General features: G+C 41.3%; 3 protein-coding genes and 1 long non-coding RNA gene across 8 annotated transcripts; all 4 read right to left on the bottom strand.

Moving 5' to 3' along the window:
• Positions 1 to 14,293: 14,293 nt before the first annotated feature.
• On the bottom strand, positions 14,294 to 58,529 carry tmtopsb (teleost multiple tissue opsin b). Its single transcript, XM_075453065.1, has 4 exons — positions 58,172 to 58,529; positions 46,712 to 47,040; positions 32,659 to 32,892; positions 14,294 to 15,617 (listed from the first exon to the last, which is right to left on the bottom strand). The coding sequence occupies exons 1-4, from the start codon at positions 58,527 to 58,529 to the stop codon at positions 15,321 to 15,323; spliced, it is 1,218 nt and encodes a 405-aa protein (XP_075309180.1). The 3' UTR covers positions 14,294 to 15,320.
• A 29,991-nt stretch (positions 58,530 to 88,520) lies between these two features.
• Positions 88,521 to 92,082, bottom strand: LOC142370031 (uncharacterized). Its single transcript, XR_012767774.1, has 3 exons — positions 91,990 to 92,082; positions 90,628 to 90,675; positions 88,521 to 88,824 (listed from the first exon to the last, which is right to left on the bottom strand). It is a non-coding gene; the product is annotated as an uncharacterized LOC142370031 (long non-coding RNA).
• Positions 92,083 to 92,110: 28 nt separating this feature from the next.
• Positions 92,111 to 123,089, bottom strand: tnk2a (tyrosine kinase, non-receptor, 2a). 5 transcript variants are annotated; one of them, XM_075452449.1, is made up of 22 exons: positions 119,986 to 120,063; positions 118,862 to 118,938; positions 114,384 to 114,902; positions 112,118 to 112,280; positions 111,913 to 111,983; positions 110,580 to 110,786; positions 110,353 to 110,502; positions 109,572 to 109,667; positions 109,229 to 109,410; positions 109,015 to 109,141; positions 108,788 to 108,934; positions 105,869 to 105,963; positions 105,357 to 105,551; positions 100,181 to 100,272; positions 100,039 to 100,110; positions 99,697 to 99,932; positions 97,368 to 97,571; positions 96,619 to 97,268; positions 95,703 to 95,841; positions 95,140 to 95,235; positions 92,769 to 92,896; positions 92,111 to 92,218 (listed from the first exon to the last, which is right to left on the bottom strand). In XM_075452449.1, exons 3-22 carry the CDS (start codon positions 114,480 to 114,482, stop codon positions 92,206 to 92,208), a joined length of 3,162 nt encoding a protein of 1,053 aa, XP_075308564.1. In that variant the 5' UTR covers positions 114,483 to 114,902; positions 118,862 to 118,938; positions 119,986 to 120,063; the 3' UTR covers positions 92,111 to 92,205. The 5 variants fall into 5 exon arrangements, with proteins under 5 accessions (XP_075308564.1, XP_075308565.1, XP_075308568.1 ...); XM_075452450.1 differs by lacking the exons at positions 114,384 to 114,902; positions 118,862 to 118,938 and adding an exon at positions 122,925 to 123,089 and having other exon boundaries at positions 119,986 to 120,081; XM_075452453.1 differs by lacking the exons at positions 114,384 to 114,902; positions 118,862 to 118,938; positions 119,986 to 120,063 and adding an exon at positions 118,494 to 118,562.
• Positions 123,090 to 124,365: 1,276 nt separating this feature from the next.
• tfr1b (transferrin receptor 1b) lies at positions 124,366 to 138,470 on the bottom strand. The gene is made up of 19 exons (XM_075452985.1): positions 138,386 to 138,470; positions 136,355 to 136,403; positions 135,916 to 136,123; positions 134,443 to 134,695; positions 133,183 to 133,320; positions 132,824 to 132,908; positions 131,277 to 131,399; positions 131,021 to 131,116; positions 130,800 to 130,939; positions 130,492 to 130,658; positions 130,286 to 130,405; positions 129,998 to 130,083; positions 129,841 to 129,904; positions 129,690 to 129,757; positions 129,539 to 129,606; positions 129,068 to 129,158; positions 128,506 to 128,733; positions 128,265 to 128,405; positions 124,366 to 127,040 (listed from the first exon to the last, which is right to left on the bottom strand). The coding sequence occupies exons 2-19, from the start codon at positions 136,385 to 136,387 to the stop codon at positions 126,828 to 126,830; spliced, it is 2,322 nt and encodes a 773-aa protein (XP_075309100.1). The 5' UTR covers positions 136,388 to 136,403; positions 138,386 to 138,470; the 3' UTR covers positions 124,366 to 126,827.
• Between the last annotated feature and the right edge of the window lie 5,709 nt (positions 138,471 to 144,179).

Raw genomic sequence — 144,179 nt, 5'->3', positions numbered from 1 at the left:
TTCTTTCCCCTCGCTTTGTCACCAGGTACAATACATACACACAAACGCTGGATCTATGCTAAAAATACAGGCTTTTTACGTCCCAGTTCAGAAGAAAAGCAGCAGGTTCTACAAGAGATTTCAATCCTTTTTTGCCTCAAAGCTATCTCCAGTGAGGAGAAACAATATCCATATTTACTCCTGTTTTGGCTCCTTTCTTCTCTTTCTCTTCTCCCTTGTATCTTTGCTGCTGAACGTGGTTTCTTTTTGGGAGGAGATGGTGGTTTAGTTAATGTTTAGTGTGTTTGCTTCCTGCTGCCACGGCTACTGCTTCCTATTTTTCTCTTTAGACCAGATTAAGCACCATAGAAACTCATGTCTCATCTAGTGGTACAGAGTGGTATTGCAGGAAAATACTGTTCACCTGTAAAGTTTTTTTTATATATATATGTATATATATGTATATATATATATATATATACATATATATATATATATATACATATATATATATATATATATATATATATATATATACATATATATATATATATATATATATATATATAAATATACAAATTCTGTCTTCCATAGAGGATTAACACACCCAATCAAATTAAAATTCCTTCTGAATTTATTGGATAGAAACATTCTTGTTCTTAGCATGTTTTTTTATTGAAAAAGATGCATCGATAGCAAATGTATCAGCTTGTTGGACTGATATGAAGTGGTTTAAAACAAAGGAATTAAATGGCCACTATGACAACTACTAAATCAAGTACACCATTGTGTATATTTACTGCATGATGATCACATTAAACTAATCAGAAGAAAGTGGTATCAAGTGAGAACTTTTCTTTGGTGTTCACATTGTAAAAACAGGTATGTCTTCTTCTTCTTCTTCTTTTCTCCCTTCATTCATACCCGGCCTGTATTGGTGGCTGACCTTTATTTGTTCACATCATATCCACCCCTGTATGCACAACTTTATAATCAAAACAAAGTTTATAGTTTATGTACTGTATGTAGAAATTAGGGCTGGGCGAGTTAACGCGTTATTATCGCGTTAACTCGCTAAATATTTAACACCAATAAATATTTGATCGCGCGTTAACGTAGGGTTTTTAAAAAAAAAATTTTTATTAATATTTTTTACATTTTTTTTGGGGGGCTTTTGTGCCTTTAATGGATAGGAAAGTTCAGAGAGACACGAAGCAGGGGGCAGAGAGAGGGGGAACGACATACAGCACAGGGCTGTCCGATGCGGGACTCAAACCGGGAACAGCTGTAGCAAGGACTGTAGCCTCTGTACATGGGGCGCCCACTACGCCAGGGACCACCACTGTTTTATTATTTATTTTATTATTGTAAAAGTCTGTTGCTCACAGGCTTTTATCTTGTAAAAGTCTGTTGCTATCTGCTGCGGAACTGGAAAAGAAAGTAATCGGCGGATCCACCAAACATGGAGAAGGGTACGGAACTTTTACTCGGCCATTTTCATTTTAAAGTTCTTCCAGACGGCGGAGTCGACAGAACCAAAGTCATCTGTAAACACTGCCAAGTTGAATTTTCTTCTCACCGTAGTAGTTCCAGTCTAAAATATCACTTAAAGGCAAAACACACAACTGATAGCAGCAAGTCATTCAAGGAAACAGACAGTGGAGCGAGGCTTCTACATAAAAACTACAGAAAGATGCTGATGTTAAAAGTGTGTTTGCACAACAAATGTTATGGCACTTTCATTCATATGGCAGCACATTTACAATAAAACTAAATGCTAAAGGCTATACACTACTTTTGGATTCATTTTTGGATTTTGCGTACAAATGCGATTAATCGCGATTAATCAGGGAAATCATAGGATTGATTAGATAAAAAATTTGAATCGTTGCCCGGCCCTAGTAGAAATACATCCGGTTTCATTTCTAAAGGACCACAAAGTCTACCAGGTGAAGCTAAAAAGACCAAAAACTCTTTCACTCACTTGAAACATTGTGGTTGCTCATTCTGAGCGTGAAACTCCATCTTCATTAAAACACTAATGAGGACACATGTGATGATTCTGCAGAGATAATCACTCAAATTTCCAAAATGACTCCCAGTTGCACTGATTTTTTTCACCCAGTTAGAGACAAACAGGAGTCGAAGGATGCATTCAGTTGCTGATAACCTGTTTTCTTATTGCTTCTCCTTTAAGTGATTCCTGGCTCCAAATGCGCCTGTTTGTTTGTGTGGACTGATGTGTATCTGCATTTGTTGCTGTCCCTGTGATGACATTAATAATTCAGAAAGCCCATGAAATTGGCCTTTCTTAGATTATGTTAAACAGTGCTGCTGACCAAACTACAATCAGTTTATCCACTTTTAAATGTTTAGATTTAGATAACATCAATGTGGAAAATCAAAAAGCCCCTTTGTTGTTCCCAGATCACCTGCTGAGTTTCTGGGAACAACAAAGCTGCAGATAGCAACCATCAGGCTCTGCAGCCCCTTCTGTCCCATCTGCTACACCCCAGAGGTTCAGTCATGATAGCCAGTCTTTCTTTGTGTTAGGTGACTTGACAAAGAAGAGATAATAGGTATTACAGCTTGGTTTTTCCTCATCTTCTGTGCGTTTTCAGATAAAAACAGGCGTTTTTTGCCGTGTTGGAGCTTCTTCCAAATGCACAGAGTGCCTGAAACTCAATTGAGTTGAACAGGCTTAAATATAAAAATCAATCCGGCAAAAAGCAACCGTGTTGCTGCAGTTAAGATCAGTGGACTGATTATTGTACAGACCAGTAGTTGTGTGGCTGGACATAAAGCTCTTGAGCTTTTATAAAGATAAAGAGTGAGTTTCCATCTCTGTTGAAACTGTTGCCAGTAATCTGCTCTCAGTGCACCTGTGTACATGACAAACTGAAGTGTAATAAGGACAGCTCAAGTGAAAGATTAACGAATGTATTAGGTGTACAGTGATGAAAGATTGGTGGCTAGACTCCAGCTCAGCATCAAAGCAGACATGATGTGAAATATAATAGGAAAGCCCGGAGTGTAGACGCTGGTGGTAGTCATCGGATGAGGCTCTGCCTTTGGGTGGAGGAGAGGGTGGAGTCAGGGAGGAGGTTGGATGCATCTAGGAGGGAAGTGACCGCGGAAGCGAGATTTTAAAAGGAAAGAAGGCCGACTGGCTGGAAGAGAAAGCAAGCAGGAAGACAACTGGACTAAAGTAGTTACTTGACAATTAATGTGGGAAGGTTTGACAGAGTTGGAAAAAGGGGTGTGGCAAGGCAGTCGAGGAAACCAAAGAGACGAGACAGAGTGAATGAAACGTTTCAGATCTTTAGCTAAAGCTTCATTTTTGGGCATCTTAATCTTGGCACAGCCACTCTTGCTGTGTGTACTGAGCATGCTTTATAAACCATAATTCCATGTCTGGCTAGCTCTGCTTAGCCTAACTATTTGTTTACATTTAGTCATGCTGTACCACCTTTCAAGGTTTTTGCCAAAGGTCAGTCAGCTAACTCGGTATGCTCAGAGTGTTTTGTTTCTTGTATTTTCAGGGTCATTAATATAGATGCCATTTCCACCTACTGGCATGAATATTTCAGAATTTGTGGGAATTCATATGTTCTTCTCTGGATGGAGACATTTTGTCTTGGAGGGAAAAATATATTCAGATGAGTGTGGAGGCCCAAGAGCAAACTGACCTTTGCCCTCTTGTCTATTCCAGCACACCTTCCTCTCGTTTCCAACATGTATTTGGATTATTAGATGTCTTCCAGTTTCTTGAAGATGTGATAACTAAAAACAACTGTTTGAGTTTGAGTGTCGCTGCATCTTATCTCTATGATCAAACCCGGTACTTAAACTCTGCCCAGGCACTGCCACCCTGTAGTGTTTACTTCAGCTGGTGCAGCTGCATTGAAGCGCCACTAATAGGTGTTTTGATTATTCTCTGTCCTTACTGGTATGGCTCCAGCCTCCGTCTAGTATTCCTTGTGGATCAGCCCCTCTCTGCTGCCAGCAATTCAGGCTTCACTCCGTGGCTCTCCACCTCAGCCAGCCTTGGTATCCTTCACATTGGCTTGGAGTCCCTGGCTCAGGCTCATCTCTGGCTCTGTTACCAAGCAAACCATCATTTTGAACATTTAACAGTAAACTAGTTTAGTTAATCTTGGCTCTGCTGGTCTGGCCCTTAAGTTGGGCAGAATTTACCCCCCATGGTTTTATCTGCCAACTTGTGAAGATGTGGCTAAATAAACTTAATTTAGAATGATAGACTATTGTTGTTACAGGGACCAGAGTTTCTCAAGACCAAGACTTTGAGGATTCATCCCTCCATCAGACCTGTTGCCACTGATTTTCAGCCCACTTCTTGTGTCCTTTGGCACAGCTCAGCCTTTTCTCCCTGTTTCCCTTCCTTAAGAACGGCTTCTTGACAGCCACCCTTCCATGGAGACCATTTCTGATGAGGCTTGGGCCAACAGCAGATGGATCAGCTGAAGGTCCAGATGCATCTCTCAGCTCCTGTGTCAGGTCTTTGCTGGATTCTTTCCTCTTTCTTAAGGCCATCACTTTCAGATCCTGTTCATCTGCTGTAGATAGTTTTTGAGGCCTGACACTTCTTCTTTTGTCCAGTTTCCTCAAACGTTGTAAAGAAAGGAGTTAGATGCCTTTGCAATGCTTGAATGATTCATAGCTCAGTGATAAGTGGCTTAAGAAACGCAAACACAGACCGAAAATGAGTGAGAAAGCAGCCAGTGACACCCTGGAATCCATGCTAATGTTTTCAGCTAATAACTCTTTGGTAATCTCCTTGTTTGTGACAAACTGTTATCTTTGCAATTTCTTATTAGATGCAGCTAAAGAAATTGGAACAAATTATGTGTCTCTGTGATGGGAAAATAAATGTACTTTGAGCTGAAACTGCTGCTTGGAGGAGTCTGTCTGACCTTGTGTTCATGTTGACATAATAAGCTGTACTGGTGATGTAAAATGTATCTGATTGGGAACAGTTTGCTATCATAATCAGGGACACTCTGGTGCTTTGTCCATTATACACACAATGCAACAAGCTGCTATTAACAAAGTGCCGAAAAATGCAATTTGAAATTTGTTCTTTGCCAAGTTATTTGTGACTTGTAGATGCTACAGTTTATGCTTTTTTCCCCCTTGAATGTTTAATAGGTTAGTGTTAAGTCAGCTCTGGGTCCTCAGTATGAAAAAGGATTTATAAAATTTTCAGAACAGACCTACTGGAGGGGTGCCAAGGAATGAAACCCACCCCAGTGCTCTATTTACACAGCACACTCACATCATTCATCATCAACACTGAAGAGCCAGCTCCTCAAAAGTGGCCTGTTAACTGAAGCCGCCCAAAAACAACAGAAGAATATCACAAACGGCTTGTGTGGTTGTGCCACAGGAGAAAAAGAGGGCAGCGGATACAACGGTTTTGTTAGCCCAAAGAAACGAAGGTTAACCTAAAGACAACAATAAAATGTTGACCCGTCAAATCAGATTAACTACGGTGGGATAAACGGTGAAAATGAAATGGTCCTTCCTCCACTTCTGACTGCACTGAAACCAGGAATTACCTTGTCATTGAAAACAATTATAAAAAAAAACAAGTCCATACACAATGCATCCAATTTTATTGTCCAACACAACACAGCAAAGACAAAGCAGAAGGTTTAAAACTGCAGTTTTCAAGTAATAAAACAATATCGACTCATTATTTTTATCTTACACAGGTGATGGATCTAACAACCAAAACTTTTTATTTTCATTTAAAGCACAAAGAAAGGTGAGCTGAGGTAAAACAAAGACAGAAGACATAACAACTCATCAATACTGATAATAATAAGCCGGCTGAGGGCATCCAGCTGTGAAATGCCTCCTCTGAATATAGAAAATGAAAGTTATCTTAGAAGCTGCTACTGAACATCGTCATTGCTGTGTTGATGATTATCTTGTTTTGAAGCCTTCACGTCATGTCTTACTTCATCAAATTGATCTCTCAAGCGAATCGGGGTCCGGGGATGAGTAACAAATCATTTTCAGTCAAAATTAAACTCGGCTGTGCTTCAAAAGCAAACAACAATCAAGTAAGGGCATGGTTGTGGAGAACTATTCTTCATTTGAGTGCTGTCTCCCGTGGTCTTTTACCTTACATCAGCGTCACATCATCAATGTTTGTGGAAATGGGCTCGTTTTTATCAGGCAGTCATCTTTACGCGGTTAATTGAACCTGCACCAAACAAAAGCTTCAGTATCATCTCTTTGTGCGATGTTGATAAATGATTCATCACAGAGTATCACTTTCATCCAATCATCCACAAACCAGTTGTTTTCTTCTTCTTATACACTCACACACACCCACATAGATAGATAGATAAACCAACAGACAGATAGATATATAGATAGATAGACTAACAGATAGATAGATAGATAGATAGATAGATAGATAGATAGATAGATAGATAGATAGATAGATAGATAGATAGATAGATCAATGACTAAACACAGAGTGTGGAAATGGGTAAAGTTTACACTGATTAGCTGAAGCCCCATCCTGACATCCACTCTTTTCCATGAATCTGTTAGATGCCAAATCCAAATCTAACCCAGAAACAGACACACAGTCAGTCCTGTTTTACGTCAGGTCGTCAGTTGCAAGTCGCTTTTGGATAAAAATCATCCTTTGAACGACTGCAGCTCTGAGGTCAGATTTGATCAGTGAACTGTTTTGGCTAACTGGAACAAGTAGAACAATAGTGTCTAATTAAAAGCACCAACTGGGTAAAAATGCTCGACCTGCAGAGAAAACACAAACGTTACATAACTAGCCGGAGCCGTGCAATGCTGTGCCTGTTATTTTTTCAATTTGTAACCCTCCTAATTTGATTTAAATGTGAGCATCGTGTCCTGACACTTCATCACAACAGAGAAACTATTTATTAACAGGTTGTTATAAAGGGCACCTCAGATGGTTGAGGACGTCTGGGACTGATAATCGGTTTGTATTTAATCTGTCTGATGTGTCACTGCATCGACAAGGCCACAGCTACAGTGTTTATATTTACATCCTGAACAGACAAACCCATGTGAAGACACATGCATACATGCACGAAGCAGCGCTGGTCTGCAGCATTGTATTCATGATGAAAAAGGTCAAACAGTTTGAGGGAAAAGGGTTGGTTCTTTTTAAACATTACAATACAGCTGGGCTATGTACGAACCAGCTTAGTTATTTCAGAAATGTAAATGCTGTCCTCAAAAGCACCCAAAGAGCATTTTCATACAGAGAAAAAAGCTTTAAAACACAAAAACAAATCCCCGGGCAATATGTAATTTTGAATAATTGAAATTGGTTTCTCTAGCCCAACAAAAAGGAAGCAACATTCACCTGTGCTTCTTTTCAGTGCTCATATGATCTGAATCAAACACCGCGTGAACATTTTATGAGAAAAACTTGAGTCGATTGAGTCGAGTTTTCTATTTTAACAGGAAAGACAGGATGTGATGGCAGGAAAAGTCCAAAAGTCAGCGTTTGTTCAGAAACTATTCAGAAAACGACTGAATGATATTTTTAGTTGATATGAGAAGGGAAAACAGCTGTTGCAGAGATACTTCACAGTGTTTCTGATATGTTTTATGGACAGAATAAGCTAAACCTTAGCATTTTAGCATAATTTTGTGTACAGGTGATGAAACGACTGACCCCACCCACAGCAAAGCACGGTGGAGGTTCTGTCATGCTGTGGGGCTGCCTCAGTATTCTGGAAGCATGATCAGAAGAAAAGGTTACTGGATATACTAAAAACGACAAAAACTACCACAAAATGTGCGAATACCTTTGTGGAAATATGCTCACTTGAGGATATTCATGATATTCATGATATTCATGATATAAAGGTTCTGATCAGAGCTTTATGTGTAAATAAACACACATTTAGAGTAAATCTATGGCTCACCACACAAACTGAAACACAAAATGATTACCGTGCAGAGCTTTTCTCATTCATAGGTGTTTATTTCAAACTTGATTTCTTGGTTTGCCATTTCATTGTATCATCCATGCCCGAGATGCCACTTTGTGAGCGTGGGAAATGCACGGAGCAGCGTGTGAAAACATCAGCATCCTGTAAACTGTGATCCAGGCGAAGGCAGCCACATGTTTAGCTGTACCTGGGGTTCACTGTCACTGATCTGACCAGTGCAGACCATTCGTATCACAAAAAAGGATCTCTCCTGACAGCAGAGTGACAAGAAGCAGAAGTTTTCTATCCCAGATACAGCTGACCATGCACCTACCTCCACCCAGAGGGTTTCACCTTCTGGATACTGACGTTTCACCCAGTGGAGCTTTTTTTTTCACTCCTCATTTCTTGTCATTTCCTCTCTGCCCTTTAAAAAAAAGGCCTGACATGAATCCCAAACAAGTGTTAGGCAGATGTTTTTTTTGTGCCACATCACTGCTGCTGTAATTAGTTTCCAACTTGTAGATAGTGCTCACATCGAGGAAAGCTCAGATACAGCTGATTGGTACCTGAAAACCAAGCAAACACAGGCGCCTCGCATCTACTCGAGGTAATAAATTTAAATTTCATGCATGTGATGTGAAGCTGTTTGTATCTTTAAACTTGAGGCAGCCTTGCATTTACATACTGATCTTTGGTTATCCAGCGACTCCTCATTTTCAAAGGTGATATCAAATGAGGTGCATGTTGTTGAGTTGTTGGTCTTAAACTCTCATTTCTTTACATTTTACCTCCAATTCAATTCATTTTCATTAATATAGCGCCAAATACAACAAGTGTCATCTCAAGGCACTTAAATAATAAAGTCCAATTCAAGCCAATTGGAATTCAGTTAATTGTAATCATAATTATTTATAAAATATCCAATTCATGCATATAGAGCCAATTCAATGATGACTAGACTTTTGTTGTAATCTTTTTCATGTGGTCATTGGGTAATATTTCCCAGGCTTTCAGAAGGTCTGACTATTTTCAGAGATATGTGTCTTTTTGGTTGCAAAGCCACTTCACACTGACCTACAGTTAAGTATAGAAAAGGCATGTAACTCACTGCAAATTTGAGGAGGCTGAACAAGTGGAGGACAAAAGAAGAAGGCCTCAAAAACTATCTACGGCAGATGAACAGTGTCTGAAGGTGATGTCCTTAAGAAAGAGGAAGAAATCCAGCAAAGACCTGACACAGGAGCTGAGAGATGCATCTGGACCTTCAGCTGATCCATCTGCTGTTGGCCCAAGCCTCATCAGAAATGGGCTCCATGGAAGGGTGGCTGTCAAGAAGCCGTTCTTAAAGGTGGGGTAGGGGATCTTTTTCTGGAACATTTTTTTACATATTGCTTGAAATACTCTTCACACCCCCATTGCAACCAATTAATTAAAAGTTTTGACACAAATATGAAAAGTTTTAGTGGCCTCTAGAACGTACAATCTAGGAAAAACAGTATCCAATCATACTGAACGGACCGTTCACAATGATTGGATACTGATGCCGTCTATCAAACTGCAATCTGCTCCTCCCTCCCCCTCCTTCTCCCTGTGCGCGTACCCTGCTCCGTGAACGAAGCTTGGCAGGAAGCTAAACTAGAGCCAGCTTGGCTAGCACCTAGCATTATTAAACGTATAGTTAGCATAAACTAAATACGGCAACGATCGATGCTTGCTGTCAGAACAGCGCTCGTGCACCTTCGTGCTCGTGCGCGTTCATGTACTCTAGAGGCGTGCCTTCGGGGGAAAAGTGAAGAAAAGGGTTGGGACTTTTTACCTGTGTATTTTTAAAATGCAGCTTCGCTGGACTCAAAATCCAGGATCTCCTACCCTACCTTTAAGGAAGGGAAACAGGGAGAAAAGGCTGAGCTGTGCCAAATGACACAGGTGAGGCTTCTCTGCTCAACAGAAGTGAGTGTTTGTCAATCAAAACTTCACTGTGCAGGAACTGGTTCTTCCAGGAAAAGAAGACTATAATGAAGGAGAAGCTTGTTCTATGAAAATCTTTATAAAGACTAAAGTTGTATTTTTTCAATGGTGGTTAAGGCAGAATAGTTGTTCTGTGACAACAGGGACCGAGCCGGTTAGTATCTCAATAAGCTCACTGTAGATGCAGCAGTGTCTCTGTCTTTGTGTTCACAAATACAGCCAAGTTCCAAATAAAGCTGCTCTCATTCACACCTGGCAAAAGACTCTAAAACTGAGAAAGAATAAGACTGTTTGACTGCAGTCCCTTTGAATGCATTGCATGGCTTCTGCTCTGCTCTGCTCTAAAGTACAGTGTGATCAGACATCATCACCATTCTCCTCAAGTTAAAAACAATGTCTGTGCGCTGATTTAAGCTAAATTCACATGTATGATGAGCCCACAGAGAGAAAGGGAGAAGTGGCAGAAAGTCTCCACTTTCTGCTCCACTTCTCTGTTGTCGGTGTGCTGCAGCTGAGAGCAGCAGCTTGTCTGCTCACTTAACCGCACTGTGCACGCACACAGCAGACGGTCTGATCCTCTGAAACATCGGCAACTCTCTTCCCTATGAAGTGAAGTTAGTTAAAAAAGTCACTAAAACACAATCACTGAGGGATCTCAGCAACTAACAACAATCCCGTTACAGCAAGTGGAATTGGGATGTCCGTCAAGAAGCCTGGATAACTATTCCTGAAGACTCCTTAAAGAAAGGACAGAAAGCTCGTCTGAGAGGAGTCAGGCTGTGCTGGAGAATAAAGGCGCTCAGACCAAATATTGACTTTCGAGCTTGTTATAATTGTACAAACTGAGCGATGTGTTTGCTCAGAGGACAGTTTGTTTGTACAGTTTTAGCGTCACATCCCACGACTGCAGAGGAGGAAAACATTGTCAAAGTCTCCAGAGATGCTTTGAGATGATTTTAGACCGTGTTTTTGCTTGTGAAGACTTATGGAAGACTCCATCGTGGACTTTTAGCTTTACTTTGTCTGTGTCGGCAGCTCATTATGCATTCATGGCTGTTAGTTGTAATATTCCATTCGAACTCTCCAAATGCTGTTTGTTTTCTCACCGAGACGAAAGCTGTAATATGGAGCATTAATCTGCTTTCCTCCCTGTAATAATGCCTGTGTTAATAATTAATGGATTAATCAGCATGTGTTGATATGAGGGAGAGAGAAAGTAACACTAAACCCCAGTTTCTCGAGGATGACACACATACCCACACTATTTGGGTGAAGTAAACAGAAACAGACAGCCATCCCAATCTGTTTGTGACATGATTTCATTTATGTTACGTAAGCAAAGGGAAATACAATAGGAGACGAGGCATAACCGCACTTACACCACACAAAGAGAAACAGCAGCATCAGGAATATCTACACAACTTCGATTAGTGAAATCTCTTCATGTGTCGCACATAACATGGTGAAATTTCCCTTTAATGGCTTTCATAACTATCCCAGCTCTGATGACACGGGGCCTATATGCAGCATGGTGTAAATAAAGGCATTAAAAACCCTTCTCTGTTCTAGATTACATGAAGTAGCTTAAATCTTTAATTCTCTGTATCAAACATTGAAATATCAGGCATGGAAATGGGGTCTCGGAGAAACGCTTACCCCTTCTTCAGCCAAATCACGACTGAGAAAGGTAATAATCCTGCCAAACGAGCTGAAAAAATGTGCCGCTGCCCTGTTTATAAACTAGGCTGTGCTTCTCCAAAATGTTCCTGAATCACAACAACAAAAATACATCAATACAAACAAATCTAATTAAACTGTTTGTGTGGATTTTTGATGATTATAATTGAATCACTGGGGCAGAGTGGAAGCAATTTCACATCATCCTCTCTGAGCTTCCTCTGAATCAGTAAAGTGCAGTCGTGCCTATTTCCATGTCCGTTGCTAACATGCTAATATTGGCCTAATAAACGTGCTAATTCTTGGCTTGTAGCTACCGCATTCCCAAATAAGAAGCTATGCACCGCACATTCATTGACAAATCCTCCAAAAATATACACATCTGAATTCACACAAGTAAAGACTTTAATTACAAAAACGCTTAATTTCCAAAAGCTACATCCAGTGCATCAGCAACACTTTAAAGGGTTAGCTTGACTTCTTTGAAGTGGGTTTTATGAGACACTGATGCGCAGTCAGTGCTCGTCCTACATTAGATGATGCTCAGCATGCTCCTGATTTGCAGAGGTAAACAGGAGCACTGACAGAGGAGCTCGGCCAGATATGTACACCTGTGCGAAAGCTTGGCAACAAAATGTAAAAAACGGGCCAGATTTAAAAACTACACGAATCCATCAATCTCATTTTAAATGTGTTACGTTTAGAGTGATTTCACAGCTTCAAATGACTCGCTAAGTGCTATTTGCAAAGCATTTCATCGGTTAATATATGGCTCTGAGCGCAGGGCGAGCAGTCGACTGTAGAATAAAGTAATGAAACTCTAAAACACCATAAAGAATACCTACAACAGCACTTTTTTGGCACTGGTGGAGCACACACTGGTGACATACAGAGCAAGATAAATTATATCAAAACCCTCCAAACAGTATAAAGTACACAGAGATAATTTTTTAGTGTGTTCACTGAATAGCTCCACTGTTTTTAGAAGATACAAAGAAATTTCAAATCTAATTCATCCAGCAACATATTCAAAAGTTGGAAAAGAAGCATTTTAATCATCGTGTTACATCATGCTTCCTTTTAACTAAACTGTTGAATTGTTTGTGGCCTAACTGGAATCTGTGGCCATTCTAGCTGAATACAAGATTTCAGCTGCTCAACAGGAGGACAGGTTGTTGCTGTCTGATTCGCCGTACATCTTCAATAGGAGACAGATGTGTCCAGCACACAGGTCTGACATTGTTGTGCTGAAATAACCACGGACCTCCCGGGAAAAGACATCACCTTAATGGTAGCATGTGTCTCCAAAATCCGTAACATCTTCCTGTGCATCAATCTCCTTCACACATATCATGTCATCCATGCCACGGACACTGATGCCTCCCATACCATCACAGACGCTGGCGTTTGCACTTTTCTCTGAGAAGAAACAGCCGGATGCTCTTTCTCACTTTTGCAGAAGCAGAGGTCAGTTTTTTCCTAATAGCAGCCGAAACGTGGACTCTTCTGACCACAGAACACGTGTCCACTGTCTTTCTGACCATCTGAGATGAACTGGGCCGAGTTTCTGCACAGAGTCATATATGGCTTCCTCCTTGAGTGATACAGCTTCAGGTTGCATTTCTGGATGCAGCCGTGGACCGTGTTGAGTGAAAATGGTTTTCCAAGGTACGTCTGAGTCCTTCCGGCTCAAAGATCATCCAACAGTGCTTTCTGTTTTGTACTTTATGCTCAAAGACTACAGTTCTTTGGAATTTTACATTAAGATATATATATATATATTCCTTTTGAACTGATTGATGCATCTTTTTTTTTTATCCGCCGCCACTGATTGATCTGCTAATTGGAGAATTTCTCAGAATGTTGTTGTACATTCTGTAATCTCTTCTGTCTTTCTTTGCTTCTCTTCCCACTTTTTTTTTAGGTTGTTGCTGGCAGGAAGCCTTAAATTGACAATAAAGCAAGTCGGTGAAGACACTGAAAATCATTTATTTGTATTAGTGTCTATTAAAGAAATCACAGATGTAAGGTTTTTTGTATTTTAGAAAACAACTTTTCCGTAAATAGAGTTGGTAGAATAGACATCTGGTCTCTAATGGGCATGTTTTAAGTGTCGTGAAAGCTCTGTGAACGCATAAAACTACATTTGGATGTGCCTTGAATGATTTTGTCAGTAAACGTGAGCAGGGTAATAAGTAAATATCACAGTTCACATGTACCTAGGTTTCATTTAGGCCATATATTTAGCTTTTACTTCTGTAGATCTCAAGATATCAATTTAACGTCAGGAGGTTTAATCATATTTGTGGCTTCAGTAAAATGGCTCCAGTGTATCCCATGGAGACTGAGGGTCAAATGAACTGATCAAAAATCCGTGTTCACATTCAATTCTCCTCACGTAATCGTACACTCAGGTGCTGCCGGCAGTGTCGCTGCTTGTCTGGGGAAACCACACAACTCAGACACAGGAAATTACTCTTCATTGGGGTCTGCTCCCAAATCCAAAGATTCACAAATCCACACCAACCTGCCAATGACAGCCTTTTTTTTTAGGTGGATGGACCGTGCTGTCGCCCACTCGGGTAACAGCAATACCTTTGACAATTCTCCTGTTTCACAACAGCTTCTGAAATAACAGTTATTGTGCAGTTCTCAATGAGGTGAAAAAGAACCAAAGGGTTACGGTAAAACACCCACAGAAATCTGTACAACATTTACTTTTACACAAAAATAAATCAACAATGAAAGAAGAAAAGTCATCAGTTGGAACGGTTACAGCAGAGGAAATGCTGCTTAGCTGAAACAGTTTGTGGGGAGGAATGGTCCAAGATTTCTCCTCATTGCTGTCCAGGTGCAATAGCAGTAATAAGAAACATTTAGAAGAGTCCCTTCAGGTCTTCCTGTCACAGTATATAAACATAAAATTCATGGTTTGTGACACAATTCAGCCTTAAGAGTTAAGTTGTAGTTGTTAAAAACATTTTTGTTTAAATAAATACTTAAAAATTACTTTTGGATGTCCACAACCACCTTATAGTGCTTTATAAATCATTTAGTGAACTGTGAGAAAGTGCTAATAGCCACTAAATAATAATGGGATTAAAATAAATCTTCTCTGAAACTAAGTTGGTGCGTCCAACATTTTAAAGACGGGTTAAAGACCACCGTACATGAGTCATCACTCTGTTATCACTCACTCCGTGTGGGCTGTAATCTGACCCCACAGCCCTGACCTTTGCCCAGAAACAAACTAAAATGAACTCCTCTGCTGTGTGGAACAAGTTGCTGCCCTGACAAACTAATACAAAGTTTGTTTTATGTAAATCTAGGATGAATCTCTCAGGGCCCTTTTTGCTAAACTTCAGGCAGAAATAAGTGAGCTTCAACGCAACGCTTGTGCTCTTGTGCATGACAGACGTGTTTATGGCAAGTACATCTCAATGACAAAAGTGTGTGATGTCAACATGGAGCACTTGGTAGCCCTAGTCTTCACATCTTCCCTCTGCTTTGTACAGAATCGCTGGTAAGCAGGATGAGCTATCTCGTGTCTTTTGTTTGCTGACCTCGCCTGTTCTGGGATTACAATGTCCCAGCAAGTATTTAAGATTCTGTCTGCTCACTTTGCATTAGCACTGTTTTTAAGAGGATTTGTCTTCACCGGAGACCTGCTCCCCTGTTCATTTGTTCCTGCTCTTATCTGTGAAAATCCAGCTCTCGTTGTTTCTCCCATTATTCCTTGAAGTGAGCCACCAGAATGAATTTAGGTTTGGAGCCGACAGCGGGAGGATCCTCAGAAGGGCCGCAGCCTTGATTCGTTGAAGACGGCACCGTGTGACTTGCCCCCTGTGAGGACCGGCGGATGGAGTTGGGCGTGGGCAGGACTGTGGATGGGGCTGCGGCGGACATGTGGAGGTCCCTCTCTTGGCGAGGTGTGCGGAACGTCTTAGTTGGCCGTGAAAATGTCTTTATAGTGGAACCATGCTCGGGGATGGAACAGCAGAAGAATGCCCGAAAACACCTGTAAAACTACACACACACAGGAGGGGATTAGATCACTGTTTGTCGTGTGGTGATAACAGCAGTGATTGTAAAGTAATAGAAATTTAGACTTTATTGTCATGTAGATACATGAAATTTGTCCTCCACTTTTAACCCATCCAGGTTGGCACCTGTTGAACACACACATGCACAGGGTCACACATTCATGGAGACGGATGCCATACACTGGAGCCTCACACAGCCATTCACAGCGCCCAGGGAGCATGTTCAGTTCACCAATCTTTGAGCAGTGAGAGTGGGAATTGAACCACCAACCTTCAGGTCATTGGACGACCCACTCTCACCACTGAGCCACGGCCCTAATAGTTGAATGATGGTTCTGATTAAGCGTATTGTTTTCTAAAGATTAATCATTTAAAAAAAAAGAGACTTAATGGATTTTAAGGGTTAAAGAGTACAACAGAAGTGTTTGACGTTGGTGGTAAAGTAGTTTGAATATATTTAATCTGAGGCTATGTTTAATCTGATTTAATCTGTATCGTGTGTTGGCAGGTTGGCAGGACACGGATGCGGACTCAGAGGTGTAAAAAGTAAAACTTGGTTTATTTAAAAACTTAAGACAAAACAAAAATCGCGGCTGAGCCGGATGACAAAAAACTTAACTGTGGGACAAAAAACAGTAACATGACTATGACTAAAGAAACAACAAAAGACTTGGCATGATATGAAAAACCACTTATCTTATCGTGGCTTGACGTGGCAAGGGAATCGTGAGATCGTGGAAAGAAATCACAAACTGAAAGGGGAGCCTGAAAACTAAATAGGGAACTGGGAGTGAATGGTGAGTGAGTGCAGCTGGGGACAATGACAAACAGGTGACGTGAGTGACAACTAATGAGCAAACAGAAACTGTGGGGAAGACAATGGCAAAACTAAATACAAGACCTGGACTAGAAAACTAGAACCAAACATGAGCCAGAAAACCAAGACATGAAACAAACCAAAACATGATAACACAAAACCAAGAACTCAAAACATCGGGAAAACCCCATGGACGTGACAATCCATGGGGGTGGGTTATGTTTAATCGGCTAAGTTTAATCGGTGTCTTCCACCGTCACCCTTCCCTCCTCCTCATGAGACTTTGTGATTTGTTTAGTGAAAGTGGAAGCGCTCGTATTAGTTATATTTTCTTTCTGCGCCATGTACAGGATGGCGTTAAGGCTCGCATTTAAGGGAATGAAGAAGAGACTTAATTCAGACCTTTTCAAATGGAAGATTTGTTGGGTAATATGAACGTAGCCTCAGACTTCTAAAAAATGGAAGATAAGAACTCTACAGCTATAGGAGCTATAGAGAAATAAGGCCATGAAGTTAAATTAAAATGCTGTGGTGTCATAGTGGGGCCTGTGTCACTGAAACTGTGTAAAATGTAAATAAAAACAGAATGTAATGATTTACAAATCACATAAACACTAAACTTACCTGAAAAAGTACAGACATGTCAGATTTTAGAACTGATTATCACTTATTTATTCCTTTTTTTAATGTGTATGCACTTTTAAATTAAAAAGGGAATGTTTGTCGCTGTGGTGCATCAGCTCCTCTTTTAAAAAGTAATTTTTTTTTCTTCTCTTGTTTGCGTCAGGATTTATTCTGCTCAACCTGTTCAACAGATGTTTTTTGCTGGGTGACTGATCTGGACCACAAGTAGCCAAGTTGCAACAGATGCGGAGCGTGGTGTGGCATTAACTAGCTGAAATAAGAGAGATCTTTATAATTTGGATCAATGTAGAGATCATCTGGATGGCAGCCTATTTTGCCACAAAACCTTTCCATGCCAGCAGTATTATTCGTAGTTCTTAGGGGCGTTAGCTCTTGCCTTATCTGGCAACCTTGAAAAGTTTTTCTGTGACAGAGGAGTGTCCTGTCTGTAACATAAGTGTTGCAAAGTGTTGATTTCAGTTGAAATCTTTCCTTAGAGACGACCCATAGTTATTTAATGGTTTTATATAGTTGTTTTGTAACAGGTCAGAGCTGCAGAGCTATGCTGTGGTAATACTTGCAGACTGCTTTTTGTGTTGGTAAAATAAGCAAGACCTTCCCTGAAAAATCTGTCATTTAGATGGCAGCATCAGTGTTGGGAGTAACAGCGTTTAAGTATAACGGCGTTAATAACCGTGTTATTTTTCCAGTAACGGAGTAATCTAATTAATTACTTTTTCCATCGTTACAACGCCGTTATCGTTACTGAGAATATAAAGTGGCGCGTTACTACAATTTGGTTGTAGGCTTTCGGCTACACGTCAGCTGCATGCTGCCTGGAGATAGCAGGGGTGGGGATGATGACACCGTTGCAAATGCGATGATGATTGGCTGGGTGGGCGGATGCCCTGCTCACGCCATCTCACTGCACGCGCTGACGACTACTACTAAACACACACGAGACAGCGACTATGGCGACGAGCCAGGGAAGTTCAAAGGTAGCGTTCTCTAACTGGAAGTACCGGCACTACTTCCAAAGGCAAGAATGTGTATGTAACATGCACGCTATGCCCAGGGAAAAAAACTTTATCCACGTCTGCCTCAAGTAACTCAAATGTAATGAAGCACCTCACATCAACCCATGCGAATATGAAGCACTTGTTGCTTCTGCAGCTGCTACCAACCCCAAGCCCAAAGGCTGCTAGCGTGAGCCCCAGCGAGGAGACGGAGCCACTCGAAAACAAATAACACTCGATTTTTCGGGTGAGAAACAGGTGACCACCATCACCTGTCAGGGAGGTGGTGTTGAGGGAGGACACGGATGCGGACTTCAAAGGAAAACTGGGTTTATTTCACAAAAACAAAGTAACGAACCAAAAGCGCGGCTTAGACGGATTCAAAAAACAGACTGAGCATGACATGGAATAAATACTTAACTTAACGAAGGGAACGTAGAACATGGATATCTACGGGAATCAGGTCAAGGCAGGTAACAGACACAATCCGACAAAAACGACAGGGGAGGCAGGAAACTAAATAGAGGGCTGGGAGTGATTGGGGAGTGAGTGCAGCTGAGGAAAAAACACAGGTGAAGTGAATGAACCTAAGGAACAGAGTGAAGGGAAACTAAGGCAAAACTAAACATGGACTGACAACAAAAGCATAACCTAAAACATGAAAACTAAAAAATGAGTCCATGGGCGTGACATCACCATTTTATATTCAATATTTGTTTTTATTTCTATGCATCATATGGCAGGCTGCAATCTATTGAGTTAAAATAAATACCGAATGTTCTAAATTACTGTATATAGTGTTTTTATTCTTCAATCAGTTAATATAAACATATTTGATGTTAAAGAATAGAACATAAAAAATAACGCCACAGTTACTTTGCTGAGTAACTAATTACTTTTACAATGGGGTAACTGAGTTACTAACTCAATTACTTTTTGGGAGCAGTAACTAGTAACAGTAAATAATTACTTTTTAAAAGTAATTTGACCAACACTGGGCAGCATATGTCTCTCCAAAGCATGTGGAAAGAACACAGCATGCATAACCAAGTGGCAGGAGAAGTGTGCAGGAACATCTGTACTTAGGGTGGGTTGGAAATCCAATCGTCACAGTGACCTTTGAAGTTGATGGAGAATGACAGAACTAAGACCATCTTGGACTTCCAGATCCAGACTAATAAACTCACCATGGCCAACCAAACAGACATTGTAGTGGTTGACAGAATACAGGAGAAATTAGTAGCGATAACAATTCTGCTTTCTTTGACAGCAACATAAAGAAGAAGGACCACAAGAAGGTTGTCCAACACCAAGGCCTAAGATGTGGGAAGTGAAGGCAACAGTGGTGCCAGAGGTAATCAGAGCACTTGCAGCTACGAGCCAAACTGGGAGAGTGACTCCAACAGATCCAACAACATCAAAGATCTCTGTCCAAGGACAATCTCAAGAGCTCAGTCCTATGACCCACGAAGATACTGTGCAGAACCCTCACGTTTCCAGGCCTCCGGTAGAGGACCTCATTTCAAAAGCATAAAACATCTTAGCACCAAGATGTTTTGATCTTTTTCCCTGTGTATGTGCATGTTTTTTGTTTAGTCATTAAAGCTGCTGTTTTGATAAGGGACTGCTCTGCAACAGAGGTCCAAATCACAATGCAGCTGCTGACCATAGCAAACATGCCACCGGGAAGTGGGGAGAGATGCGGATAAAAGTTTAAAAAAAAAAAAACACTGTGTGCACATACTCTGTGGTTCTGATTGTAGTACTTTTCATTTGTATGCCAGATTGTAAATTAACACACATTGTACTCTGCACATTTTATGCAAGTAGCTACTATATATATGATATGTGTAGCACATATATGGTCCGTGTAATTGGAGGGTAATTACATCGTGGCTGTTCTCCATGATACCTAATTTGTTGAGTTGACCTTCTAGTGCTCGCTGCATTTTAAGTTTTAAAGGGTTAGTTATGTGATTATTTAAAAAGGTGCTTATCCCGATGTGAACAGGAACCCTAAAAGTGTCTGAGGAGTTTCAGGGGATTTGCAGCAAATCAGTTTGTGTGCCACACTCACCCTGTTGTCCAGCCCCACAATCAAACTGAACTGCATTGGGAAGAAAAACTCTCGTGACGATGACAATACTTCTGTTTTTATTACGGCTTTTCTCAGAACAGACGTCTTGAAATCTTTCACTCTGCAGACGCCACCCAGACGTCCATGACACATACTAAAAGATGTGATCAGGACTGAGCAAAAATGCAATATGGCAGATGTTAGAAGTTCAAGAGGCTTTTTTTTGTAAAGCATTTTAAATTTCAAGTAAGTTTGACTAATGGCTGTACGAAAAATGCATTTTTAAACCTTAATTACAGCGCCACCATGTGGCCACATGTGCTCATGTTTCTTTAGACAATTTGCGCACTCTGCAGTCGTTTGGTCACGTTTCATGTTTCGGGCTCATTCCAGCTCAGGGTATTTGCAACGTGGCATAAGAAAATAAATAATATATACATAATAATAAATAATGCAGATACAAGTAACATTGTAGCGGTGGCAATAATCTCAATACTGTTGAGAACAGTTCAACTTGTTTTGGACCCATTTTTAAAGTAAAGACATTTTTTAACCGAGTTTAAAGTCTTTCTGTCTTCTTTCCTCTGTATTTGTAGCCAAGCAGGCAGCCCCTGGATAAACGTAGTGTACTTAGTATACTCTATAGTTCCAAATGTATACTTAAAGTCAACTACATTTCTCCAGGGTGCCACAGATGCAACAGGCATGAAACATGACACTCCATTGTGTCTTATTACATCATCCCAGTTCCCACTTCCTCCAGCATGTTCCCGTCCTTGGAAGAAACAAAAATTAGAACATTTTGAAGTGCTTTTTAAATGGGATACTAAGCAGTCGCCAGACACTGCATCATATATTAACCACTTTTTCTGTCACAGAAGAAATCATACAGCTTTCAGAATTAGCTCTACGTTCTTCTAGTTTCTCGAAGCCCTGTGTATTAATCTACTGGAGAGCTGTTTGTCGGGAAATGCAAAACCCTGGAGGAAACAAATAGGCTGGAAGTGCGAAGCGGGGGTGAAAAGTGTGAAGAAAATGGAGGGGAGTGGAGACACAGGAGGACCGGCTGACGTCAAGAGGGATTACAGGCACAGATTGGGATATTAAGACTATCGAGTGACCAAATCCTCACATGCAACTCCAAACCTGTCTCAGAGATTCACCAATGATACTGAACTCAGCACACTGCTGTGCAGGTTTGTACATTTGTGTGGTTTGTTTTAGGAATGTTTGGTGGGGGGGTTGAAGGAGGATTTTATTTTACTCTACAATGAAGCTGACAGTCTGTGTTCACCCTGAGGAGTGTCTGCAAGGAAGGCATATGCATGATAAGAGCGCCATGTGGCAGCAATGAATTTTATGGGTGATATCAAAATTCTAGTTGGCCTGCTTTATGGTCAAATTAAAAGCATTTAATACAGTACTAGCTTAACCTGAAAAAACAGTAAAATTAAGTCAATCAATGATGCCAAATCCCAATGTTTTATGTTTTAGATACCTAAAAGAAGCCTCGATGAGGTTGTCAACTGGAGTGGTTTTCACTTTGCATGTGAACCTTTATGATAACTGAATCATGACGTAAGAATATTAAAATGTGAAGCTGTAATCAAAGAATTTTGTAACTGTCGAGCCAGGTGTTTTGTAACATACAGACCTAACCCCAACAATTCATAGTTGACTCCACAGTAGAAAAGTAAGGGACACAAGAAGGAGATACAATTGTGCAGGACAGGTTTGAAACTAGCAATCTCCTGCATGCTAACAGGCTCTTATACATAATACTGATGCCAAAGAGGCAACAAATGATGACAGCAGCTATATCTCCTCCAGTTGGCAACGTTGGGGAAAAAATTTGCTCTTGAACAAGGCTAAGACAACTTCTAACTGTACATTGTATACAAGATGTTGTGGTGCATAATGGAGCAGGAGACACAAGCCCTGATGCTCAAGAACACCTGTTCTGTTCAATTTTACCGCAGACATTAACTCAGACGAGGGGCAGGAAGTTCTGTCTGCAGTACAGACAGTGTGCCTAACGTTGAAGAAGTATTTATCTGGAAACTGGACCATGAAGAGAAACATCTAAGTGGAAACCTTGCTGCTGAAGTAGAGGGATGTCAAGTGAGAAGGTGGTCCTTCAACATGCACATTTACACTCTCTGAATGTGGCCAAGTTGCATCCAAGACAAACGTGGTCTTATTCCGTTCTGATATGATAACCCAAGGATGTTTATACCAAGTGTAAAGAGGAGCACACCCCAAAGCCGGTTAGTTTCTCTGATGAATGACCAACCCTTCTTCTTATTCCCCAGTTTGTGTGCTCTCGATTTCTCAAAGTCCCTCCCACTTGTGATGCAAGTTAAAGACATAAGGAGTCATGAGAAAAAAGCAGCCATTGCAGCAGACATGCAACAACATAAACACAACCGCTTCAGAGCCATCATTTAAAACAGACCTCAGCTAAAGATCGACAGCTGCACCATCTGTGTGTCACATTAATATGTCACAGCCTCTTTAAACGTACCAGATGCTGAGGACTAAACTTGTGCATCTTCACTCAGAGGTCCTCTCTGCGGCAGGTGAACTATAAGAGGTGAGACATTGCTCAAGCTGCTTGGACGAATGCAGGACGGATGGAAGAGACAAGGAGGCAGGGAATTAAAAGACCCTCCAGACAATCATTAGTGTTAATTAATAGTACAGCTTAGAGCCCACTTCCCTGAGTTTGAGCTGCAGACACAGCTCAACATCGGCTGTTTGGAGGCCTTAAAGGATAAGACCGGTTTTTTGACATTGGGCCCTTGATTTCACATTATAACATGATGTTCTACTCACCCCTGCTTGTTGTTTGTCATTTGGAGCTGTTCCGAAGATATTCGCGAGGCATCTGGCTGCTCTCTTGAGATATTCGGCCATGAAACGGTTTCCTATGGGCAAGCTCATACAGGCACAAACTATGCTGTTTATAATTTATTAATTACTCTACACCAGCACTGATAACGTGGAGGTGCGTCGCTTACTTAAAAAAATCCGGGTTACTAATTTTGAATTTTAGCCGAATGAATAAATAGGCAGCAGGTCTGTGGGCTGCCTGTGGCAGTAGCACGACGATGACGTCAGTAACACCCACTTTACGACAAAAAAATCAAAATTACAATAACCCGGATTTTTTTAAGTAAGCGACGCACCTCCACGTTATCAGTTCTAGTGTAGAGTAATTAATAAATTATAAACAGCATAGTTTGTGCCTGTATGAGCTTGCCCATAGGAAACCGTTTCATGGCCGAATATCTCAAGAGAGCAGCCAGACGCCTCGCGAATATCTTCGGAACAGCTCCAAATGTTCAACAACAAGCAGGGGTGAGTAGAACATCATGCTATAATGTGAAATCAAGGGCCCAATGTCAAAAAACCGGTCTTATCCTTTAAGTGATTGAATGGCTGCAAAGAAATCCACTTCAGAGGGAGAAAACCAAGATGAAGATGAAGAGAGCCTGCTTGGACATGAGAGGATGAGCAGATGGCATCTACAGGTGTGGCTCCCATCATGAAGCTTAGAAGAGGAGCAGTGAGGGTGTGAGGAAGGCTCTGCTGGTGATACTGTGGAGTATTTAATTAGAAATCAAAGTAATGCTTCCAGTGACCAGCACGCCTTCCATCGTCACCGGGACAGTGAGATAAAACACACTTCTGGGCATTGCATCTTTGGACCTGGCCTTCTCAATCATAGTCCCACATCCAGCTGAGCAGGTGATGGAAAAACAGCCAAAAGGAGCTCAAAGTATGAGATAACACTGCTGGAAACACTGCAGGGCAGCAACTTGAGAGGAAAAGTCAATACAGAGAGGAATCTAAAACCTGAAACACAGGATTTCTTAGTTTTTGTCTTCATTATAAACCCCTTATCTCGCAAAGTTTATCCGAAATACATTTTTTTTATATATATATATTCACAAGTCATATAATATTGTGATAAAACTTACAACTTTACAGTATGTCTTTGGAAACTTTAACAGTCTGCTAACTTCAATCGTAAGATGCACTGAGAGCCTCAATAGGAAAAAAATTCAATTACTCTACATTCATATATTGTCTTAATTGAATATATTTGATTTAAAAAAATCTTCTAGTGTAGATAAAAAAACATAACCCTGGTGACTTTGCATAATACATCCTGCCAATTTGCAGTTAATTAGCAACCTCTAAATATAGGGGGAGCAACAGCATGATGGAGCAAAAAACCAGTTCAGAAAAAGCTAAAACTTCTGATCAAACAGAGAAACTATAGAAAGAGAAGGAGCAGAACTGTCAATGACAAAGATAGCATTTTCAGTTTCACCACAGCAGCTGATAAAAAGACCTCAGGGGACGTGATGGGGAAAAAAAATTGATTAATGGGAAAACACACATGACATTTACAGTGCCAAGAAGCATTGACATCCTGCAGTGTATCAGAGGTCACAGAGACAGTGTACGTCCCATAATATTAAGCCACACGTGGTGAGATTATGAAAAAGCTGAGGATGATATATTCTAAACTCTTAAGAAATGCTTTAAGATTCTGACCTTTTCAGACCACAAACCCTGGAGGTGTTAATGAATCTTCAAGTGGAGGTAATTTTCTCAGCACATTGTTATCCAGGTCAATTATACAAAATTCTTACGACTTCAAACCTTTAAAGATTAAATTAAAAACAAGATCAGTCACAGTTTTTGCACATGGAGACTTGGTTTCATTTTAACCCACTCAGACCTGATACAAGAGATGTGTTTTTACCTTTCAGGCCTCATTTTCAAGCCAACTAATGGGGGATCACGCTATTCAGCCTCCCTGGGGAAGTTAGCCAAAGGGTATCGGTTTGACTGAATTTAAGGGTGACCGATCCTGGATCTCGAGGCTTTGTCGTGGACAGGTGGGCGTCTGGTGAATCTCTGCTTTTTGTGGATGATGTGGATCTGTTGGCTTAGCGGTCGGGCTGAAAGTCAGCCCTTCAAAATCCGAGGCCGTGGTTCTGAACTGGAAAAGGGTGGAGCACTCGCTCCAGGTCAGGGATGAGTTTCTGCTTCAAGAGGAGGAGTTTCAGTATCTTGGGATCCGGCTCACGAGACAGATTGGGGGCTTTGTCAGCACAAATAAGGGTGTTGTTGTTGCGAGAAGGGATTTTAATTCCAACCCTCACCTATGGTCACACGTTTTGGTCGTGACTTGAAGCATGAGCTCCCAGATAAAAGCAGCTGAAATCAGTTTCCTTCAGTGGCTGGCTGGCCTCAGCCGTAGAGTAAAGCTGCTGCTCTCCTGCATTGAAAGGAGTCAGCTTCGGTCAGTGTTTCAGGCATCTGATTAGAATGCCTCCTCATTGACTCTCTTTGGAGGTTTTATTTTGGGCATATCCAACTGGGTGGAGGCCCTGGGTAAGACCCAGAACACACTGGAGGGATTAGGATCCTCACGAAGCAGCTTGACAGTGTCACTGGGAAGAGGGATGTTTGGGTTTCCCTCCTGGATCTGTTGCTTCCATGACCCGACCTCGGATAAGCACAAGGAAATGATGGATGGATGGTTTCTCTTCTCTAATGGTTTTTATGCCATGTTTCTAGTTTCCACAGAGGCTGAGGAAAGAAAAGGTTTCCTCAGGAACCCCCTCAGGTATTTGAAGATTTTTTTCAAATGAAGCCAAAGGTCTGAGTGGTTAAAAAAACAAGAGAAAGAGAAGATCCACCCGAGCGTGTTAAGAAAAATTTGAAAAAAAAGTTAGTTATTGAATACAGGAAAACCCTTCAAACTAATAGAAAATTCATTCTTATTGTAACCTTTGACCATATATATGTAATTTCATCATAAGCATTCACATTATTTACATTAGTAAAAGTAAACAAAAACTGGGATGAATGAGTTTGAACCAGAACATTATGCATGTACAGCCCTGGATTAGTGAGCTGCAACCCTCCTTTTGTTTCCAAAACAGATGAAAATGTAATATTCATGACTTTCAGCGCAATAACTGGTATCAACTTAAATCAAAAACATGTTTTCTTTTTAAAAAAACATCTTCAGTTTGGAGCCTAAACTCTACCTGTTTCCCGCTCTTTTTTCTACCTGTTTCCCGCTCTTTTTTCTACCCGTTTCCCGCTCTTTTTCCTGCTCGAACACCATATTGGCTTCTATTTTAGCTCACCTAACCACGACCTCACCGTCGACCCATTACTTTGTGCTTTGTTTAAGTTTTTAGAGGATTTAATTATCACCAAAATGAACACGTTTATTTTAGAAATGACACAGCTGCCGACAGTCAGCTTAATGACTAAATGAAAATCTTTAAAGACTTTAGAAACTGAGGAAAAAAGAAAAGAATAAAATGCTAAATAAAAGTCACATCTTCTTGTTGGGATATAAAGCATTATATAAAGAGGTGGAAGAGCTACTATCTTGTTTCTTTCCCAGAGTGAAGTTAGTTAGTTTCAGCTAATGTATCCATTGTGGCTGAAACATTAAATTACATGAAATAAATTGTTTTATAGTTTACATTTATAAAAGCTTATTATGTCTATGGTTTGTCATGGTATTGTACAATAAGAACGTTGACTCAGAAACACAGTGGACACAAAGTATTCACTGCAAAACAAAGCCTGTCTCTGAGTGGCTGAAAGCCATTTGTCCCCCACTTATTTATGAATCTGTTCGCACAGATTGTACAATAGATCTTTACCATTTTAGGCATTTCTCTGTGTTTTCCAGATGGTCAAACAGTTTGCGGCCATGGAGGCAGCTGTCTCTTTGCCACTCGGTGGCTAAAAGTTGGCATAACCAAATAGATTTACATGTCTGATGACTGAAGGTGCATTCCAGAATATGCCCCCTTTAAGTTAAATCTGTTAGATTTAGATCTGCAACAATACATCAGTGTTCAATTATTCAAATTTCATGCACAAAATGTGTGCGAGGCAACGCTTGCAGCCTGTTCCAATTTATTCACAGCTGACCAGCTTGACCAAAGCTTCCACTTCTGGAGGCCTGCGTTTAATTTAGAACCTTGTTTACAACCCAAAGCAACATTCTTTTCAAAATGTCCGTGCAAAATAGCCAACACGATGAAGTGGAAATCTGTAGAAATAGGCCGACGTCAGTGATGGCACCTCAAACGTGCCAAACCAGAAGGGTAAAGGTGTCAGTTCTTCGATGACAGCCGAGGTCCAGGGTGTGAATCTGCGCAGCGCTTGAAGTCTTCAACTCGCCTCAACACACTGCTGCTATAATTATGGGCTGGGAGGAACTGAAGACTGAAAGCGCCACACAGCGCAGCCTCCTGTGCGTTCATCTGCACGTCCAGTTAGCGGTTCAATCATCCCTTTTCCACTGTTGCAACAAGTCAGTCATCAAAGAGAGTTAAATGTCTCACAAGCTTGGAAGTGACAACCTGAAAATCTGAGTGACAGATGGAGGTGGAGGCAGATAACAAAAAAAAACAAAAACAAGGGCAGATTAAAGAGTGTGTGTGCGTGTGGGGGGAAATGTCATCATCACAGTGAGTCGCTCCCTGATTGTAACATCACATGCTAATCAAAATCAAAGCTACGTTACCTTTAGGAGATTAAAAGAAGTTTCATCCTTCACGTCTCCTGACGGTCACCTTTCGCTTCCCCACCTCTCTTTTATCTTAATGTCTTGCATTCATTTCCAATTTTTTTCTGCGGTTCTTTCACTCGTTCTTGACCTGCAGCCTCAGATTCCCATTTCCATCCTCTCTTTCCATCCTGATGCCTTTGCCTCCAGCATCTTTCATCTACTTTCATTCAAGCATCTCTCATCAGGCTCTCTTTCCTTTCGTCCACCATTATTTACCCCTTAAATTCTCTGTTTTTTTCTTCTTCTTCCACTGTGATGTCAGGAGTAAAGAGCTCCAGTCCTGTTTTGCTCCACAGTGTAAGTGCAGTGCTTCTGAGGAAACTCTTCCTCCCATCACAGAATAACGCAAACACTTGACAAAGCATCAGCAAAACATCAGGAACGCTCAATTTAATTTAGCTGAAAAAAGAAAGCAGATCATCGTCTGATGCTTTAGCAGTTCTTAAGGAAGCAAAGTCATAATTTTATATTATTGTTGTGTGAGACTGTTTCTAAAATTGATTTTCCCGCTTATTCCTTCAGCTATCTATCCTCAGCCCATTTATCTACATTTTATTAATTATCTACGTCATATTCATTACTCATATACGCATGTGTTTGACTAGTCAGTATAATCTAAATCAACACCAGTCATCACACACTACATCACTGATGGTCTCTTTAGTGCTGAAAAGAAAAGAAAGACAAAAATGAAACGCTGGTCCTGGAAAACTTCCATCTCGAAACTGATCGTTCAAAAATAATGTATTTCCACAGGTCTTCTGTTTTTGTGTGTTCAAGGCAACAATCAGTTGGAAATCCAGGAAAATAATATTTTGATATTATCTGTTTGTTTGAAAGCAGGTCATAAAGCTTTCCCAATCCTACCCCAAGTACTTCTTCATACCTTATATTGTAAAGTGTAAAACAGCAATGAAACAGCGAGTGGACACAAAAATGACATTTAAAAGTTCCTCAGCTTGATAGTCGTGTGTGTAGCTCCACCAACCAACTCCTATGACCTCCAAATGGGGAGTTTTTCACCGGCTAAATATGACGGAGCAGTTGTCTGATGACTATTTCACAAAATGACGTGACATTGATACTCTAGTAAATTAAGCAAAGTCGTTATATTGTAGACTTTATTGAAGAAAAATATATATATTTTTTGGTTTAGTTGAATCAATTATATCCACAGCAAAGAAAAAAAAACTCCTCCTTCATGATTTCTTTAATATGTGGAATTTCTCTTCCTTGGTTTTAAACAGTTGATCAAACTAAATTGTAAAAGGTGAAACAAATAGCTTCCTATTTATGCAGGAAAGCCCAAATAGTCTTCAAGCCTATGAATTTTAAACACGGCAAACCTAATCACCCTGTAAACCAGAACATTTTTAATAAAAGGGAGAGTTTTTAATGCCTAAACCTTAACGTGTGATTTAGGTTTCTACATCTAACCACAATGAAAAGAAAACAGCGACTAAAAATAAAACTGTTAAGTTCAAGCTAAAGTGCAGAAAGTGCTTGATCAGACACAGCCCCACGTAGACCTGCCACTTTTAATTCAATGTTTGCACGTGGGGGAAACCTCGGACATCAGTATCCTGCTCGAATTAAAAAAATAGGATTTACAGACAGATGTATTACACTTGTGACCCAGCAGAGGGCGCTTTAGAATCAACTTGACGTAAAGTGCCCTTATAATCTCTCAATGAAAGAAGCTAATGTTTGCTAAGCTGTTACAAAAACTGTGGAAACTAGCGAACCACCCGAAGAAAGCCGCTCTAAGAGAAAAATTCCAAAAACAAATAACCTGATTTTACACTGTAACAAACTAAACAAAGGCTTTTTGCTTACTTTGTACAAAGCAGCTGCAGACTCGCCTACTAGCAAACCCCCCACTTGAGTGAGGGAGGGAAGGACCCCCATACAAATGTGTTAAAATCGGGCACAGTCAGCCAAATTAGGTGCCTTATCAAAGATGTGTATATCATAGAATATTCTAATTCAACACGAACACATTCGAAGAATTGCGCAATCATTTTAAATTCGTCCAAACTTGATTTTTGGAAGGGTGACAGCCATAGTCCCGTGTGTAACTCCACCATCGAAGCCGTTCCACGATCTTTTGTTAACTTTTTCCCCTCTCGAAACTGGAAAACACTTCTTCCACAAACTGCCATGAACATTCACTCCTGTATGTAATCATGTCCACATTTACACAAAAACAAACTACTGTGAAAATGTGCTTAGATTTCCCTTCACAAGGTCATATTATCATCATTATTAAAGGTCCATTTGATGACGTCAACTAATTTACTGAGACAACACTTAAAAAAAAACAGGACTTAAATATTTTGCTTTCACGTTAACAGGGCCAAAAAAAGATCCTCGGTATCAAAACCTGCAACACAGTGTGAAACTGTGCTGCTCATACTTGTCTAGAGTCATTAAATTAATCTACTAATGACTTCTTTAATGATTTATTGATTGTGAAATGCTGCACAAAACACCTTGAAATTGGCTCTGCTGTCAATTAGGAGCAGTAGTGATGGAAACCAGATTACTTCCTCTAATCATTCTTTTTTTTTTGTTCTGTGCTGCGTCCTTGAATATCAGTGATATGTATGGCAGCCATGTGGGAGGGGGAGGGCGGTGTTATGCATGCTCTGTCTGAAGGTGTAAATAAAGGCAGACAGAAAGTGCAATCTGCTCGCTCCTCCAGTGGGTGTAAAGCACATAAAACTTTAATTACTGGCCTGGGTGTCTCATAATTCAACCCAATCTGCTGTTAGACACAAAACAGATGAGTGATATGCAACTTTTTTTAGTCATTTGTGCAGCATTTCTTTAACCTGTGCTCACCTATGAGTCTAAAGCAAACAAGTAAGTGGTATGAGGTGGTCTTCATTATCTGTTTTTACATTTTATAGATGTTCACAAGAGGAAAGCAGTAGTCGATAAATACATCAACATTTTATACATCTGCTACATTATCTGCTCTCAGCTACATTATAGTATGCTATAAGCATAAATCAAATGATCGTAAAAACTTCATAAGTGCTTCATTTTTGCTGAACCGTGATTGTTCAGATGATTTTTGGCTCAGTAGAAAGCCCAGCTCCCATTCAGCTTAATAACCCGACAACATGAAAGTTTAATTCTGGCTTCTGGACAAGTAATTTATGGAATCAAGGGTAATTAGCTGATCTATTCGGCTATTCGGTGGTGTTCATTTCAACACGCAGAGGCATTGAACAGTAAGCTTGGGTGTAAATCAGTAGTAGCTCTGTGATGTACTGTGCGCTTTGCTTAACAAACAGAGAACACAGATAAAAGTTTGATTCATAAGCCTTCAAGCATATTTTGATACTTTGCTCATTTCAACCTGCTACTGAGTCCCAAATGCTGCAGCGCCCACATCACAGTTCAAAGATGTGGTTGTCTGAATGCTTGTGGGAAGAATCAAAGGAGATCACTGAACAGCTGAGAAAATAAAAGGGGGTGATGCACTTGTCAACAGCGAGAGTCAAGCTGGTGTTCCGGGGAGCTGTAAAAAAAGAAACCATTTGTTTCGCTGATATACGCCGTAGCTTGTTTGCAAGGCCAAAGCCGGAAGCAATGGAAAGTTCTGGTATGGTGGTTGGAAAAAAAGGCGTACAGTGAAGTTATTTATATTCTAACACAGCCCAAACTTTAATAAGAATGATGGTTGCTACATCTAGTTCCAACAGCTCTCTTTGAAATTTCCAATGCTACCATCAGGGTTCATTTATAATTTAAGTGTTGGCAATTGCTGTTTCTTTATTCCCCTTAAAATATATCAATAAAAAAGATCAATGGAAACTGTAAAACTTTACAAAAAGAAAAATAAGTTTCTTAGCAAATTTAAGGTTGATTTTTCACAACTCCCCAGCTGCTTCTGGTTCGAGCTGAAAAAAAAAAACAATAACCTGACACGACTGATTGGCGTCTTCTCCCATGTGATATCATATCCCAGGTATTCCCAGAAATGAATGTCATTCCTGAAGAAAAGCTTTCACCATTTCACTTTTTCTTTTCCTCCTTGACATCTGTTTCCAGTTAGTACAACTACTTCCTTTACTGAATTACATCCACAAGCACGTAGTCTATAGCGCCACCCTCTGGTGACACTTCACAGCCTAGTTTACTCAATTCCAATGGAAACGTGTCTGCTTCACATTGATTATGTGCAACTTTTGAAAAGATCATCACTTTATATTTGCTTTGCTCGCGAATGGAAATCCGACTTGTGAGAATAACTAAATTGTATAACAATAAACTATAAGTAAATATCTCATCCTTTGCATGAAAAACAGCACCTAGTTTGAACTGGTGACGTTGACATTGAGAACTGAAAGCTCAACCAACTGAGGCCATGTGTTGAAAAAACAAGTGAAATGTCCTTAAAGTGTCGTAATATGATTTAAAAGTTGTGTTTCTTGTTGGAAAATGACACTGAAATTGGATTTGAAACTGCAGCAGCTGCTCTTTTCTCATGAGTAAGATCATGAAAACAGGGAAAGAACCAGGTTAAGTACTTAAAGAGAGCAGCTCTGGACCCTGGACACAACAGTTAGTTGTGTTAATGGAGCTTCTGTTCAATCATTCAGTCAGTCCTGCAGAGTCTGCTCATTTTCTTACGCAGCATCCAATAATTGTATCTGTTCTGTGCACCACATTGCTCCCTCATTCGTATGTTAAAGTCCTTAAATGATCCCCCTCACTCTCCCACCCTCTTATAGTTTATTCATAGGCAACAACTGACTTGGCTGAACTGAAAATAAGGCCTCTAACACAGAGAGGAAGACATACATGGAAAAGAAGCATTTACTTTGAAAGTTTGAATTTAGAGAGAAAACTCACCTGTTTGTTCATGAATATGTATATAAAAGGGTTGACAACCGTGGAGAATTTGGCCAGCAGAGATGGCGTGATGCTCGCCTCCGGGGTCAGCAGGTCACGGGGGCCAAAGGTGGCGAGCAGGGCTGCGACTCCATAGGGCAGCCAGCAGACCAGGTAGCACACCACCATGGTGACGACCATCACCAGCACCCGCTGCTCTCGCCGGCGGGTCAACACCGAACTCATTCTGCGGACCTGGGAGACAAAAAAAATGCTTTATGTCTGCTCTCTGACGACTGAAAACAAACCAATCATCCGATTTTTCGTGGCGAATGCAGATTTATTGTTGATGCAGAGTAAGACTGCTGCTTTGTGCAAAGAAACACACGGTGTTGTGGCCATTTATGTTTTTTTAAATCAGAGGTTCTATCTAGAAATTTAGTTTTCTTTGGGCAGTTAGAATATACCTTAGTGTGGAATCAAAATCTGTAATTCATTTTTATATTTGAAATTGTTTAGATTATTTTGGTAACTTTTAGACCCTCCCATTAATTAAAGAGATTAAGAACACAACGTGGGGGGGGGGGGGGGGGGGGGGGGGGGGGGGGCGTGTTGGAAGAGCTTTTTATTTGTCAAATGTCCGGTGTGAAGACGGGAGGTTTTGGTAAAATGATCTTTTTTGACCACTTTTTGAAATTGTAAAATCAGATTAAGTTACTTTTTGTTTTTCATCTAAGTTTGTTGTTTTGTTCATATTTTTTGTTGGAAATAAACTACATATATTTTTTAAACAATCAAGTCGGAAGTGCGTGCAAGAATCAAACCACCTGTTGCCACCCACAGCCTTTCTTAGAAAATGTAGTTTGGAAACTTAGAAGGCCGCGACACACTGTTTATATCACTCCGTGATTCGCACCCGCCGATAGCCGCGTGCTGTGTGCCGTCTGCACGGTCTACACAGCACGCAGTGATACGAAGGGAGAGAAAATAGCGCCAAGCGATTGTGATGTCTGACTTTTTCCTGGAGAACGATTTTGTGATGCAAATGTATTACTCTTTTGAACGCATATTGTTTTGAGAAGCAAAACGTTTTATTTTTGTGGCCCCAGCCAACTAGCCGGACTACCTTCATCAACGCCAAAACGAGGCTGGAACTCGGCTCACAGGACGCAGCAGGGGGTAAGAACATGTTCATAAATGATATTGCTCGTATGGGATGTCATACAGCTTCATGTCAAAAGAGCCGAACTATCCCTTTAACTTCAGTTTTCCTGCAGGAATGAAGAAACAACAAACGCAGATACTGTATGTCAAATAAGTTAAATAAATTAGTGTTGCGCAAATACAAACTATACTATAAAAACTCTAAGTTAGCAAAGGTACCAAATGCTAAGTGGTGGGTTTGTAAAGGGTCAGGAAAGTATAGATCACACATAGTCTTCATATTTCATGAAAGTGGCCTGTGAGCTGCACAACAAATAATGCTCTTGCCTCTGAGCATGAATTTGCCACCCAAGTCGATCCCCACTGCTTACCTTGTTTTTTGCTCCCTGCTCTGACTTACACCAGGATAATCCAACAGTCTGTGAAGTAAACCTCACTTACGGAAGTCAAGAAGAACCAAGCATCTGACAGCCAGAGAGACAACTGAATCTATGAAATTTTTCCTTGCCGAGAGCTGCAGTAGCTGAACTGGCATTTAAACCTGCACAATCAGACTCTTTTCTGCCAGCATGAATATTGCATTCAGATGCGTCTAAATATTCATAAACACTGTGATGTAATTTTAAAGTCGAGAGTAAACAGAGAGAGATGGAGAGACAGAGAGGGTCAGGCAGTGCGGATGCAGGTTTGATTAGGTTTAAAAGGACATATCCAGCACTAATGCTGCCAACTCTCCTCTGAGAGAATTAACTCCCGGCAGCTCACACTTAAAAAACATCAAGAGAAATTCTGTTACGCGTTCACGCACAATGACTTATTTTTCTTGCAAAGTGCAATAAAACCTTTCATGACTATATGCATTTCTTGTCAGATTCTCATGGATAAGAATGCAAATATCCACTTTAACTTAATATCAATCTTTGCCTAAAACCGTTGTTTCCTCTACGTTTTTTACAAAGAATTTGTGTGCTTCAAATCCAAACGCCTCAATTTGGTCAATTTACTGTCACATATCTTTTTGTTGTTTTGAAGAGGCACTTTTTTTAAACTTTTGTTCAAGATGAATTCAAGAAACGCCTCATATCAAACAACGTATCACACCAGTCGCGCAACTGAAGTTTATAATTTAGAAATAAACTCATTTTAAACCTAAACTAATGGATACAATCCCACCTCTTCACTCCAATACATCCAAAGGCTTCCGTTTGAGCTCTAAGTTTCTGCTTAAAATATCCCCTGATTCAATCTGAAACAACAGCTGTGAACTACATATGTTTTGGCTCAGTGGATAAAGGATGGGGCAACTTTGAAATACAAAGGTCATTTCCAGAGAATACTTTCAGCAGCACACTAAAAAAAGTTGGGGAAATGGGGAAATGAAGCAAACAAATAAGAGAAAAGTTGAATTAATATCACAGTAACAGTGCTCTGGAAGATTCTACAACCAGCAGATTGATTAGTGACGGGCGAGGGCGTCAGGATTGGGTATAAAAGGAGCATCCACCAAAGAATTAGTCAATCTAAGCAAGGATAGGTCATGGCTCACCAAGTTGTGCTCGACAGTGATCACAAATGACTGTCAGACAATCAAAAGCAAGCTCTAAGAACTTTGATATTTTCAACATTTAGGTATAATATGATGCAAAGATGGATATTATGGGAGTCTGGCGAAGTGCATGAAGGCCTAGGACAGAAACCACTGCTGGATGACCTTCGGGTGCTCAAGCAGCAGTTCATCAGAAACCTTTAAGACAGCGTAATCAATATAGCCACATGGGCTCAGTATTCATACTAAAAATAGTATGTAATTCCAGCTAACAGTGTAATTCCAGCTAACATTGGATAAGATATCAGTTATACCCTGGATAAGTTGCCTGTCCATTACCTTATTTTTCAAAACAGACCAGATTTGATATAATCGGACACAAATTTGCTCATAATACAGCCAAACTATGGCCTGCTATACTTGCCAAATCACACAGGACCATAAATGTCGTACTGTTAGGGTAATGTGCCAAGTTTTTAGGTGTGACCTCTTCAACAATGATTCTATGTTACTCGGAGAAACCCGCAGCCTTTCAATCTAGATGACAGCTGCTGAGTCAGCTGGATGTCGATGATGTTCTAAGAATATTTCAGGCTCACATGGAGCAGTTTTTAATGGCAGCGTATGCAGGAAAAACTATAATATGTTACAACATGTGACAGAGTCAGGTCAATAATGGCGCAGACAAGGTGACGTGATCAAGGACATGCTCCATCCTGTTAGTGAGCGGACAAACATCAGCGCCACTGCACGTCACCGTGCAAATGGAATGCTATAAGGAAAAGCAACGACCCATGATTTGACACACATCTAACAAGGAGTAATTCAATATATTTTAGATAACAGCGAGAGGACATGAATGAAAGCTAAAGATTGCACAAAGTCTGTGTTGCGAAGGTCACAGTCCACGCCTGAGGGAGGACCCAAATGCAGTCTTTACTCAAGAGATAAGAACATTTAAGGCACTGTGGAGGCTTCCTATCTAAGTGCACAGAACAGCCAAACCTGAAAGGAATAAACCAAACTCGAACTCAAACTAAACTAGATATGAATTAAAAAGATACTCACTGAGTGAAATAATTAACTTTAAAGGAGCAGGTACCCAGATTTTGTTGCCTTTAAACAGAACAGATCAGCTGTTTTCACCCCATCCTGTCTACTTGCTAAGCTAACTGGCTAACATACAAAAAAATGACAATGTTACTGATGTTTGCACCTAAAATTATCTAAAGCTATATATTTTTAAAAGTGAAAGCAAACAGGCTGTTCAAACCTTGAAAAGGGAAGCCTAAAAATGCTCAACTCTGAGTACACAAATAAGTTTTATATTCTGCAGAAGCATCCTGTGAAGTATCTACAGGAACTGGTCATACAGTTTGCCTTGTACTCATTTCTAATTATATGTAGGTTCCACTGGGCCAGGACTATTTGTGGTCAAGTCTTGCCCCATTAACTCATCAGGACAGCGACAGGCAGAAACACAACCTTCATGTTTTCAAGATGAGCATGCTGTAATATATGCGTATCTTTACACAAGGACATAATTAACCGAGGGACATCATGAATGTGTTATTTACTTCACTTGCATCAGTATAATATCACAGCTTTGCTTACTTTGAATATAAACACAATGGAACAACCTATGAGAAAACACACTCAATCCTGCATTCCATGCGTATTAACTGCTGCTTCAAGCACATAAACAGTACTGAAAGAGAATCAGTCATATCACATCTCCTCTAAATGATATCATATCTCCTTCTACCTTCATCCGTGAGATTTATCATTGGATAAACACACGCAGCAGTATATATTCTGTTTGTTTCACTTTGACAAGACTGGTTTCAGTCTGCTCTGTTCTGTTTCACACCAGTTTCACACAAACAGCCCACCTCAGTTTAGCCTCGTGCAATAACACCACATGACATGAAGTAATAACACGCCAAGTTTCATGTCATTACTATGCGTCTGTTCTCATTGTTGAGCATCAGCCGGCGGAGTCACGGAGTACTTAGCCAAACAGGCGTAAAAGGCAGGATGCTTTGTACTGGTTGGACTGATGTCGGTGGCTTTTTAACTCATCAGAGCTAACTCTTGGTCTCAAATGATTACGTTTGTAATGTCTTTTTATTGCGGCCTGTATGAATCAATTCAGTCACAAAACTAAAGAATTGCAAATATTAATGAACCACATCAATGTGTAACCATCTGCATAAAAAAAGGAGCACATCCACAAGCCAAGTAAATTCCAATTTTGCATTTAAGTAATACAAGAATAATTCATTATACCTTCCGTAATCAAAGGATTTAGTACAAAAGTATACTGAGACTTTCTTTCTACTTGTCATTATAAGCTAAGCCGATTTAAAAGGAAAGTTTGATTTTTTTTTTTTTTAAACCTGGACCTTGTTTCTGGCATAAAATACGTTAATCTACTCACCAATAACAGTTTGGTGAAAGTCGGCGTCCTTCGGAAGATATTTAGATCACTCGAGATCCACCTATATCAATTTAAACGGGAGAGACACAATACAGCCTCCAAATAAGGCATTATCTGTCTTTATTTCACCAATACTTTAAGACAATTTAATGAATAAATGAACACGTACTATTGCACTGTTAGCTCAGAGCTGCCGTGTTGTTGTTGTTATTGGGGGCTATCGGGGGCTTTCTACACAAGCGTCTAATGGATGATGTCATCTGCGCGTGCCGCTGCAGCACAGCTCATTCCCTCCGGTAAGGACGTCCATCGTACTCAAAGTCGTCGTCCACGTCGTCAAAATCTGATAAATATCCTGCCATGTTGCACAGAACCAGCAGCAGCAAACTCCGTGTGAAGTTACCGACTGTCACAGAGCACGGAGTGAATGAGCTGTGCTGCAGCGGCGCGCGTCAATGACGTCATCCCAAGTGACCCGGGTGTAGAAAGCCCCCGATAGCCCCCAATAAAAACAACACAGCAGCTCTGAGCTAACAGTGCAATAGTACGCGTTCATTAATTCATTCCTCTTGAAGTATTGGTGAAATAAAGACAGATAATGCCTTATGTTGAGGCTGTGTTGTCTCTGCCCCGTTCTTTCCCGTTATATGGATATAGGCGGATCTTGAGTGATCTAAATGGCATCCGAAGTAAGCCGACTTTGACTTTTGCCAAACTGTTATCGGTTCGATTCCCGGCTGGGGCCTTTCTGTGTGGAGTTTGCATGTTCTCCCCGTGTATACGTAGGTACTGTCTGGGTACTCCGGCTTCCTTCCACCCCCCAAAAACATACATGTTAGCTTAATTGGTGACTCTAAGTTGTCCCCTAGGTGTGAGAGTGAGCGCCCAGCCACGGGGGAGCACAAGCCAGTGGAGTTCTAGTGCTGGTCCCAAGCCCGGATAAATGGTGAGGGTTGCATCAGGCTTAAAACATGTGCCAAATCAATGATGCGAGATCGACTCACTGTGGTGAACCCTGACAAAGGGAGATGCCAAAAGAAGAAGAGGAAATAACATACTTCCTTTATTTTGACAAGGAATACACCAATCAGTGTGAGAGAGTGTGAGCTCCAGCTCCAAAAGCAGTTGGAATCATAGAAGAAAATCATGACCATGCTTTTAGAGTTTAAAAGCTCTGTGTGAGAGAAAAGAAGGTTTCATTTTCGGCTTTACTGGCAGAGGGATGCAGTAAGTGTTGGGTTGCCTCATTAAAATTTCAAAGACAACATCTCGTAACAACAAGGTCAAACTCCTGACATTGGGAACAACAATGCTACGGACAGTGAGCAAAAAACAGCTCTCCAACGCCCGGGACGACCGCCAACTCATCCATGTCACTCGCCAACCATAGCATGACACCAAGTGACCTGCAAAAAGAACAGTAAATAGTAGCTGGGGCGCGATACATGGAAAAGGATAGACTGAGAAAGATCTGCAGGGGTAGAGATGAAAGAAGGACCTCATCAATGTAAAGAAAAGAGTCAAGGTCATCTCTGCAAAAGGCGATATGAATTCGATTGTGGTGGACAGAGGTAAGGTCGTCTTTTCTGTCCAACTTTCACCTTTGCCCAACATCTGTCTCACAGTTAGACACAGATGTGAAGAGACACACAAAAGGTCACCCAATGTGAAGGATGCTAACGTAATACAGGCTGGCCTTTGAGAGGGAGGTGTGAGTAAAGCAAGGTCTGTGCAAGGTTTCTTTATGTTTTTTAAGTGAATTGGATTACATATAGTTGATGGATAAGCACAATTTTCAAATGCCGTCTGACATAAAAGAATAATTACAAGATGTGAGCTTAGAAAGGAATCTTGACGAAGTCGCTCCCATTCTTTAGCATATATAGCAATATCTGCCCTGTTGTATCAAAGGTTGTATCCTGTTTGTTCTAAATAACTGAGCTGAAACAAGTATTGTATGCATCACCACTGAGATCTGAAAAAGTTGGAAAGTCTGTGCAACCTTATTATTATTTTTTATTCTGAAGGGACTGAAGGACAAATGAAACAAACTTGGTACAATAGTCAGCAGAGGAGAAGCCTCAATGTGCTCCCTGAATGTAAATTGGAAGCCTCTTCAGACACGGGGGATAAAAAGTTCTTGTGGAACAGTATATACATACAGATTAATCTCAACTTATTTCTGCTTTCCTCGTTAATCAAATCTTTCATTTTTGAAAAAGATGACAATTTTGTTTTGTTTTTACAACAAGAAACAACCGAGCTCACCAGGGGGACAGATGGTGAAAAAAGTGAAACACAATAATAACCGAGTCACGTGACAACAAGAGGCTGGAAAGACCTTAGCTTTGCTTTTTGTTTCTGTGAGGTGTTTGTTTATTTGTGCATTTATTTATTCCTTGTGTTCTCTTGTTTCAGTAACTGGTCCCTTTTGTGAGACTGTTTTTTAGGGTTTATCAGTCTTTAGATTCTGTTGTGGTTTCTTTCCCTGGTTTAGCTTCATGTATTTAAACTGTTTCTACTTTATTCTGTTTCAGTTGCTCATTTCAGTAGTTGTCATCAGTCGCCCCCCCCCTTCACTGTTTTCCTCAGCTCTTCCATGCACACCTGGTTTTTCCTCTGGTCGATCATCACAGCTGCAGTCACTTTCTCATTAGTTCTCCTCAGTATACAGTACATGCTCCTTTGTTAATATCGAACTTTGTCATATCCTTGCCGTTACCGTCACCATTGATCTTCTCTGTAGTTCAGTTTCTCTCTCATCTGGTTATCTCACTGTCTGGTTGTCCTATCATTTAGTCTTTTGCTTTCCAAGTTTGTTCATGGTTTCCCAGCTCAGCTGCACTTTTAGTTTATTTGAATTAAAGACTCTCATCAATAATTTATTAGCCTCCGGACTGCTGATTCCAGCATTTTGGGTCCTCCATAACCTTTCACATTTTGGCAGTATTATAAAGAAACTAGAGGAACACGTTGCAACAAATCAGGTTAGTTGGAAACAGGTCAGTAACGTGATTGGGTTTTTAAAAAAAGAGCACCTTAAAGAGGTAAAGTCCGAAGTAAAGATGGCCGGTGGTTCAGCATTCTCCAAAATAATTCCATCTACAAATAGTGTAAAAAATTCACAACAATGTTCCTGGGTGTAAAATTGCACAGACATTGAATTCTCCATAATCTGTAGTACATAACATCATCAAAAGATTCAGAGAATCTGGAGACATCTCTCTTTGCGCTGGACATACAGCTGAAAATCAATATTGGATGCTCGTGACCTTCAGGCCCTCAGGCAGCTCCGCCTTAAAAACAGACATGATTCTATCCTGGAAATCCCTGCATGGGCTCAGGAACGCTCCCAGAAATCACAGTTCACCGTGCCATCCAAAAGTGCAGGTTTAAGCTCTATCATGCAAAGAAGAAGATGTCAGACTAAAGAGGAAAGGCTCCATCCATCTTGTTATCAGCGCTCACTTCAAAAGCCTGCGTCTTTGATGGCATGGGTGTCCATCAGGGCCTATAAACTGACAGCTTGTACGTCTGGAGAGGCTCAATCAATGCTGATGCTTATATGCACATTTCAGAGCAACATCTGCTACCATCCAGATAAGTCCTTTTCAGAGAAGGAGAGTCCAGGTGTTGGGCTGAGCTGCCTGCAGTCCAGAACTTTCCTACCAATTAAAACATTTAAAATACAACAAAGAAGACCCAAAACTGTCAAGCTGCTAAAATCATATCTCAGACAGGGATGGGACAACATTCCTCTCCCAAAGATCCAACAACTGGTCTCCTCAGTTCCCAGATATTTACCGGCTGCTGTTGTGCTACACAGTGGTGAACATGAACCTGAGACACGTTGTTATGCCTGTTGAATGAAGGCTTTTTAGAAGAATATGGTACTTTTTATATAAAGACAGATCATGGGAAAAACTTGTACTCAGTGTTATATTTCTGCTTGAATGTCTTAAACATCTAAAACAACAACCTGTGGGGTACAGCACACCTGACAGACCTGATGAGCGCTCACAGTGTGCTTTAGTAGTCGAGCTAAAGGCTCGTTTTCTGTATGATCTTATTAGATTTCAGCTAACTGTGACAGTCTACTGCTGTTCTGCTGCTCTCCTTCTTTTCTATGTGTCTTTCATATGTGGTTAAACTCATTTTTCTGTCTTCTTGACCCAGATTGAAGTGTGTGTGTTTGTAGTTTTTGGGGGGTTTTTTTCCCATAAGCGTTACTGAGCCGCTTCAGTCATGGTTATGGCTTTACCACAATTTAGCAAATGTCACGGGTTAAAATACACACACACACACACACACACACACACACACACACACACACACACACACACACAAACTAAGCAGAGTTGAGTAAAACAGACAACCAGCACAGCAGATGACAGAGAAGGGAGGAGAGGTGAAGATTAGTAACTTGAGCTGATGATGGCACATCATCAATAAAAGAAATGTTAATCTGATGAAAGAGAAGAGACAACATGTTCCAAGACTTCCATATTTAGAAATTAGGCACAGAGTTTGCCTCTTATGCTCCAAAATAACTTACGAAACTGATGACCAGTGTTATGTATGCCTCAGTGGACCAGCAGTCCAGGCTGCCTTGGGTCTTTTTACTGAGGGAGGGTGAGGTTTGGCGTTCAAATAGTGGAGGGGTAGATAGGAATAATTTGAGCAGTGATAGATCTCACAAATACTCAATGACAAAAAGGTCTAAGGTTGCATCTAATTCATTTCAAGGATCAGTGGAATTACTCATCCATCAATTTTCTGTATCCACTTTATCTTGTTCATGGTCAAAGAGGCGGGAACCTATCAAATCTGACACTGGGCATGAGATACTTCACGCACAAGTTGCCTGTCCATCAAATGATAATTTTAGTGGTTGAATCAAACTCTCCAGAAAGACTTTGAGCCACTCTCCCACCTTTTTTCTGATTGGCTAACTTTAAGAAGTGGCAACATTAAACGTTTGTGGGCTTCATTCTTTGTACTTTGCAACATCTTAACAGTCTACGGTATAAATGTATTACCCAAGATTGAATACTGATGACAACAGCATCTATTCAGTAAATAAAAGCTATTATCCTACAGTAATAGACAAAAATCATAATTCACACAACTGTACACATAGCTGGAGAAGTGCATTATGTATTACTGCTGAATAACATAAAATTAGGGGCAGCAAGGTTTATAATAGAATACAAATGTATTAAGAAAATAATAAAAAGTCACACATAGAAAAGAAATCGTGCAGACCTGAAAAAGCTGTGCTCAATGCACTCATAATATTTAATCACATTCTGAAAAACTCTTGTAAGATGTGTGTTTTTGCCCTGCAAGAGCAAAAAAATTCATGCTGCGTAAGCATGGGATTATCTAACCTTCAGATAACCTTACACCTGGGCTGCTCCAAGATAACAATACACACACTGTCCTACACAATATTACATACAAGACAGCACAGCGTCTTTAAATGCCCTCCATGCCTGATGCCAATCTTCATCACCTTCTGCCATTGTCCCTTTTTTTTTTTCATTAATCTCCCTAACCAACAAATTTGAAAGGGATCTTCACACGTTAGATTTTCAAATCATTGTTTCATTCCAAAGCTTTTAGAAAATAATTTGGATCTTTTTTTCCTATAATTAAAGCAGCTATACGTACAATTCTTGTATTTCTATATTCTGGCAGAATTCTTAGTTTTGATGAATCACTGTTTGGTCAGTTGATGGTTTAATAACTTTGAGTAGAGAACCTGTCGGAGTTGTGGACCTAATCCTAATTGGAACCCTAATTGCAAGTATCAGGGGGAGTCTGTGGAGCTCCTGCAGCACACCTGTTGCTCATCTACCATCATCGGTCCCTGGCTTCATAAGGACCGGCTGTAGCCACAGACGGTGCCAGATTGTCTTACTTCCATCGTAGTAAATCTGTTTCACGTTAATCATTCGTTGCTCCTCACCTTATGCCTTCCGTTTCAGTTTATTCCCCATTGAGATCTTTGTTCCTGGAACGTTTTTGGATTATTACCCCATTGCCGATTCACTAATCAAGACCGGTCCTGCTACCTGAAATAGACACTGATTTTGTGCTTCTAAAAAGCTAATTTACCCATAAATGGTGAATAGTGAAGAATTAAGGGTTGAACCCTGAGGTGTAAAATGTGGCGACGCAGTTCAAGCGTTTTAAACATGTGTTTTCATTTCTAAATCATTTAACAATATTGCATGGATCACTTTTAAGCCAAAGAAGAGTCAAATTATCAGATTTTTAGTTGTTAAAACCTGTCTTGGGTGTGTTAAACCCCTTTTTAGATTGGTCAACAAACCCACCAATACTGCTGAGTGCAGCGGTTCGTCGGCGTATTCTGTCCCACGTCACATGACTGCAGTAGCTGCAGGTATTCATCAGCTTCAGTTGGAATCAGCGTTGAAGGCAACAGAACACCTGGGTGCACACACTATTCTTTAATGAGGATGCTGCGGTTGGGACTGCACCTTTACGGAGATGCGATTACTTACTCAACGTCTGGCTCTGGCTCTGACAGCAACAACTTGCAAACAAAAATACATAGGACTGATTGATTTCACCTGTCTGTGAAACAGCTTGCAGGCTGATGTCCTGGGTCCCTTTAAAAACAATGAACAACACTAATTATCTCAGAAAGTGGAGCATTTCAGGATCGGTTGTCCAATTCAGCCGGTTGGACTGTTGTCTTAGTTACAGGCTTCTCCCCTGGGAGGCAGTAGTTTCTGGACCTGTTCTGAATAAATTGTAGCCCCCCCAGAGCACTGAGGATATACATCCTACTACTGACAGTGGGGAAGGATTTAAGCAGCTTGTTTGAGAGGGTGAACCCTTATATGAAAAACCTATTTAAACACACTACTTTTGGTGAGTAAAAGTAGAAGGTTATCTGTATTTCTGCAGAATGGCAGGCTTTCTATGTGCTTTTCACAGTAAGTTACACATTAGGTTCAGCTAGAAAAGTTCCTGCATAGCTGTTTGATTTCAGTGCAGCTGCCACGTACTGTTGCATAGATTAAGAAGGCAAATGGATGAAGAACATTAACCAGAGAGATTTTCAAATGTTGCTAGCAGCTGTATCAGGCTTCTTCTCTATACATCCATTGGATTTAAAGATAGCATATCTATGAGCTAAATACTGATGCTGGTGTGGAGTTCAACCTCTTACTTAAGCTTGGAAGGATGTTAATGATCGCTTAACAGGTCATGTTTCCTGTCAATCAGTCAAATTTTCACTCAGAATAGTTTGGAAATGGCCTTAACCCTACCCGGATTGATGGGCAGCAACAACTGCTCCTCTGAGATCATCGCTGATGTCTTTGCTTCTTGGCATCGTGTTAACACACACCTGAATGCTCCAGTCTTTATAGGAGGTGCTCACACTTACTGATGATCAATTAATCAAGTGCATTTAATTAGCAGCACCTGGCTGCTACTGACCCTCGTAATTCCAATGGAATCAGTGACGGTGTGCTTTGTTTTTCACACACTGCTTCTGGATTTTGGCTTAATTTTCTAAAATGAGTAATGACATTGTGTAATATGTCACAAAGTGCTGTTCCTCTGATCAAAGATCTGGTAAGGATAAGAATATCTTTAAATGTCCTCATATGTAAAAACTTGAAATTGGAAGAGGGTGTATTTTCTTTACTGCATGACAAACCACAAGAACAAATTTCTTGATATAAGCGGTTCTTATCAGAGGCACCATTTGTGTTTTCACACCTGACTTTCTGTTCCTGCAGTGCGTAATTAGTGTGTACATGTGAAATATATCCTCCTCCTCAGGCCATTAAAACCCCTGCACTAACAAAGACAATATGAAGGTATGCACTAAGTGTCATCTGTTATACTTAAAGCCTCAGTATTGCACACCCAAATGCACACACACACGGCTACATGTAGAATTTCTGTCTCCAGTGATAAGCTGACAGTGGGTAAAAATGCCTGTAGCCTTGAGGTTTAATGAAGCGCCTCAGCAGTGTGTAATGAAGACAGTTGTCTGTAATCCTGTCATTAACACCAGCCCGACTGAGCATCTGTGCTGCTCTCTACTCCACTTTTTATTACGAGGAAACCTTTGAGATGAGAAGTGAAACACCTTCAAGAACAAAGCAGAAGTTCAGTTGCCTCAACTCAAGATTTTAGGATTACCCACATGACTGAGAATCCAAAATAGCAACATATTACAACTACGAAGCATGTAGTTTGCTCTGCATTTGTCAGTCAAGTGAGGGGGGATGCAGTAATGTTACATCTTGCATTATGTCGAAGCAGAGATATGTGCTCACATATTAACATCTGTTTCTTATTTTCAAATCTTGCCCCCAAACCTCCACTATTTGCCTTTGCATCAAGATTTCTTGTGTCTGCTGCTTAATCAAGACCTAAATTATGCTTCTGGAAATATGACGTAGCGTCAGACGTTTTGGCCTTAGCATCCCTGACAGTTGGAGATGGTGTAGAGCTCACAGCAGGACAGGGAATTGACATTGGCAGGTTTTAAGACTATGTTGATCAGATGTCACACCTAATTCTCCAATCAGGATGACATTTCTTATCTCTCAGGCTCTTTGGACTATCTGAACTTGTGTTCCTTGCCATGTTGTCAGCCGAGCTGCCCCGTGCTGAACATGCAGACTGGACAGAGGCTTTTGATGTAGTCATGGTTGAAATAGGGCTGCGTATAAAGAAGAATATTGCTGGTGTGCATTTGACTTATAACTAGATTCACTTTTCTTTCTGTAGTCTTATCTCCAGTTTACACTGGAGGGATTTTACTGGCTCTTTTACGGACAGCTGGTAGGCAGTATTGTGTTTTTCCCCAGAAGCTTTCTCACTTTGGTAAAAAACTCCCTCATATAACATTTACATCTGCAGAATCGCACCTGTCTGATGGCGTGCAGCAGCTTGCCGTAGGAGTAGACAATAACGCTGAAGGGCAGGACCAGGCAGAAGGTGAACAGGCAGATGATGTAGGATATATTGTTTGGTGTCTGCGTCCTCCAGTCGACCGAGCACGTGGTTCCGGGACCCTCGGGCCCGTATTTGCTCCACCCCAGCAGCGGAGGCACAGTCCAGGCCACGGAATAGAGCCAGGAGAAGCAGATCCCTCCCAGCGCTGAGCGGAAGTCTCTACCGTCAGCCATATTGGGCGTCATCATGGTGCAGTAACGCTCGTAGGACAGAACCGCCAAGGAAATGAGAGACACAATACCTGAAGGAGGAGAAGTTCAGAAAGAAGTGGTCAGCACAACACTGTCACACAAATGTGGCAAACAAAGAAGTAGACCCTGAAATTGGCTCAGTTTCTACTAACTGGAGCATCTGTGTTCTGTTTCCAAGATGACTGAGATGCATTTAGATAGAAAGTGAAGTAAATTTTCCACTTTCTTTGATCATCTTAATGATTTTCAGTTTAGCATTTTTGAGGCGCAAGTACGGAGCCCATCAACTGATATTTCCTGTGATAAGATGTCACTACTACTTAAAGCGCAACTAATTCAAAAGTGTATGTCTAGAGACTCAACTCATGAAGGTCGTTTAATCATTTTGCAGAATTTCAACCAGTATTATTGTTCTTATAATGATTTTATATCATAGAAAACATTGAATCCCAGCTGGGTCCTTTCTGTGTGGAGTTTGCATGTTCTCCCCGTGTATGAGTGGGTCCTCTCCGGGTACTCCAGCTTCCTCCCACCGACCAAACACATGCATGTTCGGTTAATTGGTGGTTTTAAATTGACCCTAGGATTGAGCGTGCATGGTTGTTTGGCCCCGTGATGGACTGGCAAACTGTCCAGGGTGTACCCCGCCTCACTCCCAATGACAGCTGGGATAGGCTCACACTTGAATAATTCAGTTCATTCATTTATATTGTTTCATTTTTCTTTTATTGCTTATGGCTTTTTTTTTAGTAGTTTCTCAGTAGCTTTTATCATTGCCATCTCCACATTGCTTTTACTGCTTCCCCACTTGCTGAGCTGCACCTATAAAAGTTATTTTGACTGATTATGCCAATCACTTGGACATTAAACCCGGGGTGAGTGTTACCTCCCTTTCTGGGGAAAGAATATGGACAACAAAATGCAACACACAAGAAAAGAGTGCCACTGGTACCAGAGGAAAAGTCCTCACAGTTTTGCTTATGAACCGTATGACTGCAGCTGTATTTTAAGGGTAGGACTCCTGCAGGTCATGCTACATTGAAAAGCTCCTGCCAAGCCCAAAAGCATCATAATAAAAGGCTACAGACTACTTGCTTTCTTCAAGATATAATAGACACTGCTCTGCACAAATATGACCTCCAACTGTGATCAGAGGAAACCTCTACCATGTTCCCACCACAAAAGCTGGCACCCGATGTTGGCAAATTAATTCTAACAATGAAAAGACTTGGCTACAATGAGCAAAATCATGTTTGGGGCGGAAATGTGTTTTCATTTTTATAAATAAATAAAAAAAGAACACCAACTCCAACTGTTAACCACAAAGAAGACGAAGGTAATTTAGTCTGTGTGGATCACCCTGTCTGTAAAAAAATGTGAAGATAAAAAGAAAATCAGTACCATTGTTCTCTGACGATTTGAATCTAAGATGTAACTGAGAATTATTTTCGTTTTTATTGTGGCTCTAAGAAACTATTAAAAAAAATCTGTGGAGAGACCTGAGCAGGGCAGTGCATTAAATAAAGCCCAAGATTCTCACCGAATTAGAGGCTTTCGCAGAAAGATTGAGCAAAAACCCCCCCATAAAAGCTGCTACAGAAAGAGTTTATAAGCTCTAAAACTTGCCGAAGGTAATATCATCAAACACCGAGCACATGAAAGATTCCTAAACTTTCTTATGGCTCTATTCATTATAATGCACAAGTTAAACACCACGAAAAAAAACGATTAATATTAAGCCTGCATTCATTATTATCGTCATTCAATGAACTGCTGACTATCTTCTTGGACAGTTACTGGAGGACATTTTAGAGACATGCATGTGACTAATCATGTCTTTTAAATGTCGATCCAAGAATAAAAGGAAAGTCTATCTTTTAGGAGAAAGAAATGCGATTAATCAACTAACGTAGCAGCTCTAATCAGTCCTTACACTAAGAAGCATATTTCAGCATTGATATATATGTTCTTCTTCTTTATCTCCTGTCGTATTGTGTGAATTAACCATGACTCGTGACATTGTCTGTGCTCTGTACACTACGACTATCCACTCAAACAAAAACACTGACTTGCACAGCCATGTGCAGTCCCTTTCTGCACAACAGTTGCTCGCTAATGAGAGCACTCTACAGTGGAGTGAATTATTGCTGAAGTGACTTAAGTCTTAAATCAGAGCTATTTAGCCTGTACACACTAAAAGTGCTGATCCAGAGGCACTTTACCTGTATTATAAAGAGTGTAGCAGGAACAGGGATTTTGATTAAAGACGACCACGGCAACTCAGCACATAATGAGGCCCTCCGATTGGTTGAAAATGTGCAATGTTTGGTGGACCTACAGGCTGTGGCTGCAGACCATGTGGACGCCTATGGCAACAAATTAAGATAAATGAGAGAGAGAGAGACTTGATAACAATGGAAATGAGTGTGCTTGTCAAGCTGGATATTAGAGTGAAAGCTGTATGTCTGTATGTGCGGCGTGTGTTTGCAGGTGGTTGAAGCAGGATGTGTAGCTCTCCTGTTAAGCAGATTATTAACATTCAGAATCATTAAATCAATAAAAGATTAAATTTACTAAAAATACTAAAAAAAGATACAGAAAAAAATTAAATCTGAACATAAGAACAACATTTGTGTAACTTTACAAGCATCTAAAACCACCACTAGGGGTCACTAAAGTCAGAAATGTTTACATGTGATATTAAAAGACTAAATAAAAAAGAATAGAACGCAAATTCACTGCAGATGACAAGTATAATGTGACTAAAATAATCATTTCTTACACATCTGTTCATATTAGTATAATGTTTGGTAAGTGGCAGGTGCAGCCTATCGCAGCGATTCCCAGCCTGGTTGTCAGAACATTATGGAGCCCCCTAAAAGTCCCCAGTGAGGAACATTTTTGACAGTTTACTTTAGCGTCACCTCACAGTAAGTTTTGTTATTGTTCTGACCCTCGTTAATTGCTCCTTTTCAGTAAAATTACTCTAGAAGTGAAGGGAAACACAAGGCAGATACTACAGCCTCAATACCCCCCATGGCTTTTGACTTATCTTGTTACATTTCAACCTGTAATTTCAATGTTTTTTAATCTTATTTTACGTGATGGATCTGCACAAAATAGTCTAAGTTGGTGAAGTGAAATGAGAAAAATATATAAAAAAATTGACATCCACTCCATCCACTTTGCTATGAAGCCCCTAAAAAGTTCTGGTGCAACCAATTACCTTCAGAAGTCACATAATTAGTTAAATGAAGTCCACCTGTGTGCACTCTAAGTGTCACATGACCTGTCAGTATAAACATTCCTTTTCTGAAAGGCCCCAGGGGCTGAAACGCCATAAAGCAAGAGGTATCACACCATGAAGACCAAACAAGTCAGGGACAAAGTTGTTGAAGTGCAAGTCAGGGTTGGGTTATAAAAAAAAGTTCCAAATCTTTGATGATTCCCCCAGAGCACCATCAAATCCATCATCTTCAAATGGAAAGAACATGGTACCACAACAAACCTGCAAAGAGAGGGCCGCACACCAAAACTCACAGACCGGGCAAGGAGGGCATTAATCAGAGAGGCAGCACAGAGACCAAAGGTAACCCTGAAGGAGCTCACAAGAAGCCGTACACTCCATAGAGCCGGGCTTTATGGAAGAGCTGCCAGAAAAAAGCCATGACTTAGTGTTAAAAATAAGAAGGCACGTTTTGAGTTTGCCAAAAGGCATGTGGGCGACTCCCCAAATGTATGGAGAAAGGTGCTCTGGTCAGATGAGACTAAAATTTAACTTTTCGGCCATCAAGAAAAATGTCACACATCACCCCAAGAACACCATCTACAGCGAAACATGGTGGTGGCAGCATCATGCTGTGGGGATGTTTTTCAGCTGCAGGGACTGGGAAACTGGTCCGAGTTGAGGGAAAGATGGATGGTGCTAATTGAGACTGGGACGGAGGTTCACCTTCCAGCAGGACAATGACCCGAAGCACTCTGCTAAAGCAACACTCCGGTGGTTTAGGGAAAATTTTAAATGTGCTGGAATGGCCTAGTCAAAGTCCAGACCTCAATCCAATTGAGAATCTGTGGTTAGACTTGAAGATTGCTGTTCACAAGTGAAAACCATCCAACATGAAGGAGCTGAAGCAGTTTTACCTTGAAGAATGGGCAGTGGCAAGATGTGGCAAGCTCATAGAGGCTTATACATGTACAGCACATTACTTTTGGTGTACTACAGAGGGAGTTTGTACTCTACTTTATAGTGAACTTAAAGTTTCAGCTGAAATTTGGATCACTCACCATAGTGCAATGTATAGTGTTGACAGTTTCCGTTGATTTCCTTCGATGCAGGCATAGCGGGTCTTAGAGCTAAAATGTTTACAAGTTTGATGAAAGCACAGAATCTAGAGCTAAAAGAGGCAAAAAATATTTTTTAAAGAGGGATTCAGAAGACTGCATCTTAAACCAAGATTTTCTTTGGGTTCATCAGTGTTTTTGCTTTCATGTTTGGAAATCAGATATCATGATTGGCATGGTTATTCAATAATGTGCTCACAAATCTAGGTTATAATACTATTCAAGACCTCAGCAGTCTGGTAAAGTGGCCTCTATTTGTTTGAGTGGACCGCTTCCTCTGCAGCTGGGCAACATCTCAGCATTCTGAAGTTTTCCAATTATTTCCTGTAACAATTGTACAGTCTATACCCTGAGTCTGGTGGGAATATCAGTCCCCAAAGCTGGCTTTGGTCCAAATTGATTCTTCAGCATGCATTTTAATAGGTTTATCACCTGAGGCCTCCTCTTCACCCAACTCAAAGGTGTGGAATAAATTCACGGTAAAACGAATGACCCACTGTCCCAAGGCTGAGTCAGCACAGGAGCTAATCATCTTTCACTGTCTCTGGCTTTTGCGCTCATTCTATTTCCACTTCCTTTAACTCTGTTCCTTTGTCTGTCTCACTGCGTCCCTCTTCCTTTGTTACTACTTCATTTCTTTCCTGCTTCCGATCCTGATAGCAAAGCAGAAGCACCTAAATCATACCATTTATCAGTGTAACGCTCTTGCTGCCTCCTCAGCACAATCTTGCATCTCCTGTAAGTAATGAGGTTACTGTAACCTGATTCATTCAGCGACAAAAATTAGAAGTCTGGTTTCTGTTAATCAGGATAGATTAATTAAACCTGATTTCACCGGCTGGATTGCACGACTGAAACATCAAATAAAGAGTAAAGCATCATTTGGGGTCCTCGCTGCGGCTGGCCCCAGTTTGAGTCCCGCACCGGACGGCCCTTTGCTGCATGTCTTCCCCCTCTCTCTGCCCCCTGCTTCCTGTTTCTCTCCAACTGTCCTGTCCATTAAAGGCATAAAAAAGCCCAAAAATATATATAAAAAAAAAAGTAAAGCATAATTTTTACGGCATAGAAAATGGACAAGGACCTCAATTAACTGTACAGTTTTTATTACTGATTAACTTGCAGTCAAATGTTAAAGAACTGATCATCATCAAACTAATCTATGTTTCCATTTGTATAACTTTTAGATGAATCGAGTAATACTTCCGTTATGTTAAGAAGAAAGCACACCCTCTTTCAGTTTTAAGGTTTCATATATCAGGGCACATTAAAGAACAAATAATGTGGTCGTTACAGGACATTTGATAAATACAGGCCTGAACATCAACTTTTGTCCCACTCTTCTTTCCAGCGCTGCTTCAGCTCATTGAGCTTTGCAGCATTGGTTTATGCACAGCTCTCTGAAGGTCCCACCACAGCGTTTCAGTCAGGCTGAGTTCTGGACTTTGACTGGACCACTGCAACACTTTGATCCTTTTCTTTTTCACACATTCTGCTGTAGATCTGCTGCTGTGTTTGGGATCATTTTCCTGTTAATGAGCCAGTTTCAGCCCAGCTTTAGCTGTCGGACAGACGGCCTCACATCTGACTCTAGAACACTTTGGTGTCCAGAGGAGTTCATGGTGGACTCAAGGACTGCAAGGTGCCCAGGTCCTGTGGCTGCAGAACAAGCCCAGATCATCAGCCCTCCACCACCATGCTTGACAGCTGGTATGAGGTGTTTGTGCTGATATGCTGTGTTGTTAATACCCAGGAATCATTTCTTGAATAACATTTGTGCCAGTTTCTTTAGTTTCTTTTCTCTGTCTGTAATCTACTTTATTACCACCACATATCCCCTTCAACAGTAGGAGGATTTCTGTTTGCAGAGAGGCAAACCAAGAACAAATGCGTCTTCTTGGTTGAGCGGAGGAAAATGGAAGATTACCTTATTCAAGTGAGAGTGACCTCGTGTCAACCATCCCTTACTACACGCTACAGTAGTTCTCATGTTGTCTGAGGTAATTGCATTGTGGAAGACAAAGTCTCATTAACAAACAGACTGGATTTTACCTCCTCTCATGTAGGCGGTGGGTGAAAAAAGGTCCCAGTTCTGTTTCTACATTAACCGTGCCAAACTGAGCAGACCTATTTCCGTTTAGTCGGCTTGAAATGGATCCAATTTAATGTACAGCTCTGGTTAGATACTGATGACTATAGGCTGAAGATAATTAATTGCAGTAACTGCATTTGCTTTATTTGAGTGGTTTTTTGTGCACTTCCACTTTAAATCTAGATTTTTGCAGTATAGGCTTCTAATCCACATTGTCTAGGTTTACACACTTTTCTTTTTCCTTGTGCACTTTTATATGGAGGATCCATTTTCCTGCAAACAAATTACTCAGACTCGATGAGCTATTGCGCACATTTGCTGCAGTTAGGTATTCTCAAGAGCCAACATAATTCAAACTGAATCGCCTCCTCAGGCAGCAAGTAAGCACAAGTTTCATCTCACTCCTCCAAAACACGTCAGGACCGACTTATGAGCCATTGTATTAATAAATATCATCATCCTGACCTCAGTCAATACGATGTGGAGTTATTTGACCCTGAAGATTTTTTCTGCCAGAATTGGGCTGCACATTTCCCTGTTCTTCCACTACGTGATTAATTCTGACCGTCACTTACTCACTATTACTTGGAAAATTTATGTCAGGGAGCCCATCTCTCCATCCCAGCAGTCTCACAGATCCAATAAATATGCCAGTCCCAAAACTGAATCTCTAAAGCGTCTCGTTCAGCTCGTCTTCAACACAGAGCCTTTGATCCTGTCACGTACAATTCTGATGCTTTTAGCTCTTGCTTATCTATTCCCCAGTTGCTTCTTCACATGTACCACTGAGAAACATTGTGCAAAATTAATCATATGAGTTTGCCAGTTATGGAAAAGCAGCTAATTAGATCGAACTGTGTCTCATTACAGAGGGAATGTCTGTTTTAGAGCCTGGAACATCCCAGATTGCATTGGAAACACCATTGGCCGTATCAGAATTATTCTGTTCAGTGGAAATAAGAGTAAAGGTTGAACACTGCGCTGAGCAAAAATCTTACTACCTGTCCAGACGTCAGAAACGTCCAGGGGAAAGCTGAATATAGAGCAGCATACCTCACTACACTTTGCCTCAAGTGCAAACTCTCCAAAGTGAAAACATGGAAAGCTGAAATGTTTTGAACTGGCTGACGCCGAAACTTTAAGGAAATTTGTAACGGACTTGAATCCCTCCATGTGTTCCCTTGACCCATTTCTAAACATTTGCCTTAATATTTTCTACCTTGCTGTAACTCCCAACAGTTTGCTGTTCAGAACTCTGTGAAAAGTCTTTTAACCCTTTAATGTCAAATTAATTCTTTGCATTTTTTTAGTATCTTTGGGCAATTATAAAAGGGATTATTTCCTAAAACGAGCTGTCACTTCTTTTAAAAAGTATTAAAATAGGCAAAAAAATAGTGGCATGAAATATATTATATTTTCGCATTAGACCAATTTACTTATACAGGTACAAGTGGCTTAGTCGGGTTTCCACAAATTTCTCACAAGATGGAGTAATTGGACCGAATGTGCGCTACTAAAGAACTGAGCTGAACATCAGGGGAAGTACACCAACTCATGTACTTAAAGTAACCATGTCTATTATTTCTAACCGTAACCATTCATTATTGAGTCCTAAGCCTAACTATTCACAATTAAGAGCAAAGTAGAAAAGGGAAAAGATACTGGAAAATCTTAAATTGGATGGGTCTCAAATTAGCTTAGTCATTGTGGAATTATTTTAACCATTTTTTTGGTGAACCAAATTTAGCTTTTCACATATTCTGCCATGAGATCTGCTTTTCATGAGAATGTATATTTTAGGAAAAGCCAAGCTGTTTTCCAAACTTCATAACTTTAAACTTTCCTAAACCTAACCAAGCACAGACTGAAAAAGAAGAAACTAAAGTCTATAAAATGCTGGATAAGCGTAAAAATGGACAAACATGGATCAGCATAGACTATTTATGTCTGTCGAGGCTAATCTAAAGCCTGTCTGTGGGAACTGAACAGAAGTCCCTGCAGCGGACAGTAAGGAGAGTAGAGGGGTCTATCGGAGCCCCTCTCCCAGCCATCAAGCAACTCTTCAGGATGCACATCATCTGCGTGCAAACGGCATCGCGGAGGACCCCTCCCACCCTCCTGCTCTCTGGCAGAAGGCTTTGGAGCATTACCACCATATACTGCAGCCTGAAGCCGCCCCAAAAAACAATTCAATACACACTACCTCAGTCTGCTCTGTTTATCCCACTACCTGTGTTTGCAATCTTCACCCCAAACCACTTTGAATTTGTCACTTCACCTTGTTGTCTTATAGCCCTGTGATATTTATCGTTTCTGTCTCTATTTTTAACATTTTTTATGAGCAGAACCAAGAACCATGTGGGCCCAAAGGTAACAACATCTCAGTACACAGTATTCTGGTTATATGGCTGTATTGACAAATAAATTCTCTTGAGTCTGGAGTCGGAAGGCCGGTTTCAGACATACAGAACCCATTTCAGGCATCGACGGTCTCGACTCTCATTCACTTGGAAACGGACCAAAGGGAGGAAGAGAGGACAAGAACACACATTTCTTTTAAATACAGAAAATAAGCAACAAAGACTTTGCAAAGTATTAAACTTGTGCCCACATGAGCAGAATTAAAAAGAGAAATTCATGTCCCAGGACACAAATCACTAGATTAGTTTTGGGACACCTTTTCCAAACATCCGTGGGACTATTTTGCACTTGAAAAACATCATTCATTTGAGGCTGTTTGTCTTCCAAAGCCACACAGAGCTCATTAAACAACTTTTATAACTTGTAAGTTTTACAATAAATCAAAAATGTGCAGAACGAGGGCCTGCTCGGACTAATAAAAGAGCGCAGATTATGCACATTTAAAAGTCTTTATCCTGGTTTTTGTACAGATTTTAAAATTCTTTAAGTTTATAAGGCACCATGTGGCCTCACATGAGAAAACCTCTGAGATATGCTTTGGGTTTATGAGCCTGGAAATCACCTCAGATCATCTGTTTTTCTCTATTTTAGCTGTTTCACAGAGCAGAACAAAAACATTTAGTGATGCTCCAAAACACAGCATTCCAGAGGATGTGATACGAATGCTTCCACAAAGCCATTTAATAAGTCTGGTCTCTATGTCATGGCCTATGATGTAATGCTTCTTTTTTATTTATTTTTTTATTTTTTTTTAAGCTATTTATTGTCATTTCTTGGCTTATAATTAATTTTATTATGTTTTGTCCTATCAATATTTTACTGGTTATCATTATAATTATTTATTTCAGTCTATTCATTAGCATTGTACAGTTTTACTACAATCAATTTATTTTGCGCAGTGCTTCATAATTCATTTTTTTCCTCTTATTGCTCGTTTCCTTTTTTTATCTTTTATTACCCTTACTACGCAGCTTTTAACACTGTCCAATTCAATTAACTTTTTTACTTCTTCCAAGCGCTTTAGTCCCCAAATCCATTCCCCCCCATTAATTTTGTCACTTCTTTGTTGTTTGAAAGATGCTGTATAAATTAAGTCTGACTGACTGATTGATTTAAGTGATTAAAGACCAGCAGCACCTTTCTGCATCCCCGGATTTTGAAGCAACAACCCCTCACTGCATAACACCTAAAAACCATGGTTCCAGAGAAAAAGCAAGTGATGAAAAGAGCCAGAGCCAGAATATATGCCAGACAGCATCTCCAAACTGCACTGATAAAATCCTCTGCATCTTACTGCTGTGCAATCAAGTCCAGGCTCCAAAGAGACATCTGGGAATGAATGACTTGGCAAGTACAGGGATAGCGACTGTTTAAAGTCTATTAGAAGATTGATTGTTCTCTTTAAATTCAAAGTCTTTTCAATGCAAAGAGTACATTTACAGTGAGAACGCTGATCAGCACATCGCCCCCCCTCCTACCCGCCAATCAACATCAACACTCTCCCCCTGGTCTTTATCGCTCCACTGGCTGGAAAATCTGGATCTTTCTGTTTGAGCATCAGTACATCCTGCGCAGTAATTACAGATTGTCCTGAAACTTAAAGGTGACAGGTTTGATCCCAGCAGGAGGAGCTCTGTCAACATTCCTGCATGCACATATCAGAAGACAAGAGTCCATCTCTCTTCTATGTCCTCTTTTAGCCAGCATTTAGTTCCATACCTTTGGAACTAAAGGTGAATAGAATAGAATAGAATAGAATAGAATAGAAAAATACTTTATTTATCCCCCAATGGAGGAAATTCAAAGGATGGCAATTCACCACGTGGCGCCAATACTGTCTCAATGTACGAGATTCCTTTTGCAAGAAAATAAAACCCTCATAATTTAAAAAATATTGTTATTAGTATTTGCTGTTTTTAAGATGTTATTAACTAAAAAATGAACAGGGTTGTTCATGTGGAGTTTTATGCTGAGCCTGCTGCAGGCAGTGCTCCTCTTGTTTCTTCAGAGAAAGAGGCAAATTCATGTCAGTTTTGTGCGAAAACGGATACAATGCTTTGACTATTGATGTCTGTGAGGTTGGTGCATGAAGATGAAATGAAAAGAAAGAAGATACAGACATAATATGTTGGGAAAAGAAGTCTGTGTCTGAAAATGAAACACATAAAGGCAGTAGAAAGAGGCAACATCAGTATTTAATTCTGTTTTCAGTCGGAAATAAGAGGTCCAGATCACTACATGGGGATTTTAAGATGCGTTCCTCTGCCTTTCACTGTCCAGACAGTCTCCAGCCACACATGCCAAATGCAATTAAAACAGATGCTTACCCAGACATGCGTTAACGAACCCATACCAAACGCACCCAACGCGACCGATCAACCACCGCCCCTGGGTGCTGGCCGCGAAGCTGAACGGGGTCCCCAGCACGCTGACCAGCAGGTCGCTCACCGAGATGCTCACGAGCAGGAGGTTCATGGGCGTGCGCAGAGCCCGGTATCGGCAGAACAGCGCGAGCACCAGGAAGTTACTGAGGAACCCAAAGGTGCCGATGAAACCGAGGCACACCGCGACCACCAGGTGCCCAGTTGGGCTGAGGGACGGAGGGGGAAGAGAGCCGGATACCTCCTCGTACGCTTCCGTCGTTACTTCCCCGTGACAGCTTAGGCTCACGTTGGAAATGATCATGCCGGACTGAGCCTCGAAGTTTGGACCCGTCGGAAGTTTGCACCGCGGGACTGAAGCATCCGGTCTCGGTGCTTTTCACGCGGTCAACTCATCTGGAGCAGCAAAGGCGCACAGAGGTGCTTCAGCTTGTGCGCATGTAGCAGGATTATTGGAGAAATGTGTAAACAGACTATTCCTTTCTAAGAGAGCGACTTGGAGAATGAATGAGGACTCAGGGAGCAGACGCAGGTGTCCTGCAGACCCGCCCCTCCTCCGTGCGCTCCTCAGCGCAAAGTGCGCCTCAGCTTTTATCAGCAACAGCACCGGGGGACAGAAACCTGAACAGGAGGCGGCGCGGGGTTTGTGTGCACGGAAATGTGTGTAAAGCGACCACTAATACTTCACCATTAACAAAAAACATTGCATAACAATCCTCAGTCAGATAGCAACGCAATTAAAGGAAAGTGGCGAAAAAGCTGCGTGGCTGGTGACTCCAAACGAGACTCTACGTGATCGATCCAAAGTCCGCTGCTGAGCTCCTATGTGCTTGATGAAGAGAAATAATTGATTTCTCATGTTAATAATGTGTGTGGGTGTTGGTGGTGGTAAGACATCAGCAGCTTGACAGGAGATCAGCCTTTCTCAGCCTGAGGACTGATTCCACTGAGCTCACTTGGGAAGGGTGCTGAAACACAGATGTGAAAGTAGAATTTTATATCCTGGCTTATATATTGACTGACTGGGTCACAGCATGACGTCATGGGTCAAAGGGCAAACACGATGTCAGGAGCAGGTTGCTAATTAACTGTCAAAAGAGAATCAATGGCTCTCCAGCCTCCATCTCCCAGCCTGTTTTCTGTCAGTCTGGGCTCTCATGTGTCTGCTCCTGCTCTTATTCGGACCTGATGTGCAAGTTGTTTTCTCTCTGTCCTTGAAGCAGAGACACATAATCATCATTTCACTCATATAGGAATATGAGAGTGCGCATAAATTTGACTGTTGTACTCTTATTCTGCACCTCATGGTTAGAGCAAGCCCTCGGATGAAAAAGAAACTCACACAGTAGAGTGTTGGCATGCTAATGCCGGTTAGAGTCTGAGTCACCCCCATTCTCTCAAAACAGCTTCAATTCTTTGTGTCGTTATTTCAACATGATGTTGAAACAGTCCTTTGAGCTGATACTGCGGGTTTGTCAGCTGTGTATTCATGCTGCCCAAAGGTGTTTTTCTCCAAATCTGCTGAGCGTGGAGGCCCCTACAGTCCAACAAAATTAAATTCTGAAGTCTGTTGCAGTGAAAATGAAGGATATCCTAAGAAACACTCAAATCAGCCCCAAGCAATCATTCTGATATTTGATATCTACCACCGCCTGTTTTCGTGTGTCATGTTCATCCTCACATCCTGGCTTGAACTCAAACTTTTTTCCCCAACTATTCTGCATGTCATTTAAAGTGACAAAAGAAAAAATTTGACTGTGCAGGAACGATGAAGCGGAATGTGCCTGAAACGATTTGGCTGTGCCACAAGATCATGTAGGACATACGTGTTCTCACTGAGATTATTCAACTTGTTTTCCGTCTCAAGCTCAAGCACTTTTCCTAATTAGCAGAACTGCTCAACTTTCATTCACATGAATCAAATGTTGCCAATGAACAAAATCCAAATGCATCTTCTGAAAACATTAATGAGCAGCATATGTGCTTTTAATTACCGACATGCTCCCATCTGCTTTTTAAATCTGAAACGTTTTGGATTTGATCCATTGTCTGATATTTCAACCATCTGCACATTAAATCAAGCATATCTGCAAACGCACTTCTTTCTCCATCCTTAAAAATGGAAATCGGCTGCAGTTTGAGTAAATATGACATTACTGTGTACTGAAGCCATGCTGTCATAGTACTGAAAAAACAGGTGGTGGCAGCCTTTTTAATTGTTTTCTCCAATCAAACTGGATAAACGGCAAAGAAGAAACACAACGACAGCAACGTGATGTGTGATATTTGTCTCATTTGTCAAACTGGGTTCTTTATATCTCCTCGTGATGTCACTGTAAATGTCAGGGCAGGAAAAGAAGAAATCTTAACTTGAAAACTTTCTTTCAAAATCGATACAAAAGATCTATATATATGTTTTATGATGAGGAAAAGCAGTTTTGAATGTACTGAGAACTCATCTGAGATCGTCAGTATTGTAAATTTAAAAGTTTTTGCCATGGAAAAAGACCCGTGCCTTTAAAGGGACTTGGGTCTGACTCAATCTTTTCCCTCACTGAATGGAGATTTATGAAGATGCTAATCTGCCCCCACCCACATCTCCTCCCGCTGGCAGCCGCCCACCTTGCCTCTGCTGCGCTCATGCATTGAACCAGTAATACTGGAGGAATTCAGGTGTACACGTTTGAACCGGAGAGCGTTTCTCAAGAGGAGGAAACTAATTTTTTAGAAGGTCACTTGCAAGTGGAAGCATCAGAAAGGCAGTTTATTAAATTTCTCTCGCCTTCGATTGCGGTCAATAAAAGTTCAAATGCAGCGTTCTCTCTGGCTGCTGTCCCGTGTATAGAGAGGCGTGAAAGCAGGACTTTTATGGAGAAATCTCATGGAGATGGTAACAGGGTTAAAACCCAACACATCGCAGTGTTTAACAAACTTCAGTCGGTAACTAAATTGTCTTCCAGCCAAGTAGAGCTGTAACCGTGGACTGACTCCTACCATGTAGATCTATAGCTGATAAATCATCACTGCAGCTTTGGTTGATGTTGAGAAACCTACTGCCAAACAAAAACAGTAAAGCTCAGGTTTTCTTTAGTAATTAAGTTTATCTAAAACATCTGTCTCTTTCATCATCATCCACACAAATGAACTATGGCTTGATGAGAACTCCCGCCTGCTGCAGAGAAACTTACTTACTGTCAGCCTCGCTGCTGTAATGACACGGCTCCTAGACCAAAGCAAATAAGGGATGATGTGAGGGACTTACTGAGAATAATTACTTTTGGAAACTAAATTGAATGATCTTGAAAGGCTAAAAAGAAATATTGAAAAACTAGGACAGGAATGCATCCCACTAAGTTAACCATGTGGCACGAAGTGGCCTGGATGGTACACGGAGCATCGCTCCTGTAAAAGGTGGAACTTATACAACTTGATGTTGGAGACAATGACCAGTTGATGTCCTGTTGTTCACTGGTTAAGACGGTGGGGACACTGAGCTGCTGTATTTGCAGCAACACAGTGATTCTTTTCATGGAACCGACCAAAAGTCAGATTCTGGTGTGGGCAGCAAGAAGAAATGAGGACTTTTCACGCTTATCATGCAGGAAATGCACATTTTTCCTCTCCCACCCTCTCATGTCTGTCTGAGTCACTCTTCTTTTGATTTCAAATATATTCACAGGTGCACTCCAGTGGGAGTGAATTATAAATTAAACAAAATTGGTTAATCTAAAGAAATTTGCTTATAAAATATGTAACAGTGTTCATAAATATTTAACTATAGAACACCGGATCTTACATCTTCCAAGAAAAGATATCCATGTTGAGATTGCATAATTTTCTTAATATTTGGTAATATCATTATATTCAACATATATCTGTGCAAAGATATCTTCCAACTCTGCATCAATAATAATAGGATTATTAATACATTTTAAAAAAAAATCAGTTTTCCACTTTGCCCTGATAAAATTATATGAATAAATGAATATCAAGTTTGATATTTGTTTGTTTGAAGTTTGAGTCTTTTTAATCACAAAACTGCATAAATGTCACGAGTAACAGATATAGCTGTATGAATGTTTTAAAAATGTTTTGATGTTTTTGTGCTCGAAGCAAAAACCTTCAAATGATTTTCAAACAATTTCTGCAAACAGGCAATCTGAAGCATTTAAGATGTTCTCGAGCTTACTTTCATAGCATTTCATGTATGTGCAAAAGGCTTTTGCATGTGTGTTTGATAAGGAGACTTGTCAGCATGAGGTTTGTTAACATTCAAAGAAAATCATCAAAGCTTAAACTCGACGGTCTGAATCAAAGGGATCATGGTGTGTCGGCCAAAACCCTGTCACCCCCCAGCCTAACATTTAGGCAAACATAAACCTGGGTGAGTCACAAATAAGCTGAATTTTTGTGTCATAAACACACACAGATGCTTTTGGAAAACATTATTCAGTGAACCGATTGGTGCCAAACTGAAGCCCTGAAAAGCCAACAGTCTGTCAGTCTGGTCTGATTTAACTGGAGAGTCGGGGAATGAGGTTCTTTGTTACCGGTCAGACTGTATAAAGAACATCTGTCAATGTTAAGCTGAGAAAGTAAAAAAAAAAAGGCTAAATGGTTGCAGTCTGAGCTGTACCACAGCATCAAAATCAAGCTGAAATTGGACCAAACAGGGTCTCTGTCCTCTAAAGTGCATCAGTTGTCTCACTGATTAATTGAGTGACTGATTAAATGAGTGAATAAGACGCCAGTCGATTTTTGCTGGCCCGCTGCCTGACTGACTTTAGAGTCCAGCTGATGCTGTGTTTGTGAGATGCAACAAATGTTTGGGGAGCTTGTGTGGATACTGTAGACCTGAGACCGATGAAACATGCGAGGAATTTAGATGCTCTTTAAAATATTCATGCTCATGACACATAGAGCAGACAGAAAGTCACGGGTATCTCCCCATCATCTTCTAATTCTCCTCTTCACATCTTTGGTCACAGTGTGGGAGCTTTAGATATGAACACATAAGCTGAAATATCAGTAAACATCTAAGCAAGTGAGAGATGATTATATAAATATATGTATAAATTATGAATAATGTTTTATTGGGATATTTATCTGCATCTCGGGACATACTAGATGTCTCAGAGGGCATTAGAACACATTTCCACACTCAGTTCAAGAAACAACATACAATCAGACCTTCCTGGACCTTCCTCCTCTCCCTCTCAGATCATGCTGTTACTATAAATACAAGCATCTAGCTGCTCCAATAGTCGCTCAATAGCAGCTATTTGCAATATCTCCAAATGCAAACATATACATATGTAATTCCCATTTACAGATATTGCATGATGTTCTATATTGATTGCAGGAGTGAGTGTGCATGGTTGTTTGTCTTTATCTCTGTATTAGCCCTGTGGGTATTGAACATGAATGAATGATTGAGTAAAAAAAACATCACATTCATTGTAGTTTTTATGAATTAAAAGGAAAAGGAGACACACTCTGAAGCTTTTCTGACAGAAAGTGACAGAATATTTCGTCATTTCATTTTCTAAATTGAAGCTTTAATGTGTTCCCTCACTTATGAGTCACACTGGATTGAAGCATTTGCTAAATGACTAATTGTAAATATAGATTGATGGTCACACAATTTAACAATGTTCTAGCAATGTCCTGCGACCTCTGACCATTTGAGGCTACATAATGTCTTAATGAAATAATAATAAAACACGAGAAAGCATTTTTTCTGATAATAATCATGAAAAATTCTTGGTTTTCATGGTGCCTTGAACTAATCTAGACTAGTGCAGGTGGCAGTTTCTTCACTGAATCCAAGAGCTTACATGGTGTAAAAAGTCTTTGATATAGTTTAGCTTGCCTTGGGATTCTAGTTCTTTGTTAGTCGTACTGGTTTCTCGTCTCATAATGCAAGTTTCTGACCTAGAGATGCTAGTAATTAGTTTAGATTTGGTTTTCATGGCCAAAATATTGTAATTGTTGGTCTAAAAGTGTTTGTCACCTGACAAGAGTTGCTTTAGTTGCAAGCTAATGTTTGTAGCCTCAGAATGCTAGTTTATTTCCTATGGATGCTGGAATTGGAATACTAATTGCTGGCCCATAGATGTTAGTTGCTGGTCTAAGAATGGTAATTCTTTGCCTGTGTTTGATTTACTCCAGTCACATGTTAGTGATAGGCCCAGAATTTCTGGTCACTGGTCTAGCAATGTTAATTGCTGGCCTCAGGATGTCGGCTGTAGAATTATCGGACCGTGGGATGCTTAAGTCTCAACATCAAGTGTAGGTTTTGAATATTCCCAGTCTTGGAAATAAATGACGAATTTGCATTTAGCACCTCTGTCTCTGTCAGGTCTTGACCATGAACAGAAGGCTTTTGGGTGTGCAGTAAAGGATCATAACAAATGCTCCTTCAGAGATGTAGAATCAAATCTGCAGTCAGACGCACTCTGACCCACTTGTTTGTTTCTCTGTCGATAGATGAAATAGACTACTTGAATAAGAGTCTTTTATGCCAACTGGACAAACTGATGAAGAGCAGCAAGACTGCATATTTAATGTCACTGCCTGGCACAAAGGCTTCGTTATTGCTGTCTCTTTTTTTTTAACCTGCCTCATTCAGTGAAACTAAAGACTCAAATCATAATATGAATCGGACGATCTTGATTTTCGTGTGATCATTGAGTTTACTTTATTCAGAACCAAATACTTCAGTGATTTGAGCTGGGATGTTGAATTGGAGCTGGATTGGGGAAGTGGGAGGTTGGAGAGCTATTGTTTTAATGCTTTAAGATTGTTTCTGCTGTGTCTAGCATTTGAAGCACTTTGTGCTGCAATCAGTCTGTGCACTACAAATAAAGTCTGATTGACTCGTTGAGACAGAAAATATGTTAGAAAGCAGCAATGATTAGATGAACACAGTATGTGCAAAGTGGAAGTAACTTTCATTCAGTCTACCATATTGTTTTGATCAATTATATAATACTTGGTCCCAAAAATGCTTTTTGCAGTTTTTTCGTGCAGGAGGATTCAATTTAAGCAAAATGCTCTCCAAGTAGCCTCGAACAGAACCAAATAAACACAAGATTGAAATATCGATCCAGTTTTTCAGTGTCATTACTCCCACTGCTGCAAACAGATGGAGATGTACTGCATAGCTGCAGCAACAACGGGAACATTCCTGGTACTTCCAGGCCATCAGGTGTTTTGAAATGATTAAATCTGATATATTGTAAATTCAGAAACCCTGCAACTGCCTGACAAGTTCAGATTAGTTCATGAATGAGTGGCATGAGCTGGATTATGATTATCTGAGGTTTTGACACTCACATGCAGAAGTGCATACAATGGGAGGGAGACTGACTGTAATTATTGTGTTTTGCTATCTAATTAGATGTTTATTTATGCAGCTAGTTGATGTTCCTATTAAATTCAGCTGCATTTGGATATTTTGCCAAAAGCTTTCATTAGAGTTCAGAACAGTGCGCTGGCTCGAGCTTGTGAAACTGAACGGCAATTAGACAGGGAAGACGTTTGTTTTAGCTGGGTTTCAGAGTAAACAGAGGTTAAAATGGTAACACAGGAGTCAGTGTTAATTAAGGTAAAAGCCTGCAGCGTGATGTTTCACACATGTTCTAATTGAGCTGAAGAAAATGACGCACAGGCCGTTTCTATGGCTGCTGAGATTTTTGCTCCAAAAAGGTGAAGAGAAGGGGAAACGGCGCGAGATTCTGGATACAAAAGATAGTCACGAATGTGGAAGTCAGGCTTTGTTTTCATAATTAGCGCTGGCATATGTTCATGTGAAATATCAAAGAGCTGCTTTACTGCACGGGGTTGAAAAGCATTGCATGTGTGAGGGGCTGCACGGTGGTGTGATGGTTAGGATGAGGGTTCCTGGCTGGGGCCTTTCTGTGTTGAGTTTGGTGACTCAAAATTGCTCCTACGATTGAGTGTGTATGGTTGTGTGGCCCTGTGATGGACCGGTGACCTGTCCCGCCTCCTAACCCGACAGAGAGGAAGCACGAATTCATTCATTCTGTGCTGTATCTGTTAACTGACCCGAGCACAGCACCAGCTTTCCAGTCTCTCATGTGGGTTTGCTCAAGTTCCTGACTACAGCCGAACCCACCCCACAGAGATAAACACCCAAATTCATTTGAATATAAGGAACTGAAATAAAAGTTGTGTTACAAAATAAGTCTCGTGAAATTAGTACATTTTAATGGCACATTTATTCATTTCAATATTTATTTACTTGTTCAGTTTGAATGGAACGGCTTTCCATATGTACGAGGGATTTATTTCAATACTTTAGGTGCATGGGCACACATTCATTCATCTCATGGTGCTATTTGTCTTCGTGTATTTCTGTTAAAGAAGTTAAAGAGCCCAGTCTACTCTTATTGGTCAGCTCCAGTGGCCTGAGTAGATACCACCAACTATTCTGTCTCTAAAACTCTAATAAACCATTAAGCATACAGACGGTTATGTCATTATGTCATCGGTGGGTCTGACACTGGTGTACAAATGGAATATGTTACAAGGCAGATCATATACAAATATATACTTAGCTCTCCAAAAACATGTTAACACGCAGTACTCAACTGAAACAGGATTCAGTGCTGAACCGCAGACGTTTATTCTTTCAATATCTGCTCTTGCTGCGGCCTTCGTGGTCACCTGGGCCTCAGGCAAGATGTCATCTGAAGCAGGTCAAGATGAGTGACAGATGTTGGGGTGGGAAGACGAGATTAACTGTACTTCCTGCCTCTAGGCAAAAGGGTTGCTTTGATCAATTAAGAGGACAGGGATGGAAAATATAGCTGACATTGTCCACTCCTTTGTTTGTTCCTTTCTTAACTGAAGACTTTTGCTTTCCCCTGGCATCAAGTGTAATTCTTGATGTGGTTGATGACTATGACAGTTTGATTGCAGTGACTATTCTATAAGCTTTGGCTTGTTTCTAAAAGTAAATATGTTTTATGACATGTGATAAACATCAAAATGCTGGTGGGATGGCTGTCCTTTGTTTTGTCCATGCAGTGGTTTCGACTCTCTGCATTATTCCAAAGCTGCAGAGTGAATTTTATAGTTTAAGATAAAACTGTCTTTTCTGTATCTACATCAGGCGCTTATTTAAAAAACTTCTACAGTCAGTAATTCAAATCTTAGTCATGATGTTTTTTAACCCCAGCAAATGCACATAAAAAGACAATCCCAGTGATTTCTACATTTAATTGGAGAGAGAGTTTTGTCTTGTCAGCTTCACTTAATTTGTTTCCCACTCCTGTATTTCAGGCCTGCATCACATTCCAGAAGAAGTTGTGACAGGGGGCAAATTAGGGCAAGCAGTGAGGTGAAGAGATGAGAATAAATGAATGTCATGCAATTGATCTCAAGAGGTGATTTTCATCATGATCTGGTACAAAAGCGGTGTCCAAAGCCTTGTCCAAACATGGATATTTTGAGTTTTCTCCTCCAAAACATACACACTGAACATTTAGGGGAGGAAAGTACCAACTTGCTTCATTATTTAATGTTTAATAGTTCTGTCATGACAACAAAAAGGAGAATATACTGATGTCCAGCCAAAGTGATAGCAGGGCAACAATCTAACATGTCCACATGTCTTTTTTTTTTTTTTTTTTTTTTTCAGGAACAAAGAACTATCTTCCTTAGGTGAACAAAAATCCCCCTGTGCATGTGCACAGGACCTGAGTCCTGGGCAGAGGCTCTCCAATGTGTCAACAACTTTCATTTTAAGTGCTCCTTAATGGAAGATTTGAAGGATTGCAGAAGATTTGCATATTTCTCCCTCTGCACTACATATATTGAAGGAATCTGGAAGAACTAAATCGTTTTATTTGATACCATGAGATGGGTTGCGGTTGATAAGTTAGTCTCACCCCGGTTCTCTTTGCAGTGTGTATTTGTTTTGCCCTGCATGCAGCATGTGGTTGGCCAGCCATGAAACCGTGATGAGAGCGAAGACAGGGGTGTGCTCTGTGTTGTGATAAGGGTGTGCAGGTTCATGGCACGGACCCGAGCCGGAGCCTACGACTATATAGCCGCTCACTGCTGCAAACACAACAAGAGATCTGTTGTTGTGTGAAGTGATCCTGCCCACGCACATCCAAGCAGCAGTCTCCATTATTAATTCATTTTGGGAGGTCTGGTCCATCCGTGACAACGTTTGTAATGGCCGGGAAAATTGTTCAAAAACATTGCTGACTGACTGACTTTGTTACCTGTGAAATGCTTTGACAAGTTTTTGAATTGCAACAGAACGTATGGTGGGCGGTCCCTGCAGCTGACCAATCAGAGCAGACTGGCTGTATGAAAATGCAACAAATACTTTTGATGCAAGTAAGCCTTAACCTGATTTCTCTGAATAATCTGGTCTTAATTTGCATGAAATTGGTGAATATCTTTGTGACCTTTGTTACTCCTCGTGGTAAAAAGAGAAAGAATTTAATCAAGCTACCAACAGGCACATTTTAAAAGGTGTTGTATTTGTGAGGCTCCTCCTTGAAGCATCTTTATCAAACCAGCCCAGCATCATACATAGAGTGACGGAAGACATTTTTCACTTACATAAAAGAGAAATGCTGCTAGTTTTCCATTTGAATGGTTTTCCATCTTCTGGGCCAGGACAGCGACGTCTGAACAGGAGAGCAGAGAAACAAAGGGAAGAAGGAGCTAAAGATGAGCAGCGTATCCTCGACTCAAAGGTTTCTTTTCAAAGAAACCTCACAGAAGAAGACAAATTATATTGACAGTGGAAGATGAAGCCGAGGTGTGTTTGTTTGTGTCCTCTGTCTCAGGATTTTTTCCCTCCCTCTGCCTTGGGACTCGTTTGGCTGGGAGTTGACGAGTTGGGATAAGCATCAGTATCCATTTATTCACATCATTACCCACATCCACCAGCACCACCAGACACACAGAGTTCAGTCTCCAATCTCCGGTCCTCAAGATGACACTTTGACTTCTGGGAAGCACTGCCGTGTGATTACATAGCAGCAGAGGAGGAGACCGACAGAGACACAGGGCACTGCTGCTGGAAATGTACTGCGGCTTTCAGGATGAACAGTTTATCCTTGAAATCAAGTCAAAGTCAACTACTTGTATTTCTACTTTGATCTTTTTCTGATTATTTGTTATTTGGTCGGCCTGTAATATTGAGAGCACTTTGAGCCCATTGATTTTGAACAGTTGGAGATTTTTTTATCTTCTCTCCATTTTTCAGCACAGTTGTCTTTGGTATTATTAACCTGCTTCACTGATGGAATGTAAAAACGTACATTTAGTCAAGTATGTAACGCCCACAGAGCCGGTTAAAAGAACTTGGGACATGAAAGCAATGATTTGCAAATATCATAAACCAATATTTTACTCAAAATAGAACATAGAAATCATCAAAATGTCCAAAGTTAGACATTGTACTGTTTCATGAAAAGTATCATCTTAACTTAATTCAAATTTGATTGCAGCAACATGTCCTCAAAATGTACTGGTCCATGTTTCCCCCATCTTTTAACAACAGTCTGTAAACATCTGGGAACTGGGTAGACCAGCTGTTGTAGCTTTGGGAGAGAAATATTGTCCTATTCTAGCCTGAGATATGAGGCAGGCAGGTCCGTCCAGCACCTGGACTCTCCTACTATGAAGCCATGCTGTTGGAATAGATGCAGTATGTGGTTTTGTAAAGTCTTTGTGCAATATATAAGAATACGTTTCCTGAAAAAGACATTGTTTCCAGGTCTGTAGGCTCTAATGCGCCCCATACCATCAGAGATGCAGGCTTTTAGACTGAGTGCTGATAACAAACTGGATGATTCCTCTCCCCTTTAGAACGAAGGATGTGGCCTCCAGGATTTAAAAAAACAGGATATTTTCGAAAATTTCAGTTCGTCTGACCACAGAACAGTTTTCTACTTTGCTTCAGTCCATTTGAAATGAAAAGCTGTTTCTGGAACATGTTCTTCTTTGCACGATAGAGCTTTAACCTGCATCTGTGGATGAACTGTGTTCACAAACGATGATTTCTGGAAGTGTTCCTGAGCCCATGCAGAGATTTCCAGAACATAATCTGTTTTTATTGCAGTATCTGCTGTAGGTGATGGAATATTCAAAGTCTTCTTTATTTTGAGGAACATTATTTTGGTGTCGTTCCACAGTTTGTAGTTGTAATTAGTAATTAGTAATTAGTAATTAGTTCTGCAGATTGATGAGACTCTACCTCTCTTGGGTGCTTTTTATACCCAATCATGTTACTGACATGTTACCAGTTTGTTGCCCCTGCCCCAACGTTTTTTGAGATGCCATCAAATTGAACATGAGCGAATATATTTCATGAAATAGTGAGATGAACTGCTAGTTATTATATTTTCACAGAGTCTAGAATTTTTGGAACTGGGATGTATGTATATAGCAAATGTATATTGTTACAAAACACCAACGAAATTAGAAATATCTGTTAGATTTCTGATGTGGAGCTTGTAGCCACATATTTACAGTATAATCAGTACAGAACATGAATACATTACAAGTCACAATGATATTGTGCTTGTTCAACTGGAACATGAGCTGTTTCCAATACCAGAGCCCCCTCCTCCACTTCATACAAGTGGATACAGCTAAACTTGTTCTATCATTGTAATACAAGCAGGAGTTGAAACCAATTGCGGTACTTTATTTTGCTCCTAAGGACTTGGAGTGTAGATTTCTACTGAAAGTAAGATGCAAGGAGCAGTTTTTATATGAGCCTCAGTCTAACATTGAGCAGGAGGACGCCCCAAATACCACTTGAAGTGATGAGTCTGACGGCTTAGATGCGAGATCAGTGCTGGAAGACTGAGTGTTTTTCTCAGCTCAATAGAACCACAGACTCAAATCTATAGGTTGTGATGGAGAGGAAGAGCAAAATCTGTCTAAAACCTGCCTCAAATCTTCTCAGCAGGCTCCACATCTCACATCCAATTACATTTTAGCAGAGGTTGACGCCTGGGTGAGAATTTAATATGGTCTCTGTGTGGGTTTTTTTCTTCTTTTTTTTTACAAGCTGGGGAAATACTTTGGAATCCCTTCTTTTATCAGCCCTCTCACACTTTTGGCGTATATTAAAGCATGTTGTGGCTTCTGGAGATTATTATATTAGGCGAAGTCAAAAAGTATGTGCGCCTTTTAATGGAGGCAAAGCTTTAGGCAGTAAAGATTATTGGCATTACGTGGTAAACTATAAAAACACGACAGAAGAATAAACCACCAAATTCCGTGCAGGGTTTTTTTATTCTGCAGTTTTGACCTCACAGTCAGGCTAATGACTGTTTTGTTTCCTTTTTAGCAACTTTGTGGAATAAACTGGACTTGATGACAAAAGGGCTCAAGGTTGACATTTATATAATCAGCAAGTAGATGTGGAACAATGTTAAAAGTCACACCGCTCCTTTTTCCATTCATTAAAATCCACAGCACAAGAACAATACGAGACTTCTTGCAGCTCGTTTCAACCTTGTTCTGCACTGTTGCGCTCTCTTCCACATGCTTCGTGCGATTCCCACATTTACATAATAATAAGGTGTTCAGCTGCAAACTTTTACATTTCAATTACAGCCTTGTACCAAGACTATCAAACAACACAGCCCACTCTCAGAGTTGGGAGATATTTCAGTCAGTCCAGCATTGTTTAATGCTCTCATGACAGACGATTATAGGTTTCAGCTTCCATCAGCCCTACACTCGTGTGTCCGCTAAACAAAAAACAAGTTACCCACTTTAAGGTAATTGGCACTGCAGCTGGGAAGGCAATCAGCTGCAGGACACTGGCTGAGCACTCAGCAGTGGAACAAAGAAGAATGCAACAAGACTCGCCAGAGCATAAAATGACCTTACATACACATAGTTATTTAGAGAGGAACCACTTGTTGAAATCCACAACCGTATCAAAAGCAAATTTCACAAATCTAATTGTATGTTCTGTGCAAACAGATCAAAAAAGGGGTTCATTAAAAATCCTTTTCTGCCATCCAAATCTGTCAGCCGCTGCTCGTGTTCGTTCCACAGCAGAAAACATTGTTTACTATCTTTTCCACACTCATTTCCCTTTCTTGATACGGAGACATAAAGAGTTGTCCTCCATATTTTGGCTACACTTTGGAATCCTGTCCATGAGCAGAATCACAGACAAGGGACAGACCGTGTAGGGCAGGGATGTCCAAAGTCGGTCCTTGAGGGCCGCTGTCCTGCCGGTTTTAGATGTTGCCCTGCTTCAACACACCTGATTCAGATTAAATGGATCTCTTCAACAGATTGTTAAGTTCTGCACAAGCCTGTTAATGATGTCTTGATCTGAATCAGGTGTGTTGAAGCAGAGCAACGTATAAAACCTGCAGGACAGCGGCCCTCGAGGACAGACTTTGGACATCCCTGGTGTAGGGTCTCACACTGACACCACATCTAACGTACCATAAAGTTGTGTTGCTCACTTTCAAAGCCCAAACCACATTTTCTTACATTATTTTCTGGTAATTTTAGTTAAACCAAAGAATTTGAGAACCCAAAACAAATTTATTTACATAAATTCACACTGCTGTTTGGAGTAAATCCTGTTCAATCTTTCATTAAGCATGATAAAATCAACATTTTTAGAGCACCCTGCACTGTTTTCTATTGTTCAAATGCAGCGGATCTCGTGTGAAATGAGTAAAATGTTCCCAGAGGCAACGCTGCTCAGAGAGCACATACCCAAGATTTCCCCTTTGACCTGTCTCGCATATTACTTATTGGAGGATCATTGTTGTTTAAGGCATTTTACATCTTGTGTGCTGTCAATGTGTTTAAGCTGTGGGTGAATAATATTGGCAGTCCTGCTCATCAGTGGGTCACAGGGAAGCTCAAGTGGATAAGCAAACAGAGAGGAGCATCAGATAAAGGCTTAACAGCAGATAAATAAAGCCTGAGACGTCCCCAAGGATGTGGAGTAGGCAGACTATTTCACTCTCCTCCTCCAGCTGAAGGAAATAACAGAACCTGCGGAGCATCAGCCACATGCCAATCAATAACATCAGGCCCCAAGCTATTTCCCTTTGCCACTCTACTCTGAGGTTATTGAAGCAGGTAGCATTGTCAAGAGACAAACTTCCTTAAGTGTAAGGTCACCCTATTGGGCCCCAAACAAAAGTGATCAATGTGTGATCACAACAAAGAATAATTCATTTAAGACCTGATCAACCGGCAGGACTCCGGAGACGAGGGCAGTCTGACAACAGCTAAGAGGGAGTCAAAAGGCAGAATAAGAACATGCAGGAAAAGACTCAAAAGAATAATGGCTCATTGTTCAAATTCAGCTCAAGATGTCAGACCATCTGCACAAGTGTGCTGACGTGTGCCAGAATTGTGCTGCTCTGAGAACCTCAGGGAGGGGTCTCCTGCTGGTGCCCAGAGTCAGGACTAAACAAGGTGAGACTGCGTTTCAGTTTTATGCCCCTAAAATCTGGAACAGTCTTCCAGAAGATGTGAGACAGGCCTCAACTCTGACAATGTTTAAATCCAGGCTGAAAACAGTTCTATTTAGCTGTGCATATGACACCTGAAAGTATTTTATCTGCACTCTTCACTTTTTAATTAATTAATGATTATTTTAATGGGTTTTAAATTTCTTTCTTTTTTAATTTCTTTCTTTTATTTTTTTTATTCCTTTTTAATGGTTTTATTGCCTTCTTGTGATTTTATGTAGCTGTAAAGCACTTTGAATTGCCCTGTGTATGAATTGTGCTCTATAAATAAAATTGCCTTGCCTTGCCTTGCCTTATTTCCTACATGTCGTTTCATGATGTATGTGTTATACTCAACCTCTTTGGCTCTCCTCTTGTAAAGAATTGCACACATTTTTCTCTTTTTTGACCCATTCAATAAATTAGGGAGAATTTATTCCTGCTGTCTGTCATGTTTTCTGGTGGATTTTTCTGGATCTAAAGTCTTCTGTAATCAAGCACCTTCTTGCAAAATAATGTGGACGCTGTGTAACATGAACAAATAAGTTGAATTATTTGTAAATCATCTAATCCACTAAGATGGTAACAAAAACAATGTTTTATTGAAAAGATAAATGGTTTCCTGTCCTGCTATATTGTTTTCAGAGGGTGACGGAACAGATGCAAACAAGCAGGTTCAACATTTCCAGGGTATCTTAAATTGATTCCACATAACTAACCCTAACAACAGATCTCAAGAAGTAGAACGATAAAACTGGTTATCAATTAGGTGATTCAGTCCAAATTTTATTATTCTGGATTAGCACTCCTTGTAAAATGGGTGCAGTTGGCGACACAGCTGCAGCCAAGGCCAGGAGTGGAAGTTTTTCAGTTGGTTGTTCAGTTCGGTCTTCGGTATGAAGACGTGATTGGCTAGAATCACTCTCTGCATTAACTCCACACACAGGGAACTGGTTCTTCCAGGAAAAGAAGACTGAGAATAAGGTTGCTTTTTCCTGTTTTTGTTTTGTTAAGAATGGACTGTCACATTAGGTTTAGCATCTCAAGTAAGCTAGCTATAGCACGGGATGGCATCATAGAGCCTGTTCTATTCTCTTTGTTTACATACAGTATATAGCATCTTAATACAGCCAAGTTCCCAATAAAGCTGCTCCAAAAGTGGCCCATTAAGACAAAAAGATCACCACCGGTCCCTCGTGTGGTTTCTGGTCTGCTGTAAGGTCCAGAATTTCTAAAGTATGGCGTCATTTGAAAAAGACGTAATCTTTTTAAACTAAAAACAAAATCTGTGGGTCGGGTCTGTTGTTTGACGGTGTGCAGATTAACACCTCCAGCCATCCCCTCCGACTTTCCTACAGGTGTTTGTGAGCTGGGTAAAAGTTGCAAAGAGATCTATGGTGATTGTTTCGTGTAATGCAGTAAACAGGTATCTAAGCTTGGCTTTTATTTGAAACTTTTTTTTACCTCTAAGTTAATGTTGTCCCTTCTCATCTCTGTAGCTTTTGCTTCTTGTGTTGTATGTTTGGTTAGCTGGTACCCAGCTGCACCTCTGGTTGTAATCGATCATGACTCACTCAGTATTTATACACTCCTCAGTTTCAGTTTTTCCCTGTCGGACCAGTCAAGTGTTCCAGAATTTCCTGATTTCTGTGTAGAAACCTTGTCGGTTACCGGTTTTCTTATGTTTCCTTATCTTGCATATTCCCTCTTGTCTAACTGCATTGATTTTTAACGTGTTCATTGACTCCGTCAGCTGTCTGCTGCCTGTCTGGAAGTTTCCCTTGTAGACTGATCACGTGTGCTGCTCCGTTTCATAAACGTAGCCTTTTTTTTACTTTACCTGGCTGTGTTCTGTGCATGGGTCTACCGTCGCTGTTTCATCGAGGCAAACACAGAGTTGGAACTAGCGATGGAAAATGTTAAGAATTTAGCAATTCCGTTTCCATTATCGATATCGATTCGGTTCCTTATCGGTTGTCTTATCGATTCTCTTATCGATTCTCATCTGGTTATATATATTACAAATGGCTTTGGTTGCAGTAACACTTTAATTTCAAGTGTGCACCAACATTTTGCATTCAACTTCAACTAAATCAAAACTGGCTTAAGCTGAAAAACAGGAACTTTTTCAAATGAACATTGTGACATAACATACAATCGCAGTGATCAACTTTTGCACAATTTGCATGTTTGCCTTTTCAGGGAGGATATGAGACCTTTCAGGACTTAAGGTGTCTCCAGCTGTGGAGAACACCCTCTCAGATGGGCCGGAAGATGCTTGGACACAGAGATACTTCTCAGCTAAAGATGATAACTGGCAATGTGTCCCTCTTCATCCGTCACCAGAGGGTGGCGCTGTCCTTGGTTGGTATGTGAGGAAGACTTCTATACAGTTGGACTTGTTGATCCAGTCTTTGTGCTACAGAGACGAGAGGCTGCTGCTGCTGCTGCTGCTGCTGCATGGACAAAAGCTCGCTGTCCTCTTCTTCAAAGAGTTCTCCTGGATCTGTCTTTTTTTGCTGCCTTATAGGTGGTGTCTGAAATTATACACAAAACCACAACTTGTGATCCACAAACTTGGTTTTTAAAGTCAGGCGTGCTGTCCACAGTGGAAACCATGACTAATAATAAGGCAGAGTTGAGCACCTGGATTCCCTCACATATTTTTAAATTAAATGGATCATAGGGATGAAATTCTTCAGTGGGAACATTTTGTTTTTCTAAGTTTCTGTGATTTTATTCTGAAGCTCTTTTCGAGCAACACATCTGAATACTTTACTTTTTGGAATCTGAGAAAGTGTAGCAGACCGTTCATTAAAAAGCTAATTTGAGCAATAATCAATACTGAAAGTCATTGTGAATGGCAGCCCTACTCAGGTTTCTTAGGTGTCTACCATAAATTATGGCCAAATGGAGCAAAGCCTATTTGTGCCCTGAGGCTTACGAGTAATGGTAGTTGAGTTTGGTGTTCCTTGGAATGAGAGATTAGATTTTAGGTTTGACAAACAAGCTGAACATAAAAAAAAAAAAAACTTCACTCTCTGGGCTCAGTTCCAACATCTACCAGTAATGAGGACTTGGTGAAAACTTAGATTAGTTCAGATTAGTGGCGCCTTTCTATGACTCTGTATGATGACAGGGTCTCCTCTACACCTCCAGCTCTGATCAGCGGTATCTTTTGATTTCCTAAGTGGTCTGATAGCATGTCACACAAACATCAGCCAGCACTTAGCCTAATTTTTAAACCCTCTCAGACTTTAAGTTATATCACCTGTGTGATCAGCGTGAGTGGTTTTAATGTTGTATGACGAAAAGAAAAGGAGAGCACTTTGTGAAATCATACTTTACCTTCGTTGTGGAATTTCTATGTGCAGCACAGAGCCAGAAGTAAATATAACAGGTTTTCTAATGATCTTTCACCAGGAAACAAATGATGGTTGTGTCTTAATTAAACAGAGGACTGCTGTAGGAGCTGTGCTCGCAGTCCTACTCTAAAGCAGAGTCAGCATGGTCTCATTCCCAGATGGTTAAATGCTGGTTAAATGCTGGTGTTTTGCAGCATCTTGAGATATGCTGATGGTGTCTTTTGGCATCTTCATCCAATATCAGGAGCATACACCAGCTGGATTTTCAGTTGCTAGAGTCGAAAATATTTCGGGCCAATTTGTTGGTTTTTATACATTTTGCAACTGCATAAAAAAAAACTTGTATTTAAATGTTTGCTCATAAAACATACTAATAAAGCCGATGTGAAGTCCATTTGTCAGTCAAACATTTACAATTTAACAATTTAAACAAATAGCGCCCAAATTTCTGTATTTGTAGTATGGATTTAAAAAAAACACTTATTAAGAGAAAGAAATTTGCTCACACATAAAATCAAAAAGCAGCCACATTTAAAGCTGGTCTGCTCTGTCCCTTTGACTTCATGGTGGACCCCGGTCCAACAGAAGCCTTGGTTTACAGCAGGTGGGAGTAATTTACATGTCACAGGAAGTGACCACACACCAATCCTCTTAAATAAAACGTTTAAAACTTAAGGCATGAGCACAAAAAGCCCCAAACAGATATTAAAACTGAGAAAAAACAAGTGAGATATCACAAAAAACTGCATTTTCTGGCAGTTTGGCTCCAAAATTCTTCCTTAGTAAACCCTTACTACAAAAACTGTGATATATGTCCTATTAGCTGGTTCAATAGATTTGATTCATCATCATCATCATCGAGTAGTGACTGTAAATATTAAGCTTAGACAAGCAAGTTACTGTAAGAGCTGTAATTCTTCAGCTCACTGGAGCTGATTGCATAATATGCACTTTGGTGTCGCCAACTAAATGAGAAATATGGCCATAATCTCTCCTTCTGCTCCTGCATGATGGCCAGAAGGAGTGTTTTTGTAGGAGATTGTGATTGATTTCTCTTTTCAGACATTTTTCAGGATCTATTTCATAATTAATGGATTATTAGGATGAGGCCCACGAGGTGTTATGTGAGGTCCCAATGACCTGAAGTCTGATTCTACTCATCTAATCGACTTATTTGAGTGTTAAGGGAATGTTAGGGGCTGATGCAATGAAATTCCTTCTTGGCGTTTCTTATTTGTTGAGTTGAAGGAGGGGACACCTCAAAAATCAAACATCAGGAGGCATATTAAGGGGCAAAAAGGTCTATTGGAACTTCACAACAAGAGAAACCAAACAATTTAGTTGTTGTTCCATGAAAACCAAATGTCATGTCTCAGCTTGTTTACACTGCAGGTGCCATGAGGCACGAGCGTTATTTCATTGGTCTCATTAAATCCAAAGCACACACAACACGTTGATTGTATTTGTTTGAATTGGTGCGTTTAAAAGCACACTGGTGCCCTATCTTTTGGTTGTTGTTTTCATTTTGTTTGGAGAATCATTTTACCTTCTTCTTGCACCTCCAGCCTCTCCCCCTGTCCTTGAGTCCTTTTACTTCTCCAGAGGGAGAACACATTTTCCTCTCGGTTTGACTCAATCGATTTCAACCAAGTTCAAGGAGGAGTCACTTTCTCTTTCTATATGTCCCATTCTGTCTGCCTCTCCCACCTTCCCTCTGTCTTTGCAGATACTTCTATAATTATCTAATTACCTCCTGTTTTCCACCAATCTGGTCACATCAGATTAAATCAGATCTCAGAGCCTGCCCCCTGCACACAGTCAAGGTTTGTCACAGACAAGGAGAAGACATCCATCAGGCAAATTTAAATGACAGGGTTGAAGCTGTTAACATTCTGTCACTAATAAGATTGTTTGAAGTGGAGCTGGTGGTGGAAAGGAGGAGAAAATCTCATCAGGTTGGGACATAAACACATTGTGTGTCTCCAACTATTTCCTGTCTTGAACAAGCTCTCCTTTCCCGACAGATATATTCTTTTTAATACCAGCATAACATCATCCTCTGTTTTGATTTGTTTCATATTTGTTTATCCTTCAAACAGGAGTTCTTCTTTCCCAAGGACTTTTCATGGGCCATTATCAAGCATGCTTAAAAATCTTTTGTCATATTTTCAGCTGCAGAACAAGGCTGTGTCCAAACTCCTTCGCAGCTCACCATACTGTGGATGACAGTGGGAGCCATTATTCTGTCCAAACCCACCCCTTATCTCTGCATATTTTGCTTCCAAGCACCTCAGGGTTTCATGTAATCTTTTAAAATGATCCTGAGCCATAGTTCTCCAGGCTTTCTGAAGGTCCTTGTACCTGATAATGTTCAGAAATTTTTTTTTTTCTGTTTGTTAAGCCACTTAACACTGACTTATGAATTAGTCAAGCTTAAAAAAGGCTCCTAACTCAAGGGATGAACCAGTTTGGCGTCTACACATAACAGACAACTTAGCAATGAACTGATTTTAAATGGTGTTACGAGCAGTCTGACACAAAGATACATCATTTTCATTCCCCATTTCTTTAGTTGTATCAATAGAAAATGGGAAAGATAACTCAGTTTGACATAAAATAGTATTCTTGCAGCAACAAGGTTATTCCCAAAGAGCTATTAGCTGAAAACTTGGCATGATGCAGTGTGTCCTTAAAACATGTCCTTAAGAAAGAGGAAAAAGTCCAGCAAAGACCTGACACAGGAGCTTAGAGATGCATCTGGACCTTCAGCTGATCCATCTGCTGTTGGCCCAAGCCTCATCAGAAATGGGCTCCATGGAAGGGTGGCTGTCAAGAAGCCGTTCTTAAGGAAGGGAAACAGGGAGAAAAGGCTGAGCTGTGCCAAAGGACACAAGAAGTGGGCTGAAAATCAGTGGCAGCAGGTCTGATGGAGGGATGAATCCTCCCCAGAGCCCGGAGCTCAACATTACTGAAGCAGTGTGGGATCATGTTGGCAGAGAACGGAACAAAAGGCAGCCCACATCCAAAGAAGAGCTTTGGGATGTCCTTCAAGAAGCCTGGAGAACTATTCCTGAAGACTCCTTAAAGAAAGGACAGAAAGCTCATCTAATTTATTGATTTTAAAGCTCTTTAAAATTGTACCAAACCCTGTTTAATGCCTCACATACTAAATTTACTGTGTATCCTCTGCAGTGGACTCAAAGTATTTGAGAAGTAAAAAGTAATGAAGAATTGATGGTCCACAACCCAGCAAATAAATGCCATAATGCATTCTGCTGAAGGAAGCAGAATTGTAGCAGCTCCAAAATAATCAAGAATGGATTATAATGGGAGTCTGTGATTTCAGACACAGCCTATAAATAAAAGAGCGGTCGCCATCTTGTTTTTTTTCGAAGCCATAAGCCAAACCAAGAATGAACCTGAGTGAGAACCCGAAGGCACTTTGTCCCTCTCTTTATCATGCATAGTTTCTAGCCTGAATACAAACCAAGTCTCCTTTACCTATACCGCACATTTGAAAATAACTGTTGAACAAAAGTGCTTTGCATTTAGAGTGAGTAAAGAATGAAAGTACAAATGATTATAATATAGCATGAAAACATGGCACAGAAGAATAAAAGTAAAACAGAAATTAATACAAGTCAATTATATTGTAAAAGCTACTGTAAAATAGACTAAATGACAGCTGGAGTTAATTATTATGAAATAAGAGGCTGTTAAGTGAAGAGAAAGCAAGAAAAAGACATTGATCAATCTAATATAAAAGGACCACTAATGGAGCAGGATTTAAGGTGCAACCGTGGACTGTTCCAGTGTGTGGAAGCAGCCTCTGATAAGGTTCAATCAGATGAGGTGTAAGTGAGGGACGGACTGTAATGAGTGCGATGACAACCTCAGCGACACCTTGAAGAAAGAAGGGTTAACGTGTCAGTAGCCTCCTGTGGAGCTGAACCAGAGCCAGGGTGAGACCCATTTTCAGCCCGCAGGCCTCGTGTCAAAGAGCAGCCCTCTTCTTTTAGATGTGGAGGAAAGTGGATGAATTAATCATAGTTTTTATTAAAAGGCATTAATTAAGTTTAAATAGGGTCAACAGTTCACATAAGCACGAAGGGCTCTCCTGAGCCAGTGAGCTATTTATTGAAACACCTTTAACTATTATGCAGCACTTTGAAATGATATATCAACTGAACTGATTAGATGCTCTTCTCATTAACCTGATAGATGCTTTGAATCTGCAATATGAATATCAGAAGCCTTTGAACATTTGGTGTTGAATCCATCTGCACTGCGTGTTTGTGTGTTTTTTTTTGGCTGAGCTGTGATAACTTCTGTTCATATATATAGAGTGTAATCTGGTGTCCTGCCTGCTCCCTCAGCGGTCAGAGTTCATCATCTTTCTGAGCAGGGTCGGGTTGTTTGCCGCTAATAAAGCATTCGATGGTGGAGTTATTCCACAGCACGTGCAGCTCTTTGAATAAAATCTTATTTCATTTAACCTCTTCTTGACCTCTATTAACTAAACTTTTCCTTTTTATCCTGAACATCTGCCAGTTTCACACATTAGGCTGCATCACCATCCAACTCCTCTTCGAGCTTTTCAGCCCCTGATTGTATCTTTATAGGCAACTGTCCATTTTCTCCTTTCGATCACTAAGTCAGAAAAGTTCCTTACTTTTGAAGCTGGGCTGTCTCAGTGACCTTTGACAATCTGTGATGGAGGAGGTTGGTTCTCCTGCTGCAGTCCTCATGGTGAAAACTCAGTAATGTAGAAAGTAAAACTGTTAAGCAACTGATTTGCTACTAAACCTGAATGTTCAAGGTGGAATCAGGCCGTCGACCAGCACATTTATGCCACATTTTACTAAGTCATCGGGGTCACATACTGATGTAATTATATCTCTGCTTTCTGGAAAAATGTCAGTTTTTTTCTGCAAATGTGTTCAAATCTCAGTAAGAACAAAAAGAAACTCCGTCTGCTATCTCTGATCCTTTGAAGCCAAGGTTGTTCGTTTTAGCCTCATCGAGCTGCAACTGATTATCAAAATGGTTTGTTAGGTTTGAAATTCAAACACCAAAGCCAAGGCCCTCATTTATGAAAAAGATCAAATATTTGTCACAATTTTGCAATGTTGCACTGTGAATAATCTGTTTCATTGTGAAAAATAGCTTGTTACAGAGCATTTTTCTTCATTTGAACAGGAGGCAAACAAACCCCCTTTCCAGGAGCACTCGGGTCGTCTCGGTTAGGATTTTGGGTTTCCTCGGGTGGGGTGTTTTGCTGCGGTGTGGCCTACAACAGAAAATATGCAATTAATCATTTTCTAATTGGGCTAATTGAACTTGAGAGTGCGTGTGCTTTCATTCCACTAAGATGTGGACCCTTCAAGTACATCCATTAGAGCCCCAGCCAGGCGTGGTTTCCAGATTGTGTTTGGTCAGCCCTGGCAAGAGCACAGGCTGACGGCGCTCTTTGGCTCCAAGATGTCTGGAGCACAGTTGAAAAACAATAAAAGGATGAAATGGTTTTTTATGTCCTGGACGGCATCAGTTAAGCCTGAGGTAGTTTTCAACTCTCACATTCATGTTATTGACTGAATTGGAACCCAAAGGCAGATAACGGGTATAGCAGCAGTTGGAGAACGTTAGCTCAGACCTTCACATGAAGACAAATGCAACAGATTTAAGAATGCACTCTAAACATCTAACTGAAGTTACACTTTATTGATCTATGCTTCTTGATTACTTAGAAGCAAGTCAAGTTCTGAGGTCAGTTAGAGGAGGGTTGTGTGAGCCTTCGGGGTTAAAATGCTCATTCAACCAAAAGGGACTAAAAAAATCGGCTTTAGAGAGGTTCAAACTCAAGATCCATTCAATTAACCTGTGGTGGCCTGAGACAGGAGAAACAAGCTTGGCAATCAGACAAATTGAGCATAAATTGCATTGCCATCGCATAGAACTCCTGAGTTTATGTTCTTTTGTTTTCACCTCTACAAACAGTCCAGCAGAGAAGACTGAACGTGCAATGGATCTTGTTAAAGGGACAAAATAAACTCCTCCACTTTCTTTGCAAACAGCAGAATATGTCAGATTGTGCACTCACCGAGACCTGAATACCTGAAATCTTGCCATATAGATTCTGAAATGGTTGAAGTCCCAGAGAAAGAGGTTTGAGAGATGCAGAGACCCCTAAAATCTGAGTGGTGTGTGCTTTTTCTAGTATGGGGGAAGGTTTTGTTGTCTTTGGAGTGAAGAAAACAGATAAATGTATACTATTAAATTAAATCTGGGGACCAGGTTGAAGTAGCAAACAGGGATGTCTGGGCTTCCTATGGTAAATAAACTGCTTGTATATAGTACTTCTCAATGCACTTTACACCACAAGCACCATTCATCCATTATCACACTCATTCATACTGTGCTTAATCAATATATACATACAGAGTTTTTCTATCGCTCACATTCACACACAACAAGGGCATTAAAGAGATCAGCTTCTTACTCAAATTGTCTTTGAGATGCAGACTTTAAAAACCATGCCAAAATGCAGAAGTGGTGTATAGATAAACTAAGTACACATCATAATAACCACCTTCAGCAGCAATAATAATTTTCTCACATTGTTGTGGAAGACTTTCAGTCCAGCGCTGCTTCAGCTCATTGAGCTTTGCAGCTTTGGTTTCTGCACAGCTCTCTGAAGGTCCCACCACAGCATCTCAGTCAGGCTGAGGTCTGGACTCTGACTGGACCATTGCAACACCTTGATTGTTTACTTTTTCACACATTCTGCTGTAGATCTGCTGCTGTGTTTGGGATCATTGTCCTGTTGATGAGCCAGTTTCAGCCCAGCTTCAGCTGTCGGACAGACGGCCTCACATCTGACTCTAGAACTCTTTGGTATCCAGAGGAGTTCATGGTGGACTCAATGACTGCAAGGTGCCCAGGTCCTGTGGCTGCAGAACCAGCCCAGATCATCAGCCCTCCACCACCGTGCTTGACAGCTGGTGTGAGGTGTTTGTGCTGATATGCTGTGTTTGGTTTCCTCCAAACGTGCTGCTGTGCATTATGAGCAAACATCTTCACTTTTGTCTGGTCTGTCCAAAGGACATTGTTCCAGAAGTCTTGTGGTTTGTTCAGATGCAGCTTTGCAACCCTAAGCTGTGCTGCCATGTTCTTTTTTTAGAGAGAAGAGGCTTTCTCCTGCAGCCCTTCCAAACAAGCCATACTTGATCAGTCTTTTTCTAACTGTGCTGTCATGAACTTTAACCTTTAACATGCTAACTGAGGCCTGTAGAGTCTGAGATGTAGCTCTTGGGGTTTTTTGCAGTCTCTCTGAGCATTGCACAGTCTGATCTTGGGTTGAACTTGCAGGGCGTCCACTCCTGGGAAGATTGATAAATGTCCTGAATGTTTTCTACTTGTGAATAATCTCTCTCTCTGTAGAATGATGGACTGATGAATAGTTTGGATTTGGCTTTCAAACTCTTCCCGTATTGATGGGCAGCAACAATTGCTTCTCTCAGATCATTGCTGATGTCTTTCCTCCTTACTATACATGTTTTTACTTTGTGATTATAAGGGTCTGTTTTTTCACTCCTATACAGTACATATTTGTCGTGAGGCAACGCTACAGAAACGGGTTTTTTAAAGGTGCAGATCTTGCAGCTGGAGCAGAAAAGCATATAGAATGTCTTTTTTGGGACCAGCCCTTAACCCTGATATCTCAGTGTGTAGTTGGGGCTAGAAAAAGGTCATGGTTTGTTTGGAAATGCAAATGTTTCACAACCCTGCATGTCCTTCCCAAACAGAATGTGAAGTGTTGGAAGTGATCAGACTTGTTTACACTGAGATTTGGCTGTTTGTGAATTCTGGAGTGGAAGGATTAGATTGTTGAAGAGTGAAGGTTGTAAACTTTTATATGAGGTGCAGAGCTGCATTTCCAGCTTCATTACATGCAGAGCATGTGTTCCGGTGTTCATGCTGGAGATATTAAAGTGGCCTCAGACAAGCTCTTACAGAGCGACTCTGCATCCATAAACTCAGCCACCATCTCACTGAACATGGAGAAGCTAGTTTGAGAAACTCTTCTCTGAAACTCTCAGGATAAGTTTGCTGTGAGTTTGTCCAACCAGGGTTCCATCTGTGCTACTGCTTCGGGTGGCTGTTGGGTGCTGGCTTTGGTTTTCTTTGTGTCCTCTTCTTTTCCATTGGTGTCTTACCCCTTGTTCAACTTTACACCCCCTGTTCCCTGTTACTCATCAACCCTCCCAGAACATATCATCAGATTTCCCATGGCTCCATTGATTCTAGTTTGTTTGGGGTATCGCTCTTGGATTTTCCTGCTTCAGCAGCATCTTTGCTTTCATTTCCTAAAACTGCCTGTAGCCTAATGTTTTTTTTTTAATCCTTTCCTATTCCTGCTGTTTGCACACAAGAAATGGGGGGGTCTTTTAAGCGCTTACATCTTAATGATGGCTACCTTTCATATTGAGGCCCTGGTTGTGTTTGTCCTCAGGAATTAACATGTGCAAGAGGCATTACAGAGGTGTCCAGGAAAGGCAGTTTAGTGACACGCGTGACCGTATATCCACTGTTCTTTATTTAGGACCTTAAATGCAACCTACGGTGCTGCAGCTGCTAATTTTCTGCAGTGATCCTGGCATAAACCAAATGACCTAACCTCTGTTGTATTTCCATGTTCATAGTTTACAATGTAAAAATCTGGAGGTTCTGAAAGATCCTAGTTCTCCAGTGAGCCGCCAGGTGGAATCCACGCAAATTATGAAGGCAGAGCTGGTTGGTTACATAGGGACGGGGTTTAAAGCATGCATATTTATTGCTTAACAGAAAAGTTTTTTCTCTTTCACTCAGAAGTCGCCTCTTTTACCAATGGAGTGTGTGTGCAGAGCTTCCACAGTCCTGGAGGCTTGCACGGGGAGAGGAAGCGTTTTCAGTCGGTCAATTTATGGAAGTTTTTCTGTGCCATCAGAGTTTGAATACGAATTTCTAATATTGAATTTTTGAATTTTTACAGCATCAAAATCAGACTTTCAAAAGCAAAAAAAATTATAATTTTTTTAATTAATTATTAATTAAAAAACAATATTTTCAATTTTTAGATGTTGAATTTTTTAAGTTGAATTCTTTAAAGTTAATTTTTTTTCCACTGATTTTTGTTTTTAGAAATCTGATTTTGATGCTATAAAAATTCAATATTAGAAATTCGTATTCAAACTAATGGCACAGAAAAACTTCCATATCAATTGTCCTGTTAATTAATCCATACGATCGGCTGCTTTCTTTTCGAACCAGCCTCATGGGACCGCTGTGTCAGGTGGAGCAGAAGCAGGTGAGTCTCGACTGATCGATCCCCAGCAGTCACTGCTACGGCCTCCAGCTGACTCTCGATTAGCTCTGAGTGTCTGACGTGGAGCTGAAAGTCTGACGCGCCCGGGGAAATTAGCGCACACTCCAGCGTCACCGCAGAGATTTTAATGGATATACCTCCTCATCTTGCAGAGCCGAATGACTTCTAGGTGTTTAATAGAGTAATTACAGTTTCATTTACAGTGTCAGCTCAGCTGAAGCCCCCTCACGAATCATAGGTTGATGATTTTCATCTCCTTCTCAGTTCAGGAAATGAATCATCTGAGTTGGTGGACTAAATTGACAGCTCAACTAATCAGTGTCTCGGTAGTCACTGTTAGGTTTTCACATTTCTGATGTAGTTTACAATCATAACATCAGTAGATTAAACTCAGCATTGATTTTGCCTGCTGAAATGGCAGCCATGGCCGGACTGTTGGACTGATGGGAAGCTGATTAAGTCAACGCCGACTTGATGAGCTGTCATCGGGTGACTTGATCTGAAACTATTAAGTGCGCTGGAAAAAATGCTCCTCCAAAAATAGGTTAAAAAAACAACAAATACGAGACGTTTTTACTTGAAATAAGCAAAAAATCTGCCAATGGAACTAGTGAAAATCGGCTTGTCAAGATTTCTTGAAATAAAATGGGATATTTAGGACTTTTGAGTTAAAAGCGATCTTGAAATTAGCTTAAAAACCTCTTCAAATTAAAAAAAAAAAAAGCTTGTTTCATGTGAAATATGACTCAAAACAAGATGTTTTCAAGACTTTTTCACTTAGCAAGATATTCAAGTCCCTATATCTGGCTGAAATGGTGCTTGTTAGGCAATTGTGTCTTATATCAAGTGTAATGAGATACTCAATGAGAAAAATATACTTGGTAAGATTTAGATTTTTTCCAGTGTGTCAAACACTCCGTGTGTACTTTGTGTTCAACGTTTCGGCCATCTTCGGCATCAGTGCAATGAGTTTTCCTCCCTTCCTCTCCAAAACAGAAGCCTGTGCCACACATGCATTACGCTTCATCAGCGCAAACAACAGACATCTTTATCCACCCGCCGCTGTTCCTCAGTATTACTCGGACTCAGATTACAACCTACCCCGTTCCTTCTCTGTACTTTCACACGTGACACGATGCGCAATGATGGCGCATCAGTGAGTACATCACACAACCCTACTTCAGAAGAACCCAAACCATCCCTTTAATACTGAATTATTTGACTTGGTATAGAATTTCATTTGATCGTTTTCTCAGAGAGGTAACTTGATTGACTCTCATCGTCTCATTTTTCCTCTGAAAGGCTTCCTCGGTTTACTGACTGGTGGCATTTTAAATACATTCGTTCACTCATGTGTTAATTAGCACCATGAGTCTCATTTAGATCCCATGGGTATCATTATAGCTGTTGTCACATGTGGATGAAGTCACAAAATAAAAATACTTCTAACACCCATCTCAGTGCTGGAGAATGTTTTCCTCCTGCTGCTAAATCGGACACGTTCACACTTGTACACACAGAAATACTTCCATCCTTAAAGGCATCCTGAGGCAGAAATGTGGAGACACCCCCTGGTTACACGAGCCCAGTCTCTAAATGTCTCTGTTTTTGTGTTTGTGAAAAACAAAAGGTGTATGTGTGTTTATGGGCCATGCAGCAGAGTGATTCAGAGGCAGAGTGCTTACTGATGTAGCAGAGAAGTGCAGTGTGAGCGTCCGGGGGCCGTCGAGGGATCACACTGAGCCATCAGACCACAGTGCACTGCAGCAGCAATCAATTTGAGGAGGAGGCGAGGGTGTGAGTGACTGGGTGTGTTTGTGCATGTGTCGATTCCCTGCAGAGCAGAGACAAGACTTCCATTAGACACAGGACTCCCGTTTACCAGTTGACCTGAACTGTGGAGCAAACTTCCTGCCGAAGATATTAAATACCAAGAGGAGAAAGTGCCTCGACTGTGAGAACCGTGGAAATCTGGTAATACTCAAAACATTCACATTACGCTGCAGTCGAAGAGTGTTTATTCGTCAAAGCAATCTGAAATGACTAAGAGATACAACCCCAGTTTCTGTGTAAAAGGGAAATGGATTCAGAATGCAATGATTTGCAAATCTAAAAAAAAAAAAAAATAAAAATCTATATTTTGACAACAGAACAGAGCAACAACAAATGTTGAGAGAAAGACATTTTTTCCCATTGCATGGAAACTTTTAGCTCAGATGAGAGATTAAAACCAGAGATCAAAGTCCATGTTTCCCACTGTGTAGCATCCCCTCTTATTTTAACATCTGTAAACATCTGGGAGCTGAGACCAGCTGTTGGACCTTTGCAGGGCCAGATTAACACTTCGGGCCCCATGATCACCGTAATCTGGAAAAATACAGAAAAATTACAGTAATATACAGTAAATATACTCAATACTTCAATAACTGACCGTCATCAAGTGCATTTTGATGTAAAGATGTGCAAATGTTCATAGAACTACAAATGCACCACTATGTCCTCTTGTCAAGGCCACTCACTCACATATGATATTATTCAAACAAAACACATCAGCATCAGTATAATCTGGCAAAACTGACCCACTGCATAGAGAGGGAAGGAAGTGTCCTCCATTTTCACAAAAAAAATGAAAAAGCAACTACTTTCAAAGCATCTGATATTTATTTAATAACACCTATTCCCAACACAAATGTATTGAACTGATAGAGACATGACAGAGGAAGTCCACAGACAAGACAAGGACAATCAAGTTCTAGTGCAATATGTTACTGGAGTGAAGAAATGACCTATTTTCGGTATCTACATTCCATTTTCTGTGTTTCTGATGTCCTTCTCCTTTTTTAATTTCCATTTAGCGCTCCCACTTAGCTTCTCCATGTTTGCATTTTTTTTTTTAAATTGTGTACAGGCGCTTGAGATCACACAACCCGTTGATTGGCGTCACCTTTGACCCGCCTCACACTGGCTGACCAATGGCAGAGGGTCACAGGAAGCCGGGGCAGAGATTCTGTTTAACATGCAAGCCAGAGATAATCAGATATTTTGCTTGTGCCCTCACTGCCCTGGGCCCCTTAGAGGTCGAGGGCCCCTGAACAATTGCCCATTTGATTAATCTGGCCTTGGACCTTTGGGACAGGATTGGCGTTTCATCTTTGTCTGATAGAGGATTCTAGCTGCTCAACAGTTCTTCTTTGTTGTTTAAATGTTCTCTGTTGATGAAACATCTGGACTGCAGGCAGGTCAGTCTAACAACTGGACTCTTCTAATACGAAGCCATGATGTTGGAATCGATGCAGAATGTGGTTTAACATTGTCCTGTTGAAATCTGAAAGGCCTTCCCTGAAAAAGAAGTCGTCTGGATGGGAGCAGATGTTGCTCTAAAACCCGTGTAAACCTTTCAGGGTTGATGTCGTCTTTCCAGATGTGCAGGTTGCCAGTTTCATTAGTACTGATGAACTGGGTGCTGATATCAAGCAAGTAGATTCCTCTTCTTTCTTTTCCCCAGTTTCCCACTTTGCCTCAGTCCATTTTATGAGCTTTGGTCCAGAGAGGAACAGATCATGTTCACACCTGGCTGCTTCTCCACATGACAGCTTTAACCTGCATTTGTGGACGTTACGGTGAGCTGTGCTCACAGAAAATTATTTGTGGAAGTGTTCCTGAGCCCATGCAGTGATTTCCAGGACAGAATCAGGTCTGTTTTTAATGCAGAGCTGCCTGAGGACCTGAAGGTCACAGACATCCGATACTGATTTTCGGCCCTTGTAGAGATGTCTCAGAATCTTCCGATGATATCAAGTACTGGAAATAGTGGAATATTCAAAGTCTGAGGAACATTATTCTGAAAGTGCTCAACAATTTCTTAACCTTTTTTTTTTTCAGATTGCTGGACCTCTGCCCAGCTTTACCTCTGAGAGACTCTGCCTCTCTAAGATGCTCTTTTCACAGCCAATTGTTTAGCAGTAAATCGGTCATTAAATGTATTATTTGGAACGTTTAAAACATGTTTGAATTCATTTAGTGAGACCAGATTTTTCAGATTCAAGTAGCTTTGGAGAGGATTTTAAGCGCAGGGGGCAGCATCAGAGATTTTTATTGATTGTATGTTTACTCTTTATTTGCACATTTTTACTGAAATGTATTTTCATCATTTAGTGTTGTTGCTTTTACCTTCAGATCCAAGTACTGCCTCCAAAGTGATGCATTTAAGCCTTTATACTGTAAGAAATGAAAATGTATTACTTCTTTTTTTTTTTTTTTTAATAAAAGCCTGGGTGCATCTATAAAACTGATATAAATCACAAAAATTTAGCACTACTTTTTTTCCATATATTCCAATACATCAATCTCCTAAAAACACTTGTAAATATCTATAATCACGTTCCGAAAAAACCAAAGAGAATACCAGTGATTCTGAAAAGAAAATGTCCTTTTATTATAAAACAGTAAAGGCCATGTTAAAGGCTCTTAATTATACAGAAGAATGCAGTCAGCGTCACATAAAATAGTCTCAGCACAAGAAACAAGGATGATAACCACCAAAATTACAACTACGTGGTTATGAAATGTTTTTCTTTTCATGTTGAGATTTAATTTGGGGGAAAATAAACAGCTTGTGACCGACAGCGTGTTAAAAGCCAACATTGCAGCGTCAATTTACAATTTGTCATGGATATCAGGATCTCGTGAAAGATTGAACGACTACTGCCCGCTCGAGTGCACAAACAAAGGCGCAGCAGCCTGTTTGATCAACTGAATGACAGGTCAGGCTCTTGAGCTTCTGTGCATGATTATCATACAGCAAATTCATAGCAAAAGCAATAAATATATGCCTTAAATATCACCTTTGTAGAATTATAACTAATACCCTGTTTTCTTCCATCTTAAGAAAAAAGCAACACTTAAGACCTGAAGGACCAATTTTTCTTAGTTTAACTTTAAAAAGCCTAACATGCCTCTCTTAAAGGTAACCTGTGGAGTATTTCACCTCTAATGGCACTAAAGAGGGTTTTTTAATGAGCCACTAATCAATAGGTGGCTGTAATGTGCCGGCAAAGGCAGGAAAGAAGACGGATGGGTCGAAAAAAATTGGACTTAATGAATGCAGGGGTAAGACTTTTAAATGTTTGTTTGTGAGAAAACTCCACAGGGAACCTTTAAGACACAAATATTATCAGATATACCATCAATCATGTCAGCGGCTTCTTCACTTCACTAATTAGATACAATGTTCATCTTTTTCTGACCAGCAGTGCTCAGTTTGTTGTTATATTTAACATTATCTGTACATTTTCACAAAAAGTACAACCACGCGCTTGCTGAAACTCATCTGATTTATTTATTTTTTTATCTAACTTCACCGACAGCTAATAGGCTAATAGGAGTATTCATACACGTGTAAGCTTATACACAAACACACACACACACACCCGAACATGCGTACGTTCACAACTAACTCACAGTTAAAGTCTGCAGCAGTTTGCAGCTGAAACAAACTCACAACACAAACTGTTCAAGTATATTCTGACTCACCCAACGAGGAGCTCTGGCATCTAATAATGAGCATGCATGTGTTTGATGCAGGTAATGACACGGATTCACAGTACAGACAGAGAGGCACATATATGGCCTCATGCTCCTCCATTCATCAAGAAGCGTCTCGAGTAGCGGAAGCGATGAGTCACCCAGGAAACTCGTCGGCGCGCTGATCCAGACGAGCTCGGGAGCTCATCAGCGGCTGATTGGAGCTCAGTGCGTCTTCCTGTTGATACAGAAGGAAATTGTTTTGGTCCTTTGTGTAATCTATATCATTTGCAGTGAAAGCAGGGAAGAAGTTTGTCTTTAAAAAGAAAACAATAAAACAAATGTCCGGCCGTAAAAAGCATAAAAATAGTTCAGGAAAGACTGAAAGCGGGCAAGATTTCAGCAGCTAATCACCTCGATGTTTTCGTCAGGAGAAGGTGGAGCTAGAAGCTGAGAGAACGTTTTACTGTGATTATCACACCAGTTCCATCACAGATTGAATAATGCGTCAGCCATTTTGTTTGTAAGACCGTACACAGAGGAGTTCATGGTGGACTCAATACCTGCAAGGTATCCAGGTCCTGTGGCTGCAGAACAAGCCCAAACCATCAGCCCTCCACCACCGTGCTTGACAGTTGGTAGGAGGTGTTTGCAGCAGGATGGGGGAAGCAGATGTAATTGCATTGCTATCATTTATGTGGTCGTGCTGCTTTAGAGCCGTAGAAAAAGCTAAATGAAGAGCTATTCTATCGTGTTTCTAGCTCGTCTTCTTGGTTTTCTTTATTTACTTGCTGTGATGTGGTCCGTATGAGTCCAGGATGACCGTGCTGGCCTGCTCCAGGTTCCACTGGCAGCGCTGCAGAAGCTCCTCGCACTCGTCTCTCGAACGCAGCCCCAACCGAAACAGCTGCTCCACCTGGGACGCAGACAGAAGGTAGAACAAAACAGCTCACCGTGTGTTGGGCTACTGTGTCCTCCTGCTGCATGACAGCCACTTCCACTGGAGTTTTTCTCTGGTCCTGAGCCACACACGCCATTAAACAGCGAGGTGTAAACACACAGGAAACAGCAGCACTCAAATGCAGCAGTAGTCTTAACGACACATCAAACAAATACAAACATTGTTATACACGCTGCTAACTTTTAGAAACTGGTTTCAACATTAAACAGTGAAGACCTGCAAACTATTTACATTCTGTTTTATTTATGACTGCGGTCGCCTTGAAAGTAACCAGATAGAATTCTCTCTGAGTCGGACACAAAACACTTGCAGCACTTTGGAGGATTGTAGCCTGTTGGAGGGCTTTATTACCCACTTAAGAGGAGCTGGTTTGGAATAACACTTAACTGGTTTAGCCACGCTGATGGAACTGGAGTGAGTGGAGAGAAAGGGAAGAGTCTAGGAGCCGTACTCCATATTCCACATTTTCCTTTCACTTCCACTGAGGCCCGGGAAACAAACTAATTCTAGAGAGCATTTTCTGCTGGAGCGTGATTTTCAGCTTTGACAAACAGTGACGCTGCAGAAATTGATACTTTAGCATATGCTAATATGACGTAATCACACGACACAACAAGAAACTGAACAGCTACATCTAGGGATGTTCCGACTGATCGGCCGGTGAACAACATTGGATGATCCGGCACTTAGAAATCAGATCTTTTCTCTTTGGTCTTGTCTGTGAGGCAGCCACAGACATGCAGGAAGGCTGCGAATGTTAAAGTGTTACATTTGGTAACAAGCTGAAGTTACCTGTTGTATTGATTTTCATTTGCAAAAGTGAGAGAGAGAGAAAAAGGTTCAGGACCTAAAATCTGCTGCATTAATGGGGATAAACTGCATTTTCTTTTCTGTGTGCTGAACAAACATCTGGATCCAGGAAGCCGAAGCTCTGCAGTGTCAGAGAGACAAAGGCTCTGCAGTCTGGTGCACTTTTGGAAAAAAATGTGAAATCTATTTATGGTCAACGATTTTCACGGCTGAATGCTGAATTAAAGCAATAAAGCAAGAATTAAGACAAAAACAAATTGCAGCCGGTGCATCTTTTTCATTGACACCATTAAGTTCCGGTCTTCCATTTTCAGGAGTCAGTGTGTGAAACTGTGCTGTTGATTATAAGATTGACTGGACTCTTGGCGGTTCAGTGCTTTCTTTTACGGACTATTTGGTTACTCAATGTCTCTACCAATAAACTGACTTTTGCCCCAAACACTGAAGCAGTTCATGTATTCAGGAAGGCTACAAGCTTATCAGCTATGTTTATAATGTGTACTTTTTATTCTGGGAAAGTAGCAGCTCATATTAATCTACTTTAACCTCTTTTACAGAGACAACAGATCAAAATCCGTTTGTGATGGCTTCTATTCTAAGCATTAATAACAGAGTCCCTGTTTACAGAGTGAAAACTCCATTAAATCTGATTTCATTACTTTGTGCTAAACATCTCCTTTGAAAACCACAGAAATGAGTCGTTTCTTTAATTCTTTACTTCAGAATTTGGACTTCCCTGTATTAAAAGCATCAATGACTCCTCCTACAGAGAGTGGTTTACTCTGATTTTAAGATAAAGAAAACAGTGTTTAAATAGCTAATTCTACATGAACTGATGAGGTGGGTGGTGCCAGCTCAGGAGAAGGAAGCGGACCAATCAGAGCAGGGCTTTTTGGGAGGTGAGCAGGCTCCAGTGCTTCCGTTTTTACAGGAAACTCAAAGATGTGAGAGGCTAACAGCGATCCACTAGCTTTTTCATGGAGCTCCAGATCTTGAATGTTGATTTATTGATTGATTAATTGATTGATATTAAGCTTTAATCGGGGCGGTCTGTGGCGTAGTGGGTACAGCAGGCGCCCCATGTACAAGAGGCTATAGTCCTCGCTGCAGCTGGCCCCGGTTCGAGTCCCGCATCGGCCCTTTGCTGTGTGTTGTTCCCCCTCTCTCTGCCTTTTGCTTCCTGTCTCTCTACACTGTCCTATCTAATAAAAGGCATAAAAAACCCCAAATAATAATAATAAAAAAATATTAAGCTTTAATTGTGTTTTTTTTATATTTATTTTATATTTTTCTTCATTTACATACAGTATTTATTTTTTATTAGTGTGTTTTTCTGTTGCAACAGATAAATGTGAAATTGGGAAAAGTATGTCGACTGATGAGCGAACCTTCAAGTAGTTAACGGCCTGGGGGACGCTCCAGTTGTGACTCTGCAGAGCGGTTTTACACTCCTCCATCGTGACGCCATGCACCGCTTCTTGGACCTGTCAACGACACCAGCAGCTCATAATGAATTTATAGATGCACGTTTACAGGAGAAATTCCAGAAAAGAAACACTATCCTGGGTGAAGAGGGCAGGAATAATGACTGAAGTCTGATCTAAATGCTTTCCCCAATTCACATACACAAACCTGATAATTTGAGTAACTAAGTTCATTACTTTCTGTATTTGATGTTTAAAAAAACTCCCAAAAACCTTTGAATTTGTCACATCTTCTGCTTTGTGAGCGTAGATTTCGACCAATAAGCCTTTGTTGAATAATGGCTGAATTCAACAAAAGAGGCCAATCAGCAGCTTTCAAATGTTACTGTGAAATCAGTGACTTTTGATTTGCTTGCCCGCTGCAAAAAAATGGCATTTAGTGTTTGTTTGATTATCAGCAAAACAAAGTGATGTCGTGACACTTTGAGGGAGCGTAAAAAGTTAGATTTCCTTCTGCTCTTCCTCACCTGTGTGATGCTCTGCTCCTGGTGCGTGCTGGGAGCCGCCGTTCGCCCGTTGTTGTTGTTGTAGGAGGTGTTTGGTTTTGCTCCGCCCGGCTGCTGCTGCATTATGGGTTTGACTGCTGCCATGTTGGCTGCCCCGTATCTGGTAAGAAATCAGAAAATAAGACGAATGAGAACATAAAACTGCGCTTTCCTTTGTGCACTAAACGCCTGTTGGTTTGACATGATGAAAACTCTTTGAAACAGATTTATTGTACAGTTACTTTGATAAATAGGATACGAAAATTACATAGAACACAAGAGAATTTGTCTCTTTGGCTCCCCCTACAGGTGTGTGATGTACCACCATTCTCATGAAAACGAATCTGTGTGCGAGCCCTGCACATGCACAGCTGTGCTCTATCTCTTCGTGTTGAAGAGGCCACAAAGACGCCATCAAATGTCAAGTAACCATACAGCAGACTGAGCACAACCAAAGGTCAATGTACTTCAGAACGAGTCAGAAACTTTTTAATGTTCATAAACTTCTCAGGTTCTGCTTTAATATCAAGATTAATAATTCATTTCACATATGATATCTAAGGAAAAAATTAAATGGAAAAAAAGAGGCTGATTGATTTAAAGCTGGTCTTATAGCACAAAAATCTCTGATTTATCTTCCAGTTGTTGCATTTTGAAGTAATTTGATATATTTACAATCATATTTTTAAGCTGAGATAAAGTGCATTATTTACTTGTGCCATCTAAATGCAGACTAAACAGAAGGAATACTCAGAAAATATCTTAAACGGTGGATTAATGTTACATTAAGATTATTAAAACCTCTCCGAGCTACAGATCCAGGCTGTAAATGAACTTTGTTCGAACTGAAGGCTGAAGTGAGTTTATTACAAACCTTTTTCTGTCATGAGAAACTCACCTCTCCAGAAAAGCTGGTCTTTCTGGCAGTGGGGCAGGAGCGGAGCTCTGGGAGCTGTCAATCAGCGGTGGGAGGCCACGCCCCTCCCGAAAGGTGAGGGGATCGAGTGAGGAGGTGGAGGAGTAGGCCGAGCCTGGAGCCGCCAGCCGCGAGGAATGTGATGTGCTGGGATGGAAGGAGGAGGATGAGGGTAGGGAGCTGGAGGACAGGAGGGGACCCAGGAGCCCGGCTGCCCGCCGCGGGGAGACAGAAAGCGGGGGAGGGGGCAGGGCCATGGGTGTGGAGGAGAGTGGTGGCACCAGTGGGAGGGGAGAGGAGGAGCGAGAGCCGGGCTGAGAGAAAGCATGGTCTCTGGGTGGGATCTGCGGAGGCGCCTCGCCCTCGTCACCCTGTGAAATGGAGCTGAAGCGGGCCTGGTGGGCGGGGCGGGTGGAGACGTGTTTGGAGGGACGCAGGGGGGGTATGGGGCTGCGAGGAGGCAACACCGGTCGATCCTCAAAGAAGGAGGTGTAATAGGAGGAGGTGGACGAAGGAGACGGAGGAGGCAGGCAGATCTGTCGGTGGGGGCCCACAGGAGCCAGAGGCATAGGGGTGGGGGAGGAGGGGAGGGAGCGGCCTGTAGCCATGGGAACCCGAAGCTTCACCATCACCTGGAAGCAGAGAGAAATTAGCAGAAAAGGAACCGTGTAGGGTCGTGTTAAATGTTCAGCAGCGGAAAGAAAAAAAAAAAATCAGGAGCGACTCTCCACCTCTCTCTGAAGCTCCTGAAAGAGGTCAGCAGACTGAGACTCGCTCCGGCCCGCCATGCCGCCCCCCGGAGTGGTGCAGGCTTCTTCAGCGAACCCCTTGTTGATGGACCGCACCTCCTGGTCCTCCGACTGGTCCTCCAGCTCTGCAGTGACCTCGTCGTAGGCTGGCTGCGGGAGAGGCCAATCCAGGATGGAGGGGGTGTCCTAATCAAAGGATATTAAAGGGATAGTTTGCCTCTTTTGACCTGAAGCTGTATGACATCCCATATTAGCAATATCATTTATGAACATTTTCTTACCCCCTGCTGAGTCCTGTGAGACGAGTTCCAGCTGAGATTTGGTGTTGACGAAAGTAGTCCGGCCAGTTGGCTGGGGCTCAAAAAATAAAGCGTCTTGCTTCTCAAAACAATATGCGTTCAAAAGAGTAATACATTTGCATCACAAAATCATTCATCCAGAAAAAGTCAGACCTCACAATCACTTGGCGCTATTTTCTCTCCCCTCGTATCACTGCGTGCTGAGTAGGCCGTGCAGACCGAAGTGCAGACCGAGCAGGAAACACCGTAACAGGTGCGGCTGTCGGCAGGCGGCAGCACGCATTGATATGAAGGTAGAGAGAAATAGCGTCAAGCGATTGTGAGGTCTGACTTTTTCCTGGAGAACGATTTTGTGATGCAAATGTATTACTCTTTTGAACTCATATTGTTTTGAGAAGCAAGACGCTTTATTTTTTAAGCCCCAGCCAACTAGCCGGACTACCTTCATCAACGCCAAAATGAGGCTGGAACTCGGCTCACAGGACGCAGCAGGGGGTAAGAAAATGTTCATAAATGATATTGCTAATATGGGATGTCACACAGCTTCATGTCAAAAGAGGCGAACTATCCCTTTAAGAGGAGTGACGTTATCAGACACAACCTGCAAAGTAGAGTCTCACAACCAGCAGTGCACACAGTTCAACATTTAACAATTTTGATAAACAGCTTAAAATGTTTGGTTTAAAACCAAAGAAATCCAAAAGGACTAGAGGAATTTTGGATCAAAATATAACATCAAATACCGTTGTCGTTACGGTTACCAAAAATAACAGAAACATGAACAGGCCAACTGATGTCTTTGTTTTTTTTGCCGCAGTTTTTGATGAAGCCAACATGTTTAGTTGATCAGGTTGCCCAGGAGGCATGTTAATGCCAGGTGTGCACATACGTTGCAAAAGCATGGCAATCAATCTAATACCTGCCGCAAGAAGAAAGGCAGTCGATTAGCATCTATTATTTAAAATGTTCTGCTCTGAACAATGCATAGGGGATCCTTTCTTCTATTCAACTTTCCACCTCTTCGCCCAAACTTTGATCAAAGGCGGACTGAAGCTGTGAGGCAGAATTACTGTGAAATCCCACAGTCGATCACTAAAGCATGAACATGTACATGATCAATCAATGGGCACCAATCACCATCAAACTGCACCTGCTTGGGTGCATCCAAGAGGAAAGGGGTTATTTATGACATTTCAAGGCTAAAGCCTTTGGAGAATACTGGAACTGATGGTGAGCACAGATTGCATGCTCAGTGTTTTAAGCCCTCAACAATTAATTTGACTGGGAGAACTGGAGTTTGTTTGGTTGTGTAAGGTCCCCAATGTCTCTTCAAAACCTTCAAACTGCTGCTCAGTCGCTTTTTTGTGTGGGAGTGGGGGTAAATTAAAAGGTCAGAGGCTCAAATCTCCAGATTAAGAGGGACAGAGTAAACGGAGGACCCTCTCCTCTTATTGCTGCGTTGCTCCACTGGGGTTGTGGGAGCGTGCAGCTAATGGAAAAACAAATTCTCTCCCAGCCTCGGCCCAGCAAGGCATCAACAAAATTGACAACATAAATTCAGTCCCCTGACCAAGTGAAGTGTGCTCAATGACCTTTTCCCAGTTAATTAAAACAAGTTTGGCCACTATGACCAGCAGAGGAAGGTCACATGGTGATAAATGTGGCTGAGCTAATGTTAGCACGTTGAATGCTAGCTATGTGAGCTACAGTTAGGCAACACTGACAGCGGCATCCATAGGTTTTTATTTAGTTTGATGTTTCAATGGATCCATTTCACAGAGAAGTTACATTAAAAATAAGGAAAGCTAATGAGCTGTGTGCAGATCAAATGTCTTCCCCTACTGTGGTCCTCTAACAAAATGCAGAATACACTCGTGGGAGGATCAAATATGTACTGGAAGAGACTCTGTGGTGGTTGATTTGCAGTGGAAAATCAGACCGCTGGACCTGCTTTGATGATTAAAGTGGTGTATGTGACTGGTATCGTGTAGTCTGACCCAACACAGCGCTACCTTCAGCGTGTCCTCATCTGGCTGATGCGTTTCTGTAAGCGGGGAGGGTGTCGTTGAGCTGAAGCTGTCATCTGTAAAGTCGATGAGCGACACCTCGCTTTTGGCCGAGCGCACGCCGGTGCCCTCCCACGGTCGAAGCTTCAGACCCAGGGACGGTCCCAGCTTCTTCAGGCCCGATGAAGCGCTGGCATCGTCGTCGTCGTCGTAATCGTCCATCACCAAGTCGTATAACGGCTCTGGAGATATATGTAACAGGACATATAGTCAGGCAAAGCAGCAGGATTTGTCTGAGGGGCGAATTGTGGACTGAAAAGCGCACTAAGAGCTAAAAGGAAAACTTACTCTTGAGCAGACCTGCGGGCTGAGGCGGACGAGGAGGGGGCTGCTCTGTTGAGGACAGATTTAAACCTTCAGCTGACAAAACAGAGAGAGAATGAACCCACTTTTCTGAATAATCACTATCAAATAAAAGAAGAGGATTTACTCTTTGAACGGTTGGGGAGTTTGGTGGGCCTTGCAGTGCTGGAATCAAATCCCAGGACATCAGGGGGGTCCATGGGGTTTCCCAAATACAAACTGTGGACAGATAGAAATCTATTTCAGTCGCCGCTCGCAGAATCAGATTCAACCAAGTCTTCATAGCCTCAAAATCAGCTCATTAAATTCACCGTTTTTCAAATTTTTAAATTCATTAAAAAAAAAAAAAAGAAAAAAGAAAAAAAAAAGAAAAGAAAACTTTATAATGTCCTGAGGCTAACTACAGTCATATGGGGAGATAAAAAAAAAAAAAAAGGGGGCATAGTGTTTCAGCTCTGAGCTTTTATGTATCAGGACATAATAAAGAACATCTAGTCCTTACCAGGTCGTAAAATAAGGTGGGTACAACTTCAGATGAACAAGAGCACATGACACATTACACCATGTCGTTATCTATTTAACAAAAACTAAACCAAAATGCAGAAGCACAAGAAAAAGTAAAAAGCCAAGTGCACATATGATTCAACAGCTTGGAGAGCCCAAGGTGGCAAAAACTTGATTGACTTGTTGTCAATCTTTCACATGGGCACAACAAAAAATGTCGCTCAGTGTTTCAGCATCGCTTCAGTCCATTGAGGTTTTTTTCGGGTGTTTGTTTTTATGCAGCTATTTCAAGGTTGTGCCACTGCATTTCAGTCAGGTTGAGGTGTGGACTTGGACTGAGTCACTGCAATAGAAAGAAAGAAAAAAAAAAAAAAAAAAAGAAATCTGAAATTAGGGATCTACAATAAAAATGAACAATATTTGAAAGAGGTCATTAATCTGCTGTTCTACATGATCTTGGTGTCTGTTTACAAGCAAAGCAAACCAGAAGTGATCTTTTGAAAAGCAGCCAAGAAAAAAACTAACGAAATAAATATTGAATAGATAAATTAGTTAATTAATAAGATTAAATAAAAGTCAGTCAGACGTGTTTCCTTTGACTGGTTTGAAGCAAATAAAGTAGGTTGTGTTGTGTCACCAGAGGGTGGCGGTATTGGCTATGTTCCCAGTTGCTCGGAATTAAAGTGATGGTTCGGAGTAGATTCACCCTAGGGTCATTTGAACCGTGACATCCAGCCAAGTAGCCCACCCGCAGTTTTTCCGATATTGGCTGAACATCAGCCGAGTTACTGAGTTATCCCGAATAGCTTAGTACAAGCGCTAACGGACCCTGGCAGTATCTCCAAAATTACCACACTAAAATCACATGCCATGACACCAAACTTCTACAGTAGTACAAATATGGTCTGTACTCACAAAACGATGCATTTGGAAGTTTGTACATAGTCCAGGAGTTTATTATTATCAACACAAGCCTAATAGCTTCTCTGCTGCTAAAGCTGCGTCGACGTCACTTCCTTGCTCTGGGAGCTTCAGTGTAAGATGAGGGTTGATCTACTACTGTAGACAACAAAGTATATGCTATATTCTACATGAATTTTTATGTTGTAGAGTTGTGAATTTATTTTATCAATGGAGAAATTGAGCAGCCTTGCTTTGTTGTCTACAGTAGTAGATCAACCCTCATCTTACATTGAAGCTCCCAGATCAAGGAAGTGACGTCGATGCAGCTTTAGCAGCAGAGAAGCTATTTGGCTTGTGTTGATAATAATAAACTCCTGGACTATGTACAAACTTCCAAATGCATCGTTTTGTGAGTACAGACCATATTTGTACTACTGTAGAAGTTTGGTGTCATGGCATGTGATTTTAGTGTGGTAATTTTGGAGATACTGCCAGGGTCCGTTAGCGCTTGTATGAAGCTATTCGGGATAACTCAGTAACTCGGCTGATGTTCAGCCAATATCGGAAAAACTTCGGGTGGGCTACTTGGCTGGATGTCACGGTTCAAATGACCCCAGGTTGAATCTACTCCGAACTATCACTTTAAGTAGAAGAAGTAGTTATCCTCCTTGGAAACAAAGCTCAAGAAGGAAAAAACAAACAAACAGCAGTGTTGGACATTCACAAGAGGAAAACTGTGAGAGCTCTCTCTCAGGTTTTATTTTCATGTATGAAATATTCTATCATATCAGGGCAGATGGGATCAGTCTTGTGAGTTTATTGTTTGCTGACTCGAAAATAGCTGGTGCATCATGTTATTATAATCTTTGCAATGCCTGAGACTATTCTATTCTACCTAATGAGCATCAAGTATTTTTCAAATCAGGCAAAAACTACCTCAAGCAATTGTTTAAACTATAAAAAAAAAAAAAAAAAGTATAGGGATTTTTTTTTAATTCACAAATTCAATGCAAGTCAAAAAATGGCAACAGAAAGCCAGCAGGTGAGAAAGAGAAAAAGAGAGAAAAAGGAAAAAATTCACCGTGTGATGAACTACATTTAGCCTCATGCTGCCCTCTAGTGGCGAGCTGATGACAGACGGCTTCTGCGCTCAAAAACACAGGAAGAATCTTACTTCCAGAAGAGATTCTTTTTCAGATCATCTCCTAGTTTATGAGGGAGAAATATAGATTTAGATTATTTAAATCTAAGATTTTTGTTCTTTTAGTGACTCTAAAACTATTACATTAACTAAAACCAGGAAATTTGACTTTACCCTCACTGACTGCCTCTGTGGTTTAACATTTATTTTTATTACTTTTAAAAAGTAATAAACAACATTAAAGATCAGCGACACTCTTATGAGCCCTCGTGCCCTCTGAGATCCTGAGGTTGGGACACGTTCTCCGTCTCTGTTGCCACACTTACAAAGAAAAGACGGAGCTTTTGCCTTCAGGGCTTTGAGGTTTTTCCATAAAAGCTGTTTTTCCTATAAAAGCTTTCCAAAAACTTCAAAAAATCTGGTTTTAGCTGGACTCCTTTCTCTAGACCCAATTCTGTTATTTAGTAACGTAATAAAATAAAAATTTTTATCGTGTAAACGTTTATATGTCATGCAATTAAAGGCCATAATTTCACACTTACACTTTATTCTTTTCTAATAATTAAATGGATAAAACAACCTGACCACACATAACCAAATAACCTGTGCAGGCAGAAGTTACTTTTCAGTGGGTGATAAGAAGTTGGGAATCATTGGGCCTCATGCAACAACCGTTCATACGCACAGATTTGTTCTTAAATCGTGCGTACGAGTGATTTAAGAGAATTTTTGCGCATTCACCAATCTTTTCGTATTTTACGTTTTCTTTCAGGTACGAACAGAATTTCTGGGTGATCCAGAGTTGTCGTAGGAGTTTTGTAAAATAGTCCGCTGTTATTCCAATCAAGTTTGCTTGACAATTAATGGATTGTATATTTAATTACTTTGAAGAAAACATAAATAAATATATACATTATACCCCACAATGATGCTGACATTATTCTGTTTGACTTAAATTGCTTATGCACTTATGAAGGTTAATTTGACTCTGTATGTAACAAGGTCAATGGGAAGCGTAACCAGAGGCTGACTTTTGGATGCCTTAGTGCGTCAGGCTCTTAGAAGAGAGCGTGTGTTCCGAGACCATGTAGATATCCTGACTGACATCGCGATTTAGATTGCCAAGGACTGTGCTGCTGCAAATATGCAGCTTCCTAGAGCCACAACTCCAGAGAGAAACACGCCGATCAAACCTAATTCCACCACATGTCCAGGTCCTCACCACCCTTGGATTTTTGGCCACGGAACCTTTCAGAGGGAGATTGGAGTCATCAAAACTCTCATCAGTTTATCACCCATGGTACATCAAATTCCCATACACCGCGGTCCAACAAGTACAAATTAAGAGGGACTTTCATGCCGTGGCTGGACTGCCAAACATAATCAGAGCAATAGACTACACACATATACGCATGACAAAGCACCCACCCAAAGTTGTGGAGCGCACTGAACTGAAGGCCAGGTGTCTCGATACAGCGGGGAGCAAACTGCTCTATAGCCCAGAGAAGGTGCTGCATTTTGCACAATATTGCCATGAACGAGGGTCTCCCACTACATGAACCAGCCCAGGCAGACCAGAAGGTGTGGTGCCAGAAGACTCCCCTCATGGACCACCCCATCATGATGAGCCAACAAATGATTATACGACTTTAGTTGCAGTCATCGAGTGCATTTTTAAGCCATTTTCATATCAAACCATTTATTTTTTTTTCGGTGACATTACAAACTACAGGTGACACTGAATTAACAGCACTCGTAATTGCTTCCCATTTATTCGCTTTAACAGGTCCCGTAATTCCACTGCTGACGCTGCTAAAAATGACAGATTTTCCTTTTAGGATCTCCGAAAGCAGAACTTCAATCTCAGAGCCCGTAAAGTTGTTATTTTTGCGCCTTGATGCCGTTTTCATGACTCAACAGTCAACACTTCCTGGCACAGGAGCGAGGAAGCACTGCCTTATATGGTATAATTTTGGGCGTGGAGTATGCAAATCTACTATCCTCGTGCACGTGCACTTAAATACGCACGGGTGGCATTCATCATTTACGCAGTGTTCGTACGAGACCTTTGTACGAGAAAAGTAAGAGAAATTTAGAATAAAAATACAAAAATGTTCTTGCATGAGGCCCATTGTTCTTAGATGTTATCTGCATGTTACAGGAGGTAACTGTTGCGCTTTTTAGGGCGTTTCTACACCAAGCTGACACATTAAGCGAATAAATGCAGAGCCAAGCCAAACTTAGCATGCCACACAGTCTCTTCATCTTTTGTCATCTTAATTTCTCCAAATAAAGCAACATTTTTCACAGTGTGGCCACGTGGACCGATGCTCATGATTCAACAGAGAGCAGCTCTGTGTGATAATTATCTGGGTTAAAGTGCTACTTGTTTGTCTAGACACACCGAGGACGATAAGAGACACAGCGGAGCGCCTCTGGTCAGCTTGTTCTTCATGTCTGCTTGGTGCATAAGGGCCTTTAAGGCCCCCAAAGCTCAGACAGTGTTTGTATTTATGGTTCTTATGAATTTATGGAATGTCACTGGCTATGACTGCCTGGTCTGTAGTAACTGTAAGAGGCAAGCTGATTATGTAAACACAGCAACAACGAGAGCAGAACTATTTAAAAAAAAACAAAAAAACATAACAAAGGGCTGTTGAGTAAAACAGGCTATTTATATAAGTGCTCAACAGTTTCCCCAGGAATCAAAGCCTCCATTTAGTCTGCTGCATGACACTGTGTGGGCATAGTTAACCTGTCGATGCGGTCTGCGTGTCCCCAGCTCCTGTTTGGGTCTGTGTCTCCATGTCCTGTGTGGATGAAGGAGTGTTTCAGCGGTCGGCTGATGTCGTGGGCAGACAGGCCGGCGACTGAAGTCACCACGTGACGAGGAAACTGCCCGAATCGCAGCGTCCGCCTGTTCTGGCCTCGCCACCAGTAATGCTCGGCCCTGCAAACGCACAGATAAACAAACAGGCATGGAATCAGTGCAAGAGACGGCCCTCTGCTTTGTTTACCTGCCAATTAAAACAGCAACAAGCCGGACATCAAGCTAGTTATCTTTCTATAAATCTGGGTTTTCAACTCACAGTAATCGTTCCAAATGAAAGGAAACCAGCATCAACAAGACATATGTTTGTTCTCTTGTCTTCTAGGAATGAAGTTCATTCTGCGCCTGCGTCATCCGGTTAAAAAAAAAAATGTTTCTTCTGTATCAGAAGTAGTGAAACTACAAGAAAAAAAAACAACAACCTGTAACTCACTGACCTTCCCTCAATGATGGTGATGACATCGTTCATCTTAATCTGGAGCTTGTCGTCTTCCTCAAAGTCTTGCAGGGCTCTCATGTCCGTGGGCATCGTCTGCAGAACACAAACACTGCATTACTGTGATCAGCTGGATCAGAGGCATTTTTCAGACGGGGAAAAAGTACAATCTGTTCTCTCTCAGCTGAATCATTTGTTGTATAAAATGCAACGGTGGACAAAAAAAACCTCCTCTGCTGTGAGGTTTTAGAAACTGCTCCCAGGGAAATCGCCTTGATGCTTTAATAATGGCTCCTCCACAGAATTTCATGACTTTTTTTTTTTTTTTTTTAAATGATCTGATTTTAACTATTTCCTCTCGGTAGCATCAACGGTTTCTTTTTCTTTTAATTTACTTTCTTAATCTTAGGATTTGGTGTTATCATAGGTGAAGTGCTGCTGAACAGTAGCGCCCTGCTGCTCCGTTACTTTGTTTTCCACATGACAACATCGGCTCTCATGATGCGTCTTAAATCCGTGAACATATCTGCGCCAAAGAAATCCAGTGATTGCTGAAAATGTGTTAAGAAAGAGGAACAGTAAAAACAAATGGAACCGTCAGTCGCTGTCAGGTTGAAGGCTAAGTTGGCTGATTGATTCACAAAGTCAACTCAGGCCCTTCGTGACCCTGCAAGGAAAAAAGTCCACCTTAAAATCTGTCGGAAGCTGTTAGGGAGCGCCGTTTGACGGCGTATTTCAGTGGTTTGGTGAGTATATGCGGAGGCGACAGCCCTCGTCTCCCATCATGCCTCGGCTGGACTCAATTTAGTTGTCAAGTTTCAAAATGCATGTGGAAGGGAGTCTTCCAAATAACATCAGTTTTCACCTGCAGATGCCAAAACCCTGAAGCAAAATGTTGAATACACCTGTATGCGTAACTGTTCAGGTAAACGGAAGCTTTTCAAACCGCTTTTGAACATATCATGAGGTTATACTATTGGAAAATAATTACTGTGTGCAAGAATGTTTTACGGTTTTGGAAGATAAAGGGACACTGTGTGCTGGGGGAAGCCTCCTCCTGTCTTGTTAGTTTAACCTTGGAAGCACAAGAAGTTCTCCTATTTTTGCTAGTTCTATCTTCTGTGAACAAAGAAGTCTGATATTACGTTGTGATATTTACTTCACTGTACTCATCTGACAAAGATAGTGACAGGAGGGAACTACAGGAATGTCTAACAACCATGTGTGGCGAATGATTTTGTAGAAGAAAGCATAATTTTAGAACTCAGACAACCCTGTGTCAGCTTTGTGACATGTTGCGCTGACTTGTCTCCTTGCTGCAAGATTAAACCTTTTTATTAAATGATTCCTGCGACTCTGAGCCTCATTAAGGGAGAATTTTCTTCAGGCTTTTTCAGACTTTTTGCTCACTGCCACCATTGTAGAAGTTTGAAAAATGAGTCAGCCATGGACAGAGGGTCCTGTAGCTTTCCATCTAAACTTTGATCTACACACAGTAAATCATTTCAACACTTCCTCTTAACAAAAGTAGATAGATAGCAACAACTTCCAGGGAATTAAGGGTAACCCCTAACTCTCCATTTGCAGAGATCTAAAAGTCTTGTCTATCTGATATGTACCGTTTCTCCAGAGTTCAGTTGGCAAGACATATGGCCACTAAAAATGTCCTTTTAAAGCTATGATATAACCACATAAATTGTAGTTACTGTCACACCCCTGCGCCAGCACAAAAATGCACTATGTGCTGCCCGGCTTTTAAGCAACAAGTGTTTAAATCCTTATTGTCAATAAAAGTTACACGTTGGGATGGGAGCTCCATCTTGTAAGAAATGCCATCCCGGCTGCCTGCTGCCATGGTTACCGGCTGCTTTTTTTTTTCTTTTTTAAGCTAAAAAGGTTGGTGAAATATCACTAAAGTAGGAAGAGATGGAGAAAAGAAACAGTATTTGGACAAACTAAGCAATACAAATAAATCTGTCCGTTTGAATTTAATTTTTTGGGGCTTTTTGGTGGCACTATTTGCTAAGTAGGCCTGGACAACGATTAAAATTTTCAATCTAATTAATCACATGATTTCCCTGATTAATCACCATTAATCGCATTTGTATGCAAAATCCAAAAATGAATCCAAAAGTAGTGTATAGCCTTTAGCATTTGGTTTTATTTTAAATGTGCTGCCATATGAATGAAAGTGCCATAACATTTGTTGTGCAAACACACTTTTAACATCAGCATCTTTATGTAGTTTTTATGTAGAAGCCTCGCTCCACTGTCTGTTTCCTTGAATGACTTGCTGCTATCAGTTGTGTGTTTTGCCTTTAAGTGATATTTTAGACTGGAACTACTACGCTGGCAGTGTTTACAGATGACTTTGGTTCTGTCGACTCCGCCGTCTGGAAGAACTTTAAATTGAAAATGGCCGAGTAAAAGTTCCGTACCCTTCTCCATGTTTGGTGGATCCGCCGATTACTTTCTTTTACGGTTCCGCGGCAGACACCAACAGACTTTTACAAAATAAAAGCCTGTGAGCAACAGACTTTTATAATAATAAAAAAATTTAAAAAAAAAACAGGGGTGGTCCGTGGTGTAGTGGGTTGAGCAGGCGCCCCATGTACAAGAGGCTATAGTCCTCGCTGCAGCTGGCCCCGGTTCAAGTCCTGCATCGGACAGCCCTGTGCTGCGTGTCGTTCCCCCTCTCTCTACCCCCTGCTTCCTGTCTCTCTGAACTTTCCATTAAAGGCACAAAAGTCCTTTAATTAAAAAAAAATAAAACCTGTGTTGTTGCGCGATAAAATATTTATCGGCGTTAAATAATTAGCGAGTTAACGCGATAATAACGAGTTAACGCGCCCAGTCCTATTGCTAAGTGATCTGATTTGCTGCTGAATTGCTGAGATGAAGTATGATGCAACTGTGCTACCTCCAGCAGGAAGTCTCTGAGGGCGATGAAGGTGGGCCGGTCCTCGGGTTTGGGGCTCCAGCACTGCAGCATGACGTTGTAGATATCCTGAGGACAGTCGTCGGGCTTACACAGCCTTTCAGCCTCAGCGTCCACCTTATGGAGGATCTGCAGGCAGAAATGTGAACTATCAATGACGGAGTTTCTTCCCCTCTAAAAGTTCCACAGTACAGAGTAAAAAGATGCACCTGACTCCCGTTTAGGCCGGGCCACGGCTCCAGGCCGTGAGTGAACATCTCCCACATGGTGACCCCAAACATCCAGGTGTCAGACGCGTGAGAGAACGATCGAGACTTGAGCGACTCTGGAGCGCACCTGAGGAAACAGGAGGACAGAGGGGCAGAGACGACGACCCGCAAACACTTTGTGCTGAAAACAAAAACCACAGCTTTCTCTCCTCACCATGGGAAAGGGATTTTGTGGCCCTCCTCCATGATGTATTGATCAGTGTGTGTGGGCAGCGCTCTCATCAGGCCAAAATCTCCGATCTTCACCGTTTCGTTGGCGGACAACAAAACGTTGCGGGCGGCCAGGTCCCTGTGCAGGAAACGCTTCTGCTCCAGGTAAGCCATCCCGCACGCCACCTGCACACAGCCACAGGGAGAGGTGGGGAAAACTCCTCTCATGCACAAACACCAACGTTTCAGAGTCCTGGACCAAAGATGTGATCAAATCACATAAGAAGACAGAAGATCAGACTTGTTAGCTGCTCTTTTTTGGGGGGGGGGGGGGGGTGTTAACTGACCTGAACGGCGTAGTTGCACAGCATCGAGATGAGGATGTGACCCTGACGCTTTCTCAGACGATCCAACAGGGAGCCGAGAGGAGCCAGCTCCGTCACCTACACCCAAACACACCCCAGAAATATACCCAGGACGGACATGAGGGTTTCACTGAGATAACATGAGAAGAGAAGGAGTATGATTCAGGCCGACACATTTCTGAGCATGTGTGACACCTGTAATTCTTCTTCTTCGTTTTTTTAGTGATAAATTTTGGGACCCTATAAACTCCTTAAAGGCAGCCAATCACAACCAATCAGAAAAGCCCTGCAGGTTAAACTGTGAAGACTCTGAAAACAGATGATTCTTTGGATGTAGAACAGCAGCGCGGCACTGAAAGAACATTGGTTGTGTTCGAAACCGCATACTACATACTTGCAAACTGCATACTTCCATTCTGCATACTCATCGATCAGACGATGCACTTCCGGTTATTTTCACAAAATAAAATACCCGTTGCCTTTTATCATAGCGAAAGCCATTATGATACAATTGGTGCTTTTGTTTTGAAAACAGGAAGTGAACAGGAAATGACGATCGGCGACGTCACGTTACGTTGCATCTTGGGTAGTTTGAGTATGAGTAATAACCTAATGATGCATACCCAACATTTCGGCGAATCTAGTATGCATCCAGGAGCTTCTCGCTTACTCAAACTCGCATACTAACTCAAAAAATTAGTGTGAGTAGTAGGAGAAGTATGCGGTTTCGAACACAGCCATTGAAAACGTGCGGGCTGATTACCATCTTCATGGGCTGCGTGAGGACGATGCCGTACAGGCGGATGAGGTTCTGGTGGCTCAGAGAGTGCATGGCGTTCACCTCCCGGATGAAATCGTCCAGGCCGTCTGAGTCCAGCACGCCAGCCTTCAGACACTTCACCGCCACTGACAGCTGAAGAGAAGAATTGCCAAAGTCAAGCGAATCCCTGCTGCCACGACAGAGCACTTTTACAAGCCTCTTCGTCTCACCACCATGCCATTGGGTGCGGTCCACTCTCCTCGCCGCACCACCCCAAACGTGCCGTCTCCGAGCCGCTCGAACAGCTGCAGCTCCGACTCTCTGATCAGGCAGGTGAGCGAGGCGCCCGGCTCGCTATTGGCTGGACCTTCGCTGGACGAGGCCCCCAGGGGGAGGGGCTGCTGGGCGTCGGCTTCCAGACGTTTCACTGGAAACACCTGTGGGTCCAGAAGAAGAAACTTGTCTCAGGTTCTCTTCTTCTACAAAATGAACAGATCCTCAGATACTCATTTGTGGATCAACGACACAAAACTAGACACACGGAAACAAGAAGTCACACTTGTACACAACAACCTGACACTTGTGTGAGAACCAGATTTATAACTCACAGTTCCGTGGATGCACAGATATAAACGGATATCTCGATATTCAGCCTGCTGGGCCATGTAACCATGGAAATATTTTTTTTTTAAACTCTTTTGAACCACTTAAATATCTATTTATCACGAAAAGCATCTTTCCATATGAAAGGGTATAATAAAGGCTCTTTGTCCCAATGAATTTGCTCAAATTCAAAGATAATTCAAAGAAAGTGTCATAAAGGGTTGAAGTACTACTGTTGCTCTCTTTTTAGAAAGCGTATTTCATCGTTTACATGACATTAAAGGGAGAATAAATGAATAAACAAATTCTTATCTTTAACATCCATATCAACCCACAATTACATTTTTCAGCCAGTTCAATGTAACTTTAGGTTAATAAAAATGTCTCTTCAAAGTTCTGCATTACGGTGAAGGCGAATAAATTATCTAATAAATGCTTTAATGATGAGAATTTTGTGGTATTTCCTGAACTTATAGTCTTTCTCCGGGAATTTTGATAATTAAAATTATCCATCTATACTGCAAAATATCCCCTTTATGCCTTTGAAAGGTCTGCGATATAACTCTGAGGGGAATTATCTTAATAATGCGTCACAAAATGCATTTCACTGTGAGAAAGTATGCAGCTGAATCCTGAAGGTTAGTTCAGGGTTTAATATTGCGGTATTAAAGTTTTACGGTATTAAAAGAATTATTGTTATCAGAGGTTAATCTATTTCAGGGGCATTGCAGAGCCTGAAATGAATAAGCACCTTTAAATAAACCACCAGTCTAAATACTGATCTCACTCATCTGTTTTTCTTCCATATCTCGCTTTGAATGTGGAGTAAAAAGTCTCATTTAAAATGAGTGGGTTAGCTGCATGTAGTCATGTGGATGTGCGATTAGCTGAAAATCCAAAACAAATGTGTTGGTGGGACTTTACTCCCAGAAGATGTTGTGGCGTGTAAAACATCTGCACCTTGCTCATCCACGACTTGCGTTTGCAAAGGGCTCTTCTCCTCTTGACCGCCTCCCAAAGTCTCCTCTGACCTGAACAAAAACACAAACACGGTTTGTATTTACGTTTCACTGGAGCCTTTAAAATAAACTTTGTATTATTCCCGTGTATTCACGTGCGTGCAGGGTAACAGATTTAACGCTCAGGAGAGTTTAAGCAGACCCACCAGGGCGTCCCATGCCGATCTTCTCCAGATCTTCATTCTTGACGTAGTCGAAGTGGGAGAGTCGGGTGACGTTAAGGTCGTCGCGGATCCGCAGGAAGTACTGCTGCAGCTGCACGTCGGTCAGCAGCTCCAGCAGCCACTCTGAGCCCTCCTCGCTCTGCATCTGCACACGCATTACACCTGCATCAAAAGGCTGTGTGCACACGTAAGGACACAACCTGACATTTAGTTGTTTACAGCATTCAGTTTGAACCCACTTTTGAGCACTTGAGTGCTTGAATTATTCGCTTACTGAGTGTGACTAATTACTCATGAGAGTGTGATGGCTGATCTCCTTTTATCACGTTTCTGCAGCTCAAGTTGAACTTTAATAATAATTAGTAGCTTACAGAGTTCATTTAGAGCTGAAACTACCAGTTATTTCTTCCATTTGTTGTTTTTCTTAATTAAAATTGAGAAGAAATGTTTCCTACATCCAAGTTAATGGTCTTTAAATGTCTTCTTTTGTCTATTCACCATTCAAAAACCAAAAGATACTCCATTTATAAGGACAAAAGACAGAAAAAGAAACATATCCTTACACTTTAAAAGTGCTTTAAACTTCTAAATGTTTTAAATTATGACAACAAAGCATAAAAAAAAAACCATCCACCTCAGACTTCTTATTGATTTAGATTTAATTGGAGGCTTCATTTAGTTTTTGGGGAACATTAACATCATAAAACATCCTAGAGCGTACCGACGTTCTGGGAGAAAATTCACTGTCTCAACTCCTCGTTGAACCTACAGTCAGCGGTGGCTGAGCTTAGCATGTCCGAAGGTAACAAAACCAATTTAAAACTCACTCAGTTGTCCGTTTGTTCATTTCATTTAGTTAAACCTGCACAAAAAAACCTGAAATTATTTAGCTATATACTTTTCATTCGTAAGCTTTATTTTACTCTCTTTGATTAAACCCCAATAGACGCTGTACTTAAAAAGTCTTGTAATTAAAATGTGAAATGACATGTTTTGTTTGCAGATGAAAAGATTTTTTTGAACCTCCACAGAAAGATGAAACAAATCTTTATGAGCCAGCGTCGATCAGAGCAATGAAAAGCAGTATATCTAACTTGTAACATGATTGGATACACTTAAAGCGAAGTTGATTCAAACTAACCTCTGATTCCCATGTTCACTGATCCGAGCATCAACTGTTACTTTCTGCAGGCCATCCTTGAAACATTTACAAAACTGAGCTGACATCTAACGTTTAAGGGAACCATATTTTCATTTGAACCTGTGAAAACCATCAAATCCCCCAAACAACTTTCTATGAAGTCTTTTCAGGATGAGTTCTCTGATGTTGATCTGCTGCCATTACAGAGAAAGTTTTACCCATCACTGAGTCAGTGGGTTCTGTAAAATACAAATAACACAGCTCAGTTTACCGTGCTCCACCCTCCCTTTTTCTGAAGGGATCAATGGGGATTTTGCATAATTTTGTTTTTTTAGCACTTTATAAATTAACTTGCATTTGAATGAACACAAGTCACTAAATAATTTCCATTTTATTCTCATGTGGACTTTATTCACCCTCATTTCTCTCCATTCAAAGCTGCCAAGCTGTTGCGCTGACTGAGACGAACCAATCAGGACGGCTCTTGTAACTGAGCTCACTGTGATTCGTCTATAATTTAGCCCTTTAATGTATTTTTTAAATAAATTTTAAAAGCCATGTGTTAATGACCAACAGAACGGGAATATTCTACTTTATCAGCGTTGCTTTAGGTCTGCTCATGGCTGATAGAGGATTTACATCATTGATTAGATAACCAGCAGAAAATTAAAGAGCATTTAAGACACAGTATCGGTTATTAAATATGACAGATACACAAAAATACATCCAACATGTGATCATTTGCTCTGTTGTCGATCAGGATAAATCAAACACCAGGCCAGAGGTTTCTAATCTGGGCTCAGGACCCAAACATGAAGTCACAAGCTAAATTTGACTTTGTATTTATTGTTTTTTGTCCTAATTAACTGCAAGCTGATTGAATGTATTCAAAAATGATTAAGAGCATGTTCTATCTAAAGTAGCAGACATCCAGCATTTGGTCCGCCAAAAACACAGAACTTAGAAGCTGACGATCACCTGAAAGATGGTGCACAGCTTCGGCCCGATATGAACACATGAATGATCAGAAACACGCACACACACACCTGACCACACTGTAATCACAGAAACGCTGCACATCCATCCACCCACAACTTCAGACGTTACCATTTGTCCCCCGACACTCCTGCTCCTCTCCTCTTCATCCTCCCCCTCCCCCTCTCCTCTGGCGTAGGGGAGTCGCTGGTACATATAGCTCTCCCCCATGCTGTGACGGCTCCTCTCGTGCTGCTTGTTTGTGGCTCTCCCGTTCCTTAGCTATTCAAAGGAGGCGTTAGCTGTGCCGCTGTGCTCCCTACAGCTCTGAGTCTAGTGCTCTAATCTCCTCTCGGCTCCATGACCTTCTGTGTCCAATCGATGCGCGCGCACGCACGCACACTATCACTAACACACTGTTGGGGGGGCATTTGACACCGCTTCCTCCTGTTGTATTCAAGCTATCTATAAGCTCAGTCCGTCCTCCCTCCCACTGCTCTGTTCGCTCCCTGCTGACTCACGGCTCCCTGCAGCGTTGGACACCTCCATACTTCCCCTTCTCTCTCCGGCGTTTCCTCCTCTTCTCTCCTCTCCATCTGCTCCTGGCTCAGCAGCCGAGCCCACCGTCTGATGTTAAATAATTCAGCAGCTCTAACGAGAGCAAGAGAGGGAGATCTTTGAGGAAGGCGGGGGAGACAATGGAGATACAAATACGTGGACAGATGGATGGGAAAATGGATGGTTGGTCAGACCAAAGAGAAAGGATGTAGGGACAGTTCCCAGCATGCATTTAATAGATGCTGACATGCAGATGGCACAGCGGATATGCTCTAATCAAACAAGCAGAGCAGCTCTGAAGGACGGGGAGCTAGATGCAGTGAAGGCTTCGACATCATTTCAATATGATTTTCAAAGAAATGACCGATTCATTCGCACACAGCTCAGAGCAGGTTCATTTTCATTTGTGGAAGTGAATTAACAGATCAAAGGTGCTGCTTTTCTCTAATCTGTGAGATTGGAAACAGCAGGTGTGTGATTGCCACAGAGCAGCAGAAACCCACTGCTTTGCTTTTTATAGATGCACAACCCCAGTTCCAAAACAGGTTTAAGAATACGAAGACTTGCAAATCTCACACACGAATAAATCATCCAGTGATATTAAAAGAGGGAAAAATTCAAACACTGTAAACTAGTGCACACACATGTGTCCACCCCATTTGCTTTGAAGCTCAGAGTCAAGATCTGTTCCGACCAATTACTTCAGAAGTCCTAATTAGCTTAATTAAGTCCACCTGTGTGCACATGTCACATAGTCTCATTAAATAGCACCTGTTGTGACAGGCTGCAACACCACCAAGCAAACGGCTCTACAAAAATAGGTCAGGGACAAGATTACAGATTAGGGTTGGCTCAGAATCTCCCTGAGCGTTAGAACAATACAAAAGAAAGTAAATAAATGAATTTTTAAAAAAAAAAGCAGACCACCAAAACTTATGGACCACACAAGAAGGGCTTTAATCAGAGAAGTGAGAAAGAGGCCAGAGGTAACCCACAGCAGAGACTGGAGTGTGTAGCTAGTGATGGCAAAACGAGGCTTTTTGAAGCATTGAATCATTTTGAACCATTGTGTCATAAAGTGGTTCACTACTCGAAGCTTCATTCAATTCCCTTGGGTGACTACTATCTACTGGCGTAGCGATTGTTGCACCATACGAAGCCCTGCGAATGTGATGCATATAATAACACGATAATAACACGTATGTATGTGTATTGTACATATGGGTTTGTAGTACCTCATTAAAGATTGATTAATTTACCCATGAAATAATAATTTGCCCTCTCCGGGTCGGGAATGAGATCCTTTCCCAAGTGGAGGAGTTCAAGTATCTCGGGGTCTTGTTCATGAGTGAGGGACGAATGCAGCGGGAGGTTGACAGGCGGATCGGTGCGCCATCAGCTGAGCCAGAAGGAGAAGCTCTCGATTTACCAGTCAATCTATGTTCCTACCCTCACCTATGGTCACGAGCTGTGGGTAGAGACCGAGAGAATGAGATTGCCAATACAAGCGGCCGAAATGAGTTTCCTCCGCAGGGTGTCTGGGCTCTCCCTTTAAGGCTGAGTTATACCTCTTTTAACTGCCCTTGCGCTTACGTCTTGCGCTTGTGTTAATGGCTCGAGACGTTTATGCTTCATTTTGCTTTGCCGGCGGTTGCGTGTGCTGCTGGCGATTCACCGCCAGGACAGTAGGTGGATAGGGTGAGAAGCTCGGTCATCCGGGAGGGGCTCGGAGTAGAACCGCTGCTCCTCCGCATCGAGAGGAGTCAGATGAGGTGGCTCGGGCATCTGGTTAGGATGCCTCCTGGACGCCTGGTGAGACACGTCCCACTGGGAGGAGACCCCGGGGAAGACCCCGGACACGTTGGATCTCTGGCAGGGGAACGCCTCGGGGTCCCCCCAGAAGAGCTGGAGGAAGTGGCCGGGGACAGGGACGTCTGGGTTTCTCTGCTTAAGCTGCTGCCCCCGCGACCCGACCCCCGGAGAAGCGGAAGATGATGGATAGATGGATGGAATAATAATTTAAAAACAATGTGAAAATTTTTGGTTTGTCATTCATATTTTCTTTGGGAGTGTGCTTGGTGTAATAAAGAGGGTGCTTGTGTTACCTCAGGTGTTTTTATTCAAGAAAAACAGTTTTTGCTCAGTAGAAGGGCTCAAACGTTTTTTGTTTTTTTTTAGCCAATTTCTCCAGCTTTGGAAAATACTCTGTCACAGGGAACAGAGGAGGCTGGTGTGCTGAAGGAACTGTTTGGGTCGAAATATTCCCACACTTTAGAACGCTTCCTCAATGGTTGCTCCATGAGAGAATAATCCAAAACTCCGAATATCAAAAAACGAGAGCTGTTCGTAACGTATTATACGTGTAGAACGGGGACATGAACCGGGGCTTCAGCCATCTTGAATACACTCAATCGCGGCAAATGTTCAAAGCTCCGCACATCAACTCAAAGCAGTCAGCTGACTCGGTCTGAATGAAGCAGTGAAGTGGTTCAAACGTCATCAGTGACGTCACATGAAGCAAGCTCCGGCCCACTGCTTCACTACCCTGTCGAGTTTGAAGCGTGCTTCGGAGCTTCGGTGTTGGAGGTAACATCACTAGTGTACGCCCTAAGGTGGCTGTCATGGAAAAGTGGCCAAAAAACCCCCATCCATCCATCCATCCATCCATCCATCCATCCATCCATCCATCCATCCATCCATCCATCCACCCATCCATCCAAATGGCATCTGAATGAATCTCTAAACTCGGATCAGCTGAGACTGAAAGCGCTTAAACCCCAAACCAACACGAAGAACCAGAAGATCCCGTCCCGCAAACGCCACATAGATAAAAGAACTAACAAAGCAATAGGTGTGATTAAACTAACACTTAACTTATACATTACTTTCTATATCTATGCTTTTAAGAAATGTTTAAGCCTCGTGAATTAAAAACTAACGCAGCACCCATGGCGTTAACGTACGGAGCTCATTCACTGTGCTGAGCAGCCAAACGGTGATTAACGGGCTCCGTCATGAGAAAGATGAACACCAAAAATCCTCGTTAACAATTTCGAATCACGTGGGGATGTCATTCGTATAGTGAAGCACGGCGGTGGCTGCATGGTGCTGTGGGGACGGTCGTCATTGGCAGATCTTAATGATGGATTCTGCTGAATTGATAAAACTTTTTTTCGAAATCTGCATTTTAAAGGGTATATATTATATTGCACTGTTTGGAGGGTCGTCTTTAACGCGATCCTCTTCCTTTAAGTCTAAAATCTCCATTATTTCCTCAGATATTTGCAGCTCCATCCTCCCTCCTGTCCTCCACGGTCCTCACAGGATTAGATCTCCGGCTTGGAAGCTAAACAAGCCATAAAACAGGTTAACGAGGCGTCAGGATGCTGTCAGGGAGTAATTTAGTGAATCTACGCATCATCACTGTGTTTTGAGCAGGTTCCGTTTATAATTATTCATCACGGACATTCTTCAGATGTAGAAGTAGGCATTTCTTTTCCATCAGTTCATAAGAAAATAAGGGAAGCTGGAAAGACCTTTTGAAGTTGAGTTTATATTTTTGTGGATTCTGCTGCAAATTGAGGCAGAGAAAAAAAATCTGTGGCCTAAAATGAGCACAAAATCTGAGCTCGCTTTATCGAGGGCGGTCTAAAAATAACAGACCTAAATTTAGCTTCCACTCACTTGCGTGGAGAGGGAAGTGGTGTGAGCATGGCTGCTTGACTTTCCTCTCAAGTCAGCATCTGTACATGTGGACGATTTATTCTACATCTGGATTCACACCCACCAGCTCAGCTAAAAAAAAAAACCTGCAGACAGAAAAGTTTACACATTCACTCACTTTTCGTAGACTCTTCCAGAACGAAAACACTGAGAATGAAGTTTCTATTTTAGAAACTCTTTCTGGAAATGAGCAACAATCAGGAAACCGAGGCAGAGTATGAAGTGCATTAGTTCAGATAAACTTGACCTCACAGTTAGTTATGGAAGATGACAACCCCCCCGTGACTTGCACAGTTTAAACAAAACACGAAAACTTCTGCTGCTATTACCTGACTGTCTTTGCACACTCAGCCATTACCAAACAGAACTGTTTTGCACCATTCCACTGCCTTCTTAATCCTCCATCCTACAATGTAAATGTAAATGTATTTTATTTACACAGCCCTTTACAGACAATCCTTACGATGTACCAAAGTGCTTTACAGCAGGTAATAAATAAAGAGAAGAATAAGTGAAAACAAATAAAAACAATAAAAGAACAGTGAAAGCAATAAAATACAACAAAATCAAATAAGATAAATTAAGATAAAAGCGTCGTCATAAAATGCACTTTACTTACTTCAAATGCCTATTTTTTGTTGAGATACTTCTATTTAATCTTTAGCTTTTTAGCATATGTCTTTGTCTTCACCGTGGGGTGGTGGGAAACGTAATTTCGATTGCTTCGTATCTCTGGTACATGTGAAGAATTGACAATAAAGCTGAATTGAATTGAATTGAATTACTCTGTATGTTCACAGCGTCACAGCTCAAATCCCAACACTCTGGAAGACATGCTACAGAAGGAAAATAAACAACTTGAGCTTCTTATTTCAGGAATGTAAATCATCAAGCTGACCGACGTCGCTGCACGCCATTAAAGCAGAAGAAAACCGAACGATTTTCGATCTTAAATAAAAGTGTTGCGGGTGTATTCTGGATGTACATGAGAGAGACTCAGTCTTAAGCAAATCAAAAGCAAGCAAATCAAAAACCAGTGGACTTCTGGTAAGTGTCTTAAGTTCAAATTCTGTCATCCAGACTCTTAAGTCGATTTTAGCTAATATCAAAACCCTTTTATACGATGATGCGGATTTGACACATAAATGCACCGTTTGAGAAGATTGCAGGAAGTTTTTTATCATTTCGACATCATACTAAATAATAAACAGAACGTTAGCTCCAACTCTTTAAAAGTCAGCAGGAACAGACTGGAGAGTAATAACTCTCTGTTTAAGGCTACATGAAGATCTATAATATCTATTTTAAAAATGCTTCTAAGTGAAGGTTAAACATCGTAGTTGCCTTTTGAATCTATTAGGAGTTAGAAAAAGACGACTCGATGTCCACGCTTGGGGCCTGATTGGTGGGGAGGTGGCGCTGTGACATGCTCCAGAGCAGGTTAGGTTCTTACCTTGCAGAGGTCTTGTGGTGGATCGGCTCCAGTCACGAGTGACTGAGTTAAACCGGAGGTCACCTGCACGCAGCCATGAATGGAGCAGGGCCGCATCTAGAAGAGCCAGTCAAGCACAGATTTACACCTCATTATCAATGTCAGAACTGCCTCAACAAGATCTCCAAGCTCCATCTGATCCTATAACGAGAGCAGCACAACAACTCACAGCTGTGACAAACTGAGGAAAGATGAGCAGCCAGCGACAGCGAGCTCAGAAAGACCCGCTGCTGCCTCGTCTCTGAGGAACAGTCCAAGTCAGGTCTGCCACGTCCCGCTGTAGGAATGAATGCCTAAAAATGTCAAGTCTTCACTAAGCTTGAAAGTCGCATAGCACATCGTACACTAACCTGAGCACTGGACCTTGTTTTCTTCTCAAACCGCCTCAATTCTTCTTTCCAGCATCCAAAATGTTGGATTGGAAACTCTGTTTTATCGGTTAAAAGCTCAAACTCTGAATCTTTTTCTGGCACATCGCAAAGGTGTTCGGTTGGAGGGGGACTGAACTCGCCTACATGTTCGATACACCTGTCTGGCTTAGGATTTGTGACACAAATCTGAAGTTGAGCCCCTCCCAGTAATGCACTGGGAGGGGCTTAACTTCAGATTCAGTTCACAGGCAGATGTCCGGGCATTTTCTTTCAAAATTCACCGGTTTGATTCAACCCATCGTGCCATCTGTGATGGCAAACTGTCAAGGCCCAGATGTAGCAAAACGGTACCTCACCATGGTACCTCCACCACCGTGCTTCACAGATGGGATGAGGGTTCTTATGGTGGACAGCTGTGTTTCTGTATCCAAACGTGCTTCATTTGAACCAGAACGTTGTGCTTTGATCGAGCCCGTCCACAAGAACTCTTTCAAACAGCCTTCTGGTTTGTTTGTGCGATATTTATTAAACTGCTGAGAGGCAGAAATATTCCGTTAGGAAAACAGCAACAGCTGACATTGTGAGACAGGCCTTTAGGTGATTTGTAGTTTCTCCGAGTAACCCCCGTTGGTCAACCATTCCTGGAAGGGATAAGTAAGTAACCTGGTTCTCACGCAGATGGATGTTTCTCATCCATCTGGAATTTTGTCGGTTGCCTAGCTGTTCTCTGCTGTGAGTAGGCGGGGGTTGTATTCAAAAACCTCTCGAACCTGATTGGAGAATTCAATGTGTGTGTCACGTACTACTTCGACCAATCATATCGAAAGCGGACGTGACGCGTTGGAGCGCGACCAGTCTCTCGGTCTGTGGTGGAAAATAAACAAAACACACAAAGCAGGAGCTAGCAGCAGCTAATCGTCCGGCAATGGCGGTAAATGATAGATGTTTGACTGTGTTCGTTGTCGCGCCGGATGCTACGTCATACCTGTTAACACCCCGCCCCACGATTGTGATTGGATCTAGGCATAGAGGCGGGCCCGGTTATGGGGTAACCGAAGACTTCGGGCTCAACAAGGCGAGCTCAGACCCTAGTGCGAGCTCACGAAGTGTAACGAAGATGCACGAAGCACGAAGGGTCTGCGTGAGAGCCAGGCTAATAAGTAAGGGCTTTCAGTTCAAAGGAGAAACTTCCTTTGTTCGTGCCATGACCAAATCTTACAAATGTGCTGTGAAAACAACACATTCTTTACATAAAACAGGATGCCCACTCGCACCTGACTGTCACTTTGTTCACCTAAAACACCCCAATCACTGATTTTGTCTCCTTATTTTATAACCTGTAAGGTTTTAGATCAGCTTTATATGGAGATCTGTTGTGAAGTGATATGAAAACATTCGTCACACCAGTGCAATAGCAGCATCAGGCAGGCAGGTTGATATGTGGCTCATAAGGAATATATGGATTGAATTTTCTGATTGGATTTTTTTTCTTTGGAAAAAAGAAAAAAAAACGCTGATTTTTGTGACATTTTTTGGTTGCAGCAGGAATGATTTCTTCTGATAATTTTTTTTTACATCTGTTATTATGTAAAACCTCTGAGGTTTCCAAAGCCCAATTAATGTGCAGACCAAGAGCCCAAATCCATATAATTGAAGAGGTGACGTCTTAGATGGACAACAGGGACAAATTGGAGAGAAAAGAAGAGGAAGTTTAAACCCTTGTTTTGTTTGTTTTTCTTTCTCGCCATGAGAAATGTGACATCACAGGCAAAGCATGGAGCTCTGAGGATGCTGCCGGAATGACTGACACCTCTCTGCCGGGCTTTTGGACCGAACCACCAGATAAAGTCTGAACACAGACTGGTAACAGTGAAGGAGGAGGGATTACAGAGCTTGTTAACAGATGGTGGAGTCCTGGACATGTCACTGAGAAAGAGAGTCTCTGCATCCTGGATGTTGACCTGTTAACTGTGGATTTCTGTCCATGCCGTCAGCTAAGTGAGTTCACTTGTTACATCCCTCTAAAAAGGAAGCTCAAGATTTCAACCGCACCTGCGTCTTTGCAACACTTCAGCTTTCCAAAGGTTTGTCAGCATGCATAAAAAAAGGATGCACAGGTATTCCTAAAAGGTTCTGGCTCATGTAGTGCAATTTGAATTCACATTACAAATTCTCAGGCTTCCTCCAGAGACACAGCGGACAGAACAGGTGTTTTTACAGCGGGATTAATACAATGATGGCTGATTGACAGTGGCGTGGCCCTATATTCATGGCTCAAAGCTCAAAGATACAAAAAGCAGGTACTTTATCATGTGTTGCATTGTAGAGTTCAACAGTATTGAAGCGTTCTCTGATGAAGACAGCAGACTAGAATTAAATTGATCCTCTGTCTAAAGCTGATTACCGGTCACGTTAAGCGGACTCCTGCTGTTACAGCTTGAGCTATTCTCCATTATTTGCTTTTATTTGTTAAAATGTTTTTGGTGCAACATGTTAACGGGGAGTAAATAAACAAAAATGACAACAAACCTATGAAGACGGGCTTTAAGAGGAGGTTTTATTCCTCCGGTCCGTCCTCGCTCCTCTCGCCGCTCTCAGCCTCTGCAGCCCCGCGGGAAGCCAACCTGTTTATCGCTGGTCGGTTAAAACCAACCTGGAGTCTCTTCTATCAGGAACCGGAACGTACCCTAATGCGCGTGCCGAGATTGGGCGTCACGATCACGATGCGTCAGACAAGTAAAGCCGCTCCGCTGCAGCAGATACGGGGGTTACCAGAATAAAAGTACTTCCGGTTTGCAAAAGAAAAGCACAACTGTGGCAATTCTAAGTCACTTTTTAAATGTAAATTTCCTTTCGATACAATTCATGTTCTGCATGTTACCCCATATTCTTTTATATAAATATAAACGCACTTTAGAGGTATAACCAGTTCATTTTCAGGTACATATCTTTGTTGAATTCAGGAACAGCTAGTGGTGAAGGTGCACATTGCAACCAGCTAAACATACTGGAGAATCTACAAAAAGACTGTCCATCATGGATGCCCAAAGTCGGCCCTCTCTGTCCTGCAGGTTTTAGATGTTTCCCTGCTTCAACACACCTGATTCGGATCAATGCATCATTAGCAGGCTTGTGCAGAACTTAATCTTTTGAAGAGATCCATTTTATCTGAATCAGGTGTGTTGAAGTAGGGAAACATGTAGAGGACCTGCAGAACCTAAACCTGCAGGACAGCGGCCCTCGAGGACCGACTTTGGACATTCCTGCTGTACACTTAAAAAAAAAAAATAAATAAATCAATGGTGATGAATATCACATTGCATTTCTCCCAACTGATCTCAATAAACGTTCAAAACAAGAACTTCAACCAAATGAACATTTAATTTAATTCTGTAAAACATTCCATGTAGATTGAGAAAAGTGATTTAGCTTTAGATTAAAAGCAGAAAGGGCTGGAGTGGACTGTTACATTATTACAAATGCAGGATTTTACCATTTTTTGGGGAAATGTTCAAATAAACATAACAGTCTTTAACCATCAATTTGTTTTAGTCAAGTTGCTAAACACCCTTCTTAAATGATAAAGTTAAAAGCTTTATTCGAGAATCAACGCCCGACACCCAGAAAGTAATATGTAATGCATATGTAACAGCTGATGTTTTACCGTTTTCTGCAAACACGTCTAGGACTTGCGTTTTTGTCTATTCAACACTAAAAAAAAAAAAAAAAAAAGTCAATTAATGATGGCCATACTGCATCTAAAGTGTGTGATAATCCAGATAAGTACTTTTTAACTGAAGCCAACATTTATCTGGTGGAGATGGAGGAAAAACACTGGGAAGTATCCAGATCAGACTGCTGCAATCTGACTTTACCTCTTAATTCGTGAAAAATAAATTGCAGGATTTAGATAATATTGAAACTCAAAAACTGTGCAAACAACCAAAATGTAAAGCAGAGACACAGTGGATGCTAAGCCAAAAGGGTTTATTACACGTTTTGTCCGAATTTGAAAATGACATTACACACAATTTAACTTGAAAGTAAAAACCAATATGAAGAGTTCCCAAAAATCCAATTTCTAACTCAGGTATCAGAGAAATTTCTTCCCAATGATTGAAACACATGATAGAAAAACAGACTCTGAAAGTAACTGATATGAAGCGAGGAAACAGTAAATAGTTTGAATGGTTGAACATTAATTCGACGCACACATTGGATTTAACACACATTAATGTCATGCTTCTTTTTAAATTCCATTTCAGAGGCCTAAGGATTCAATTCTGGTGGGGAGGGGGACTTTTATGGAAAGAAAGTGTGAATACAATAGTTTCATAACCGCAGTTTAGGTAAAAGCTCTGAGTTACACATCAGTAACGAGAGGTGAGAAAGGAGTGCATGCAAAGCAAATTTTTTTTTTTTTTTTTTTGGAGAATCCGTGTGAAGTACAGCATGTGCGGCTTTTATCAAAGTCACCAACAGTGATGCAAAGAGGTGTGGAGGCAACAACGCTCGCAGACCTCTTGTTTCCAACTAGAACAAGTTCAGTGTATTTAAAAGATAGTTCAGCGATCTGAAGCCACATTCAGACTGGGTTCAGTTCTCAAGGGGAGACGGTCAATAGCTTTCAGAAGCAAAGTAGCTTCTGTTCAGTGGACTCTCTGGTCCTCCTGGAACTCAAACTGCATCTTTGTTTCCTTTGATTTTCATCATCAGCTCAGTGTGAGCTCAAAATGTCCTGCTCATCTACAGAAAGAGAGCCACCAGGTGAACGGGCCCTCGATGTTTTATAGGAAGCAAAGAGTGAAATTAAAAGTAACTGTCAGCAGATTAATCGGATGCTGTTATGTAGATGGTTGATTAAAAGAGCAGGTGATAAGTGCTGCTTAACAAAGACTGAGAAGCTGATCATGCTGAAGTCTTGTCATCTACTGCCATCTATTGCTGGTCATCGTTTTTACAATTGAGCAGCATTAAAAAAAAGACCCAAAAAATATGTGAAATGTGACGATTTTAAGCGAAGTTCTGAATTGTTGAAGATGTTTAAAAAAGGTAATGCATCTCCATATGATTAATTACACTGAGATCATATCCTCAGCAGGCATAACTGGCTCTGAATGCCACCAGTACGTGCATCTATTGCAAACATCATCCGATAGTTTCCCGATCATTAAACCCCAGCCTGAACGTTGAATATTTCATTGCCCACCTCTCCCTGTTAAATTCATCCTGTGTGAATGAGGCTTACTCGGATTGGACCAGTGTGGATCCGAAATAAACAATTACACATGATCGTAACAGGGAAAAGCACCAGCACGCACGCACACTGCAGAGGTCCAGAGGACAGTGCCAACACACGCGCACACATTCCAATAATGAACCAAACAAATAAATAGGTCAAGTATAAAACTCTGGGAAACACTGCTCCCGATAAGTTGTTCCACCCTTCAAGTGAAATATGAGAGACACTGCTCCCGATAAATACACATATACAAAAAACACACAAAATGGTAGGCAAAAACTACCGTCAGCATTAATCATTATGGAAGGCACTGCTCCCGATAATGGGTTTTAATTATGGAAGGCACTGCTCCCGATAACTTCGATATAGCAATAAGTGCTCCAACCTGGACTGTGCAACACAAATGGCTTTCTTGCAAATGATGTAACCAATCAGCTCAATTATAAATTGCGCCAAATTAGGGTTCAAGATTCATCAATTGGACTGCCACCAAGTGCACGATTAACTCACCGAATCTCTAAATATCAGTAGATACGAAATAAACTGACTTTTTAAAGTTCTGCTTCTGGCCAAACGACAGTTTAGGTAAATCTCTTCGTCCCTTCATTTGACAACAATTGTTTAACCGAGTTTAAGTCGGCCCGAACGCAAAGAAAAAGAAACCCGAAACGGTCGGAGGCTTCATTTCGTCAGCAACAGTTAGGGAGTCGTCTCTGTAGCAGATGCTGCTGTGGCTTTCGACAGTATAACCGTCATAATTATGGAAGGCACTGCTTCCGATAATGCTGTATAAAAAAGACAAATCATAGCTTTATAGTGGACACTGCCACTGATAAATAAAAAAGAAAAGTATAAATAAGGTTTCAGTGCTTTGATGGCAAAGGAGTCGCAGCAAAGGCTTCGCCTGGTCGGATGTGTTGAGATGTAGCGGGAGGAGGAGGCGGACTCGTCAGTAGAATCGAATTTCTTCAAGTATTTTGTGATGGTTCACAGGTTTTAAATGTAATAGTTTTCTCTCCGACTAAATCTTGGTGGGTTCAGGGACAAGGTTTACCCCAAAACCCTGAACACAACCCTGGATTTAAAGGATGGAACCTTTGACAGTCAGCTTGTGCTTAAGTGCTGATATTGGAGCTCACACACACACACACACACTCACTCCTCCCATGCCCACATCTCCCCACCCCGCTTTAGATTTCATTGTCAATCTCCCAGATGTTTCCCACCATGGCGTTGGCACACCCCTGCAGGTTCCAGGTAGCCAGGGCCAGCTGCGTGCGGAGCTGCGCCACGTCGGTGGTCAGAGCGATGGAAGCCAAAGTGTGGGCGCCCCGGCCGAGCAGGAGGTGGCGGAAGGGAGTCTCAACGAGCGACACGTAAGGCGAGAGGAAGCAGTGTTCCACCTAAAAATGAGGGAAAACAAACAGAGGCGGGCGTTAACAATTAAAAATATTCACGCAGCGCTGCCCAACGATACACAGATGGATCCTTTCCAGATGCCACTGTCCCGTCCATACAAGCTGAAATCAATCTTAAAGGCTCAAAAAGATTTACAATAAAATAAATTTAATTTTTTTTAAGGCAGTCCAATACGGTTCTTAGCCTTTGCTTGATGTAGACATTGATGGTTAGCTATATTCAAATGGATTTATCCAATAAAGAGCAGGGACTCTGGTGAAATGCCATCCAGTTTGCACAGCATTACATCACCTGTGATGTCACTGTTAAACCCACTGCGAAGTCCCAGATCTTTGGGAATACATTTAGCAACGGATGCAGTGGTGACATTTGACCTTGCAACTTGGAGCTTTGGCTGGAAAAAGTTTTAAATAGCCAGGTCTTAATTTCACGGCAGCCAGGGATTCACCACGATGTCTCAGAGGGCAAGAGTTAAGATCTGCCGTACTACCGGGGCACGTAATGAACAGCTGGCACACAAAGTAAACTGCCCCTGTCTCCAGTTTATTTTCTGTATCGGCACTTTATTATTTAGTTTATTCTCTATCGTATGTTTACGGGTGGATGGAACTTATTATTTGTTCCTCCGAGTGCGTTTCGCCCGAGCGTCTTTTAGCGACGCACCAACCACCGCAAAAGCATTATAATTTCTGTCTGTTGTGGTTTTGGAATATCGAATAAAGAAGCAGAAATAAACAGAAGATAGAAGAAAAGACGGAGGATTCCAAAGACATTTAGCACCTTTTGTGATAAGCAGCAATGAGGTTGGTTAGCTGTTTATATTTATCAGCAGTGAAGGTGAAATTTGTAAGATTGTGTTTACATGCGCCATTTTGAAGTCATTCAAGCAAGCTGTAAAGTGTTTAGCTTAATCTATGCTATGTTATGACGAAAGACATGCATACAGCATTATTTTTTGTTCATTTATATTTTCTTTCTTTTACCCAGTTGTCACGGATTGACCATCAATAAAGCCCAGTATTTTGATAAAGAATATCTTGCCTCATGCCTATCACTGGAGGAGCTACGACATGTAAACGTCTGATTCAGCCGCGCCACTCTGCGACTCGCATGATGTTTCTGACCCAACGATGAGACGACACTGAAACGCAACGAGCTAAACTCCTGCAGCATGACGACTGTTTAAGGTTCGGTTGTATGCAGCTTACACTCATGATTCTGTCGTTGAGGATCCGACAGGCTTCTGGGTCACTTAAGTCGGTGTTGTCGATGGCGTGACTGATGGCATCAGCTGCTCGCTTAAAGGAACCTCGTGCACGGTGCAGCCATTCGGGTCTGACATCCTTCAGCTGACCCAAACGCAGGAAGAAAACAAACAGTCCATGAACAACTTTTTTTTTTATAGGAAAAAGATTTTGAATTATTAGCGTGAACGAACCGTAGCCTGACCTCTGAGTTCTGTTTGATGGACTTGGAGACCTGGACGACATCTTTGGTGATCAGGCTGCTGTAGCGGCTCACGTCCAGGCTCATTATGTGATCGTGGACCAGGCGCAGAGCCATCTGACCGGCAAACTGCGCCGCCGTCACAGTCATCTCAGCGGTACGTTGGTTGGTTTGGTAATTGAGGTGATCCTTGTTGTCCAGGCTGGTCCCGTAGTAAGAATAGGACTCCATCTTAAAAACATCCAGAAGAAAAGAACAGTTCAATATACGTCAAAAAGTGCCCAAGAATCACTTTGGCTTTGCTCCAATATGAAATTATCAAACTTGTCCATTTCATCGAAACATCTTTAAACCAATCTGCCTGTTCTGGACATGTATGCAACATGAAATAAGAGATTTTATTGGTAAACTACCTTTCTTCCCATCATCTAAAACCAAGTCCAGCTCACCTGTTTTACTTATTCAAGGTATAAATGCCCTCAATTAACTCAACTAATCAAAGGCCCACATTTGAAGGACGGGCTTAGACAACGCCCCTCCCCAACCTTAAGATCAGCGTACTCACGTTGGGGGAGATGAAGTGGAAGGAGATGGAGGGAATCCCAGAGAAACCAAGGAATGGATAAGCAGGGTCATCGATGGACATGGGCCTGATTCTGCATGTATGACAGTCAAAATTATTGTAGTCAGCTGTGACATCTGCTTTAAGACCAATAAGTGAGTAGCTGTGTCACTACCTCCAAGATCATAAAAATCTCACACACGCCTCGACAATGGATGCATTTGGCTGTCAAAGTTTAATCAATTGGCCGGATTCACACATCATGAGCTTCATGTGCGTTTGCTTTCAGAACTGGGCTCCAGGCAACTGCTCAGGAGGGTTACCAACTAGATCAAAAGAGCCACAAGTATCCAAATAGCAGCTGAATGCTACCCTCTTACTTTAACGTTTTCCCAACAAGGTCAGGGAAAGAGTTTAGGAATAAATAACAGGTCATTTTAAACCATTTGACTAGAGCCCTGGTTTCCTACTTACACTTTGGCCTCCCACTTCTCCTGTCCTATCGCGTTGTACAAGGTGCCGGAACTGAAAGGACTTTTCACCTGCAGGTAAGAGCCAAAGTACGCTCGGTAAGAGAACTGAGCTTGCTTGTGCAGAACCTGCACCAACATCAAAATGTGTTTACCTCTTTCATTGTGCTCTCAAGCAGGGTGTAGAGCAGTGGACTCGCTGAGGCAACAAAGCTCCCGCGACCTACAACAGAAATGCGCTCAGTCCACTGATCATTTTAACGCCCACACAACAAACGCATCATTCTGTAGGTGTTCTGCACATACCCATGACTACTCCATCAAGGCTAATGTAGGTGAAGACGTTTTTGTCAATAGATGGCATATATCCCTTTAAAAAATAAAAAATAAAAAGGAGGAGAACATATTAGAACACATTTTTAGTGGAGCGAGTCTTCTCTACTCCAGCTCAGGTAGTTCTTACCTCCAGCCACTCGGTGGCGCCAACGCTTCCATACTCTCCAGCACTCCAGCTTGCAAACACCAGGCTCCTCCTGGGCCTGAACCCATCTAGAAAGAAAAGAGTACAATAAATGACACTGTGAGGCTTTCTGCTTTAGAGGGGAAGGCAGCGGCTCCTCTCCTGTTCCCGGTTTTGGTTCTGGAGGAAAACACATTCTTCCATTTGGACTGGTTCAGGGTTTTTTTTTTACGCTTACTGCAACAACCTCACAATCATGTCTTTTTCCCCTCCCTTCATGACATTTCTTACCATTCTCCACCATCTCGTGGAAGGCCTTTGCCAGCTCCACCAGAACAGAAGTGCCCACGGTGGCTTTGGCGTAACCTTGTCCCCAGGCGTCTCTCTGAGCTCCCAGGACCACGAAGCGATCTACAGTTCATACACACACACACACGTCTCAGAACCACGTTTATTTGATTCAGGATGAAATCTTGAATAAATAAGGCTGGACCTACCAGGATCCATGAATCCTTTGATCACTCCAAACACATTGTGGATCTCCTTGTTGACCAACACGTTGTTCACCTGAACAGTGATGTTCTGGCTGCCTCCCAGGTTGTAGGACACAGGGAGGCCGCCTTTAAAGCCGCTGCTTGCACTCGATTCAGGACCACCGATTTTCCTGGAAAGGAGAGATTTACTGTTGTGGATCTTAAAAACTTTGAGGAAAGCAACTATTCTTGTGGCCAAAGATGGAAGCTGAATGCATTTCTGTGAAGCTGCTGCTTCTCAGCGCCCTGTAAGAGGCTGCTGTGCGTCTTACTGTAGAAGAGTTGATGCTTGGTTGGCTGTGATGGTCTGGGCTGGGATTTTAGGGAGGCCAGATGACTGAGTTGGGGGAAACTGGGTGTGGTTAAAGGAGGGAAACCCAGGAGTGTAGGGGTCACCTGAGCCCAGATGCACCTGAAAAGTGAACAAATAGAGAGTTAACAGAAGGATAAACAAGACTTAACTGGCTGCTTCTACAACGTGCTGCAGACTCACATGTCCGTAGAGTGCGGTGTCTTTAACAAATTGGTGATCCTGAGAATCGGGATAGATTAGAACCGCAGCGGCCCCATTCGTGGCAGCATTGCTCACCTGAAGAGACGTTATCAGAAACAAGCTTTCAGTTCCTCATCAAGCCACAATGACTTCCCCTCCCTGCATTGTTGCATTGTTGCATTCTTCCCGTCAGCATAACGATTTTTCTTCCCCGCGCTTCCTCCACCCCATCTCACAACTGCATTGAGCCACATACCTTCTCGGCAAAACTGATCTTTCCGGCACGTAGCAGCAGCACCGAGCCTTTAAGCTCGACGTTCCTCTTCTGCACAAAATCCAGATCCTCTTTGAGTCCGTAGTTGCCGTACACCAGCTGGCCCTGTGGACTCAAACATGAGCAGACGTCAAGACAGGCTACAACCAGGGATAAAGGGATAGGGGACAAAAGCTGCTTTAATTCTATAGCTATATCCACAAAACATCTTAGGCCTGGAAGAGTCTCGAAGAACTCGCAATTCTAACTAAAGGCAACTATATACAATGGCCTTTTGCATTTTAAACCACCAATTCTGGGCTTCAACGCCAGCATATGGTTGTGTGAAAGACCTGCGTGACAATTTTAACACATACACCAGTCTGATCATGCAGTAGGCCCCACCACATACAAAGAAAACCACAAACTATGCCAACGCATGTGCCTGGGCGGCCGTGGCTCAGTGGTTAGTGTCCAATAACTGGATGATCGGTGGTTTGATTTCCACTCTCGCCACTCAAATAGATTGATGGACTGACAGGTGGAGGGGTGGCAGTGGCACCATTACCCCCATGCTCCCCGGGCGCCGTTATTGGCTGCCCACCGCTCCAGTGAATGGCATCGGTCTCCATGAGTGTGTGTGACCCTGTGTATGTGCATGTGTGTTAAATGCAGAGGACTAATTTCGTGTTAACATTCGTGTGTACATGACAATAAAAGCAATCTTAATCTTATTCTACCTCCAATTCAAAATACGGCTGCAAAAATCCCATCAGATTTATACGGGGGACCAATGTGGCCTTTTGTTCAAGAGAAACGATAACTGGATAAAAAAGGCGATAACGGGATTTTCTGGAATCCACATCTCCACAATTCTTCCTCGAAAGAGTACAAAGACCCACAGATGGCATTAACTCCTGTTAAAGTGTGAAACCAGAATTTCAGCCCAAGTTACAAAAAAATAAAAATAGATAAATAAATAGTAAAAAATATAACCAGAAATGGCCACGTTTTGGCAATTGAATAGAATCCAAACAGATCCGTCTAATAAACAGATTTAACTGTTTGTTAGCAGTGAGTTAATGATCTTGAACGCTCATCTGAACAACATCTTTGGCTCCATTAGACGCGTCACACCTAACTTTACTCTGCTTGCGTCACATTCAGACGACACTCACATGATCGCCCACATCGTTCAATCGTGATATTTTTCTTTTGAGAACATTCAGATCAGACTGAGACAAATAATTCAGAAACGGAAGCTATTGCAGCAACTTTGTAGATGCCATTTAGATAACAGAAAACATTTCTTCCTTCTCAGCCTTTTCTTAAAATAGCAAAGAAAAAAAGCAAGGTGGCTAACCACACATCATTCAGTGCACGAGCGTTAAAAAGCTGCTTGGAGTCCAATTTCCGCATCGCATATCCACTTCTCAGATTCATATCAGTGAGTCACGTCAATGGTCTGGGAATGTGAACATAACCTTGGTTGTTAAAATGGCTTCTGATAAAATCATTTAAAGACGACATCTTGCCAACTTTTGACTCACCTGAGCTGTGCCAGTAGCGCTGTAGGCCAAATACCCGGCAGGTTCGAAAACATCCGAGCCAAACTGAACACGGTTTGGACGCCGGCTGCAAACAGAAGGCAAAACTTAGTTAAAAACCATTTATTTGACTGGTCCTCTGCTCGCAGGTTTCCTGGGAGGCATCATCTCAGCTGGTATTTATTATGAAGAAGTAGTACTCCAGTTAAACCCAAGTAAACCTTTAACATTCACTTGTTTTACTTCCAGATGTGCATTTCATCATCTATTATTTATATCAGATAAATAAAAAATATGAATATATAAAACTGGAAGGAGAAGAAACCCTTTCCAGGAATGACTGAGGCATCGTGTCACATCACCTGTCTGGCGTCTGCAGCTGAACGTAGTTGACACCCGTCCAGGGATTCATCTCCAGCTTGTTGAATGTGTTAAAGATGTCGTTTGCCTGATTCATATCCTCCTCACTCCCTGCTGAGCGCCTGGGCAGATCAAAGCGGCTGCAGAGAGAAGACATTTTTAATCATCAAGTCACTTTCAGCTCGGTTCAGTCCTGAAATCAATTTATTCTTTCATTTAGGGAAAATACCCAACAAGATAACTCATTTAGAAAAAAGAAACATTAAATGTCTAAATGTCAGTCAAGCTTCAGGGAAACAACAGTCTCACAATCCTGAAGTGATAACAAAGTAACTAAAATCTTAAAAACGGACACATTACTTCTTGGATGCATTTCCCAGCTCAGAGTAAGAGCTTAAAGCATCTCCAGTTATCAAGAAAACTTTAGCTGTGTCGCTTCATGCACTTGACAGAAGTGTAAATCTATTAAAATTAGGGCTGGGCAACAATTAAAAATTCTAATCTAATTGATCACATGATTTCCCTGATTTATCACGATTAATCGCATTTGGACGCAAAATCCAAAAATGAATCCAAAAGTAGTGTATAGCTTTCAGCATTTAGTTTTATTTTAAATGTGCTGCCATATGAATGAAAGTGCCATAAGATTTGTTGTGCAAACACACGTTTAACATCAGCATCTTTATGTAGTTTTTATGTAGAAGCCTCGCTCCACTGTCTGTTTCCTTGAATGACTTGCTGCTATCAGTTGTGTGTTTTGCCTTTAAGTGATATTTTAGACTGGAACTACTACGCTGAGAAGACAATTCAACTTGGCAGAGTTTACAGATGACTTTGGTTCTGTCGACTCCGCCGTCTGGAAGAACTTTAAAATGAAAATGGCCGAGTAAAAGTTCCGTACCCTTCTCCATGTTTGGTGGATCCGCCGATTACTTTCTTTTCCGGTTCCGCAGCAGACAGCAACAGACTTTTACAATAATAAAACCTGCGCTAATGCGCGATAAAATATTTATCGGTGTCAAATCATTAGCGAGTTAACTCGTTATTATCGCGTTAACTCGTCCAGCCCTAATTAAAACGTTCAGACTTTATTGTTCTTCCTTCACAACAAGCTGAGATGAATGAGAACTTTGACATTTAGTCTACTCAGGAGGAATGAGTCGGCAGCAGACCTGTTCAACTGTTTACGCTTGGATGGTAAGGAGCGTCCTCTTGGCTTTGGAAAGTCTAGTGAGCGTAGTTTGAGGGCGTAAACACTGTACCTGAAAGTCTCTTCAAAGGCCTGAGTGGTGAGTTTCTCTGCAAGGAGTTGAGTGACCTTCTTCCAGTCCATCTGAGCTTCCGGAGCCGGTGCAACAGGTGCAACAGGTGCAGCAGGTGTAGCGGGTGCAGCGGGTGCAGCGGGTGCTGCACTTGTTGAGGCCTGTGCTGCCGTCGCTTCATTATCCACCCCCGGCACACAGTTCACCAGCCCCCCCTGAGGTTTCCCGTGGCTGAAGTAACCAACCAGGTAGCCTGCAGGTTCAGACACGGAAAAAAAAAATATATATATATATATATATATATCACATCTCTGCAAAATGATTCAACAGAGCTAATTTTCCAATCGTGATCTTATCTGCTGAGCATATGGAAAAGATGGTAGGGAGGTCAGTGAGATGATGAGTTGCTGATGTCAGATGCCATCTTCTAAAGGCTGACCAATCAAAAAAAAAAAAAAAAAAAAAAAAAAAAAAAGAAACTTTATGGCTGTGCTGAAACCAAACAAACTTGTGTCTGATCAGTTGTTCGATGAGCAGGCTTAAAGGTGGGGTAGGGGATCTTTTTCTGGAGCATTTTTTTTTTACATATTGCTTGAAATACTCTTCACACCCCCATTGCAACCAATTAATTAAAAGTTTTGACACAAATATGAAAAGTTTTAGTGGCCTCTAGAACGTACGATCTAGGAAAAACAGTATCCAATCATACTGAACGGACCGTTAACGATGATTGGATTCTGATGCCGTCTATCAAACTGCAATCTGCTCCTCCCTCCCCCTCCTTCCCCCTCCTTCCCCCTGTGCGCCTACCCTGCTCCGTGAACGTCCAGAAGCTTGGCAGGAAGCTAAACTAGAGCCAGCTTGGCTAGCACCTAGCATTATTAAACATATAGTTAGCATAATACGGCAACGATCGATGCTTGCTGTCAGAACAGCGCTCGTGCACCTTCGTGCTCGTTCATGTACTCTAGAGGCGTGCCTTCGGGGGGAAAGTGAAGAAAAGAAAAATTTTACCTGTGCATTTTCAAAATGCAGCTTCGCTGGACTCAAAATCCAGGATCTCCTACCCTACCTTTAAAGCAGCAATACTACCTCTGATTAACATATAGTACAAGAACAGAGAAATGCCGTAAGAGCTTAGTAAAGGAAAACAAGCTCAAATAGAGTTCCATTGTCTTCATTTCCAGTCAGTCTTACTTGATTTCTGAATTTATTTCAAAATTTGATTGATTTTTTATTGATAATCATCCCGCGCTGTAATGAAGTAACAGAATGCTATGAGAGTTCTGGGCTGCGTCAAGGAGACGGACTGAGAAATGACCATTTGTCAGTTCTTTTTGACATTTTCCATTGTTTTTAAAGCCAAGAACCAGTTGGAAGGTTAATCTATAATAAAATGAGGTATTACACAGCACTGACATGAAGATGTCACATTAACAAAAAACAGACTGGAGGACAGTAAGTGCAACCGACCCCCAAGAAATAGCAGCAGGAGTCCCGCAACCATGTAGACAAGGGTACACCGGTTCTGATGCAGAGGTGCTGGCCTGAAGCTCGGCGAGCCGTGCGCCTCCACGTCTGTCGAGTCGTCGATGGCACCGTCGGAAAGTTTGACCTCGGCGTGTCTCTCTCCATCCTCTGCCGGCTGCAGAGTGAACCTGCTGTACCGCTCACTCTTCATCTGGAGGAGATAAGAGCAAAAACTATGAGAGGAATGTGTTCCCGATAAGACGGACGCAACAGAGCACAGCGTAGGAGTAGTAAGGAAAGTAAAGGTCAGGTCAGCTTAAAACTAATCATTTCATTACGGTCCCACAAAAACATCTCATTTGTGGAAATGATTAACTCTAAATTCACTGTCAGTTTAAAAAAAAAAAGAAAAGAAAAAAAAGGAAGGAGGAAGCACACTCACCACGCCGTTCATTGCAGACCTCAGTCGATCCATCGTTGCCGTTATTGATCTAAAAAGGGAACAAAGAGGTGATGAGGTTGTACATTAAAAGGGCAAATGCAGGAGATAAAAGCAGGGCAGAATCAGGAAGAGGAGGGGGAGGCAGAGAGGACGTGAGGCGAGTCAGGTTTCAGCCACAGCTGAACCCCTTTGAGCTTCAACTTTAAAAAGATCCAAGTGAAATTCATTCGTCATTGATGACCGATACAATGCCTTACAGAGCGCACTGCTGACTGAAGAGTTTACTGTCAACATACGCCACGTTTAGTATATGAAGGGCTCCTGGTGTGACGCAAGATTTCAGAGGTCTCAGGCAGAAACAGACTTGACCTTTGCTTTACACAAAAATACAGAGCCTCAGCAATTGTTTCCTCATAATAAAAATGCCACGGTACTTTGGCATCAGTTGTTGCATTTAAAAACAAGTATTCATCTTAAACTCGCGGAAGAATCCATTTCAGCTGGGAAAAAAAAACAAAACACAAATTGATCATCTTTACTAAGGCCTGTCTGTTTCCTTATAGGTGTGAGCACACCTTTCTTCAAAGACAGTAGGAGGAAATGGCAAAAAACTTCGTATAATAGAAAAGAATGTTGCAGAGCCTGAAAGGCCATGCTTCCCATAAGGTTTTTGTCCAGGTCAATAAAGACTAAAAGCTTCCTTGTGCGCCAATTATAGCACAACTGGTATTCCACTGGCTCAGCACGCAATTCATCCAATATCCACATTTCATGAAGGCTGCAGTGTTCAGCACGTGGTGATCGATTTAACTTAATGAGCTCACCACGTTACACAAAGCTGCTGCCAGCATTTAGACTACAGCGTGCTAGCTTGCTGGATGTGTAACGTCACTGTTGAAGTGATCGATCAACGGAGGAACTAACACTGGAGGTCATTTTTGTTTGATAAAATGTTACAACCGTAACTGTTCAGCACTGCCTCTAAAGGTGATGGTTCACCTTTAAAACTGGAACACACTTAATTAGATAATAAGCAATAAGTGTCTTTCACTGACAGTAAGTCATGTGGACACAGCCTAGGATGGAATTATCAACCATTAATATCACTATCAATAGATTATTCTCCCCCAATCGATTCCTTTGCAAAACATGAGAAATATATATATATATATATGAGGGGTTTTTTAAAACTTAAAAATAGATACGACACACAAAGTCAGAATATTTTCAGGTTTTGAGGGGTTATAACAAAGAAATGCTTGCTTGTTAGATGAGGAAAAAACGTTATTTTTCTTAGAAATGTACAAATAAGTCGATCATCAGTATTTAGTTAGCCATAATATCAAGATTATTGTTCAGCTAATAAATATTATGACTGAGACCGTGACAAATCAGACAAAAGTCGAGCTCTAGCATCTTTCTGCTATTAATGTAAGACTTTCCTACCATCGCCATACCTGCTGATAGAGAAAAACTGTAGAAATATGACCATCTGCTGCAATATATGAATGAATGAATGAACGGGAGAAAACCCCAGAAACTAGCTTGAAGACGGAAACGGGTGGGTGGTTTGATGGTGTTGCATCATACAACGACTCCACGAGCATTTCTCTTCCTCAGTGAACGACTATTTGAAGAAACATCTGGATTGGTGACCATTTGCCTTCAATATACATTTCCAAGGTGACGATTTACAGCCTTAAGGGAAGGAATGCTCTTTAAATTACGCATAAATGTAAATAAGGACACAAAGCTCAAACAAGACATTCGCAATACAAAACATACTGTTGAATATCTTCCATTACATAGCCAATGTGAGTCTGATTTTTAGCCAAACGTTGCGCGGTGTGTTACAGAAGAAAACCAAAGGATATTGCAGCATCAATGGTGAGCTAGCAAACGTAGCTTTACGGAGGACGGGTAAATGCTGTAAAGCGCATTGCAGCTAAACGAGTAGGTAACGTTTATCATTTATAAATGAACAAAAGAAGAAGAAAAAAATAATAATGCGGTCTAAATTAGTTATCTCACCTTCCCGACGATGTATGACCCCTGCACAGACACTTTCTCGACACTTCCTTGTTCGCGACCGATCTGCCTCCTTATAAGGTTTTGACGTCTATCTTACGTGATCCTACGTCATGCCGTACGATGCCATTATGGCGGGAAAAAAAAGCAGGAAGCAAAGGCCTGCTTCACAGAAAAGGAATTATTGATAAGAATATAAGAGGAAGTAAACATCAGATTAATGTAGATAAAAAAAAAACCTCGTGAATACACTTGTGTTCTGAAATGTATAAATAAATATATATATATATATTGATTGATACATATATGTATGTATGTTTGAAGTAGAAGAATTTAGAAGATTTTTGATCATCTCCTGACAGGAAAAAAAAAAGACAGAAATGTACACTTAATTAGAAAATTACTATTACTAAACTAAACGTTGAAGTAGGCCTACATGTGATGCAATATAGCACCTCCACAATTTCTGCTCTTTACAGTTGTGGCAACAGATGGTAAACCACCTCATTCTGGGGAGGAAGACATTTACAGTAATGTAATCTCATTCTTTAACTGCATCACAGATGGTTTCTTACTAATCTTGTGATCTAATCTAACTAATCTTTCTTACTAATTATGCATTATTAAACATCAGCAACCACAGAGAAGCGTGCTTTTATGAAGGCTCAGTCCCTCCTCCCTAAATGTAGCATCAGACTGTATCAAATATGTATCTGCAGAGGAGGGATACAGTGCCAGAAATAGTGTTGTCTTCACCTCTGAGACTTCTCACGATGTGTGTGAGTTTTCACTTGAGCAGGAGCTGAGATCATTATGTAATAACAACACTGTCCCAGATGGTGTCACCTTAGTGCTTTGTGATAAATTTACTTCTCTCGTGAGGGTGAGTTAACCTCCATCTGTGGATGGTAAAACAATTCTTGTCTCTTAAAGCACCAGCACAGATGGCATCTATGGGAGCAGTACAATAAGTGTGTGTTCAGTTACAACAATACACAATGTGTCTAAGATAAAACAGTTTGTGTGTTACTCAGAGCTTAGGTTGTTAACATATTTTTTGGCTGTTTGGGAATCAAACCTGAGACATCTTACTTCCCGTTGTAACCTAAGATATAAAGAAGCTAACGTGAGGATTTTTAATGTAATTTTTTTTTTTAAATAAAGCTAAATAGATTTACAGTAAAAATATGGATGTAACACTGATAGATGAAGTATTTAAATCATCTTCTTAAAAGTAGGACATTATTAAATCCTTATTTACAAGGCAAGGCAAGTTTATTTGTATAGCACAATTCAATAACAAGGTGATTCAAAGTGCTTTACAGATACATTAAAACAGTAGAAATAAAAAGCATGATTTAAATTTTAAACAAAAAAGAAAGAAATAAGAACAATAGATAAAAACAGATAAATCAGTAGATTTTAAAATGTGATTCCAAGTGTTCTGACATTTTATTGAAATACTTTAGTCACTTACTGGCAAGGCTTAGGCAAGCATATAAGTTTGTTAGGGTGAGAAAACAACCACCGTGAGGGATAAAATGCATACTTTTTAAAATGCCGCCTTCACCAAACGATGCAGTTTTACTGGCCATGAAGAACACAATAACAATATGAAGAAATCTCACGTCCCGGCTAGGGACGTGAAAACATTGTTAGTTTAAAAACATTGTTAGGTCTAGGATTTTGGCGCTTCATATGCAGCTGCTCTAATGACCACAAGGGACAAATATATTGTCATGTAGTCATGGGTCCTTTTTACCCATGATAACAAAAGACTTCTAATATAGAAGCACACTGATCAGAGGGAGCAATTGTAGACATGACACCGGCTGTTATAAACTATCTAAACCAAACTTTGAAGTTTGTGGTCTCTCTGTCTCACTCTCACCTGAGTCTGGTTCGCCTGGATGTTCCTTATTGTTAAAGGGAGTCGCCTGGTGTTTGCTAAGAGAGAAATGTTGGATAATCTCTGTTTCCACATGAAAATAGGAACTGAGAATCAGTTAGAGGTAGACAGCCCAGCTCCATCAGGCTCAACCTTGAAGCTAATGTCCTCATGTGTTTTCTGATAATTTTTCATGGTTTTTAATTTTTTTTGCACAGCATTAAAAGCACCACAGGACTCCCTTCTTTCCCTTCTGACAAACATTCGGCTGTTTTAGGTCTACTCCCTTCTTACCTCTCGAACTTCCTCCATCTGAAGAGTTCAGGGCCTTGCAGCCTTCGTACACAGGATTTTTTAAACTATTTTCAGTCCCGAGGGTACGAACTGAGATGGGAAAAAAGGCTTTCACGTATGCTGCTCCCTTCAGCCTGGAACAAAATGCAAAAATACTGAAACTTCATGACACGGTCCCATTGGAGGCTTTTAAAAACATGCTGAATGACTTGGAGGCAGATACATCTGTTTGTAGATGCCTGGTTTTCAGGTTTGAATTTGGTACATCAGTCAGTTTGTATGTGTGATAATATGTCTGTTTGTAAATTATGATCTGCGTGCTGCTGTCTTGACCAGGACACTCTTGGGAAAGAGATGCTTTTCCTGGTTGAATAAATTTGGTGAAATAAAAATGACAGCTCAGAGACTTCCTCAGCTTCAGAAGATCCCGCTTTAAGAACCAACATCTGGAACTGTTACAGCTCAGGTCAACCGTGGTCACACACATCCTCTTCAGGTGGTTCTGGCGTGGGAAATCATCCACCTGAAAAGCGTGCTGCTGAACAGTTGTCTTACAATAACTGAATGTCTTCTGTTTTCTCTGCTGCACTGAGGAACTTCAGCTTCACACGTATGCCCTTCCCCATCCTTGCAGCCCTCAAAGCAACTTCTGCACTTTTTTTCGCGATTGTGATAAAGTTACGCTTCAAGATGTGTTATCTGTCTTGTGGCGATAGAGAGAACAACCCCCTCTTATTCCCTTTAAATATCAAGCTACAAAAAACCCTTACATACGACCCATAACCCCTCATAAGGAGGGAGGAGAGGGGTGGACTTATGAGTTATGTTCAGTCAATAACACAAATTCATTTTACTCGAACACCTTTGTCACTTCCTGGATGTTTATTTATTTATTTATTTAAAAAAAAAAACACTATTTGATCATGGTTAGAGCTAAAACAGAGGTCTTCAACAGGGGGTCCGCGACACCCAGGGGGTCCGCGGAGGTACTGCAGGGGGGTTGATCTTTGGTTGATTAGACAATTTTTTTTTTTTTTTTCAAACAGTTTTTTCTCACAAATTGTGTGCAAACGTGTGCCATCCACAGATGTTTTGAGGATTCATTGTCCCATCTACATGCATGTTTAAAGTTAAAATCTGTGGATTATTTGAATAGCTCAGTGTTGTATGCAAGATGTTTGTTTATAAAAGGCAGTGGCACGGCCACCCTGTACCTTGCACATGTTTAAAATAAAAACATGAATATATCAACCTGTGTATTATTTGAATAGCTTAGTATTGAATCTACAATAACAGAGTAGCTATGTTTATACACGGCACTAGGCCCCGTTAAATATAAAACACAATTGTATGCCATATAAATAGTAGGGGGGTCCCTGCTCCAACTCTCCATCAGTTTGGGGGTCCCTGGCCTGAAAAACGTTGAAGACCCCTGAGCTAAAATACACTCTTTTCACAAGGTTGTCAGCACCTTCATTGTCACGATTTCGCTCGTTGCCAGTGCAATAATCACCCTCATAACTATTTTCACCCTTCACATGTATTTTTACTCTCACAATCTCTGGAGATCGCACAGTCTTCAAATGTAATTACAGGTTGCTTTTATGAACACGCACAGGCGTGTTGGGGTGGGCAGTCTAAGCTTGATATTTTAATCTAGTGAAATTTGCAGGGCTATATTTTGATTCTTGCATTATTCAGAATTCAGAACAAAATCAGTATTCATCTCACAGCAGCCCTGATCAGTTTCTCTAAAACCCTTCTTTAGCTCCTGTCTCTTTAAAAGTTGCATCTCTAAATCCAACTTTCTTATGATTTGCCAGAATATGGAAGCCTGTCAAAGGTCGGCACCCTGAAGGCTACTTGTATGCTGCCTGCTCTTCATGGGAGTGTTGTGCCTTCTATAGACGACTGTCCAAAGATATCCATGAAACAACTGACAGCAGTTTGCACAAAAGGGGGGGGGGCATGAAAAGAAACATTCAGAGGCTCACGTGGTTTCATTAAACCATGGTGCCGCCTCTCAATATACAGAGATCTCCTTTTAAGACTTAAAAATCCCAATCTACAAAATCATTTACATATTCAAGTCCAGGTCAAATGAGTATCTCTGTGAGTAAGTGACATCCGATGATAATGAAAAAGGGTTTCTGTTTGTTCTGTATTAGGTTAATTCAATATGTTAAATACATCAAAAATACCATTAATTACACCATTTCCACATGTGTTTTACGTGAAAAGGGTCTCATGTGGTTGGTCACTTTGAGACCACATCAGTGTACCCAGCTGCAAGTTCATTCAGTTGTTTGCTATCGCGAGATTTGGTCTTACACACAGGTGCGACGCTTTGAGTACCACAGATGCTGCCTTCAAAGGCCGTAGGAAATAGTCATTCTACCCCGTTGAAAAAGTAATAAAATGAGTTGATAAAGACTTAACTGTTTTGTATTAAAAAAGTGAATGTCGGAGACTAATGATTATAGTGACATAGTTATCGTCTACTGTGTAAGTAACTCAAACACCCTTATTTCTTTAAAACAATAAAGCATGTTTCATTAAACATGTGCAAACGTAAATATAGAGACAGTACATAGGGCAAAAGAAGAGTTTATACAATTCTAACAAGCTTGAAAGTCATTATCTGTTCTGAGTTCCTTTATTCTCCAACACAGGCTGAACCCTCTCAGACGAGCTTTCTGTCCTTTCTTTAAGGAGTCTTCAGGAATAGTTCTCCAGGCTTCTTGAAGGACATCCCAAAGCTTTTCTTTGGATGTCGGCTGCCTTTTGTTCCGTTCTCTGCCAACATGATCGCACACTGCTTCAGTAATGTTGAGCTCCGGGCTCTGGGGAGGATTCATCCCTCCATCAGACCTGCTGCCACTGATTTTCAGCCCACTTCTTGTGTCCTTTGGCACAGCTCAGCCTTTTCTCCCTGTTTCCCTTCCTTAAGAACGGCTTCTTGACAGCCACCCTTCCATGGAGCCCATTTCTGATGAGGCTTGGGCCAACAGCAGATGGATCAGCTGAAGGTCCAGATGTATCTCTCAGCTCCTGTGTCAGGATTTCTTCCTCTTTCTTCAGGACATCACTTTCAGATCCTGTTCATCTGCTGTAGATAGTTCTTTAGGCCTGACACTTCTTCTTTTGTCCTCCACTTGTCCAGTTTCCTCAGATGTTTTAAAGACACACTGCACACCATGCTGAGATATGCCGGGTTTTCAGCTAACAGCTCTTTGGGAATCACCTTGTTGCTGCAGAAATCCTGTTTTCTGTCTGTCAAACTGTGTTATCTTTGCTGTTTTTCATAGATGAAACTAAAGAAATGGGAACAAATGGTGTGTCTCGGTTTCAGGCTGCTGATGACAAAGTGCCTTAAGATACTATTTAAAGTGGTTCTTCTACGTTGTCTGTTATGTGTAGACACAACACTGGTTCATCCCTTGAGTTATGCGTCATTTTTACGCTTCAGTAATTCAGAAATGGTTTTAATTTAGATTTTATTAATTTAATGTTCTGCTTTATTTATTAATTAATTTAGATTAAGAAATTAAGTAGTTCAACAGATTAAATAACAAACAAACAAAGAACATCTTCCCCTGGAAATGTTCAATAACT

Source organism: Odontesthes bonariensis, chromosome 20 (genome assembly GCF_027942865.1).
Source record: "Odontesthes bonariensis isolate fOdoBon6 chromosome 20, fOdoBon6.hap1, whole genome shotgun sequence".
NCBI classification, from domain to species: Eukaryota; Metazoa; Chordata; class Actinopteri; order Atheriniformes; family Atherinopsidae; genus Odontesthes; species Odontesthes bonariensis.
This window is presented reverse-complemented; position numbering and strand designations above follow the sequence as displayed.

What these genes read in the sequence shown, in the direction of transcription:
- tfr1b (XM_075452985.1), bottom strand. Translation starts at nt 136,387, where the DNA reads ATGGATCGACTGAGGTCTGCAATGAACGGCGTG. An exon ending in CCTGCTGCTATTTCTTGGGG is followed by an intron (nt 134,696 to 135,915) that starts GTCGGTTGCACT and finishes CTGAACCTGCAG; the next exon opens with GCTACCTGGTTGGTTACTTC. An exon ending in GCGCTACTGGCACAGCTCAG is followed by an intron (nt 131,400 to 132,823) that starts GTGAGTCAAAAG and finishes TTGAGTCCACAG; the next exon opens with GGCCAGCTGGTGTACGGCAA.
- tnk2a (XM_075452449.1), bottom strand. Translation starts at nt 114,482, where the DNA reads ATGGGGGAGAGCTATATGTACCAGCGACTCCCCTACGCCAGAGGAGAG. An exon ending in CACAAAATCCCTTTCCCATG is followed by an intron (nt 109,142 to 109,228) that starts GTGAGGAGAGAA and finishes CTGTTTCCTCAG; the next exon opens with GTGCGCTCCAGAGTCGCTCA. An exon ending in TTCAGGAGCTTCAGAGAGAG is followed by an intron (nt 97,269 to 97,367) that starts GTGGAGAGTCGC and finishes CTCTGCTTCCAG; the next exon opens with GTGATGGTGAAGCTTCGGGT.
- tmtopsb (XM_075453065.1), bottom strand. Translation starts at nt 58,529, where the DNA reads ATGATCATTTCCAACGTGAGCCTAAGCTGTCACGGGGAAGTAACGACG. An exon ending in TGCTGCACGCCATCAGACAG is followed by an intron (nt 32,893 to 46,711) that starts GTGCGATTCTGC and finishes TTTGTCTCCCAG; the next exon opens with GTCCGCAGAATGAGTTCGGT. An exon ending in ACATATTCATGAACAAACAG is followed by an intron (nt 15,618 to 32,658) that starts GTGAGTTTTCTC and finishes GTGTGTGTGTAG; the next exon opens with TTTTACAGGTGTTTTCGGGC.